The sequence below is a fragment of the Phalacrocorax carbo genome, chromosome 1 (genome assembly GCF_963921805.1).
Source record: "Phalacrocorax carbo chromosome 1, bPhaCar2.1, whole genome shotgun sequence".
Taxonomy (NCBI): Eukaryota; Metazoa; Chordata; class Aves; order Suliformes; family Phalacrocoracidae; genus Phalacrocorax; species Phalacrocorax carbo.
This window is the reverse complement of record NC_087513.1, coordinates 51,523,503-51,635,395: the sequence shown is the minus strand read 5'-3', so window position 1 is coordinate 51,635,395 and position 111,893 is coordinate 51,523,503. Positions and strand designations below refer to the sequence as shown.

The 111,893-nt window shown below is 37.9% G+C and overlaps 1 protein-coding gene across 4 annotated transcripts; it reads left to right on the top strand.

Moving 5' to 3' along the window:
• Positions 1 to 14,238: 14,238 nt before the first annotated feature.
• On the top strand, positions 14,239 to 107,008 carry CDK17 (cyclin dependent kinase 17). 4 transcript variants are annotated; one of them, XM_064451274.1, is made up of 18 exons: positions 14,239 to 14,845; positions 51,009 to 51,157; positions 55,722 to 55,760; positions 65,543 to 65,707; positions 72,512 to 72,645; positions 89,500 to 89,625; positions 93,556 to 93,612; positions 95,199 to 95,313; positions 95,851 to 95,945; positions 96,797 to 96,859; positions 100,027 to 100,150; positions 101,140 to 101,260; positions 101,789 to 101,886; positions 102,201 to 102,306; positions 103,160 to 103,202; positions 104,416 to 104,506; positions 104,741 to 104,818; positions 105,225 to 107,008. In XM_064451274.1, the coding sequence occupies exons 2-18, from the start codon at positions 51,040 to 51,042 to the stop codon at positions 105,260 to 105,262; spliced, it is 1,611 nt and encodes a 536-aa protein (XP_064307344.1). In that variant the 5' UTR covers positions 14,239 to 14,845; positions 51,009 to 51,039; the 3' UTR covers positions 105,263 to 107,008. The 4 variants fall into 4 exon arrangements, with proteins under 4 accessions (XP_064307344.1, XP_064307372.1, XP_064307353.1 ...); XM_064451283.1 differs by lacking the exon at positions 55,722 to 55,760 and having other exon boundaries at positions 14,244 to 14,845; XM_064451302.1 differs by lacking the exons at positions 55,722 to 55,760; positions 65,543 to 65,707 and having other exon boundaries at positions 14,242 to 14,845.
• Positions 107,009 to 111,893: the final 4,885 nt, after the last annotated feature.

The following is a 111,893-nucleotide window of genomic DNA, read 5'->3' as shown; positions in this document are numbered from 1 at the left end:
ATGCCAGTGCATTGCATATGGTATCGTATCTGTTTCAAGGTTAAATTTTACAAATAGGGCCTATGCTCCTGGTTTGTAATTCGTCCCATGATTTAGTTAAGAAAAAAGGACTGCATCATTAAGCTCTGCTACAAAGTGTTCTCCAACTCTGGAGTTACGACATCCTTTTCTTGAGGTCTTTGGTTTATTTCCTTAAAATAACAAACTTAATGCATCATGTACCTCCCTAGGAGCCTCCATTTTTCCAGACCATCTACATGTAAACACTGTCCCTAACCCAGAGACCACTTACTTGTCTGTGCAGCTCAGTTCGTAGGCAGCAGATCAGTCACAGAGCGGAATATTCAGTGTGATGGCTCTGTTCATGCTGGTTTACTACAATCATTTGCAGGGGCTGAGAGAACAGAGTGCCTGCCCTTATCCATGCTGCAGATGTGCATGGTTCCTCCAGAGAACCCATAATAATTTCCCTAAAACAAATACTAAGAAGCATGTCTGAGAATAATGTCTATCCTACTATCATACTGCTCCTGCTGTTCTTACAGCTCTCCCAGCAATACCCACCTAGTCCTCTCTCAGCAACATGCACGCTCCAGAAGAATGTGCTTCTCCTCTGTGACTTTTCAGCACCTATATGATCTATAGTGTGCAAGAGGCTGATAGTACAGGAAATGTAAAAACTGCTGTGTTTTCAGGAAAGTGTAAGAAGACATGGAATTGAGTTGACCAGTGCTATAATGCCAAATCCCAGTTTCAGTCAGAGGTCAGCTGATTCTGTTGCCAGTCCTGATCTGACGTCAGATGCAGCATCTGAGCCAGCTCTAAACAGGCTTAGCCACTTGGCATAGTGCTGTGCTGTGTGGAAATACCAAAACAATGTAATTACAGCAGAAGGATGTACCAGAACAGTCTGTCTCTGAAGTTATTGTATCTGGGATCACGTTGTGTATTTCTGATAGGGTGCTACTTTGCATAGTGTGGGTGCACATTTAATGGCCAGTATTCATAGTACCACAGGTGCACAACGTGAAGGATTTGGGAACATAAAAATATGGAGATGACAAGATGGGAGAGACTGTTGCTAGTGAGATGCAGACTGTGATTTGCCTTGGAAAGCTCAAGGGCTGTAAGATGTGGCATCTGGCATACAGGGAGAAGGAACTGTAATAGATGATAGTACAACTTCTGTTGTAGTTATACAGGATGGAAAAGAGCATGCAAGTTGTACTCTGTTTTGGGGGGAGAAGAGGAGGGAGCCCAGAGAGAATATGGGAGTCCACAGTAAGCACTGGGTAAAGAGGCAAAGACAGAACAAAGGGGTGAAGGGGAGAAGTCACAAGGAACGGCAGAGGAAAAGAAAGGAAAATGAGCTGTAGCATCCTAACTGCCTGTGATGCTACAGAATAGGGTCTCAGGAGGGGAGTGTTCCCTTAAGATAAATCATGCCTTGAACACTGATGGAAGTAGGGATCTCAAGTACAGCCCCAGAGGCTGCTCAGGAGAATAGTGAGAGACAGTCTGGACAGAAGAGGGAAATAAATGAGAAAGAAAAAATACCTTCTTCAGAATTCTTCCTAAAAGAGACACTTTCACTTTCATACACATGTTTGTTGCGGTTTGGGTTTTTGGGCAAGGAACAAGATCAAGTTAGCTGTGGCAGACCCTAGGCCTCAGTTTCTCAGATCTAAAATCAGGCAAACTCACCTTTGATATCAGCAACCCTCACTAGTATCTAGGTCCAGCTACCTGCATGATAGTGATGCTGGCTGCCTTCACACATTAAAAGGGGGGTTCCAGGCTCATTTTCTAGGGAAAAGGGCCTTAATTTGTTATCACAAAGAATATGGTATCAATAGCATCCTGAGGTGTTTTGGTTTTGTTTTGTTTTGGTTTTTTTTTTTAACTTTGGAAAAGCTTTTGCACCGTTCAAAAATAAAGATGGAGACTTTCAGCAGAGGCAAAGCAGGGGCTAAGGTTACTGCTCCAACGATTTCCATTATCTAAGATGTTTCTTGGAGAAGCAGTTGAAGTAGAAGGCAGAGAGTCGGAGTGCTGAATCGGAAGGTGAGGGGGTCGGGCAGATCTCCATGGAGTAAGTAGAGCCCCCTCAAGCCTCTGACTTACATTTTCTGAGTCAGAGGCTTCAGGGTTGATGGTGGCAATTATATATGCTGGGTACAGCAGAGAGCTGAGATAATGAGATAATGGTCTTCCTTAGGAGAAGGGAAAGGCAGTAGCTTCTATTGCAGAGAGCAATAGAAGAAGAAAGTAAGAAGAAAGGAAAAACATTAAGTGGGAGTAGGTCAAGGTATATGCTTTAGCAATGGTGCTGGAATTTCAGGTCTTTAAACCTCTTCAACAGGTGATACTTCCTCTCTGGAGCTCTGTAGCTATTAATATGGAAGAGAGACATTAAAATACAGAGAGACAGTCTGGCGCTTAGCCCCTGAGAAGTCTGCAGACAGGGACCTGTGGGAAACTTCCTCAAGGAAAGTGTTTTGCCCTGAGGCTATAAATGGTGGAGCATTTCTTCAGGGTTGTTCCTAAGCAAAGGGAGCTAGGGAGTGAACCAAGTGGGCCAAGATGATCTTCTCTTCATTAGTGAGCTGTAAGAGGTCCCAGTGTGTTTTGGAAGGCTTGAAGAGATTGCTGTTCGTAAGTGTCATCAGATGACTTTTCAGGTTCACTGTGTTGGAGGCTGAATGATTTGATAATGCTTTGTCTACACTACACTTCTCTTACAGTCTAGGGCTGTCTGCACTTTATTAATTTTCTTGGTAATACATTTGTTACCCAGCTTTGGTCTGGTGACTTCATTTTGTGTCTTTTCTTTATTTCCTTTCATTTGATTTTACTTTTTTTTTCTTTTTTAATTTTGCCATTTAGTGTAAGGTGATCACTGCATTTTAATAACTGAAATTACTGCAGCATTTTGGAAGTAAACAGTTGATCACTAGTCAGGCTGAATCCAGTTCCCTTTAAAAAGCCAGTCACTCAATATCAGGAGTTAAAGAATATCAACAGTAGCCTGAAACTATTCTACACTGTGCTATTCAGTGAGTAGATAAATGTGCTAGATTTCAATACTAATAGTTTCTTGGGCATCATTATTATATATGAATTTATTCATCTTCTTTTTCTGTTCTGTGCATTTTTGTAGCACCTTTATTATTATCATAATTTAGTACATCTCTATCATTTCCTTTGACTATTATTTTCTATAGAGAATACCTGAAAAGTGGACACAATTAGATTACTGGCTAATGCAAACCACAAGAGAGATTTACAAAGACAAAGAAGAAAATACAAGCTAATGGCTAGCTCAACCCTCATTAAATACAAAATGTAACATTTATGATAAGGTTTCTGAATCCCTTAAGCATCCCCTATAGCCTATGGCCTTTGTTTCAACCCTTGCACTGTGCAGCCCCTCCATTTAAAGTGCACAACAACCATTCAGAGGAAGGGAGATTTTTTGCATTTGCAGATGCATATGCATTCAGTGAAATAGTTTCCAGCAATTGCTGAGTAGAATTCCAGCTCTCCATATAATTTCTACCTCAGTGGGACCTGCGGCACTTAGAAACACACTGATTTCTAAATCCCCTTCTAAAACTCACCCTGATGTTGGAGACATCTTTTCTTTCTCTCAACTCTATTTATCCTGGTCAGCACCTCAGTCATCTTCTCTTCACTAGTTATTTGACATCCATCATTAGTGTACACTACCAGGATATTCTAGTGCAAAGCACTAAAAATCATCATGATAAATGGTTGTATCACTCCAGAACACGCTATGATGTCAAAGACTGGACCTATTGCAAAATAAGAATGCTGCTTCACTGTATGCAGAAATAGAGTTACGTTAGTATATGGAGAATCAAGCTCTGCAATTAAGTTATTTCCTGATACGCATCTTTTCATAGCGCGTGTCACATGAGTATTTGTTAACAGGATAAACTGAAGCAAAACAAATACCTTAATTTTACTTCTGTGCTTTTTGAAAGAAACAGGAAATACAAAAGGAAATTAATACATCCAGTACTCTTGGGTAATAATTATCATAGGGGTTTGAAAAACAGTCACACAGAGAAGAATATATGCAGAGTCAGAGACCACAGTGACCTCCCACTCTGTGAAGTTCTTCAGAATTACTGAAATTATAAACAAAGTAAAAGCTCTTCTTTCCCAAACAGCCGCCTCAATGTCACTTGTTTCCACATTCCAGCTTCTGTTCTTGCATCCCACACTCTCTCTGTTGCTAAGTGCTTTAGGCTTCTGCAATATGTTCCAGCAGCTCCCTGTTTCTCTCAGATCTCCAAACATGCTATCATCTGAGAGCAGAATGTCTAGGTTTATCTGACACGGTAAGAAAAAAAGATTAAACTGTACAAATTACAGCTTCCTAAAGAACAAGAGAATTTTCCATACCAAAAAATTTGTAATCTTGCATGCCCCTTCATAACATTTTGTTAGAACATGTTTTCAATTCACAGTAGGATATGTAGGGATGGGGACACGTTATGGCTCCTAGAAGCAGCCACAACTAAACCTTGACTGTAAGTGACAATAGCAGCACAGAGCACGGAGTACCTGCAGAAGCTTAGATCAGTGCTGTCACTAAGCTATGCAAATAAAGAAGCTCATAAATAAATGGAAATTGTAGGAAAAGTGAAAAAAGACAATACAACAGTTAAGAATTTATACCATTTTGTAATTGTATTAGTAAGTAATGACTGCTACATCTACTCATCATTCTGGCTTAAACATTGTTTGGTTTCTCCTACTCTTGTAGCTGGCACGTAGTAGCTTCCGTTTAAGAGAGAACAAAGTTGTCACAGTTATTCACCTGTCTGTTTTTTTTTTTTTTTCAGTGGGTAGGCATCTTACTGAGTGCAGTTTTCAGCCCATGTGCCTTTACCCATCCTGGGGTACAATTCCACAGCTCTCCCTGTATCCTCAGCTACGGTTCCAGCATACCTACTACTGTGATTGCTGGTGGGTTTTGCTGTATCTCTTCCATTCAAGTTAAGATGTGCAATGTTAACAGTGATTAAACAGTTGTCTTAAGAGCTAACATAGATAATTTAACTGGGTGCACATCCCCCCTATCAGATACATATGTACCTTCTAGGTACATATTTATGTTAGATTTGCCATATTCCAAAGCCAGCTCAAGGTATGGGCAAAGTAGGTGGTATTTTCATAGGAAAGTAGTTATGCATATTAAGAGTGGATCAGTAGAACGAAACAGTCGATACTGAGGCACCTCATTTTTCCATATGTGTTTTGGGGGTTTATTCTGGATTATATTTAGCCTGGTCCCCTGAGCCAAACACCTCCGCTACACATGTGTTTCCAAGCTTTCTGAGGAGAAGTGGTGTTAGGTACATGCTAGAGGACCTTGTGATGATGCAGCTCACATGCTATTTTGGAACCTACTGTCCCCATTAGCACTAGGGTGCATGCGGAGCAGATCTGAAGCAGAGCATCTGTTTTCATTTCTTCCTTAAGGAATTTAGTTTGTATGCACCAAACCCACTCTGAGAACTGAAACACCACATGGTAAGTGGAGACAATGAAAGGATTTTACTCCAAATTGCACCATTGCTTTGAAACAAATTGCTAATGTAGACCCAGCCTTTGACAGCTGCTGAGGGCAGCAATCTGCCAGTTCTGCTAGGGCCTAGGAGAGGAGATCAGCTGCTTTAGGCTGAATCTCTTCCCTCCATATAGACCACCTTTCAGGATCACTACAGGCCTTCCTGCTCTCCTATCATTGCTCTGTCTTCTTTCTTTTTCCACATCCATTCTCACTACCAGCAAAAGGTCCCCTTACCATCCCTGTGGAAGGTAAGGGAAGCGAACTGTGGCTGCTGAAAGATGATGCGGGCTGTAGAGTGAGGACTGACAATTGCATGAGACCTGAGCATGGAGGTGCCATAGCCCCCGAGAACTGAGGGAAGAGTGTCTCCAGGGTGGGCATACATAGGTTGTGAGAGAGGGGTGTAGAAGCCCCCATGGCTTCTAAAGCTCTGCTGCTTTTTTTTCACACCACAGCTACCTCTTTCATCCTCATTCAGCCTCCTAAAACATCACTGGCAGTTCATAGTACCCTAACATTCCCCTGGAACAAAAAAAAAGACCCTTCCCAATGTCCCCATTTCTTATTCTGAAATAGCTCGCCTGCTAGTGCTGCAAATTCTGATTAGCTACACAAATACAGAATTTTTAAAACCTTATTTCAGCTGATGCTTTCTCTCTGCCTATTCTCCACATACAGAGGGAAAGAGTTTCTTTTTAAACCTGCTTGGTTTCTCCTGGTTCCTAGGCCTCTTCTTTGTCTCCAGACATGTTCTTTTAATAACTGCATGCTGAGACAAGAGATATCTTGACTCTGTCTTCATTCCCTCAGTTAGTCTGGGCCTGACACCAAAGCTGATAACCACTCTTTCCGTTAATCAAAACCCGGGATAGGATGTTCTGTTGCTTGACATCTTAAAAGCTTTTGTGGAGGGCCAGGCTTAGGACACCCTCTGCTCTAGAGTAGTGTTAAATGGCCTGGGTTATTTTGAATCAGAGAAGAATATCAGCCACGGCAGATATTACTCTTAGCTGGGATGCAGCAAGTAATAACTAAAAAGCAGTCTAAGGATCAGCTGAAAAGCATGCCTCGTCTCTTTCTAACTGGACAAAATAATAGCCTGGTCCCCACCCAATCTGGGGCTGGGGCCCAGGTCAAACATGTAAGGAACACGTAGTCCCTGCACCGTTCTTTACTTCCTGCTTCTTTTCCCCTGAAGCACTAGTTAAACTAAATGGGTTTTACAGCATAGTCATATGCTTAACTTGCTAATAATCAGCTCAGTGTAAATATCGACACAGTGCTGCAGAGAAGCTCAAATGTCATCGTAATTGTTCCCCTGGATCACTTCAGAGAGAGCGCTGCGCATGGAAGGAACAGAGAGAACTAAGTTAGGTGCCAGAGGACAAACCGGTGTCCTACAGCAAGCACGGGAGAGCAAAAAGGAAAGAGAAAAAACACTAAGAGAGCTGGTAAAGCTGGGGTCATCTGAAGTCATCTAGCTGGACTCTGACATGGTGGAAAATGAGTGCCCAACAGAACAACCACAGATTTGCGTGAGGTGACACCAGTGATAAGATTTTCAAGATTTTTTTCTATGTAGAAAGACTAGGAAAAAAATCAGGGGCAGTGGCCAAAACAGTCTTGAATTCAGTTGACAATGGCCAAAAAGCAAAAAGTCTTTGTGTAGGTCATTGACTAGTATACAATCAAAACGAAACCAAAAAATAAAACTCCAGCTGCAATGGACAGCAGTTTGAAATCTTTGCTGATATGCTCCTGCAAAGGCCAAGGAGTAATGCAGGTAGAAGTGACCTGTATCTCACACGCAAGGAAATCAATCTGGGAAGCACCGAGACGTGTTGCAGTGCTGTGCCCATTACAATTGCAGAAGGACAGCTCTCATATTCCTTTTCACAACTACAAATGTCTCTTTAAGGGTAGTCCGCACAGATGCAGTGTATTCCCTGAACTCTATTCTTGGTATGTTACTAAGAGACAACTGTTTCTATGGAGAGCTTATTGGTGGGCAAAATAAAGTGGTTTGATGAATTACAAAAAAGGTAAATTAGTTTTTAAAACAAAATATTGCATGAGAATGCTAATGATATGAAATCATGCTAATATTAAATTTCAAGTACATACCTCCCTCCTCTTTTTTGTTATTTTTAATTTCTAATAGACATTTATCCTAAATTCTGTACGGTCTACAAACTGATATAAATTAGTATCTGTCCTGCAAAATACTTAACTAACTGTAACGGCCACCTGTGTAGTGGCTACAAAAGCTTCCAACTGAACATTTGTTTGTTTTTAAAAGCTAAGTATAATTGTACAGCAATTTATTGTGGATTATAAGTATCTACATGACCATGAATATGCCATGTTGTGAAGTGAACAAAAGAGCTTTGAAACAGGAACGGTAAAGGCAAAGAAGGAGAGAACAAATAAGTACGTTAAATAAAGCTCAGCATTTAATTTTAACATGCTTCTGTGGTAACAGCTAGACTCTACAGATGACAAGTAATAGATACGTGGGGGTTTGTGGCATTCCTGCTTCTTTCTTGTTTATAGCTCTAATTATTTTATACTCTGCTGAAACAGACCTTGAAAATGCTGTGCTTGACTGGAGAAGAGTTTAGTTGATCAATCAATGATTTGGCAAAGTAAATAACAAGAAGCTACACAAAAAGAAATCAGTGAGGAATTCCAAAATTAAGCCAACTGGAATTTAGGAGTGACCTTTCATTTTTTATCTTTACATCTATAGAAATTATTCATCTCATCTGAAGATGCACTTTGCTATTTTCAGTGTCAGAAATACTCCATATGTTACATCTTAGTTTAATAAATTGTCCTTTTTTTGGTTCTTTGTAAGAAAGCCAGCCCAGGATCAAAATTCAACCTTAAATGCACATGCAGAAATGTAAAGTTTCTCACTGGTACCTAAAAGGAAGCTTTTCTTTCCACGAGCAGGTAGAAGCTGCCATCTCAACCCTCCCGTTTTTATGCCACCCTTTTTTCTCTCTCACATGGTTGCAGTCTTCCGAATCTAGCACCAACATATGAATACACACACGGCTGCCTAAAACTGGAGGATTCATAGGACAGCAAAAGTTAGTTAAGAGAAGCCTGACTGATCTAGCTATGCTGATTTTTTTAAAAAAATTACAGACCACACCGGTTTGTCCCTCCCATCTGCCAGAGGGTACCGTCCTTGTAGGAGGCGTGGCAGAAGAAACTATAGGCATCTGACTCACCTGCCTCAACGTCCTTACCGGCGGTTAAAGCTAATTGCCGCACTATACAGGGAAACAGGTACAGTTCCTGTCTCCTCTCCCTCAGGGTGTAACAACTTTCAACAGAAGGGCAGGACAACTAGCTGGGGCAACAATGCATTAAAAAGCAACATCTTAATTCTACCTATCTACCCTGCATAGTTAGTGTTGCTAAGATTATAAGACAGTAAAAGCCTTTGGCCCTGACTGCCAGGTAATGCCCTACATCTACTTGCCTCCCAATTTCCTGCATTCTTCTTCCGTATCTTCTCTCTTGCATTTTCTTTCATCCATCCCAGCTCTCCTTCTGTCCCCCTTCTCTTACCTGAGTGCTTGTTTTGCATAGATTATCTCCCACTGACATCTCAAAAGCTACCATTATAAATCTGAAAGCAGTTCTGAGAGTCAGCTGCCAGCACGCACAAAACTCCAAAATGTAGTTGATCTGAGCATGCACAGGGACCTCTAGACTTTATTAGGAATTCTCTGCGCATCAAAAATACATTGTATACCCTTGACTTGTGGCGTACACAACAATGTGCACAGTACTCAGTCCTCCCTACAGTCCTCCCCTATGTTTCCCTCAACTCAGTTCATTCTGTCCTCAGATCTCCTGTACTTCATTTTCTCTCCAACATCCATTATGTGTACTGGTTCCATTTTCATATGCTCTTTCTCATAGTCTTCATATTCTTTATGTTGGATTTTAGCTCTGGTCCCACTTCTTTTATTCCCATCTCTCTCTACACCTTCCTGTCCAGGCATAAAAAACATAAATTTGAGAGTGATCTGGTTTCATCTTCGCTGGAACAGACACCATCTTTGCTAGAATGAACTTCATTTTTATGTAACAGGATTACAGGAAAGTAACCAGTTGTCATGACTGAAAGCAATTTCACTTCAGTCCTAAAACTCTCTGGAGAGAGCAACCTTTACAAAAAGGAAAAAATCGGAAGTTTGACACCTATAATCTTGAAACTGCAGGAGTCTCTGTGTATTTTGTGCTTTATTTTCAAAACCACTAAGTACTTTGAATTGGCAACGGTACAAATGTTCTGAGACTCACTGATGATGGCATTTCTAATCAATTCAGTGAGTCATGACTGCAAATTTCTATGAAGCAATTTATTTGCAATGAAGAAGAGAGAGATGCTTGCTATTCTGTCCGAGTCACTGCACCTGCATGAAAGAAACAGAGAAGAATAGAAGCCTCTTCCCTTGCCATTTCAGATTTCTGTTTCATAAAGGGAGAAGTGTATCCCTGGATGGTATTCGATAAAGAGACGCAGCAGGTGTGCATACACAAGTGACCAGCTTTCATTACCTGTAAATCTTCATTGTTTCACTCAAATTCTTTTTGCCGGTTTTAGTCTCCAACATAAAAAGTAAACAAAATACAAAAAAAAAAAAATCTTTCTTTCACTAGGCTACAGTTTCATAGTGACCTTTCTTCTACTGCAGAAACCTCACTTTTAGACAATCTACAGAAAATACCTCACCATTTCCTATCTGGGTATGATAATTGTACCGGGTTGGGGTAGGCCTAATATCTTTGCTGTAGAAAAGCCGGATGTCCTGCCTTTCAGAGCAGTAGCAGAGAAATAAAGGAGTGTCTAGCCATTTGTTTGCAAACCAGGGCAGAAATGTACAGAAAGAGGCTCTCTCTGTGCTATTAACTTCCTTCTAAAAGGATTAACCTGAATCTTGCTGAAGTCAATGGTAAGACTTCACAAACAAAGAACAAATAGTAGCTTTCCCTGTTTCTAACTGAAATATACAGTGCAACTAAGTCAATGCCCAGATATCAGTCATTCAAATCATAGTGGAAATGGCTACAGTTCTTGTTAGCAGAAGTGTATAACTTTTTTTTTTCTCGCAAGGGTGACCACCTTCTTGTTGCAACTTCCTGCTTCGATTCATTCAAAGAGGAAGGGGTTCAGTCTTCCAGTGACGTTAGAGATTTTTTTTTTAGCCTAGAGGTCTGCAAGTATTACATTGTACTAAATCCAAGTAACCTGGAAAATACTTTATATGAATGCCTGCGTGGTGTAAGAAAGCAAGAAACTATCTTAATATGATGATTTTAAATGGATTGGAGTTTTGCTTAGGTGGAAGATGATCATTACAGAAAGGCGTGCTACAAAGACTAATATATAAATAGCTCCTGCTGTGAGCAGAACAATAGCTCTGTTTCTTCTCTCGGAGCACAGATACAATTAGTTAGAGGATATTGCATTCTTCAGAAATTTTTGGCATCCAATAGAAGAACACAATTGCATTTCAAAACAAAATACTGTATTTGAAAATCATTTCCCCTTTTAATTACCTGCCAAGACTTTCAGTCTTTCCCCTGCAAATGAACACATCCCTTGTAGTTGAGCACAATGCTTTCCCACACTGCTGGCTGGTGGCAAGGTCGCCGACTCCTGCTGCTGCAACACAGAATCGTCAGCTTGGCTCTTGGCAGGAAAGTAACTGCTTTCCACATACATTGTGTTAAAAATACATATGTTTCTGTAAGGTTTCCATCCACCATTATGTGAACTTCACTGATTTAACTCCTATACTTTTACTGTCACAAAATAACTACGTCCTTCTGTTCAGTAAATGCAGAGGCAAAGCCAGTGTATTTATATTCAAAGCAGGAGATCTTGGTCCCCTGACAACACTGTATTCCTGTTGCTGGATTTATATTCTAATGGCTGATGTAGATTTCATCGGATTGTCCAGTGGCTATAATTCATTCCCTGTAACCTGGGCATGCACTGTTCTCGCTGGTTTAGAGAGCAGACCTATTGCACTCACCAGCCAATCCATCTTAAAACTAGTTTAAAATATTAATAATCATGGTTAGCTAGATGGAAATATGATTGATTGAAACATATTCCACTAAATAATAAAGCAAATCAATAGCTATAGTTATAAAACCAGACTCATGGGATAAATTAATCAGAATCAGTGCCTACGTTTCAAACTTAGGTCTGTCACTCTGTCCTGCCTCCATACTGTCTTTTGCCCAGATGTGAAAATCTTTCTCGAGGGCACCAGGTAGTGGTAAATATAAAGGCCGAATGGATATCAAGCGTTATACTGTTACAGACTCTTCCGTCTTAACAACTCGTTATTCTCCCCATTACAAGTGGAAAACCTTAAAATATTCTCATTGCACTACAGAGCTGACCCCTTATTTCTTGCGTGACTCAACTGCTCATTTTTTAGTTTCTTTGTTTGTCGTAATTACTTTTCCTGTCATAACAGAAGTATCAATGGCAGACATGAATATGTATAAAGTAAAACAAGCATATTTTACTGATGTTTTTAGTACTAGGAAACAAAATCACAGCTTTATAAACTTCCAACCCGCCTTCTCCCCGTACCTCATTTATGGAACGTAATTTACTTGGACGTGCTGCAATAAATGCACTCACTGCTGTGCTGTCTCAAGAACTTGTTTTACAAATCATGTATATAATAACAAACTCGCACACAATCATTTGTAATTATATTACTTACCCAAAATAGCCTTCAAATTGAATAAGATAAAACAAAACACACATCATCCTGTTAGCATTCAAAGATCAGGAGAACTGGTAGGTCTAGCAAAACCTGGTAGGCCCTGAGCTTTAAGGGAGATCCATGAGGGGTATCTTTGCATTACCAGGAAGTTCAAAGCATGAATGTCTGCTTTCTCTGTGTTATTACAAATCCCGCAAGTTTTGCAAAGGTAAGGTAGCTATCCTGTGTCTTGAAAACATTCAAAAAGATCTCAGTAATCATGTTTTGTCTCTGTAAACAGCAAGTTTGTTTCTGAGTCATATTTACTGCTTTTTATCCTAAACCGATTTCACCAAAAGTCTACATCAGCATAAGCAAAGTGAATTTGTGTGCATGTCAGAAGTGGTTTCATGCTTGCGCTCCTTTTTTAGGCAAGAGCAAGTGAATTCTGTTTACTGGGAAACATACTCGTCTGTGTTCTGGTTTGCTTGTGCTGCCTGAAGGGTGCAATGGAGCTGGACACGGGGGAATTTTCAGCTGGCACTGCTCCTGCGAAGGCGGCTCCCACTTGGCCCTACTGTGATGAAGGACTGGGCAGAATAAGCTGCACATGGAGTTCCTCAAGAGCAGGAACTTGCTGCTGCTGCAAATTAAAATAAGCTTTGGCCTCCAGCTAGACACAGCATAGCACAGACCTGCCCACAGAGTGACAGAGCTTTGGCCTCCTTCAGCACGTACAGGAGTGTGGTGAAGCAAAGACTCAAAAGACCTGTGACTTAGTTCCTCTTAAGGAGCCCATGACGTGGCCTGGCATAGTCAGTCAGTAACCCTGGACCGCACGACGGTGGGAGACCCATTTTGAGAAAAGGCCCTGTGGTCAGCACACTGAACTTCAGCCAACAGAGAGTGAGCGAGCAAGCAGGCGGTGAGGATCAGTGGATGTCCAAACAGGGAAAAGAAACAATTTACCAAATTCTACTCTAAGTGTACCTGTGATCTGGTACTTGAAGTTCAAACCCATGTTGCTGATCAGTTAAGATTTGGCCTTCTTGTATTTTGTTCTTTGTGTGGTGGAAATATGAAAAGAACATAGTGCAGAATACCTGGCTCACAAGGCTAGTTCACTTGCTCGGTAGACACAAAGCCTAAGAAATTTAGGGATGGAAAGGGCTGAGAAGTGAGGGAATGCAAACTGGATCACTTTCAGGGGGAAAAGATTCTAAGTGCAGGAAGGAAGTGCAGTTGGCATTGGCAGAGCGATCGTGAGGAAGGCGAGAGGGATGCTATGGGGACTGTGAAGGCAGGAGACAAAGGAAAGAAAATACCACAAGAATAAATATGGAAAGGATGTTTTTGTAACTACTGAGTCAGAAATCGATCTAAAAATGCACACGGCTTCCCTTAACTTCAGTTACTGATTTGTCAGCCGGGGGAGAGGGTCGGGGGGAATGCCTGCTGCCTCAGAGATGAGCTAAATCACCCCACAAAAGCAAGAGAAAACACTGCCAGGAGCCGGAATACGCGAAGCGAGCCAACGCCCCTTCCCGCACTGCCCTCCCCGAAGCCGCTCGGGGAGACCCCCGGACGGACAGCACCGGGCAGGGCCTCGGGGCGGCCTCCGGGGCCTGGGGAGCCTCTGCCGCGGAGAGCCGCTTCCTCTCGCGGGAGGAGGAGGAGGAGGCGGAGGCTGCGCAGGGCCGCTGAGGAGGGAGCAGCAGCGCCCCCTCGCCTGGGCTCGGCTCGCCTCGGCCCGGCCCGGCCCAGCGCTCCCCCGCAGGGACGGCGCCCCGGCGGAGGACCGCGGCGGGAGCGTTCCTCCCTCCCGCCCCGGGCATTCCCCGCGGGGAGGGCCCCGCGCTCCGCCCTCGGTCCCCCCGCCCGCTCCCCGCGCAGCCACTGGCTAAGCCGCCGCCGCCGCTAGGTGTCGCCGGCGCCCGGGCCTCCCCCGCGGCCCCTCCTGCGCTCCGGCAGCCGGTGGGGCTGTCTCAGTGCGAGCCTCCGCGCTGCGAGCGGGCGGAGACGTCAGTCCGCAGCGGGGACCCGCGGGTCGGCTTGCCTTGGCTTGGCTCGGCTTGTCCCGTCCTTTCCCCGCGCAACGCCCGGCTCAGCTCGGCTGGGCCCGGCCCGGCTGACGCGAGGCCACCCGGGCCGCTCTCGGCACCGCCAGCGGCCGGGCGGGCGGCTCCCCAGCACGGCCTGCGGTCGCTCTCCGGCGGCGGGGAGCCGCGGCAAGGCGAAGGCTGCGGGGGCGGCGCGGTGGCGGCGGCGGGGGGAGCAGCCATGTTGGAGCGGGGAATAAAGTGACTTTTCCTCGGGGAGGGAGCGCGGCCGGCGGCCCGGCGGAGGCAGCGGCTTTCGGGGCTGCGCGGGGAGGGGGGGAGGCTCGGCTCGACTCCCGGCGGCCGGATACCGCTTCTGGGCGGAGGAGGAGGGGAAGGCGACGGGGGAGAGGAACCGCCCCCGGACCCGCGGAGCTCCGGCGCTGCTGGTGAGTTGTGGCCGCTCATTGTCTGCCGGCCCCGGGCTGCAGGTCCGGCTCGCGGCGTTGGGGCCCGGCCCGCGGGGGCTCTCGGCCCGCGTGTGCGTGGGACGGCGCGGGGGGTGGGGGGCAGTGTGAGATGGAGAGGCGGCCGTGGAGGAAGGGGGAAGGTGATGGGAGCCGGGGCGGGGGGCACTCTGCGAGGGGCCGCGGGGCTGCTCGCGGGGCCGGGGCCGGCAGGGCCGCTCTGCGCGCCCGGGCCGGGCTGTGGAGGGCCGGGCCGGGCGGGCTGTGGGGGATTTCCGCTGCCCGCTGGCGGCCGGGAGCGGCTCCGCGGGGGCTGGGGCAGCGCCGGGGGGCTCAGCCCCGTCCGCAGGGGGAGCCGGGGCTTGCAGCCGCTGAGCGCCGCGGGGCTCTTTGGTGATCCTGTGTTGGTAACTATCCTTTCCCCACCGCCTCCTCCCCTTCAAACGAGGCTGCCTTCTCCTGACAGCTCTTCTCCTCTCAGCCTCCGCACGTATGACACATTCGCTCCTATTGCAGGTCTCCCCCTCCCCCCGCACACCCAAAATCTGTAGGTTTCTGTGCGTGGCATAAGAGGTTTTGTGCCCTGAGCCCGGAGTTCGTAGATGACAGGATACGTGAGCATTTGCTGACCCTGAACTTGTGTGAACTCTCCTCCCTCCCCTTCCTCTCCGATATGTAACGGCTTGAGTCCGGTGAGAGCAAAATGGTTCTTCTCGTGCAAGGACGGGGGAAATTAGGTGGCACTGGGTATATTTTAGATTTCATGGAAATTTACTGAGCCCAGCAGTTCCAGTACCGTGCTTGCAGGAGTGGATTAGCTGCTGCGTTAGAAGAATGTTGACCTTCATCCCCTTTGTCTCTTCTGCAACAATTTCGGTAGCTGGCTGGAGTTGCTCTGAACTCATTGCCGTCTTCGGCACTTTGCTAATGGTGGTCAACAGTATTATGGGTGTTGTGAGGGAAACAGGGCTAGGGTATATCATAATCCAAACTAAATTTTAAAAACATCTGGGTTGTGGGGTTTTTTTAATTTTTGGTGAATAATTTATGGTGGTTTTTTTTCTTTTTATAATTTAACAGAACAAAGATCAATACCAACTTTCTTGCAGCTGTCATGGCATAGATATGAGGAGAGGAAGCCTGGTTTAACGTTCTTCCATTCTCCCCCCCCCCCCCCTTTTAATCATATTAATTGAACTGGAAACTGGATACCCAAAGGTTAAATACTCAGATGATGTGGGGCAGAAGAAAACATTTATGAAATTGGACTTAGTACCAAATTCAAGTTTGTTTTCTTATTAGAATTGGAGAAAAGTAAAGTAGGTGATCTGGTATTTTATGTGCTTAAGATGTTAAATAAATTGCCATACTCCTTTGCTGTAGGAATTCTGTATCCTCATACGCAGCTCTTGTTTTTTATATCTGCACTTCAATAAGTGATGTGAGAGAGACTTGTTTTGAATAATTAACACAAAAGTAACAGTTATGAAAACATGAAATCATGTTTGAAATGCATAGTAAAAAATTTCCTTAAAAATTTTCTATACTTGAAAGAACAAACTGAATTTACTTCTCCAACATAGAGAAACCATTATAATGTTAACTTGGCATTAAAGGGGCCGCTTAAATTTGAAAGATGAAAGCATAATTTTTGACGGTGTTATTTAAATACTGCTTTGGCAATAATGAGTCTGGCTTACAAAAATCTTTAGTAAGGATAACGCAGTGAAGTTCCTACCTTGCATTTGCATGCTGTGTGGTGTAGCCCTGTGTTTACCCGGGATGGAGCGCTATACAAATCAGTAGGTGGGGTCTGCCTACATCCATACCAAAGAGTTTGCAAATTGGAGCCTGTGTTGTCTGAAGGAAATTACAGCTTGAAAGTGGCGAGTCATTCATTTTAAGCTTGGCTAAGGATGCAGTGCATTAACTGATCATCTTAATATGTAAAATGTCACTAATGTGTAGTGAAAGACTTGATTTATAATTCCAAATATAATTAGATTGAGAATAACTGAAAACCAGAAGAGGGCTATGTTTTTTCCCCTGAATGGCTCTGGCTTCAATTTTTGCCCAATGCTGCAGTGTGAAAATACGATACAGCTTATGACATGTATGTTAAGATCTTCTGTATGCCTGTGTTGTTGTTACAATGTGGAGCTCAGGGTAAAACTATGCAGAATTTTTTGAATGGCTTACTAACATACCAAGTCTTCTAATTTCTTAAATTACTACCTGCTGCAAGAAGAAAAAAAAAAAGAATGTTTCACTAGTCTTAATAAGTTCTGGTTCAGTACAGTGTATTTGAGTAATTGCATGTAACAGTGCAATCAGGAACGGCTTCGTTGGAGGCTGATTCAGTGAACAGTCTGCATTAAAACCTTTCCAGGAATTTGCTGTTTACCCTCTTTTCCCATTTCATGGAAGCTGTTCATATTTCGCATACTGATCAGCTTCTATTTGTTGGCCAAGAAAGCTAGTCTGCTTTTTTTTAAAAAATGCATATGTACTAGTTGTGTGCTTATTGAATGCATAATCTAGTGCGATGTGGAAATGTACAAGATCATGTCTAAAAATCAAGCTCAATAGTAATAAAGCTTTTCTAGCATAAATTCACCTTTGTTAACTGAAAGTTGCTTACAGTTCTTAAGTTATGGATATCTTAAGTTCTTAGCTGCATGCTTTTTAATGCTTGCTTTTTAAATTTTATAGCAGACTCTAAATATGTAACTCCTGAGGCAGCTGGACGCCGCTGTAATCAGTGCCACTCCAGAATTTGATCTAAAACACTGCTCCACAACGTTAGCTTGTAAAAATGCTTTTAAAATGCCAAATGTTTACCTGACAGTTACACATCACATTTAAAGAACAAACTAAACCAGTATTGCGTGTGATAGTTGTCTTTTTTGCAATGCATGTAATTGTAGCAGTGACTTTTTCCTTCTGAGTTTAACAACTGGAATTTTACTTTTGTGCTTGTTCACGTGCTGATGTAGAGATTATCTTACTTGGATGTTAGAGGTAAAAGGATTTTATATTTAAATATTTTGATCACTAGACAGTAGTTTTAATTTACTTAACATATTAAAGAAAACTTTAAGAAATGTAAGACTAGGATTTTGTAAAGAAACTTTACAAATGTTTTCTGTCTTGCTGTGTATACCTTTTGAGGCCTAGTAATGTTTTTCCCTGTTAAGAAGGGAAGAACAGCCAGTGCTTCCTCCAGGAATACTAGATTCCCAGAAATGCCCATTAATGATGTAGAATGCTTTCATTTTCCTGTGTATTTTGTGAAGAGTTGTGATGTACTTTTGACAGCTCTTTCTCTGAAGGGTGAGAGTTAATACTTCTTTTGCCCAACGAGTAGTGACAATTCTGTGTCCGATACAAATCCATGTATGCACACTCTTAACCAACCTGATAGATCGGCAGTTCTTTCTGAGTTGTTGGTTTCTTGGACTCCTTCAAGTGGAGATGTCAACTCCAGAGTTCAGTAGAACTGGCTAATTAGAACATCTACAAACAGTGGCTTAAACCGGGAGTGTTTAACCACTGATGTTGATAGTCATAAGGAATAAACATAATTGGAAGTTGAGCTAGTTTGCCAGCTTGGAGCACAAACACATAAAAAACCATTTTTAACAAAAGTTCCTCAGTTCTGTGATCTGGCTGTATGGAAAATAGTAACCTTAATGGATGCATAGATCAGGTAATTCACATCAGGCCAGCCTTTGATACCTCAGTCCTCATGTAATAAGGCTTTTGGCACTTCCTTGGAGATCATTATACCCCATGTCTGCCTGTATTGTAAAATACCATAGACACATTGATACTGGAAATAATAACAACTCTGTGCTTTACTGGCATATTTGGACTTTAAAAACAGTGCCTGTTTTTAAAGGATTAGAAATTTCTTTAAAGAGGGGACATCAGGCTGTCACAGGGTGCCATGTATAAGCATGAACATTATAAAGAGAAGAGGGAAATGGGTGAGTAGCATCATCAAGAAATGAGGCAGCAGGAGTAACTGTCAAATCACATTTTAATTTTTCATGTGGGGCAGATATAAGCATAATGATTTTAAGAAAAGGGAAAGTACCAACTTTATAACATTCTAAAATAAACACTCAAAGGTTTCTGTGAATTTTAAGAATTTTCTGCTTGTTTACTTCTGCAATACTTTGAAAATACAGTAGGTTGAAGAACAGTTATGTCATAGATTTTGATTATGACTTTTTTTCTTATTTTTTTAAGTCTTCTTTGGAACAACTAATTGTGCATATTTTATGATGAACAAGGCTGTGTTGTTATTATTGGGGGTTGGACAAGATGATCTCCAGAGGTCCCTTCCAACCCCTACCATTCTGTGATTATACCAGAACAAAGAAATGACATGTCTCTCATTTATACTCCTACAGTTCTTGCCTGTCTCTGTGTTTTAGCTTGGACTTGCTATGTATCTTGCATAAGTGAATGTAACTGTGTGCTCTCTAATCATATTTCATTTAATTAAAATCCATACCTTGTAGCTGCATTCCTTTCTCTGACTGCTGCTGGTTTCAAGGCCTGGTAGAGTTGCACGATGGTCTCTGATTTTTAACATCTGCACTTTGTCAGCCTCACTAAGGATACTTGCATGCTTTCAGTTTGCGTTAAAGCTGGCAGGATCGTGACTTTCTCTTCGGCGCTCAGTGGATTAGGGCATTTTGCAGGCATGTAGCAGTACTGATGCACTTATAGGGAACTGCCATAACCTGCATAGTCGTCTTTTGGGAGTTTCTCTCCAGGTATTTCTGACTTCGCACTCTTACCTTACTGATATGAAAGTATCTTGATAGGTTTGCGTTTTGTTGAGGTATGTGCAAAATGTTTTTATACAGCAATCTTTAAAGGTAACATTTAACAAGGTTTACGGTAATGGGTGTTGATTGGTATTCACTGAAGTAGAGATCTTCGAGAATTATCAAAGAATATTATTTAGCAAACCCATTGTCCTGTCATTGAGAGAAAACTGTTTAGGTTAAAAAGTTACAGTGGCCTATAGGAATAAAGAAGCTAGTTTACAAAAAAATGTAAAGAAGTTGAATTTGAATTACGTGAATGTGATTGGTAAGGGAAGCCGAAGACTGTGATGAGGAAAACCCATGCTGTCACAGACTATGACAATAAGGCAGGGCATGTTTTAGGAGGAAGATTAATTCTAACAAAGCCATTAGCCAGTTACAAATGCTGAAGAAAATGTTAGCATTTGATGTTCTTCAGAAAAGGTTGATGTTCTGAAGTAAGACCAGGCGACAGCCATAGGTGATGCTCTGAAACACTTCCTAGGAGAACTTGAGGGTGTTAAACAGCAGCCACTGAAATTGTATGGTAAGAATTGTAAAAGTTGATAGGGCGCTTTCTTCTGATGTTGTTTTTCAGCATGTCTCAAACCACTGAGAAATTCTGTAATTTTAGCCCAACTTCAGGTTTCTTTCAGTGGTTTTAAAAGTTACTAATATGCCTAGTAGTGGGTATTGACCGGACAGGAATTTAAGTAGAGGAAATAATTGTTCATTGTATATTTATAGAAGACTGACCTTGTGAAATCAACTTCTGGTTCTCTTGATAAGATTAAAAACTTCGTGTGGTATAACGTTGTTGATGTTGCAGACAGGCTTCTCTGAACCCTTTTGCTTGTCTGTTATGTGACATTTTGATTAAGGAACTAAAATGATAGATCAAGTGTCTCCATGTGAAATGGTTTAAAACCTGGCGGATAATGTGAATCAAGTGGTTAACTATAAATAGTTGCCGTTACATAACTGCGTGTGATGAGGGCTCCTCATCGTCACAGTATGCTCATGAAGGAGCACTGGGAAATCTGCTCAGTGCCTGCCGTTGAGCATTGCCACTAATGAAGTGAAAGCCAGTGAATATTGCTGATCGTTTTTGTAGCTCCCAGAAAACTGGGGAAACAATAGATACTGCAGAACGGGTCATTAGCGCAGGGTGCGTGCTTGGAAAAATGGCAGCTTCCTGGTTGTTTACTTGATATGGCATTTTATATCAGGCTCTGAAATAATGAATACAGCATGTTAACTTTTTAAATAATGATATTTTGCTGTGATTTTGTGTGAAATATAAGCAGCTATTAATATTAGCTTTTAGTCAGGGAATTTATTTTGTGAAGCTTTGGAATAGTTTCTTGTGCATAATACAGAACAGATATTAAGTGTTGGTCTGCATTCAGTATGTGGGTTTTAGGGAAGGCTGTTATTCATTGATTAATTAATAATTCATTAATAATCAAGAGGAGGATAATCAGTTATGCAAGAATAGTTTACATTTTATTATATTTCCACCAGTTTTCTGTATATCTTGAAGCAAAGTTGAATTTCTAAATGTAGAATTCATAAACATTCTATGTGGGCAAAAAAAATTATGTTCATGTACATATGTTTAACGGGGGAAGATTAAAAGCCATTTTTTGAGTCCATGCTTAATTTGTTGCCACAGCAGCTTCCTCTGTTCTTTTCGTCAAGATCTCCTTGTCATAAACAGCAGTATTGACATAAGCAGGGGGCTTGTTTCCTTAAGTACTATTCAGTCTTAAAGCTCAGCCATAAATATCTTACTAAATTGTTTAAGCATCTGTTTGTAAAGTGTGAAACTATTTCGTAATTCACCTTATTTATGTTTGCTCTGAAAACTAAATATAAAACTTAAGTCTTCCTGTATGACTGTGGGAGACTAAGCTTGGGCTGGTGCTGCATGTGAATAACTTTGTTGCTGCACAAACAGTTTAAACTGGCGTAACTTTGGCACTATTGCTTAAAGCTGTAGTTGTTTTCCCCTTCGCTGGCTGCTGCTGTCATCCCCATGCTGCTGGCTTTGTACTAGCAGGTGTCTTGTGACCATTTGATGACGATGTCAGGGAACTGATAGAGGTTAAAATAGGCATTTGGGTTCAACTTTGCTTTTGTTTTTACATTTAAATAATGGTCACTTTCTGCAGAATCAATGGAAAACCAACAGTTTGTAATTATTTATTTTTTTAAATATCCTGAGTAGATGGGAGGGGAAGCTTCCTGTTGTACAGAGAGGAAAGGAGGTCCTCCACTGCTAAATATATCAAACATATATGCGGTACTGAAGTCTTTTTAAAATGATGTGTTAGAACAGCAGCTCAGAAACTTACTTTGGTACTGAATAACAAGGGACAGTGGGGAAATAATAACTGATAAATCTTATAAAATATAATCTTAGTTTTAAGTATGGGTACATCTTTGAGGTGGGAGTTATGAAAGGAAATAGGGTTTTTGGTGTGGAAATCTAGTGTTGGAGGAAATAAACCTTAAGGAAGATGAAAATAATTTTTTTCTTGAAAATAATATTTAAAAACTGAACTACATAAGCTGAAATTAAGCTATGGTAGGAGTTCAAAAATTTTTGGAATATGCAACAATAAAAAAAAATTCAGTAACTATAGTGGTTGTATTTTAAGGGGGCCCAGTAGGGGAGTTGTGCAGAGTCCTTGTTTGTTCCGAAGAAGTGATCACCTCAGAAGAGACAAGATGAGGTCTTTGGCTTCATTGAAGCTACAGTTTGGATTTAAATAACTGAAATTTATGCTGAGTGTTTTTGAGAACAATGTCCTGTACAATGCTCAGATAAAGCAATTTCAGAGGCAATTCCGAAAGATTCTGCACAGTATTTCATTACCTCTGTCAATATGATTCAGTAGGTTATGGCAAAGAAGGAAAATATTTTAAAGCTTATGCTATTTACCTTCAGGATTAAACAAGATAAACAGCTTACCGTGTTCCCATTTGCACAAGGCACAGTATTTTTAAACCCGCTGCTTGTAATTCTGGGTTGTTCAGGTTAACTGCATTCCCTGATAAATGTTTTATTGTTGCTTGTTTCTGATACATCTCAATATAATTCTCAAAAGCAAAATGTTTGATCCATAAGCCAAAAAAATAAGCTTTAAAATTTATTTAGGCAGAAGGCCTTTTGTTATTAAGCATACTCTTTTTTTTTTTTTTCTGGACAGCACAGGAGAAACCACGTAATGGTGTATAGTAATTAATTTGCTCTGTAGGTATATGCTTTTCTTCTTGAATATGCAGTTTTAGTATTTTAGGAACAATACCAAGTACATTATGAGTTCTGAATGTATGGATTTTATATCCTTTGGTAGTAAGCTTGGTTACTGCATTTTAAAATGCATTCAGTTTTAGTTTGTGTAGAATATGTAAAGTGTTGTGTATTATTAACGTGTTCTGAACCTGCTTCCTTTAAAAGGGACATTTTTTTTTTTGGTGGTCTTACATAATAGGAGTTCTTGTTTCCTGGTATTTGTGAATATTTCTGATAGTGGAAGAAGTAGATGTTAGTTGAAGGATTTAAGTCATAAGTTGTTTGTCATTGTTAAAAGTTCTTTTGGGGATGAATGGGTAGCCAGTGACAATTTGTACCTGTAGATGTGTCTTAATAAAATACTTGCATTCTTTTTAACCATATGTTTCTAGGACTGGGTAGATGGAACCTTGATTTTTTTCAGCAAATAATCTATTCACATCTAAAATATGAATTGTGCCGGATGGACTGTTTGGCTTTTGCTTTTTTTGTTTTTTGTTTTTTTTTTTTTTTTTAAAATGTTGATCTCTATAATCACTAGAGAGAAACAGGTTCAGAGAGTAATCTAAAGATCTTAATATAGAGCTGCCTCTCTTTCCACATTTACCTTGGAGGGAGCCCATCACAGTCATTGTTTTTGTATTACAACATTACAGTTTGAGCTGAATGAAGCGCTTGCTTCAGAATAATTTTTGCTGCATCAGTAAACTGGATAGGTTTCCACTGCTTTCTGGAAAGTACTAGAGGGAAGAGAGAGAGCAGGAATTACATGGTTGATGGTGAAGAAGGAAGAGAGGGTGGCTGGGGGATGGAGCCAAGCATTTTCTTACTGGTGATGGGAAACTGTTAACTGACCCCAGAACTGGTATGAAACTTTCTCCTAAGTGCCTCAGGTGCCTAAAGACAAATAGTATGAACCCCACCCCCCCTGCAATTTATGTAGTTGGGTCTTTCATACGGAAGCAAGAAGACATGTAGGTTTTTCTTTATTCTTCACTTCTGCTTGCAGGTGCTTAGTATGAGTTAAAGTTCCAGTCCTGTGAGTAGTAGTGATAGTGTATTTTAATATTGAAGTAGATTGCTGAATGATCTGGTTATATTATGTCTCATGGCAATTTCAGAAACCAGGGTTGCAAGGGCAAGTACAAATGATCTGGTTTTTTGTATTATGAGAACCTCGTTCTCATATATATATATGCTCCACGATAAAATAAGCCTAGTGAAGATTTGAGCATATACTACACTGTTTAATGACATTGCACTGCATAAAGTTGTAAATTTACATCTTTACATGATTGGATTGCGGTATCTGCTTATGGTAACTGAATTTGTATCTTAATTTAGAGTTTGTTTTTGCTTGGAAGATAGGATGTGACATTTCTGTTTTACGTGTATATTGAGAGTGATTTCCTTGGGTTGGTTGACATTATTTGCCGAATTTTATGCTAGTTTAGATAACCTGTTGAAGATGTTATTTTAGGATATAACTGCAATAGGTTTTGTGTAGTGACTTTGCTAGTTTTCATGGAATGTGGCGCATCACTAGCTAAAGAAGTAGGTAGGGATGGATTATGTCAATTTCTGATTGCCTAACTTGAGGCTTGTTCAAGATACTAATCCTCAGGTTGCAAGTGCTGAGGACATTTTGAAAATCAGTCTTAACAGTGTCGGCTGGAGAGATGTGTTAAACAGATATAATACCCTGACAGTGTCTGAAAACCTAGTGGTATAGATTCTGATAAACATTTCTAAGAAACAACTGGAAGAGAAGCAAAGAAGGTGTATCTGTAAAATACTGGTAAGCCAGACTTATACTAACACAATAGGATAGCTTTCCTTTTCTGTGGCTAAGTGGTATCTTGCTCTGTCTTTCTATACAAATGAATATGAATGTATCCTGGACCATTTAACCCACATTAATGCTTTACATCTCAGCCTTGTTAATTGCACTGGTGCCTTTTCCAGCTGTATGTCAGACAGAACTAACACATACGTAACTTCACTGCTTCCAGACTGGCCTGAAACACAGGCTTGGAAAGCAGTAGTGTTGACTGTCTTCTACAGGGAATATTCTCTCTTTTACATTCTCTCTTAACTACATTGGGTATACAGAGCTTCCAGTAGTAGGGTATTAAAAAAAAAACACAACTTTATCACTTAAGGAGGAAAAAAATCTCAAACTTCTGATAAAGCACAGGAAGCAAAATTGTTGACAGAGAAAATTCCTTTTCTGTATAGTCACTTTTATGAGAAGAGCCACACCCCAAAGGTAATATGTTTAACTGTTAGTGGATCCTAGTGACATAATAGGATTTTTTTCCCCCTTGTATTCAGAGGTTTAAAAGGGATAAAGAAAATCATATGGGTTAATATCCTTTCAGAGTTATTTGTGGTAGTTGCCACGTTATTTGTGTTATGTTCTAATTAAAATTATTTGTTCCTCTGTGTTCCTAAGAGGCTTCGGAAAAATAACACGTTCTGTTCTGTGCAGAGGTTGGAGATGTTTATGATGGTCCTTTTGTCATCTTTAACTCCTGACAGAGCTCTTTCCACAGCGTGCACAAGCCTTGCTTTTTCTGCTAGGTAGTAATACTATTTCAGTTGGATTGAATTATCATGACTCTTTATCATGAAGTCTAGGAAGCTTTTTGATTAAGTAGTCTGAAAGACAGAGAAGCTGCACTCTGTTTTACAGCATAGAGATGAACTTTTATTTCTAATAATGTCCCATTCCCCTCCTGAGATGAGTAGCTTCGCTGTATTTTTGAACGAGACCTTACGAGTTAGCAGTGGTCTTGTTGGGTAGCAAAGAGGACTAATTCAGGTGTTAGAAGCAAGGGAAGGAGTGCATAGCTAGGACCAGATGAGAGCTTTACAGGTAGGGCATGGTATTGTGGCACACTCCATCCAGTGTCTGATATTACTGCAGTGCATTCTTGTGAAATATTGGGAATCTGGTGGGTTTTTTGTTTTGTTTTTAAGCCAGAGGAAGGCCTAGGGGTTGTCTTAGGGGTTTGCTGTCTGTGCTATAAAAAATATTTTGATCTAAAAAGTCGGACATCTGCATTTATGTAGTGAAACACAACATATGTAAATCTGCTCTTAGATCCTTGTGCTGCAGGTTTTCTTTGAGAGATGCTGTATAAAGTATTATTCATGATACATGCCGATTATGTGTTCTAAGGCTAATTAAACATTTTGAACTTTAGTAGGCCACAGGGAGGTGTCCAGGTATCCCCTTTTATTTTTTTAAATTCCCGTCATGAAATGCTCTAGATGGAATAATATAATGTTGTAGAAAAGCTAGAGGTCATTACTGGATGGTGCTGTTCGTTGCTCTCGAAGACATGCTCTGCACCATCAAAAGTTTTATGTCAGGAGATTGAAGAGAGGCTAAGAAATGTTTCTTGTGTCTTAACATGTTGTTCTATAGTGATACTAGTTTAATCTTACCTGTGGTTCTGACACAGTTTTTCATTGACCAGGCCTTCAGTAGAACATTGTTCACCTCTGCGCCTCTGTACCCATGAATGGAGTGCTGGTCTCAAGAGTATGCTATGAAATGCCTTGTACTACTACGCTTTTTTTTTTGCTTTTTTTTTTTGTAAATACCTTTAAGCTTTAAGTGTATGGAAGTTAAATACTGGGAATTCCAGTATTCCAGTAATAAGGTTTAAATTTCCTAAAGGCAAAAACCATCTTTTCTGCTTAATTTCCTATATCGTTTTGTTATCTTTTTTGTCTGTCAATATTTGGAGAAGTGCTGTGATCCTAAAAACTGTCACAAGGGAACATCACAGGAGGCATGCTGTATTCTTGTTGTTGTTGGATGTTTTTATACACTTAAATCTTTGCAGCTTATCCGGTCCTTGTCTTTTTTAGTAATTTGGATGCTACTAGAAATTATTAATATTAACATTTGAATTTTAGATTTTTTTTAAAAATTGCTATTGAGATATTTTTTTAAACAGCCCTTAGAATAGTTTTCGTCTGCCTTGTTCATCAGATGGCAAAGCTGATGTTTTCAATGTTAATTCAGGCTTTCAAGATCACTAAGTGGCAGAGCGGCAAAGTTAGTCATAGGATCTTATTCTCAGCCCAGGTCCTCCTTGCACTTTTCTGGCATTCCTACATATGTGGTGCAGAAATTTACTCACTCAAATAATTCCATGAGATTAGCTGTAAGAAGTTGTATTGCTATAATAAAGATTGACACTTGTAGCTTCTGATCTTCAACTTTGCTGGCTTAATTGTTATGTTTGATTTATTTTTAATAATTCATTTTAAAAGGATACTGATGTTTCAGTCTGCAGTAATACAATATTTAGGGCTATTAATTTTTCTACAGTATAACAGAATGTATAATACTGGCTTTATTTTTTTTCACTGATCCTGTTTGGAACTCTGCTGGTGTGTATGCTTTTAAGAGTATTGATGAAGGCTGGCGTAATCTGAAAATTATGTATTTTAAACAAACGTTAAATTTCATATGTGTATTCCTTCCCCCTTACATAATTTCCTAGAATGGGGTAGCTATGTTTGAAAACAATAGAAGATTGCCCTGTAGAATGATTTGACTTGTGTCATTTTTGACACTACTTAGAGACAGCCTATCTATTATATTGAAGGTTTTCTTTAAATTTTGTTGTAAAAGTGGTGTGCAGTCTAACTCTAAATTCAAACAAAAAGAGAAAGCATTATCTATGTTAAATGTTAATTAAAATAATAGAAAATACAAAGGCAGCTGATGGATAGAAGGATATTATGACCTTGTAGAAAACAGATGGTATTTAGGATTATAATAAGCATTAGTAGGCTTTATGTACCATAGGCCTTTATATATTTTGTTTTAGAGATCTGGAAGCAACTTTAATAAATGTGACCTATTTTTAGGTATAGTTACTTTGTTGCACTGTTGAAAACCCTGCTTATGATCTGTTATTGAAAGATCCAATGTAAGTTTCAGGTGTTAGTGAAACATTCATATATATTGAGAGGAGGAGATCAAAATTGCAATTTTAAGGCTGAGTGAAATTTGTATATAGCAAATGAGATGTAAAGAAATGCAACCACGTTCTCTTCACACATGCAAGAGCATGTTCTGTAAGCAATTTCTGCAGTTACCTTTGCACACTTCGTGATTAGTTAAGGTACATTGGACATGTTATAAATGCATGTCTGGCACATCAGAGTATGATTGATACTGTGTAAATCATAAATACTTTATTCAGTATTTTCACTGCTCATTACACAGAATTGTCTAGCAGCACTTGAGAGAGTAAATGAATTCTCTTAAGACCCAATTGCTGTCATCAGCAGTATCTACGTGTTTACATTCTCAACTGCATGGGCTGTATATAGACCACTTTTTGTAATCCTCTGTGTGAATAAAGGATATTCAAGTCTTTATCATGCTGAAGTAAACTAAATCAGTTTAAAAAACTGTTCTTTGTTGGTAATGAAACTGTATCTCTAATTTAGATGTCCTGTCTTAAAACAGCAGTGGTAATCGTGTCATAGCATTAAAAGAGAAAGTTGCATTTTAACAGCTCTTTGTAATTATTCAAAGTTAATTGTTTATTTTAAAGGGGGAAGTGAGCTTCCTTTGTATGAAATGGTGTACAATGCTAAAATTAACCTGATCTGTATCACGTGATAAACACTGTTTATCAAAATGATGCACTGTAGTTTAGGATTGTTTAATGAAAATAGCAATAGCTTCAAGTGTTTTTATTTATACAACCAGATCAACATAAATAATTTGAATTAAAAACAAAGTTTGAGGCTTTTTTACAAGAGGTTATGTCTGTCTAGGAGTACAGGTAGCTGGGAATGGCATTCTTGCCCCAGGGGGTGTAAGGCTGACAGGGATCAGGCACGGCCGGCACCAAGCTCTTCGTAGCATGGCTGTGCCGGGGAGAGTGACGTGGCCACCATCGCTCCCCTTCTGGTAGCTCTAGTGGGTGCACTCTTTAATGACAAAACTGGCTTGCTACCTCAAATCTCAGGAAAAGCATCTTAAAGTGCTGCGTTAATCTCTAAGAGCAATATTTGGTAAATTCCTGTGTTCCTGTTCCTGTCTGTATTCTCACTAACTTGGTCATTTGGTCTTCCTAGTCAGCAGACTTGCACTCTGTAAAAACTTAGTGTTGGTACCAAGATAAAAGTTTCTGTCTCTAGGGAAGAGATTAGGTTGAATATATTGTGAGATAGAGGGTAATGAATGCTCATTTGCAGCGTGCATATTTCACCTGTTTGTGCTGTATCTGTTTTAAGGATAGAAAGAAGTTGTGGTGTAACAGTAAAAAAAGCTTTGAAGTGAATATGTCACCTCCAAAAGTCATTACTGACTAGATTATACACCAATATGGACAGGATCCTTCTGTGGTAAGATATTTCCTTGGTTAACTCTACCTGTCCATATAAAAGCTAGTAAATCTGGGTGTTCTGACACTTGTTTTTAGTTCACAAAGTTGTAATGTGAGGCACAAAAAACCCTTTGCTTTGATACTCTAAAAAGGGTTCTTGAACTGAGGATTTGTGCCTGGCATTACCCCTGCTATTCTACAGATCCAGCTGAAAAATTGACTGTAAGCCAGCTCTGGTGATGGCACTGGTAAATGCTATATATATAAAGTCAGGATAGATTTGTTTGTGCTCAGTACCAGGCTGTTCTGAAGCTGAACCAACTTCAATAAATTCTTTTTTCCCCCTGCTGCACTGTACATGAGGTTGAAAATAAAGATAGACTTTTGAAAAAGTAAACTGGAAATGGCCATGCCTAACACTGACTGTGCTTGCTTTAGCCTTGTCCTCACGCTGTGTTTTCCATACAAGGTGGTGATCATGGGGCTGCTGTAGAAAGGTGGCCCTTTCCATCACCTGGTGCTCTAGGGCAGCTTTCCTGCTCTGCAGATTTCAGCAAAGGAGGGTTCCCATAATAGGACTGCAAACAGGGTGGTAAATATGCAGGGCTTTTCTCTCTGGGTGGTACCTTAATTTAATGCCATTTAGAGGAGTTCATGATTAGTCATTACTGTCTCTTTAGTCAGTTATTTGCTGTGAAGCTATCTGCTGTATATGCTTGTTGACCTAAACATTAATATGTTGAACTGCTGTTCATCAAACATGTACGTTCCAAAAAATTGCACGTTTTTAACTTGTCCTCCAAGATGCTCTGCAAAGTACATGGAGTGTTTACATAATGAAGGGAGATGGTTAGGCCTTTCAGTTGACTTGGTGACTAAATTAGGTAATTCTCACAGAGGATACTTTGACATTGGTCATAAATTAAGTGATCACATGAAACCTGTTCATTACAAGCCTTATTAATAAGAAACATTTATTGTAGACTTACCCCTCATATCCTTGTTGTGTTTTACTAAATGCCAGTTAGGATAATACATAATTAAAACATTTTGAACAATTTCTCAAGTATCATAATAAACTGTGAAACAAACGATGTCAATCTTGTAAGTCATAACAAAACAGGCTGATTTTTGAGCTTGTTGAGCTGTCTTAAGGAAATGCATTCAATAAGAATTTTTCTCATGGTCTGCAAAACGCGAACTGCAGTAGAAATGAAGTTCCAGACGTAGGTTGTTGAGCAGCAGATAGAATAATAGTGTTTTGATAGTAGTAGAAACACTTTGATCGTTGTTCTTCCTTTTATTTTATTGTGGAGACTGAGTGTTTGGGTATGAGGGGTTCAGCATGGTACTTAAAACTGTTCTTGCTGCGCCTGAAAACGGAAGGTTAACAAGGCTTCTTGCTAGTATGAAAGGCAGTATCTGTGTTTTGATTCTTTGCCTCCCCTTATTTTTCTGATGTTCACTTTGCTCTGTATTACTGTGAAGGAAATGTAATAATGTGTATTTTAAAGTGACGATACAATATGTAGAGTATATTTCAAGTGTTCAGAAATCATCATATTCGGCTTAAAAAGCATACTTGACCTCTGCTTATACCAGCTGGTTTGGGATGCCATATGTGTGTAGATTAGTTTAATAGTCTTCAGATTCCAGTTTGGTTTTTCTCCCAAAAGCTGTGTTCCTTCTACTAAATAAGAGTTCAGTCTGACCTAGTATATTTTGATATCTTACATCACCTTGCTGGGATACACATGAGCTTTTAGAAGGCTAATCTTCTTTATTTTGAAATTTCTTATCAACCAACAGTGTCTTCTGCTTCATTTTCTTATTTTTCTCTTACGCTGTCAAGTTTGAATGGTAAGCAAGAGCAAACCTAGTCTGGAAAGAGGCAAGGTACCTAGTTTACATAACTCTGTTGTAATAGATTTGTGCAACGTGCAGAGAGCAATATTTAAGCAATAGGCTTAAAAAGCATTGGTCCCAACCTTTCTTTTCTTTGTAAATCAGATTTGAATGTTTAACGTGCAAATTTAATGATAACTATATACTTGAAAAACAAATCAGTGTTAACTTCATTAACCCTATGATAGGAGATTCTTTAATAGGATGATAGAGATTTTTATTGTGGAGTCTTGTTAGAGTGATCAAGAGGTGTGGAAGGTGGACATGGGGAAAAAGGACAGCTGATAGAGGTCAGTCAGTCTCATCCCTAGGGCATCCTGAGTCTGTGTATGTCTCTGACATTCAGCACATGAATTCTGCAGTTTTTTCCCCTCTGATGGTCTAATGTGGGACATGTAGTAAACTTCGTGTTTACTCTTACTCATGTTTAGTCTTAAAATCTTTCAAACTCAAAATTTAAAGCAGATTATCAGGTAGTTGTGTATTTAGTTACTTCAGAAGTTAAATGTGCAAATATGTTAGTTTGATCCCTGCTGAAGGGAGAAGGTGCTCTTCAGGTATCACTTTATCAGGTGCAGTATAAATGTATCTCCATGAGTCGATCTTGTATGTGTGTAGGCGTGCAAGCAGCATATAGTTATGTTTGCATGTTCAGTTGTTTTTTTTTTAGTTTCTAACACTTTGTAAAATTCTCCAAGCTGTTGCCAGGTACAGACTGATTCTTGTGAAGGTAGCTGATCTGTACCTACAGAACTTATGTTGCATATGGGAAGCATATGATCTTTGTTAAGGAGCTGGTAGGGGTTCATGGAAGCGTGTCATGGGGAATTAGGTGTTGGGAAAAGAGGTACCTCCATGCTTGGTTTGTTTCGGATTTGCCTCGGCAATGTTTGAATGACTTTGCTTTTTTTGCTGTCGGAATGTCATTACTTGGATCTTTCCCAATGTTTTTACTCAAGTGATAGGAAACAGAAGGGAAGGAACTAATTGGTATGAGTCTGGAAATCATGCTCTGAATACATGTACAAGCACATGTGCTTTCTTATCCAGATTTCCAGCATGTGATATGTTACAGTAGCAGCGTCATTCTGGGAATGTAGTTAGAGCTCTTGGGGAGTCCAAAATATATTTTCATCCTTATTGCCACTGAAGGAAAGTGCGGGTATTTCTCTCCTTATTCAGCTTCTCCTAAATTCTTGCTTTATAATGAAGAGCTTGTCTTGCTAGTTCATTAATAATTGCTGCCTCCTACCATCTCTGTTGTCAGTTAGGGGGTAGGATTTCCTCCTACACTCAGGGGGAAAAAAAAAAAAAAGAAAAATAGGTAGTGATAGAGGCTAAAATTAAAAGAACTTTGAGAAGAAATAGGACAGGTTAATCTCTACATTCTGTAAGACAATTTCTTTCTTTCTGTAAGACAAATTCTTTCTTTAGATTTTAGGTGAAAAACATCATTCTTTTATTGATAGTGGTATATTTAGTGGAACAGGCAACACCAGTGTTGCTGGGCAGAGAATATTTCCATGTAGATCATCTGCTTGTACTTGGATTAGCTAGCATGTATTGTCATTACACATTTGATTACAGCATTTCTGAGTGGAAAGCTATCTACAGTTCAGAAGCAGTTGCACCTGATACTTCAGTTGCCTCACAGTGAGAGGCCAAGGCACTTCTAAAACTTAGTAAAAACCTAAACTGTGAAAGCTTATAATACCCTTTGTGCTTTGGCATATTGTGAGGACGGTATAGGTAGCAACACTTCAAACAAAAACATGAGAGGAAATAGTTTGTCACAAGTCTAATGTGGTGGCTTGCGTATCTTTTTCATTATCTCGGCTTATGTCTGCACTGCAGTCACAGCAGCAGCGTTACCGTAGCTGGCTAGAAAGTAATTGGTTTGCATACTGCTACCGACAGCAGCAGTTTGTTGGAATTAGGGGCAAAAAAATGTTATAAAACTTTCTCTAGTCTTCGGTCACCTCCCTCCATGACTTGAAGGTTAAAAACCTTTCTGTTTCACTTTTCCATGTTCCATTTAACTTTAACCTTTGGTGATTGGAGTAAATGCTTTTTCAACAATTAATCTGTTTCTCAGTTTGTGGTTGCAAGTGATCAGCGAATATTTATTTCTCCATCATCCCAAGGATTTGCTATACAGTTCAAAAATGCAGTTTAAATATGCAGAATAAAAATAGCCCATGTTGTACTGAAGTTGAGATGTTCGCTGAGGCTGTGTGAGGCAGGTGCCTGTTTTTTATTGGATTGTCATCACCTGTTGTCATATTATGAGTTTTTGAAACTAAAGTGAAAGTATTCCACTCTGAGTACTGAAATATGCAATAACAAAATGTTTTATGGGAAATAACATGTGACAATCCTTGTAATAATCCTTTCCCTCTGCTGTTGTCATGCTAGTGAGTTTTTTTTCTTGTGGGGGTAGACAGTTTATAACTTCCTATGTGTTCAGAGAAGTGTATGAGCTTAAGTGGTCACGATCTCAGTTTGAATCACCAGTAAGAGTTATGTTATAAAACAGGTTGTGTGGCATTACTGACACTTTATTCTACTGAACTAGAAAAATGCTTGCAACTTCTTGCCTTTAGACCAAGCCTTCTTTTTTTCCTGCATCTGGAAAGTCAGGTAATTGGTTTTCAGGAAGTAATTTTTGCCTTTTTTCCTTCTTTATTTCTTTAATAGCTTGATTATTTTGCCTGTTCCCTGAACAACAGGTGTCTATAAGCATGATGACTGTCAGCATTAATTGACTTTCATATTGTCAGTCTATGGCAAGATTGAGATAAACGTTCATACGGAAAAGACAAATAATACTCATCCAAAATAGGAAGTAATGCATTTTTAAGTGTGAAGAGGATGAGGTTCATTTGTTTAGATTCGGACTCCTCCTAAGATTCTTAAGGTTAGGGTGTAACATTAATATTTGTGTTGATTCTCCAGTCTATATGATAGATAAGTATTGATTCTTGGGGATCAGTAACTGGGGTGAATATTTTGATGGTTGATAAAGAAATTGGTTCAGTATTTCAGATTAGCTATTGATGTACAAATTACAGAGATTAGCCAGAAAAGCTAAAGCAAATATGATGTATATTTTTCAGAAGACTTGATTGAGCATATATCTTCAGCTTTTCTTCACAATAACTCACCTTGACTCAGATTTGGAAACTTCAGAAAAATGATATGATTTCTTACGTATTTCTTACATATCCTGAAAAGGACAGGATTTCGTATGGAATTCACTCAGTATCTCTCAACAATAAAAATAGATCTGTGAAATTCTTTCAAGTTTTTGGCAATTTCTCATTGTAAATGTTCAATGTTAGATATTTTCATTTGTAATAAAAATCATAGCTGATGTTGAAACAAACTTTCGCCTAGCTTGAAAGTGGAAATTTTTTAAAACAATGCTAGAAGAGGTAAAAAATGAGTACTAAAAGCATTTGTCAAGATTTCAGCCTTATAGTAAGTAATTTCTGATGCTTTCAGTAGAAGCCTCAGTCACAAATTACTGTTTTGTTCTTTAGATTTCAAATCTTAACTGTAGCTTTGCTTAATTTGGCTGTGTGTATCTATTTCTTTACCTTTGGCAGAGCAGGAGAACTTATGTCTTGTATCCAGTGCAATCAATAAGCTGTGACACACAAGGCAGAGTAAAATAAAAGCAGAGATGCTTATTAAAGTACACTTACATAGGGAGAATATTTTTAAATTATACTGGCTTAGAGGTATGGATTTTGTACAGGCACTCTCATATGGTCTTGTAAACACATGCAGTTAAAAACCAAGATGGTCTTATCTTGAGCATGAGACTTTTGAGGATTGAGACTAAATCCATTTTCAATGCTTTTTCTTATTTTGCTTGAAATGTTTGAAGGTTATTTACCACGTTTTATTGTTGCTGTTCTTACTTCAGAGCCATATTCAACTGACATGCAGTTTGCAAGAGCTTTCACATTTTCCTTTGTTAATGCTTAAAAAAAGATAATCACAAACAAAAAAAAATCCCACTACCTCTAAGGCATACTCAAGGTTCTGAAAAGGCTTTTTTTTGAGTGTTGCCTATCATAATGGAGTCTGAATCAGAACAGAAGCAACTGTAAAATGCATTTTCTTCCTTCCATTGTTAGAATAACAAGATGTGAACTTCTAAATATGGCTTTAATATTTGATTATACTATCATATAAGATAAAATATCATAGATTAGATAATGGGGCAAGAGACAGAAAAATGGATTCTAAACCCACATTCATATGTTATGCTTTGATGTCAGGCTTTTAGTTGAATCTGTAGCAAGGTAAACTGTCCTGAAAATTGTCAGGAAAAATGGGCGTGTTCCTGTACTTACTGACCACTTTATACTGTTCCTTGTTTGATTTTGATGCTTAACTGTTCTGAATGTGTTTCATGTTTCAACTCCTTGAAAAGTTTTCATCCCAGCACTGAATCCTGATTTGTCTACTTCATGGCTTAAATGATCCCTACAGAGAACTGCAGATTGCTATGTACTTTTGTCCAGGGCAAATGCTTCTTTGAAGATTAGTATACAGGTCTATTGTTTACATTATTTTCTTTCCGGAAGTACTGTTTTTGATTACATACTTTTCAACGGTAGCCATGCAAATACAATAAAGGAAGTTATGATTTTTTTCATGTTAATATTTTTCTTGTTGAATTTATCAATTTGGGGCAAAATGGTGAGACTATTCACCTTCAGGGATGAAAGCATCAAGTAGCTAGTTAACGTGTCTCTATCACCTTTTTTCCCCCATTCTAATAAATACCTATTGTTTAGCCATACCTGCTCTTATATATAGTGCAAAAGTTTTAAATAACTGTACCTTCAGTAATAATACATTTATTCCCAAGCAGTCTTGTTTTGTCTCTTGCTGTTCACTGACGGTAAAATAGTTTTAAAAAAATTGTTAAGCATTGAGAAAACTAACAGAAAAATCAACACTGATCACCGTATAGCCTTTAACTATAGTGTGTTGCTTTTCACAGTAAAGAATAATCTTTTTTGCTCCCAAGAAATCGATTCTGTCATTAATGTTTAGGCTTAAGGGCTATGTTAATGTACAGCTGTTAGTGTTGAGGGTTTAAAAAAATGTTGGAAGTTAGTAGTCAATTATATTGGAAATTTTAGTTGTAATTGCTTCAAAACCAGATATAAATATGCATTGTGACAGCTCTGAATTATGTAAAATATCGAACCTTCCTGTCAAATTGGCTGAGTCACATGTTTCTCTCAACTTTTTTTTTAAAGCTATTTCAAACTTAAGAAATGGCTATGCAGGGTACAAGATAATTAGAAATAATAGCATGCTTCAGTATTTTTACTTGAATAGTTTCAGCTGCATGGAATTTAAATTGGCCATCTAGGCTAAGGGGCTGAATGCAGATGGCAGTGTAATGGCTGGCTAGTGATCTACTTCACAATTGAAACGACTACTTTAATTTTACAGGCAAGGAAATACAGTTTTAAAAACATAGACTAGAACAACTGAAAATTTTTCAGAGCAAGCTGTTTAAGTGCAGAAGAATACAGGATATGGAAACTGAATTAATAACTTTTAAGTCGTTTGTCTTTCTTTTAAGATACATCTGATTTAATAAGAATAGTAAATTTTTTTGCAGCACACATTGAAAATGTAAGCTAGACCATGTAAGGAAGAAGTTTGCGTAATGCTCTGGTTCTTGTTTTGTGTAAGAGTTGTTTGTTTTTTATGCCAGCATCTTCACATAAATTACCGCATGTGTCTCTTGCTGTTTCTGAAAAGGAAAGAAATTGTTGTTGGATTATGTTGCAATTAATTCTGTTAAAGATCCTTTTGAATATTACTTTATTTTGAATAAAACAAAATTCCTTTTTGGGTTTTGAGGGCTTTGATAAATCTGTTCTTAGACTTTATTCTTTACTTCAGTTCCTCGTGGCCTGACGTCTGGTTTCATCGCACTTTTGGTCTTTCCACCTCTTTGAGGATGGGATAAGTGAAGAGAGTATCAAAATAGAGCTCACTTGGTGTATTTGTGTCTCTGAGGAATTAAAAGAATTTCTGTGGTATCAGTAGGCATCACTCATTTGACTTGAACGTTCAAATGACTTTTAGATAGTAACACTGCATTGACTTAAGCCTTATTGTGAACAGTAAAGGAAACCAGAGGTCTTTGAAGCTCTGGAGATCTTGCGTTTCATTCTCTTTTAAAGATTAAAACCTGCCATAGGCACTTAGGGTTCACTAACTGGATGTGGCAAATCATTAGCATATTTTGTGATGGAGCAAAAGGGATGATAAATCTTCAACCATCCTTTTGTTGTTTTCATAAGACGACTTCACGACTACAAACTAGCCCAAACTTTGTCCTTTACTCTTGTGTGTCCTTAGGAGTCATTTCTGAAGGAGCAACCCCTTGAGACCAGACACTTTATAGATATCTGACTAATTTTGCAAAGTTAAGTAAAAAGTGATAATCATGGCATTGAGAAAAGAAGAGAATGGTATCTTGACTGAATGTTTCAATTCTTGCTCCAATGCAAGACAAAGCCTTAGTTTCAAGATGGTCCTGTGGAATAGGAGGTGTGGTTCTTAAACTTTTCTCTCTTGAATACACTTGAGAACTGGGAAAGTGAGGGTTGGGAAAACAGAAAATTTCGTATTTTACTATAAACCTTCTTGAGCTGATGTAAATTTTGGAAAACTTCCATTGAAATTTAAAGCAAGCCTTTTAGTCTCTGAGGTGTCTTACGTTGGCTTAGTGGTTCTTCTGGAAGTTTTAATGTCTTTAGTGGGAGAGCAATTAGGTCAGTGATAGAAATAAAAAAAAAACCCTATATCAAGTAATGGTGGAAAAGATTAAACAAAATATGAAGTACGAATGTTAACCTGTGACTGGACTTCTTGAAAACAATTGTTTCTTTGATGCCTGGAATAAGATTGTTTAGGGGGCTGTAAGGTTTTTTTGGTTGCTGTTTTACTCCGGAAAACATTCTGTACAGCTAGTTTTATGCAGGGTCCTGTACCTCAGACCACAGCTTCACCTCTAGCAATAGCAGATTTGTTCATTACTCTTGCTGCAGGATCACCCATCGGTACAAACTTGATCCAGGTCAAGTGTAAGCAAGTAATAACACTTCTGTTGATTTGATCAGAACACAGAACAATGCTGCTTTTCAGCTTTGTGGTGGCTGCGGTAGCACAGCTGATCCTCTCTGTTCAGTGTAGGTTTGGAACAGAATTACGCTTACAAAGTGTTTTGAACAGATTCATACAGAGAAGCCGGAGAGCTCTGGTGCTCTACATTGTGTGAATTTGTGGGGTTTTGATCTTGTCATTAGGCAGCCTAATACCTGGCTTACTGTCTTGAGATGTAGATCAAGTCTCTGTCATCGTTTTCCCTTTTTATTGGTGAAAGGACTTGTTGCATACAACTTACTCCAGCCCTTTCTCTTGCTTCTGTCCTTGTCCTTGTCCTTGACCTTCCATTACCTTCTGAGTCTTCTCTCTACTTCAGTTTCTTCTCTTACCATTTCATAGCTTGCGTCTGTCTGTCATTCATTGCCCATTGCAGTTCCTTGCTCAAGCTTCATTCTCTGATGGCTGTAGTTGTTTTATCATGGAAATATCATGGAATTCTTTTTAGCTTTAAAAATGGTTTTGTTGTAACTTTTTAAATTGTAGATTCCAGAGTAGCTTCGCTAACAAGAGCAAGCTTGTTTGTACTGCTTCTGACATGTAATTTGCTAACCGTCTTTTTTAGTAGACATTTAAATATTGGTACAATACTAGCAATGAAAATAGCTGATACTTTTTTTTCCCCCCTCCCTAGGACTGCATGGTGGTAGAATATAATTTCTCTTCAGTAGCTCATATGCTTTAATGTAATTAAAAACTGATAAGCTGAAGAGACAATTGAAGTAGCTTTTGTATAAATTATAATGTGGACAGCAAAGTACAGGTTGAGCTGTTAAACAGTAATCATCACAATGAGGTTAGGATCGTGTTTTGATCTTCATAACCCATGCAGTTCTTGTATGTTTACTTGGTTGTTTACCATCTTCAAAGATATCTGTATGAGATTTCACTATCAGTTTCTTTTACATCTGTTTGGTTTCAGTAACAATATACCAAGGTAATATGTATTTCTTACTTGTTACTTCTCTGAAAATTGAAATGGATTTTTTTAGCAACCCACCTTTACTGAAGTAAATTCAGTCTTGATTCTTGGAAACGACCTTTACTTTCATTAACTTGAGTGCGTTTTATGTTTTTTCTGTAAAGCAAAAGTGAATGTGCTTCTACTGCAATTTTAGTCAGACAGAAGGCACTTCATGCCTACCACATTTGCTGCCATCATCAGGTTTCTCCTACAGCTCTTTTCTCGATAAAATTAATGAATTCAGAAGGGAAATGTTTTATAATCACGTAAAAATTAATATATTTTTTCTTTCGTCATGGCCAGTAACTACATTTTTGGACCATGCTTCCAACAGTAGAGATAGCTAAGTTGTAAAGCACTAAAGCTCTCTTGATTTCTGAAACAATTTTCTAAACATTCATCATTTTACTATATTATGACATTGTTTTAGTTCTCTGGTGGTTTCTATTCTCTACTTTTAGGTTTTCATAATTCAGTTGATGTCCTGAGCTCTTCATCTGCATTTTGTTGGAACATCTCCTCTCCAATAAGAGAGGAGATAACCAATAACATTCATAGGGGTGGAAAGTGTAGTTGTTGGGATAGTCTGAAGAATTGACAGAACTTAATATAATGCCTGTAGTACCTCCTTAGAGCTGTTGAAATTAACTCGCTTGTATTTTGTGTGCAGTAGACAAAGTAAGGCGATCCTGAGGAAGTTCCAAGCTAAGGAGTTACTGACTGTAGTAGAGGAAGGAAGGAAATTAAAAAAAAAAACAAACAAACAAAAAAACCCACAAAAAAAAAAAGAGATGGTTCTTTATTATGCAGAGGGCAAGTTTATGCATGCCTGACCAGGTAAAGGAAAGAGGAGAGTGTCAACCGATAGTCCTTTGGCAAGAAATCTTACCGTCTATGGTCACCATACCATTATAATGAAAGAATAACCTGAACTACTGAACTGCTGAGGCAATGAAGATCATCTACAAGAGCTAGGAAACCTCCAGATTATGTCAGAACCACTTATTTAAATACCCTGGTAAAACTATCCTGGAGTTTTACATTAGGGCTCTTTTTTCCTCCCCTGGATTTTTACAGTAAAACTTTCAGCACTTGTCTAAGTGAAAAAAACTTATTTTCAGTACAGATCTACATTAGACCATGATATTAAATGTTCCTGAAGGTAAGATTCTGGAGGGAACATTGAGTCTCTGTAGAGGCAGTGATTTAAATTTAACTTTTTATAAACCATTTTCTGTTTATGAGACAAATCTTACAGTTTGGCAGCTTTATCCAGGTCACAGACAGCAGTAGCAATATCAGCGTCTGCAAAGCATTTAAGATCCAGAATGGGAATTAGTTTCCTGTGGATGGGATTGGCCCACTGTTAGTCCTTGGCAGGATGAGACTGCATAAGCATTAGGTTCTAACAGCAGAAGAATTAGTGTTTGTAGTTGAGAATAAATTATTTTGAAGACAAACATAAAATTTCGCTTCTTTCTTCTGCCAGGGAAACAAAAGAGAGCAAATGTGTCTGCCCAGCACAAATATGTATTTGGGAACAGTGCTTTGTACATATGGTGTGATTCTTTTGCTGCTTCTTTACAGAGATTTCATAATAAAATAGCCAGCTATCCTTACTCTGCCCTTAAGATGCAGCTTGCACGATCCTACAGAAATTCTGCTTTGTCGTGTGTGTGTGCCTGCCTTCGTTGACAATATCAGTGTTGCTTGCCAGACATTAGTCCCAGTTATTTTACCTTTTTTAATTCTGTTTAAAAAAATCTGGAGACTGTTTGTCTTTTAGGTTTTGTTTGCTAATTATTCATGGTTTAATGCTATTGACATTAATAGTTTTTACTTTCCCAGGTTTCCTGCATACTCATGCTGTCTTACTGATGTTTCAGTTACAGATAGCTATTTTTCCACTCTTGCTGGTTGCCATTTGTCTCTCCTTCACTGAGTCTAGCTAACATTTTGTCACTGTCTCAATTCTGTATGACCTCTTTTTTTGTTGTTGTTGTTTGTTCCTTAATCTTCCAGTGGTATCTGTTCAAGGTCCAGAACACTTGCTTGGGTATCTCAGGTAGAGAATTGGTTATGCTAAGAGAAGCTAATGTAAAATTTGAGCAGCGTCCCTAGATGTGCTAGACTGTTTGCGCAGTCGGGGAGGGCAGTTGCCTCTCAAACTCATTAACCAGAGTTGCCCAGATTAAGTATTTGTAATTTAGTTGTTTTGCTTAGTTTCAGAATTTGGGAATCCTTGTCTGGACAGTCTCAGTTACCTGGCGGAAGAGCAATATGTAAGATTGTGTGTTCCCTGACATGCAGGGAAGAATTACCTGCACAGGCAAAGAAAAGGAACATCCTGTGACAGAGATCTTCAGTCTCCAAATCTGTTAGTCTTTTTGTAGGGTTCTTGTTTTTGAGCCAAAAGTGACAGTTGTGACAGCTTGATGCATGGCAGTTGCATTATTTTGTATGTTTAAATGAATATGTACACTACCACCCCCCACCCCCCCCTTGAAAGCACCCTGAAAAATACCTTTTGTGAGGCTTGGCAGAACAGCTTAATTTGGGAGTGGGACGTTGCCGCAGGAGAAGCATGGTGACAGAAAAAGAAGAATCTGCTTGTGGTTATTGTGCAATGGGAATCTTAATGCCCTGAACCTATTGCAGAGGATGAAGGCACTTGTGCTGAATGGTTTTGCTTTATTTCATATCCATTTGTTCTTGTTTTCCCAGGTCATCTTTCCTTAACAGCATTTGCTGTTGTCCTCCTTTTGTTCACAGATTGCATTTATTTCAGATCTCAGTTTTTGTTTACCTAGGCCAAATAAGCTTAAGGCAAAACTGCAGTTTTTGAGGCTACTTTTCTGGTACACAACAGTTATATCACACCAGTTAGGACAGTCTTACCTTGCATTTGATGTGCACGAGTGATCAGTACTCTAGTTCTGTGGAGGTATTAAATCGGCTTAAGCAGGCTCGTGTTTTCTTCTCTGCCTTGTAGGGCATATTGCCACCACCTTTTTGTTGCCAACATAACTATTTGCAAAGCTGCTTGGCAAACATATGTCAAAACTCTTCGTTCTTTCCCAGGTTGTCAGCTAGATAATAATTTGCATTAGGAACAGTGGTTTTCTTATGTGTTTGGTATCCTTGGCAATGGGTACTGAAGTGATCCATGTGTGCCTATCCAGTTGACCATTAAATGGCAGCATGAACACTTCAGACAGACGTAGCAACATTTGTCTGAATGTTGTAACAGAACAAATTGGTCCCATGCTGGGACATCTTGACTGCTATGTAAAAATTAATACAGCAGAAAAAAATTTAATCGACTTATACCAGTTACAGAATTGGAGAAGGGAAGAAAAGACAATAATTTGTGAGTTCTTAAAAAATACTGAATCAGAGAAATTTATAAGTATAGGTAAAAGGCGTTCATTAATTCTAACAAATTTTTGAAGCATAGTTCAAAGACTGTTTATTGCAAGAATGAGTTTATTTACTGACTCTGTTGAATTATCTTTAAAGTATCTCAGTGGAGGTATTACAAGCACTCAGCCTGACTAGGAGCGATTTGTTTAGGCTATTGTTTCTGTCAGTAGTTACTTTCTCAGTTGTAGCCAAGATATTCCATCTCTCTGTTATTTCAGAAATGGTAATAGTACCACAGCTTATTATTGTTAGAAATCTGTAGAAAAATACAGAGTACAGAAGAGACTGTTAGATCTTATGCATTAAGCAAGTCTCCAAAACTGGTATGATATTTTATCATACCACTTTTTTCTTTGTCTTGTTTTGTGTCTCAATATAATGCCTTCAGTGTATCAGGTCTTCAATGTGGCTTGGTATCTGTAGAAAAAAATATGCATATATGGTGTCAATATTGTAGAACGTCATCTATATCATGCTGCTTATGGTGACTCTTACTTGCTAATTGAAAATTTTCCTGTGTTGCTATGTTGTGCTTTCTTCCAAAAAAAAAAAGAGTACCAGCAAAACGAAACCCTCTATTACTGTGAAACAGCTTTGTTTCTCATCTTTTTTTTTTAAGTTGTCTTCAGCACACGCATAGAAATATGAGAGGAATGCATCCAAAGCTGGCTGTTTCTAAACCATACCTTACTCTTTGGTATTACCCATATGTACAGACATGTATGCATTCAGTAGCAATGGAAGGGTTTGGTTTCACTTTTGCCTTGTAGTTTTTAAGGTAAGGCCTTTCCTTCTGGGTTGTTTGGTGGTTTTTTTTTTTGTGTGTTCACACCATAAAGAACGAGTATTGAGGTTCGTCAAGTAACAAGCCTAAAAATTTGGCATTTGGAGGAAAAACAGCTGTAGATTTACAGGGATCATACCAATTAACCATAGAAAATAAAATTTTTATCATGGTCTTCGTTTTGTCTTCAGTGTTAATAATTACAAAGCTTTTTTCCTGGGATGAGCTCTGTTAGAGCTATCACTTGGTGGTTAATTTCCAGCAGGCCCTGATACGATTTCCTGAACAACTTCTCCGGTGTAATTAATTTGTGTTTTAAGAGAAAAAGGACAAAAACTTATTTTGTTTAGAAACTTGTACCACTGTTCTTTGTCCAAATCGGAAGCGTCATTAGTTTATATCTTAGTTTATATTGCTATGGTGTATTTGTTGTGTCTCTTGGTGCTCAATTCAAGAATACTGAAATAACTTGAAAGCTTTTCATTGCATTAAGTCTTGGGTTGTAAATGGAACTTTTTTGTAAGCACAAGAAGTGAATGCTGAAGACTCTGGTTATGGAAGTTCAGATGCTTGCAGGACGGGTGGTGCTGGGCTGAGAGCTACTGGAGGGTGAGAAGGCTCTTCAGTATGAGATTCTTTGATTTGGTGCCTGAATCGTGTTGAGGGAAGCAAGCCTTTAGTTTTGAAAGTCCATGCCTTTTATTGATAAAATTGCTCAGTCTCTCAAAAGATTGCAGGTACTTCTCAGTCTCAGAACTAACATTGTCGTCTTGAGCCTAGGAGAGGTTTTGTGCTTAGTTTTCTTCCACAGACTGGCTCACATGCAAGAATGAGGAAGATGGTCCCAGAAGTGATGACTGCTATGTTGTAAAATAATCTCAGTGTTAGGAGCAACAACCTTGCTTTTCTTAATATTTTTTTCTTCTGAAAGCTCTATTAAGGCATTATGCTTATTAATCAAAGCTAGTAAAATTATAGACATTGCTTTCAGTGCTCATTATATCTTGAGATGGAAAGTTCCATGACTTATGGGTAGTATATATGCTACCTTCATGTAGCCTTCTGGTTTTTGCCTTCCCCTTCAAGAGAAAAAAGACTTTTAGTTTATGGGTCTGACGTCACAGGCAAGAAGCTTTTCCAGTCAGCTCATTCATTTCATTGGCTTAAATGTCAGCCAACTTACCCAGACTCATACTGTGTTTTTTCACTTGGCTGTTGAGAGAACAGAACCCTTGATAATTAATGTGGAACTATTAATCAGTACAATCTATCTAATTTAGGGAGACCTATCAAATAGATCTATGATTCTGTCTATCAAACAGAATGTCTCTATTGATTTTTGCTATTTGATATTGCTTGTTTCTCTATGGGGAGAAAGCTTGTGTACATTTTAAAGAATGTAAACTTGCTGTGGTTACCCAAGTAAAACTTGATTCCAAGAGAAAGAAGACAGGCATAGATTATGAAAACGACTGCAAGATATATTTTATTTCTTCTAAATTCTGTACCAGTACTGTAGTTAAATATGCCTGTAGTAATGATCACTATATTTTTTAACTTAAAGGATTGTTTTTAGAAATAACTTATTTTGATTTCTGTCCTTCGTTACCCTTTAAAGGAAAAAGGATTGGGGGCATGAAGGTAAGGAAGAGTATTCACAATCTAAATTAAATTAGAACAGGCTACTTTCCATATATTTCCTCCATTCACAGAGGTTCTTCCAGTTGATAATCTAGATCAGGAACTGAATATAGATGCTCTTATTCACTTTGGGAGAAGCCTCTTAGCTTATATTAACTAGGAAAACTAGCCTTGAACAGGAAGTTAACCTTTGTGAATACCTTTCTACCTCCATTTTTCAGTAATTGTTTGGCTGTGATTCTATAAATATGTAAAAAGGGTCTTGACCTCAAAAGTTTTAACTCCATATTGAATATTGTTTTATTCATAAAGAAAAGGCTGAGAGGATTCTTATGCTTTTTTCACTGGAGAGTCAAACTGGGCTGTGATACTTTGTAATTATTTTTCTTTCATCGGTAACAAAGGCCTTGTTTGTCAGATGTTGTTTATGTCTGTGCGGTGTCAGTTCTTTGACCTGATGCAGCATAAAAGGTAATAACTTTTTAAGTAGTTCTATTCCTGACAAGATAGTCTGGTTGGCCAGAGTCATGTTGTTTCCAAAGACCAAGTGTGGAAAAATGCAGTAGAAGGTTTTTTTCACTGATGTGAACAAATGTGAGTTGAAACCAATACAAAGGACAGATGTAATGAGTAAGATGGCATATTTATAATCCATTCTTGTAGAATAGAATTGTGATTATATGAAAGTGTATCTGTGTTAGATGTGAATTTAATGAGTGCTCAGACTGGTTTTTTATGATCTTAGATAAATTATCCATATATTTCTCACTAGTGTAGTAATAGTTTGCTCTGTATTTGATGTGCAACATGCTCATGTGATCAATAGCTTTTTAATTCTTTTTTAAATTTGGGTAAATTGAAAAGTTTAATAAATATAAACACTATGCAAAGCTGGTTTTCTTTTCAGATTAAGGGGTCAATATCCTCAATAGGTGTCTTCTGCTTCTGTTGTTAATTAATATTGTTTTCAGTACTCTAAGCTTTTCAGACCTTTCTTTCTGACACAAGCTTGGATTGTAACCTTCCGAAATACTTATTATTTTAGATGTATCTAAAATTATTAATGCAGCCAAAGATATGAATGATGTATGGCTTTTTATGTGCTTGAAAATATTTAATAAATCCATAGCTGGTGTAATTGAAATGCTAGTGGAAGATTAAATTATTATCTGTTCAGACTTAAATGATACAGTGAATGACACCATGGATTTTGATAATCATTAACAACTGCAGTGCTGAGGAGGACCATATTATTCTTGTTATTCCTGTTTCCAGCTGTGTGGACTGTTTTATTCTTCAGTCAATAATGATTTACTTGATTATTTTTTTTTAATCTTCGATCCTAAAAAAATGCCTATTGATAGAATCTTCAGGTCTATTCAAAGCTCTGCCACAGTAAAACTTTTTGCAATTTTTTAAACCATCCTTACAGAGTTTGACCCACTGATGTGTCAATGTACCCATTTGGTTGTAGCGATTTTATGAAATCAGGTTGAGTGTGCCACATGTGTTTGCACCTCTTCCTATCCTAGGAGTTCACATGGAGTGCTCTTACCTGCTTTCTTTGAAGTCTTACGCCTGTGGCTTTAGTTTGTTAACTCATCCTGAAGGGCTACGCTGTTGTTCACGTGCTGCTGTTATGTAGGGTTTTTGTTCCTGTCCTTTCCTCCCACTTCAGCTGTCGTCTTCAGATAATGAGTTTTTCAGAACAAGAGCTGCCTTTAGATGTTTGGAAAACAACTACCGCCTTGTAAAGAAGCTTGTAAAAACAGTCAAATAGCAACTTTAGTGTGTATCTAAGTGGAAAAACAATTTTAAAATGCCTAATCTCTATGTAGATGCATCTTAATGCAATATAATTTCTGGGAACAGAAGAGTCAGCACTTAGTCTGATCCAAAACTTATTGAAGTGGCAGGACAGGTTCCCTTTGACTTCAAAGGGCTTTAAATTGGCAAAATCTTAGTGAGCTTTTTATATTTGTGACCATCCTAAAATAAACTGGCTAAAATTTAAGCTATTAAATTACTTCATTGCTTTTGAAAACTTGAGCTGAATTTGTTTAAATGCACAAGGACTAAGCACACAGCCTATGTTAAATGTGTATAACCATCTCATGCATTCCCTTTTTCACTTTCAAGGTAGCAAGGGTCTGGGAGCTTGAAGGGAGTGGTGAAGTTTTTTTGAGAATTTTAGACATCGGCATTTTAAGGCCTCTGATTTTGGGTGAATAGATGAGTGCAGATTCTAGCTGAGTTATTGCTTTGGAATCAAAATGCTTTAATGTCTGTCTGCTGTATAGCCAGGGTGTTGTGGGCATCTGTGTTTACTAAATGAGAAGTGCTCTTCTACAAGCATAGGAAGGATTGGTCTAACATAGAGAAAGGGAACCAGGACTCAGTTGTTTAAATCTGATCTTACCTGGATGATTTTTAAAAACAGTGGAGTTTTTCTGAACTGTGTTACAGAGATCACTTTTAAATGAGATTAATAGCAAAGCTACTGAAGACTAAAGACTACTGAAGCAGAGTCAATAAATGTTGAAAAATACTTTTTCTAGAGGTTTAAGGAGAAAAATGTGTACAAAAGGTAAATTTTAGCATAGTTTTCAGTGATTAACTTGTGTTGCTTTTAAAGACAAAAATACCAACTTTTCAGTGGTAGACTGGAGATCATTTGTAAGAAGCAGCAGTTCCTTTTAATATATTGTCTCTTCCTTCATTTCATATCAGTATAAGGACTGAACAAGTGTGTCTCTGCCAGCTTTTCTGGATTGTATCAGATTGCCTGTCCTCATTCCGTCTGCAGAAGACTAGAATTTGCATTAGTTGCATTCAAGTGTATGCGTCTATCTGCCGTGACATCTAAAATATTTGATTTGGGTTTGACTTATTCAAAGTAGATAAATTTACAGAATAGGAAAGTCAAGCCCTGGGCTCTGTTCTAAAACTCAAAAATAAAAATAAGTGTATTCTTTTCACAATTGTTAAGAACTCAAGGGAACATCAGGAGTCTCACTGCATCTCATCATAGCTACTAGATGCATATTACTAATCAAGTAACTCCATTTTGGATTTAAATTAGATTTACTGTTAAATAGAGAAAAGAAGTATGCATCTGTTATGAATTGTAAAAATTAATATCAGACACGTTCCCTTCAATTTTGTTAAACTGAATTAAAATTTACTTTTCTGTGGAATTGCTGTCATTTTAGCGAACCAATGCTAACTTTGGATTGCATAGATCATATTTTCAAAGCTCTGTTCACTGAAATCTTGTCTCAAACGACAAAGATTTAGCAGGTTCTACAACTTTGGCCAGAAATGAGAATAAAGAAGTCAAAAAGCTAAGATATTTCCAAGTGCTAGATACTGGTCACTCCTCGTATCGGTGAGCATCTTGTCCTTTAACAAAACTGAATTACATTTCAGTAGAAGGAAGCATTCACTCACACATGGATTCCCACTCCTGATTCCTTTTTGATGTTAAACTGTTTTAAAGTCAAGCCCTGAACTTAATTCAGAATCTTAGTAAAAAATGGTGCTTCAGCGGTCATGAAACCCTCCTTTAACAGCAGAAATTTTGTAACTATAGTTAACAAAATATTTGCCTATTAGCCTGAGATTTCTAATGTCTCTCGGATTTTCTAATCCACATGTCTGTTAATTTATATGTAATATTCTTCAGCAGTAGACCTTCTTTTTTAATTAAAAAATTGTGTAGGCTTAAATATTTGCAAGATCAAAAGCCAGGAACAGACTGTTCCCATATAAAGGCATCTCCTTTTTTTTTCAGTTACTGCCCAAGTGGAAAATTGGAAAGAAATTGTTGTGCCGTCAGGTAGCTTTAGGGCATTACATAGCTAAAAATTGCACATATCCTTTTTGAGAATAATACACATAGGAAGATGCAGGCTTCAGAGAACACTATAACAGAATTGAGTAAAACCACATATAAAGGATGCATCCTGCCAGTTAAAAAAAAAAAAAAAAAACACAACAAAAAACCAACTAGGTTTTTAAGAGAAACATAGGCTACAGTTTTGGAACAGTTAAAATAAAAGTAGAAATAAAGCAGTTTCAAATAAGGTCTTGAAAGCAGGTCCTGAACAGGAAAAGTAAATGTTCCCCTTGGAACATTCTCTGAATGCAGGTTCTTAACAATAAGAATATCCTGCTTTTGAGTGAGAGAGAGCAAAATTATTCATACTAAGGTGTGGCTTTATTGCACACACAGTGACGCTTTGAAAGGGCAGTTTAGAAACTGCTGGCTTAACTGTATCTGCAGCAGTTATATTTTTATTTCCTACGTATCTTACCTGGTGCCTGACTATTTCTGCTTATAGTAGCTGTAGTTCTCTAAGACATTATTCTGTTTTGTAATCCACCTCTTTCCCCTTGGATGCAGCTGCTGCTGCTTCGCCAGTGATTGTGCTGCTCATCTCAGACTCTGGGGCTCAAATCCCAAAGGTCTGCTTTTACCCACCCTTAAGTATTACTTACTGTCCTGCGCAGTCTAGTCTTGTGGTGGTTTACTCTTCGTATGTGTTCTCCTAATACCAGCAGACCCTTCCACCTTGTTACACGGATTTATTCTCCTTTTCATTATGTAGCATCTAAACAAAGAATAAGCTACGCAGTTGAAATGTGTATACTTAAAGGGGCAATGTCAATATAAAAGTAATCATATTCACAATTTGTTATTAAATGTACATCTTCAGCATAATAATTCTTGCATTTCTCTGCTTAAAGGAGGACATTGAGGAAGATTTGATTTTTTTTTTTAAATTTTGTATGTGAATTGTGCGTTTTGGAGTGCAAAGAGGGTGTTGCACAAAAAAAAAAACAACTTAAAATTATGCTGTGCTTGTCTTTATTGCTGCCTGTGTGACTCTTGGGGGCTATGAGCAGGTGAACAAGTTACTGTGAAATAACATCTAGGTTGAATTGTCCATACGGAGTAATGAAGGACAGGTCAGTGCTTCTTGTCCTGTGAGGGCAAACATGGCACACTGTGAAGTTCATTTACGAGCTTAGACTTGAGGCAACATGTTTACTGGCCTGGACCTTTGTTATTTTTGCTTGTTTGCTCACCGCTTTCCATGGAGAAAGTGCCTCCTGCTTTGTTCCCAGTTTAGCCTTATTGCCTGACCGTAGAGAAACGTCCATTCTAGCTGCAGTTATCAGGCCCTGGCTATCTATTTCCCTAGGTGGGATCGGGTTTGAGAATTGCTTTTGTGTTCAAGGCTTTTAGTGTTGTCCCTTTCCTCCTTTTGTGAAAAGGGCAAAATATAGAGAAGTTTGGTAACTTCTCATCTGTAAACAAGGGGGCTGAAAGAGAGAGAAGGTTCCAGCGTCGTCGTCCTCAGCAGGTTTGGTGAAAGAGGCTGTGGAGGAGGTGGCAGCGTGCGCACTCAATAAGTTTTCAGATGACTGTTTTATTATTGGATTTTAAAAACTGTTTTGTTCTGGTTTTTAAAAAACAAAGATTCTAATTTTCCCTAACAGAAATAAGAATTGCAAAAAAGTATGGGCACCTACCTTTCAAGATATTCTTCTTCAGTCCAGTACAGTAATCTTTCTTTAAGGATATTGTTCGAAGGATAACTTGCATATTAACTAAATTTTCTGTAAGCCTTCCTGCATTTTTAAGTGAGGTAAATAAATTTTGTTTTCTGATGAACTAGTTTTTTCTCACTTTTTGCTTTTTAATCTTTTTTTTTTTTTCAGGCTTCCTTAAGCCAGACTTAATATTGATAGAATGAAAAAGTTTAAGAGGAGACTTTCCTTAACCTTGCGTGGAAGCCAGACCATTGATGAATCGCTGTCTGAGCTAGCAGAACAAATGACAATTGAAGAAAACAGCAGCAAAGATAACGGTAAGCATATCTTTAATTTCCCAGAAATTTAAGAATTTTATCAAGCCCCGCTCAAGTGACTGTTGTTGGGTTTTATTTCAGTTTTCACAATTGCATGGACTTCCTCACTAACCTGTTCCTTTGATTTAACTTACATTTGACTACCCTAATTCTTTTAACAGGTTGATATGTTGTCACGTATTGGTTTGGTTTGCTTTGATATTGAAATGTTATATAAGCTATTTATGAAAAGCTACCTAAATTAATATTTTATTGTGGTGTGCAGCAAGAATCATAGATGCTCTTTCAGTAAACAGATCCATTCTTGTATGAATTTAGTGGGTCTCACATCAACTTCATATGGCTTCAAATTTTTCTCAAAACCATTATTCAGTAATATGACTGATAGTAATTGCTTAAGTATTATAAATAAAACTGTTTACCTTATCATTGGTGATGCAGTGCACTAGTCTGAGAATTCTGTCACCTCTTCATGTCTCTGAACAGTACTTCTCTTCAGCTAGAAACGTTCAGGGTAACCAGCTTGTCAGTACATTCTTGTGCAAGTCTTTGGCTGATCCAGTGGGTGTACTGGCTGCTATAAAGTCCACATTAATGACGATACCGCTTTTGAATGCAACTGCAGTAATAATGACTGGGAGAGATTTTGCTGCTTTGTTCTGTTTCATGGGCTGCAGCATTTAAGTTATATTTCATCTTCTATGCTGATTAGCGTTATTTCTTGCTCTGCTGACATCTAAGACTTTCGCAAGTGTCAAGTGGTCTGAAATTTATGGGTTTTTTTTTCCCCCACTTCACACCAATAAGTGATTCTGAATTTTCCCATTGAAAACTGACAGGGCTGGGAAACTTGGAGTAGAGGCAATGGAATTTGCCCTGCAGACTTTTAAAACCCCATCCAAGATCTGTTGCATACCAAGCTTTTGAAAGTTGAATTTACCTTTGGCAAAACAAAGCTATTCATATTTTTCGTTTTTACCCTTAATCCCTAGTATACTCATTGCTATTGTCCTGTCTTCATCACGGGCCATGGACAATAATTTGGAAAAGGCGTTTATTACAACTTTTTATCTGTTGATACAACAGGTCTACTCTGAAACAATAATTGTAGTATTTTTGCACTGATGTCTAAGTGCTTTCCAAGACACCAAGCAGTTGTACCACGTGGCTTCATTTGTACTAGCCTTTGTTACTGATGCATATTTTGTTCAGACCTGTATATACTTCTGACAGATTGATTTCATTATGCCAGTAAGTACTAAGAATATTACTTTCATGCTGGGAAGTGGCCATGAAAAGTTGTCACCAGCATCAGTGAGTCCAGTGAACGGGGTTCTTGAATTGATTTGGTTGAAAACCAGATCCAGGTTGAAAACAAGGAATAATTAAAAAAACCTTTAAACTGGGCCATATTCTGGGTGCCAGCTCAAGGGACAGAGGACACAGCAAGTTGTTTACAGAAGCATCAGCTTACTCTGTCTTAAACCATGTATGAATCTATTTGCAGTTTATAATATTTATCTGAGACTTATCTTAAACAGCAATACTTAGATGTCTTCTGCACGCTTAGATGTCTTCTGCACGCTTGTTGCCAAACTGACAAACTTATCAGTCAATATTTAAAGTGATAAAAGTACAATTCAAGAAAATGTTTCTAATTCATTGTTTAGCTTGTAGTGCTCTTTTAATTTGCTTTCCACATTTTATCGGCCAAAAGGAAGCTTATGTGCTAATATTGTGTGATACAATACATGTTATGCTTACAGCTGCAAAATGTTAATGCCTTAGTAGAGTGTCTTTGGATACATGAAAGTGTTGTTGATCCTCTTCAAAGAGGAAGAGTAATAAATTGTGCTGTTGCTATGTGTCATCTTTAACTCATCATTTTATGTCATTTAGAAAAGTTCTACTGACATTTGCTTCCTTTTTCTGATACTTCTAGAATGCAGATACTAGTATCTGTCCTATCTTTGATCTTGCAGAGATGAACAGGATACTACTTTGTGGATTTTTGTTTCCCTTTGTTTTTCCTTTCTTTTCCAATCCTACTTTTCTTAGAAAGTAGGGTTAGACAAATGCTTGCTATACCAGCTAGTCCTGCTTTTCTAAAGGAAGCTTGAACTTTCCCACAGATTGAGATATTTTGGAAGGAGTAGTTTTCAGACAGACCGTAGGAATCAGGGTTTGGGCAACAACAATTGCTGGAAAAAACAGTAAGGGAATGAGTTCTGTCTTTTGGTGAAAGACAAGTTTGGTAGAGAACATAGCCTGGAAAAAATCCTTAAATGGATGTTATTGTAAAAAAACTACTTACAGAGGAGCGCTTAAATGAGAAAAGTTTGCCTTGGCATCTTAAAAAAATGGAAGTGCTAAGGAGGCAGTGCTAACTGTAAGCGTCCAGCTGGGACACATGAGAGGATGTAGTCTCTTGAAGAATAGTTTATAAGTGATGGCTGCATTAAGATCTTGAAAGTGCATCTTTTACTGCGATGGTGCTGATCCCAGAAGGCAGGAGTAACCATTTTCCTAGTCCTGCTTTTAAGAAGAATAAACAGCTCCTTTGCCCCATGGAACAAAGAAACACAAATGTGCCTAGTTTGCAGGCTTTGGATCTGTTCCTAAAGGAACTTAAAAAGCACATCTAGTAAATCAAAGGCAAGCCAATATCTTGATCTACAGAGAATCAAAGTCAGGGATACAAACAGTCTTCAGAAAATGATTCTTCATATGTGGTTTATTTTGAACCATTACATCATGAACTTGAGAAATGAGAGTTGAAGGGCATTGCAGCTGTTCTTCTCATGCCAGAAGGCAAGGATAGACCCTGAACACTGAAGGCTTTACAGCAGAATTTTCTTCCATTGTTGTCCAATTTTGTTTTGGTTTGGTTTTTTTGCTTCCTAGCGAACACCCATCTATGTCTCCTGTCATTCCATTCTGATAGCCATGTTCACTGAAGGATGTAATTTTATAGATGTTAGCTTTTTTTCCTTCCTGAAAAACGGCTGTGTTACTGGGCCTTAGTGGTTGTAGAGTCTACATCCATAGAAAAGCCACAGAACCTGAGGTCCACACTCATCTCTGATTTTCACATGCATATCTTGTAAATATTTATTTATAATAAAGTCCCAGTTAAGCACTGCGATCCAGGTGTAGATCACACACACATAGTACGAGGGACCTTTCTTCATGGTCACCCTTTTGCAATAACCTGTCTTGTTCAGCCCCCTGGCAAATGTTTCCTCTCCCAGAACAATTGCTTCTGATTTCAAATGACTGCTGCTCCAATCCAGATACCTACTTTGACATTATCTCCAGCTTTGAGTGGGTTGTTTGAAGATCTACTTTTAAAGAACAGTACTCCTAATGCAGAACAAATTGTCCCATTTGCAGTTCACAGACATAAAAATAGATAAGTAAGTTTTAATTTCTTCACAGTGCATTGATACCACTGAATCAGCTAACCATTTGTATGCAATCTCATTTCATAGGCAGCCTCCTTCATCGTGTGATGTCAGTACAATCTCAGTATGCAGCGCTCATCCATCAGCAGGAAAATGAGATTAGCAGTGATCAACCCATATTGTTTGAGGCAGTAGCACAGAGCTATTGCACTGAATGTAGAATAACCAACAGTTTTGCTTTTGGTTTGGGTGTTTTTTTTGGAACACCATCAAATTATTTTGTGACAAGGAACCCATATATAATTAAATCTGCCTTACAAATTATGTACATCATAATTGGCTTCTGGGTGAGGAAGCATTGCAAAATCAGGTGCATAAACCATAAAAATAGAAGGACCAGTGAAACGCCTAATGTACATCTGAAGCCTTATGAACTGTGGACTGTATGAAGTATACTTTGGGCTATTCTTTTATCCAAGTACAGAAGCTTGTCATGGTCTGTTTAAATATATAAAGCCAGTTAGCTGGATTTGTTGTTTATTTTTCATTCTGTCTTGATTGAAGCACACTAACAATGTGCTGGCTTGCTTTTTTAATTCTAGGTTCTATCTTAATATACGTATTCAGATTAATATTAAAAATACTAAATGGTAATTTGTGGCAGTTGACAACTAAATTTGCTTCTGAAATTCTTCCTTGCCAGTGACATACTAATGAAATTTTGCTAGAAGTAACATCCAAATCATGCATATTTAAAGCCCAATTAACTGTAAAATTTATGCAAATACTTTAAATACATATGAATACGCTCTCTAATGAAAGCGGAAAATGTGGCTGTATTGTCTAATATTATGAAATACATTATCACAAGCTCCAAGCATGCTTTTAAGAATAATTACAAGATACGTTAAAAAATACATCCACAGCTCTTGCATTAATGTATAAGTAACTTGGAAAGCCATTCTATATTGCCAGTTTTTATTTTATATATAAATGTATACACACATACATAATAAACCAAAACAAGTGAGGCTCTGATAGAAATGGCTTCATTAATTTCTAGAATAATATTTATCTCCATTTGGTGTGTTTTAGCTCAGTGATGTGATCATAGGATCCAGTCTCTCAAACACTTGCATAATTTTTTTGTAATTTTACAGGTGTGAGTAATAATGGAAGGATCAGCTACAGTAAAGTGCGTAAGTGTTTTTTAGGTTTAAGGCCTTAATGACTAGTTACTACTCTGATAAGAGGAATGAATGTTGATAAAAACTGACACACTGCAATACTGTCTCAGAACATCCAAATGTCTTTGTAGTTGTAGTCGTTTCATATCATCTTCAGTACAGCTGAGAAACTCCCATTCCATCTGCTATGTGTGATTCTTTGAGTATGGAAGGAAAACAATGTGTTGCAACATATTTTCAAGGCAGTGTTCTTGAATTGAAAATATGAGCACAGAAATACTTACTGGTAATAAATCAATACAATTTCTCTGTTGATACTGGAGGAAAGAATCAATATAAAAATATTGGGGGGTGGAGGGGGGGAAATTCCCAGAAGTGATAGAGCTCGTTCTAGAGCTACAGATTACTGCAAAACACTGACAGTTGCCACAGCTAAATACTGAACCTTGTACTGTCCCTTACACTGTATGGACAATGTTTTTATTATAGTCTGTATGTACCCTTCTGTGCTGTTGGCATTCATCAGTTTTGGTTATTACTGTTCAGCGTGGTTTCTCCATCCCACGTACGCTGCACAACATAGTGTTCTTTCTTCCCTTCTTTTTTAATTTGCTTCTTCCAACAAAACCGGGAGGCTCTGTTCATGTGTGGAAGTGCTTCTAAAGTGAAATGAGCATGAAAATTCAGTGCCTGAAAGCATGCTGCAGAGACCTGTAGTCTTGCGGGGTGTGTGTGTGTGTGTGTCCACTCCTAAGTGTTTTCCTTCACAAGCAGAATGCGGATTTGGCAGAACATGGTGCTTATATGCAGAAGTGGACTCTCTAAATACACCAAATTTCTGCTAGCGTAGGCTTACTGATGGACATGTAGAGGTTTGTTCTCAAATGGCATTCAGATGGACTTATTAAGTATAGAAAAGTAAAATAGATGTAACTATCCAACACCATTATTTTTGAAAGCAGGGCAAAAGGAGCTAGATCCTATGTTTCCTGATTTGCTTGGCAGTGTGGCCTCACAGATGCTTGCATTGGGAGCTACAGGGTAGTTGTGTGGGGAGGCAAGGATGGAGGCCAGGGATGCTTTGTCTTGGCTACAATGCTGACTCATGTTGATTTAAATTGTACCTGAAACAGTGTTCTGAAGGGTTTGGTGTAGTGCGATGCCTTCTGGGGTTACACTTTTTAAAAGGAAGATCAGTAAGTTGCAATGTGTCATGCATATATGATAGGAGGTACGGGACTACCATGCTTATGTTCCAGTAATGCTTATGTTCCAGATGACCAGAAGTACTGTCTTGAGAATTATCTTTTAAACAGTATGAAATATATAAATCTCAAGGGCAGACATTTGGCTTTGAATATTTTTCATTTGATTGTGATCATCTTTGTCTCAGTACCTAGGCTGAAGGCAAAAACTTACTGGATGTGAAGTCAACTTTGAAAGGCTTTTTGTAGTGCTTTTTAGATGTCTTGATCTCATTTTTTGCCTTGTGTAGTATCTTCTGGTTTTGTAGTTTAAACAGACTCCTTGGAAATATTTCTGACTTTTCCATCTCAGGTTTTAAAAAAAAAATTACAGGACATCACAGTGCTATTTTAACCATTGAGGTACTTAATTTCTGGGAGCAAGTGGCTAAATGAGTTTAAGTTTCCCTTGGCACATTTCTTCAAACATGCTACCAGTGTTTTTTTTCCCTGTTTCTTCCAAGTGAAGAACATTTGCTCTGGACATTACTGCTGTACTGAAATGGATTAATTCTGAGCAATAGGGGCAACCCCTTGAGGTTCTGCTAAGTTTTTAATATAGCACTAGTCAATAATTAGAAGGTTTCATTTTATTATTTAATGAATAAATACAGTTTTAAGTGGTTGCTCTATTTTTAGAGTGACTTAATGTTTTCCTGGGTACCACATAATGGAGTCCAAGGAAACAACCCCATAAAATAATGTGTAAATATACAGTATTTTATACAGTGCTTCTCATATAGCTCCCTGAGAGTACAAATAGAGCAAACACATAGCACGTATAGCTACTTTATGTATTTAAATATTTCTTCTATGGGAGCCATCACCTGCAGTCAACTAATTTTACTGAGCAGGTCTGACAGTCTTAGAGCAGTGTAATTAAATATTTTACTGTGCAGCACACCACCTCTAAGATGTCAGAAATTCACCTGCTTACATTCTAGGATTTCTGAATAAATAAAGGGCTTCTTGACAACAGCTTCTTTAGGAAAGCAGTTTGTTCAAAATATTTTTTAGTACAAGTCCAAAACAAAAAAATTCTTTATTGCCAGTAAACATGTAAAAATTGAGTTATCATTAATAGAGCATACATTCACATTAGTTAAACGAATATGTAGTAGATGATGCCAAAGTATGATTAAGCTATATGACAGTAGCATTTGAGATAGTCAATATAAATAATTTTAAAAGGTTACCATGATGGATCGCAAGCTTCATGAATGCAGGGCTGTTTAGAGAATGGCTGTTTATTTCCACATATGTAGAGTTTTGACACTTCCCCATAATCTATCAAAATGGAAAAGAAATCAACAACCTTGGAAGTTTTCTGGAGCAAGGTTGAGGTCAAGGTGGAAAAGAAACTGTGTAGATCCTGTCCTATAAAAACCAGTAACTGATTCTCAGCGTGTTTATTGAGATTTTGTTACAATTGAGCTGGTCCAAAGTCAAGCTGCAGCTAAAAGTGGCAAGTGAGGTTCTGCTTCCACCCTTCTGTCAGCACCCGCACTCTGCATGCCCTGTGGTGATCTAGTTCAAAAACCTAAATCAAAATGATAACTACTTTTTTGCTGGGGGAGGACCCTAGGCCATCTTTTTGGTAGCAGCAGTGAATTGTGGCAGGTTTGCTGTCACACAACAGTTCATCCTTACTTAGAATATGGAGCATGCCTGGGTTCAATCCCCATTATATACCCAAACCAGATATCATAAATGCTAGGTCTCTGATATTTGTCTTATTTTTTTTAGAAAAAAAACTCCTCTTGTATACTTTATTTGTATGAAAGTAAAATATATATTTATGTATTTGTATGGTTACCATGTCCAGAATGGATAGTGGTTACTGAATAATACATTTTCTTGCAGATTTATTCAGCTCTATCAGAGATGCTTGTTTTAAGGGAAAATGACAGGTGATTTTGATTCTTTATTAAACGTAGCTGAAGCAAATATTCCAAAATTTTAGGCAGTGAAATCTGAAAGCCAGCTTGGTCTTTTTGTCACATAATAGAGATACTCATGGGACACAAAAAAAGAAAAAGAGGTAGTTGAATATGTGGTATTAGATATTCTTAAAATGTGTTTTAAAATGCATTTACATTCCTAATGAAAACTCTTTCTTTCTTTAATCCACCAGCTGACTGATGTGTGACAGTATGTCAGTTGCTCAGGCCTTGCGTAGAAATGCCAGAATTCTGCAGTCTCTCTGGAACTCAGATTAAGTAAATCCAGTTAAGTAAATCCAGCACAGGAAAGAGTGGTACTGTGGCTCTTTGTTAGGATAGATGGACTAGGACAAGAAATATTGGGGATTTATTGAAAAATTGCTTAACTTGGGAGTAATTTCAGGTCAGGGTTTGTGGTTAATTTAAATTGCGGTTAAAGGAAAAAGAGGATACATCTTTATAACCTCATAAAATAGTTGTGTTTAACTAATTCCTCAGACAAGCTTCTTGGTTATATACACTATTGTTCTACTTGGCTCTGGCAATTCTTACAATTACAGAACAAAAAAAATCAGTTCCACTTATGTTCAAGCATAAATTTCTGTCACTTCACAATTGAAAGATTTCAGCGTCTCATTTGGGTTACTTTCTGTTCTTGTATGTTTGTTAGCATTGGTGTTGGCACTATTTCAAACTCAGCAAAGCAGTGGTACCTTACTGGGCACTCTGTTTTCTTAAAATATATGTGTGTATTCTAAAGCAGATAAGCAACATGATTTAGCAACTCTTCAACATTAGTAAGCCAGGCTGGTTGTATTTTAAACAGTGTTTTCTTTGAGTGGTGCTGTTGTAGTTAGCTTGCATTATGCCAGTAATAATGGAAGTTTGAATGATAGGATGCAAGAAATACAAGAAAACGATCCAAATGAAATAAACTAGAGCTCAGCATTTGCCAAACTTGAAAATCAAGTAGTACAACAGTGCAGTCACCATGCATTGCCCAATTTTAAACCTTGCTGAAGATGCACACTTGGCAAGATAACATGGATGTGGCATTAAAAAAAAAAAAGTGTGTATATACACGTGTGTGTGTTTGTGTGTATGTCTATATACATATGTTAAAAACCCAAACAAACAAAAAAAGCAGGCCACATTCCTATTTCAAGAAGCGTTTAGGAGCACTGAAAAGAAAACCATGTGTTCATCCTGGATGCCAGCATAGTATTTCTAAATACTCTCATTCAGATTGTTTCCATTAACTTTTTTTGACATTTAAAGACTAGATTTGCATGATAGCTTAGTATGTTTCATAAGAAATTTAAGAATTGAGCTGACACCCCCTGAAAGATGAAAGATGAAGTGCTTTTTTTAGCCAAAATAAGAAGATAATAAAACAACAACTGACCAAATACAATCAAAGAACAACCACTGAGAAGCCTCTCTTTCAGCTTGCTTTCTATATTTACAAATTTCATCAGTTTGGAATTACAGATTACAGAGCAGAGTGAGGAAAGAGAGCTAAAGAAAAATAATTAATAAGGCCCTTGCTGGGGTGGTTGTGTCAGCAGGAGCCAACACCAGCGAACTGCCCAGGTGCGGCAGAAGTCTTGTGCCGTGAGGACAGCCGGAGATCCGCCTGGATGTTCTTCAGTCTCTGAGGATGACAATTAAGGGCAAGTCTAAGATTAGAGCCCAAAATGTAACATCATTTCCCTAGAGTACTCTACCAGTTTCTAGTTCAGAGACTTCCTGAACTAGGTGAGTCTCTATGCAGTTAGTAACCCTGAGCAGATTTCTTGTTCGGTCTCGCCTTGAGTGTCCTAAGCTTCTCATAGTTGTAACTTCCCGCATTGAGGAGTTTCCACAGACTGCACGGTGTGAAAAACCGCTTCTGGGCGCCATATGCAACCTGCCACGGCTGGCTTTTTCAGCAACCCTCGCTCTTGTGCTGGAGGAGCTGGTGGATGTAGCTGATTCCTAGGTGCCCTCTTCAGCCCTCCTACAAGTCTGTGGGTTATATCATACCTTCTGCAGTTTTAATCTGTTTGAGAGAGGTAGACCAGAACTGTGCACGATAGTCAAAGTGCAGTAGATCCATGCACTTGCGTAGAGGCACCATGATTTTCTGGTGTTTTTCTGCTCTCCTCAACTTCTATCATTCATTTTGGCTGAGACTAAATATTAAGCCAATACACCATGAAAATACCTACTGTGCTACCAGGAGCACCTCCATCATGTCAGCTAAGCGTTTGAGTGGTTACTGAGTTATATTTATCAAGTACAGTGACAATAGCCTAAGGAACGTTAGTGAGTTTTATACAGGGGAACATTTTCTTAAAGACAAACCAAACCTGTAATCACAGAGATAAAATTATAAGAGGCAGTTTATGTATGTATGTAGTAAAGGCATTTAACTTTTACAGTTTTGACTCATCTTATTCAAGACCAGGTAGTTGCACTAAGTTCACACCTTAAAGACTGCAGTGTTGTCCTTTAAATGCAGTGATTCAACATATTAATACTCCTGCAAAAAACTTAATTCTTTACATGAATGAAATTAAATTCTAACTTTGGAAGGAGTACTTAGTATTTAACTCGCTCTGTCCAAAGATGCCTTTTTTCAACAGTACTTTCTTTAAATCTTGTATCTCATAAATGCACAAAATTAAACAGTCCTGTAAATTAATTTCCAGCAAGAGGTTGCTTGATAATTTCAGTATTTGTTCCAGCTCTTAGCTGTTATTGTCACGGTCGCAGAGAGGAGGCAGAGAGCAATGCAGAATTCATGTGAACATTTCTTTTGAAGTTTCTCGCATACAACAACGTGAACTTGCCTGTATATACAAAAAGACTTTTCCAGACCATAAGTCTGCATGTGATACCATTGCATAAAGAGAATGCCATGTGATCCTTCCTTTCTGTAAATTAATGTGTATTATGATTTTTAAAAACACTTAAATCAAGTACTATTCATATTTCTCTTAGTCACAAGTACACTAGTAATCTGAGAGTTTTTGTAACCTTTGTTTCATTGTCTGTTGGTAGTTATGCCTGTCCTACTACATGACCTAAATTATTGTTGCTAAATTTTGTAATGGGCTCCATGATTTAGAACAGTACTTACGACAGTGGAGGAAGGTAATAGTTGCTTGTGATGGCAAAAGTTATTTCTGTATAATTGGATCTTACTAGGTTAACCATTTGTCTTTCATTTTTATATATGTGTTCTGTTTGCATATTAATTTTGTCTGTGTTTATCCCTGTAACTGAGCTGAACTCTTTATACGTTAAGATATTTCAGGAATTTTGTTTTAAACTCTAAAATGTGTGCAAATCTACCAGTGCCGTGGAAACAAACCTTTCAAATAATAATCTGTTCATCACACTGTCATGTTAGTAATGAACTTAAAACTAAATCTCTACATAGTCATTCAGTGCATTCATAAACTCTGGTCTTTTTTACGTGCTACACAGTTTATGGAGATAGATTAATTTTAGTATGAGTAGACAAAAGCCATAACCTACAAGAGAAATTACCAACTCAGTGCTCTGTGAATGCAGCTGTAGCCCACATGTGTGCATGCACTCCGGTGTGGTTTGTGATACTGGAATCCTCAGTGACTGTGAATGTGCAAGGTGGGTATGGCTGGCCGGGGTGCCTGAGGCGACGTGCTGTCACACTCGCAAGCAGAGTTTTGCTTCCAGACGTGTGACCCTGCCCCTTTCCTGTGCTGCCTTTGGTGCTTCTCCGACCTTTGTTGAGATGTATCTTCGCAAGTTCAGTTTCTTACTAGGGTGAGAAAAGTAACATTTACTTTGATGCAGAATTTGCATTTTTGTGTTTTGTCTTGCCATGGGAGATATGTTTTCAATTACCAAGCATCAGTCTGTCTCAGCACCTTGCTCAGGGTTTAAGTTACCCTCCAAAGCGTAAGGCTATTGACACTAGTGGCAGAGCCAAGAAATATTTGAGTGATTTTTAGCAGTATATTTCCATATTAAAAAAAAAATCTGAACACTTTCTTCCTATGATTATTATTATTAGGGCTTCAAAACAAAACAAAGAACTGAGGGAGGGACTTCTGCTTTGCTTGGTGTATCAGGGCTTGGTCAAAAGGCGGAGAGTTTTATTTCCCAGAGTTTCCTAGAAAAAAAAATCTTTTTGGCTCTTTTTTTTTTTCCTTTCATAAAAATTTAGTTTCAGAAACACTTAAAATGAAGTTGAATTACATGATTAATGTGTATTATTTATTGCTTATATAAGGAATACAAATGAAATAGTAACTTTAAAATGATACAAACTAGCCACTAAATCCCACCAAATATCAGTTATAACTTGTGATGACTGTCTCAACAAACTATGTATTTGGATTTTCAGCATTACCATTCATTTGTTCAGCACTGTGTGTAAACTTACTGTGAGGTTTTTAGTCTAGAAACTAGATCAGATTCAAACCAAAGACCAGTAAGAAAGTTTGAAAGTAGAAAGTAAATTTTAATATCTAAAAAGTAAAAGCAGTAGTTGTGCTGTATGTGAACCTGTGTTTCCTGTCATGTTGTAATAATGGGAATAGTAATTCAAAAACTGATGAGGAATTTGCTGCCTGCTCCCCTAGGCTAAACCTGCTGTTGAAAGCAGGCAACAAGGCAGCTGATAACGCTCTTAAATTGAAAGGGATGATGCAATGCATTAGAAGCAGAAATAAGGATTTGGGACAGAGATGTGCAGAGTTTTGAAGGTGAAGACACTGATCGTACTTCGTGAATGTATACATGGATGTATGGTGTATTTTGCCTCACGTTCACCCGCTTTGAAGCTGTGTTTATGAGGGCGCTTATTGAAAGATGCGGGCAGGTTTGTGGCAGTGCTTGTGTGTCCTTTCACATTCTGTTTTTTGCCTGAAGCTTTTTTTTGGCTTGTTTTTTTTTTCCTGCAGCAGTTGTGTTAAAAGTGATTTTTTTTGTCTTACTGTATTACTCATATTTATATGTAAAAATCGCTTGCATAATTGTTTTTTGAAGTAACTGGCCTGTCTTTGGGTAGTTCTGTCTGTGTACTTCTGTCTCTTTGCTTCAGACCAATCATCATAATATAGCCAAAATGTTTTTGTATGTGTGGGGAGGGATGGGGCTCCCCTCAGGATCCTGTTGTTAGGTTATTAGGTATTTGTTGCTGTTATTTTCCTTCACCGTTGAAATCCTGCTTTCCATAAAATAAGTTCTCCTAGCTATATTCTTATTTTATTTTGGAAAGGAAAGCAAGATTTGGGGTCTCTGCATGTGAGAATATAAATCAGGGTGATGAAATAGCATCCCAGACTGCTCCCTGTCCCAGTAGGCGTGAGTGAGCTCTGAGCAGATCCCTGCTGTGTTGAGCCCTGGGAGCAGTGGCTCCAGAAACGCCTCGGGAGGTGTCACTCTCCATCCAGCAGCACGCACGCTGCAGTTGCTCAATGCATGGCTGCTGCCTTTTCCATCTTCCGAATAACAGCAAGCACATATCTGTAATGGTAATAATCAAATGATGGAAAAATAAAATTACTTTAAACTGTTTTGGGGCACATGTTTGGGGACAGTGCTTGTACGTAGCTTCTGCGTGACTCTCACCCCTGGGTATGTGTTCTGTTGCGACAGTATTTCTTCTTTAATTTCTTGTATGGATGACTTCATCGGTGGTTCTGATAAGTCTAGTTTTGTGACACAGGGCCGACTTCTGTTCTCCTCCTTGTTGGGGTAAAAAAGGCACTGTGTGTTTAGAGTTAGACTGATTCTAGTACCATGGCAGTCCTTGAGTGCCAGTTGATGTGTGCAGAGTGAGGTTACTGAGAGAACATGAATGCTTAATTTCTATGCATATTTGTATATCGGATTTTAAAGTTTCTAATGTTTCATCTTTTTTGAAAGTGCTTATCAATAATAAGTAAAAAAACCTTCAATCCTGGTTTTGAATCTAAGTACAAGGAACTGTTTGAGACACAGTCCAATAGAAAGCCAAAATAACTCACTGAATACTTAATTATTATGATATCGTTTAAGTTAATAACCTTAATTATGACATGACAGCTCTGGTGGGTATAGACAGGTATGTTTCCTTCTAAAGACTTCCAGTAGTGAGGGCTCACTACTAGTGACCCTTAAGAATTTCGAGAGGGAGAATATTTCCAAAGGCTTGCTGTTGAATTTGCTCATCATGTGAGTTGATTTAACAGCTGGTCTGTTTAAATTACAGTGGAGATGAAACATTGTGCAATAAGACAGAACATTAATTTGGAAGAACAAAAATTATACTAATATTAAAAGCTACTTTCTGGTTTTATTAATATTTTTATACTGTATATTCAGGTCATTTACTGATCCAGCATCAGAGTGACAGAATTTAATAAAATGAAATTCAGGTAATATATAATGCCATGTTTTGTATTAATTTGTTAATAATGAAATGGCAGTAGTGGGATGGTCTACTTCTAGTATGAAAGAGAATCTTACCAGAGTGGTGGTTTCCTGTCTAGTAACTGTTTTTTTTCTTTTTTCTTTTTTTTTTTCTGGCATGTTCCTGACACTCCTACTTGCTTGTGGGAATGAATATTTTGATCCTTGTGAATTGTAGAGCCTATTGTGAAGAATGGCAGGCCTCCAACGTCTCACAGCATGCACTCATTTCTCCACCAGTACACAGGATCTTTCAAGAAGCCCCCTTTACGGAGACCACATAGCGTCATAGGGGGCAGCCTCGGCTCTTTCATGGCAATGCCCAGAAATGGGAGCAGATTAGGTAATTTACTACATTGTTTGTTTAAGCTCATTTTTCTGTGAAGAATAATGTCTGTATTGATTCTTAGCAAGAGATATGGTTATTCTAATGCGTTAATAAATCTCTGGGAATGTAGTAGTCTTTTTCTTGCGTTAGAGAAATTTGTTTTTAAGATAGTGAATGTCTCTTAAGATTTTCAGGAAGAAAGCGATTACAAGAACACACAGAAGTCACCCAGGAATTTTTTGACAAGTTGCAAAGTTTCCAAAGTTAGAAAATATTCTTTCTTAACACTTTGCAAGAGACTTGTGTGTCCATCTCAGTTAAGCGTTGGTGAGAACTACAGTAAATTGAATATGATAAAAATAGAGGATGATCATCCTATATGTGGAATTGAAAAAGGACTGGTATATTACTTAGATTTTTAATTAGTGTAAGAGAAGAACTGCTTTTTTTTCAGTGATAAATTAAGGCCACTCGACCATAACTATCTTTTTGTTGTGGTCAGGAGCTGTATTTGTGGTTCTGTGGGGCAAATAAGTTATGAAAATTTTTTTTCTTCAAGTAATTTGTCATGTTGCTGCCCCCAGTCACCATTAGTGTTTTACCCTGCTTTTATGTTATTTTAAATTATGCTTAATTAATTGATACTAGAAAATGAGAGCAAGTCACAGTTTAATTAGAATTTTATGAATTTTTCAGTCGTCTGTCCTTCTTTAGAAGCATGATAAACTGATCTCCTTCAAGATTAAGCTATGAGTCTTCAAGATAGTAGTCAAACCACTTATATACTCCTCTGCTGTAATATTACTCATCATGTTCAAAACCTTGCCTTTTTATTGTTCGTGCTACCATTCAAACTGAAAAAATCATTTTGTCCTCTTGAACGGACTTTAGCAGCTATTATCACAGAATAAAACAGGTTTTAGTGTGCACGCTTTGACTACTGTATCAATTCCTGATTTTACTCAAGTCCTATGCAATTTTTTCCCGTTTTCTCCCCCCGTTTTCTCCCCCCGTTTTCTCCCCCCGTTTTCTCCCCCCGTTTTCTCCCCCCGTTTTCTCCCCCCGTTTTCTCCCCCCGTTTTCTCCCCCCGTTTTCTCCCCCCGTTTTCTCCCCCCGTTTTCTCCCCCCGTTTTCTCCCCCCGTTTTCTCCCCCCGTTTTCTCCCCCCGTTTTCTCCCCCCGTTTTCTCCCCCCGTTTTCTCCCCCCGTTTTCTCCCCCCGTTTTCTCCCCCCGTTTTCTCCCCCCGTTTTCTCCCCCCGTTTTCTCCCCCCGTTTTCTCCCCCCGTTTTCTCCCCCCGTTTTCTCCCCCCGTTTTCTCCCCCCGTTTTCTCCCCCCGTTTTCTCCCCCCGTTTTCTCCCCCCGTTTTCTCCCCCCGTTTTCTCCCCCCGTTTTCTCCCCCCGTTTTCTCCCCCCGTTTTCTCCCCCCGTTTTCTCCCCCCGTTTTCTCCCCCCGTTTTCTCCCCCCGTTTTCTCCCCCCGTTTTCTCCCCCCGTTTTCTCCCCCCGTTTTCTCCCCCCGTTTTCTCCCCCCGTTTTCTCCCCCCGTTTTCTCCCCCCGTTTTCTCCCCCCGTTTTCTCCCCCCGTTTTCTCCCCCCGTTTTCTCCCCCCGTTTTCTCCCCCCGTTTTCTCCCCCCGTTTTCTCCCCCCGTTTTCTCCCCCCGTTTTCTCCCCCCGTTTTCTCCCCCCGTTTTCTCCCCCCGTTATGAATATTTAGTCTTTTATGGTTTATTTGTCAAATCAGATGTATACTAACAGCAAAGATCTATACTTCTGTACTCTTGTTCTTCTGTGCTGCCTTTAAAAGCATCCTGTAGAATTTTTTAATGTAAATTTGCTAATAACTTACTCTTCAGAATTTTGCTATGAACTTCAAATCAGCTTTGCAAAAGGAAAAATCATAAATGCTTCTTGGTTTTTTAAATGATTTTTCAGTTTTTTCAAAGCTTTATTTTTCACCTGAGAAAAACACATATATACGTATTGCAGAAGAATGCCATTAGTTTTACTTTGCTCAGGTGATCAAGTTTTATAGGTGATCAAGTGTTTAAATAGCACTCACAAATTTAATGTTAGTCTGTAGGAAGTGTTATAACATGGTTTAAATAGCTACAGACTCATGTACAATTTGTAATGTCACTGTAGTATGGAATAGATTTACTGAGTGTATGTACATGTATGTTAAACACCTCTTGATTTGGATGCAATGATGCCATTAATGATGCCTTTTTTTTTACTCCTCATGTAATGAAAATCTAAGCTACTTGTACGTGTTATTCGGTGGTAGATAACACAAGCATATACAAGCATAATTACTAATGCTTTTTCTGCTCCTTCTTCACATCTTTCCTTCTTTTCTTCCTGCCATATGAGAATGGTTATTACTCAGCAGGATACTGAGGTTTTCTCCGATGGGATAATGACATTGGAAATGAAACAGTCAAATATTCCATGTTACACGAGACTTTTTTCCTTTGCTTTCTTCATTCATCCTCTTTTCTTTCAGCTTTTTCCTCTATTCCAGTAGTAGAAAAGTGCTATCAGAGAGAGATCCTTGACATATCATGAAATAATGGTGGTTAAAGGATGGTTATTTGGTTAAAAAACACATTAAAACAAGACCTGCCACAGGTGCATCTTCACATAGCTTCCTTTTGAATGAGATTATCAACACAAAAATGGGTTGAGAAGTCCAGGAGGGTTTTTGAGTTTTGTTTGTTTTCTAAGCACTGAACATGGGTTCCTGCTGTTGTGGTAACATGTAAAATCCAAAAATACTTTTAAATAATTTCTACTTGGAAACATCTCTGTTAGCTTTAGGTTTTATAAAATGTTTTGTAAAGACAAAATGTTTTGTAAAGACAAAAATTCAGAACTGATCTCTAAAAAGTGTGACTTTGTTTAAAATTTTTAATTTAGTATTCAGTTACCATAATGACTTTAAATAATATAGTTGACCCTTGGGCCAAATTGTGAATCAGCCGTGCCACTGGTGCCGATTAAGGTCTAGCTGAGGTTTTTTTAGTTCATGTATTGCTGTACAGCTTCTGAATTCTTGCACCTCCAGAAGCATTTAACTACTGCAGTCCATGATGGAACCAGAAGTAATAAACTCTATTTGTGCGTGACCTGGCTGAATGCAGAACCAACTTACTTGTCCTTGTTCCATATTTATGTTACTGGGAACACTGGAGAGGCACTTGGAATATGCAAAGCCAACACGTCGCTGAAGCTAACCCTCCTGGTGAACCTCATTAGCATCCAGGGGAGAGTTGATCCCTGCTTTTGCCAGTTGTATTGAGGCATGTATTGAGTTATGGAGAGGCTTTGTTTCTTTGTCATAAATAGTGGAATTGAAAGGAATTATGTTTCCATACAGCCTTCATAGATTGGTAATGTTAACAGCAAAGGCAATTTCTCACTATTGCCTTCTTCAATTTGAATCGTTATTAGTGAAACTAATTATAAAATTTAGCCTCTTTATAGAAAAGTAAGCTTTGGAACAGTGTACCTTGGAAGGAATCCAGTGTGCAAGTCACATGATCATTTCTGTAATAATTCGAAAAAGATGTAAAGATCATGCAGTCTGACTCACTACCGACTAATTAGTGGATATTATTTTAGCTCACTTGGAGGAGTTCTCATTTGCTGCACTGTAGGTTCCCTATATGAATTTATTCTGTGGTGCATTCCCCACAGCTGAAATGAGGACAACCTTTTCTTTTAAATATACTTCCATAGTTTTCCTGTTACACTGTAGTCATCTACAGCTCTTCATTACACGGTCATACTGGATATTTAATTAAGATATGTAGAGTACATTAAAATATAAACATCTATGTAACAGAACAGCTTGAGTATTCAGTGAAAGCAATTCAATAAATTATTGAACCATTAAAACCTCTGAAGACCATGCAAGGCAGCTTTGGTGCAGGTGAACTTGCATTTAGAAAAGCTTAGTGAAGTTAAGGAAGTATATGCATGATTTTCATCATTGCTTAATCAAGTATTATTGTCATGCACCTGTGTAAAATGATTAAAATGACTAGGTTAATGCCTTATTCCTGGGTTTATGCTATTAAAATAATGAACATAAGGCTTTACTAATGCCTTTTTAATTGAACAAAATAAAGGAACACATTTATATTAGATGATAACACAGTCAAGATCTTTTTAAAAGCTTAGAAGTATCCCTATTTGGAATATAATTAAAACATCCACAAACCCTTTTAGACAGAAGATGTTTAGCCCATCAGAAATTCAGGCATGTGCTTAATGGTAGATTTGTTTGGATGCTACAGTCGGTATCCTGCTTAAAACCTTTTGGTTATGAGTATGTAGCTTATCCAGACTTACCAGAATTAATTACATCACAGCAGTATTCAAAATAGACTGACCGTCGTCTTAGTAGAATTACCTTTGTCAATGAGAATGCTCTTTATAGTTCTGAGTGTTGCATTTCAAAGTCTCATTTTTATAGTCACTTCATAATACATACTTCTGTGAATTGAACATTGTATATTTTAGGATAAAAAGTATGACAGAATCAATCACATGATTACTTTAAGTGCCAATCTTTTTTTTAAAAGAAACTCTGTAATTGCTCCATGGCTTAGAATACAATAAGTCTTTAATTTCATCAGTCTTGTTTTGTGAGGTTGCCCAGATAACTGTCTCTTGTCTAGCTTCTCTAAAGAAAATAGACTTTGAGGCTCGATCAATGGGCTTGTACTAACATGAGGAAAAATAGATTGGGGAACAAGTGTCCATAGCTGTTACACTTAATTTCACAAACAGTATCTTGAGAGCGGTAATTGCTAAAATGGATTGCATGACCTCTCAGAAAAGTGTTTTAAAAGACAATTGTATTAAAGAACTGATATGGTGAATGTGCAGTTTACCAAGCACAACAATGCTAGCATAGCAGCTTTGCTGCAGTGTTTTCAACAATGCTTTTATATTACTAAAAGTAATTTCCTACAGTGTTTTAGAGATTTTTTAAAAGACAGCTATCAAGTCACTACAGAGAATAAGAGAGATTTCTTAGAGACTTGCCAAAAAGGAGTCACGTTTTGTCTGCTTAGCTTAAGGTTAAGACTGATCTTTAGGGACTGCTTTCTTGAAATATTTTCCTCTAGTTCAAACTACCATGCCTTTAGAAGCACTGATGATTCTTTACCTTGGTTGAAGCCTGAAGATTGCCTCTTCTGATGCAAAGAGTGCAGAGTATTTTTTCTTCTCATTCAGTCCAAATCTGAGTGTGACTTGCAGGGATAATTCTGATGCAATGTAGATTCTTAATCTAAATCCAATTCAGATCTGCATTGCTGCTGGAAAATTTGCTTTGTGCACGAGATGCATGCTTAGTTTGTGTGTTTGATTACAGTACTTTCAGTTAAAATACGTGCTGGTGGTGCCCTATGAGTTAATCTTTTTCTACCCATTCTGTTTTTTGTAAAAGGAAATTCTTTGTAGTGAGGAAGGATTTGATATTTTGAAGTCTGTGTGATTCTGTGAGAGCCAATCTAGACGAACGTTTTAGAACATGTGTTGATACCCATACCTTGGCCTCAAGGCTTTTTTTTTGTGGGAAGTCCAGCTTTTTTGGTTGTTGATAGTAATAAAATGTGTATATTGAGTTCTGTGAGTATATTGAGTTCTGTGAGTTTTGCTAGTATTAGCATTTTTATAGGGGTAGAGTTTTGAGATTTTTAGTTGTTCCTCAGGTTCTCTTTTACCCTGTACAAGATCATACTTAATACCAAGGATTGGGAGAGGGCAGGGCAATTGGTGTCTTTTGAAACACCTCCTTTATATGTGTAAGTATAAGAAGTATAATCTCTCTAGTAATTTGGAGTTCAAATATTTCAGAGGTGATGATGGAGCATTACTCATAGTGAATTCCTTGTATGACCAATTTCACATTACGTGTCCTTTTGCAATTTGTTTGGCTCTTTATGCTATTAATGACACCACCTTGATCTTCATTCATTAGTGTTTGTCTTCCAGAGCGTGGAAGATCCTGTGGTGCTTAAAAGTAATGTGTATGTATGTACCTAACACACATAAACTCTTGTGTGCGGATGAATCTACAGGATTGTGTTGAAAGTACCGATTTCAGTTGACATGAAGATCCAGCAACATCATATAACTCGGGCAGTCTGTTACCTGAATTCCTCCATAGGGTCACAAATTTCACTTAATTGCACCTGAATATCAGGTCCTCTGCTGAATCCATTTGTGTGTTGTAGGCCTCTGTTTAGATGGTCAGAATACGTCCCCTTCTTCCACACCTCCTGGTTTTTGTCTGAAGTTTCCATATTTGGCATTTCTGAAAATAACGCCTATACCTTTTAGGTTTGGGGGAGTTTTTTTTAGGTTTTCTAAAGATACATTTGGGTGGCTAACATCAGGTAGTCTGATTTGAAAATTTTAAATATTCTCATTAATGTTTTATATCCAAGAGCAGCAAAAAGAGAGGAAGGTAGAGAGGGAGTTCAGGAACTGAACCTGTGAGAGGAAGGTGGCTTACAGGAATGAAAATTGGGATCGGACTGTCTGTCTTTTGTTTTGGAAGACTGAGTTCTGCTGCAAACCGAGTAAGAAAAATAATGAGGTTTATGTAGAAGTCCTGTAGGGCAATCCTGTTCATTTTTTTAATTCCTGAGCCACAAAAAGTATATTAAGACTATCATGACTGTGATGAGTCTTTGACTCTGCCATAAAACCCAATACACAGTAATGATAGAGTTGATTTCCATCTGTGTGAGAGATGTTTGATGGGATACTGATTAACTGGTTTTGATTTTTTTTTTTAAAGATATTGTTCATGAAAACCTGAAAATGGGGTCAGATGGTGAAAGTGACCAAGCTTCTGGAACATCATCTGATGAAGTTCAGTCTCCCACAGGTGTTTGTCTCAGAAACCGGATACACAGACGAATCTCAATGGAGGTAATTTACTTTTCATATAATGGCCACTTAAATCAACAAGAGAGTTGGGGGTTGATTGTTGATTATAACTGGTTGGCTTCTCAATTAACTGTAGCCATTCTGACACATATTTCATGCAGAGAGCATTATTTTAATAGTACTTAAACTTCTGTCTCCATTTGTCACACAAGTCAGATGGTTATCTTGCATTGTTTATAAGCTGTTAATTTTGAAAATTAAATAAGTTTTGAAACTTGGATTTTTTGGAAGAATTTAAGTGTAGCATTAGAATATCTTTCTGTCACATTCTGTGCAATTTGCTGAGAATATTCAAGAAGATACAGTGTTTAGACGTTTCTTACTTAAGACTGTTTTATCTTTGTAAAACTAATGCTACAGCAGCAATGGTCCTGACTGCTTCAGCCTTTCCCTCTCTTCCTGTTTTTTAATGAACGGAACTTTACAGGATGGTAAACAAAAGGAGGAAAAGTACCTTATGAATAACTGTGCACATAATTTCCTTTATTTATGAGTCTCATTATGAATACTAGCCACCCTTGTGCTTGCTTTGTTGTCATTTCCCTTGGTGAAGAAAAACAGAACACTTCCCTGTTTCTTGAGTGTATAAAAGTTAAAATTATAATGATGCCTCTGTTACAGAAGCATTTAAAATGTTGTAGTTGCTGCTTTATAGCATACGTACCAATATGCATATTTTGTAAGATTTTAAATCTTCGTTCAAAGCCTGATATTGAATACAGAATTGGGGAAACAGATCTGGATAAGTTACAGTAGGATGTACGTGCCAAAATTTTTTTATTTGTGAGGCATTCCATTATGCTTGGAATTTCAAGACTCCAAGCATGTAATGCTGGCCAGATTCCAAGAACTTGTGAATTAGCTGTATTAATTATATCATTTCTAGCACCTAGGGGGTTTTGTCTTAAAATTCCTAGATTTTTATGTTAGACTCAGGTTTGATCTAAAGGCTGGCAAAGTTGGGCTGTGTACTTTCGGAGAACTAAGGTGGATCTATTGATTTATGCAGGATGCTTAAATTAAGAAAAAAAGTTATTGTGAAAATTTGCACATCAGAATGTATGCTGGAGACACTAAAAATCAAGCAAATTATTTAAAAGGATTATTTACTTTTTGCTTATTGTCTGTTTCCTCTGCATTTTGAAATGTGCATTTAGAACAGGAAAAAAGTAGGGAAATTAATTACACATAATGAAATTAGCAAACTGAAGTGGAAATGAGTCAAGTCTTCCAGAGAGGGCTAAGAACCATTAAAGGATTCCCTTTGAGATTAGGATTCAAGAAACTCTAAAAGAAATTACAAAAGAACTCAGGAATGGTCATTAAAGTTCAGCAAATTCCTGTGTAGTTTTTCAGAAGGTATCAGATAAAAGTATCTTTTCATTAGCCTCTTTAATTGTGAAACAGTTTTAATATTAACTGCTTCAGAGGCTTTGGGGAGCTTTTATTTCAGTTGTGTTTATCCAATGCTAATTTTCTCCAAATTCCAAGCATTTGTTTTTGATTGAAATTATCATAGTTTCTTCATTGACTGGCTCAGTCAATAAAAGCACTAATTTTTTGGCAGCTATTCCTGTATATTCTGTGAGAATTATAACATTTCTGCCAAATCACTTCGGTATTGATATGGTGAGTTTTCCAATAACGTTTCAAGCTAATGTCTAGAACACACTCACTTCTGAATTTTAAGAATGCTGTCACTGATAGGTATTTTTGGTTGACTTAAGTTTACTTCTTAGAAATGCTTTCTAGCGTAGCAGGTGGGTTTTTTATCTGTTTCTGTATTCCAGAGGAAAAAAAACTCTAAGTCTTCGTAGCTTTGGTTAAAATACCTTCCTTATCAAAATCTTTTCAGACAACTTTCTCGTTTCCTAAGTGAAAAGGCCTTAAGTGATTACATTTTCTGCCTGCCTTTCTGTCCTCTTATTTTTCCCATGGGCCATTTTCTGTCAGTTTTGACAGATGGATGGAGATCTCAGACGTTAATTTTCTATTAATTTCTGGGGAAAAAATGCTCTGCATCAGGAGAGATTGCTAATGCATCCACTGCTAGGAAAGATGCAGCCTTTATTAAAAGACACAGTATCATCATACAAGTTGAGTATCAAGATGTGCATCCACAGAAAACCAGGTTTTACTGGTCTTGCTGTTCGTGGAATGGGATTTCGTGCTTCTTCAGCCTTTGAGGGAACCAAGTAAAGGTTTCCTCTTGTACCAAATCTTGCCTGCATGCCTTGAGTGATTTGTGCCATGGAGCTGGCTGGTTCAATAGTAGTAATTTGGTTATATAAAGTGCAAAAAACAATCGTTATTGTAAGTTACTATTTCCATTTTATTTTGCTGGTTTGTGGGGATCTGTCATCTCTAGACGACATTGGGTAGCCTGAGGCCATATTCCCTTTATAGTCATTTAGAATGAGTTACAGCTGTACATTATACATGCAGGTTTGAGTAAATTAGTATGTATGTGATAGTGTGTTTTTGCTGTAGTCTGCTGAAGTCATTAGTCACACTTCAAATCCATTGTAGAATGTATTTGGTTAAATATACAAAGTTGGATAAACTCAATACACTGATATTTCTCATTCTTCTGCATTAAGATGAACGTGCTTGTCACACTGTGACTATACTTTTTTGTGTTTAGTTTGGCCAATATTGACAGAAGTCCTGGTTTGTTTTGAAGGTAACTAATCAGGTAAAGCTGAAACCCTGTAACAGTCCTTTTTACTTGTAAGAACTTTGTGTGTATAACCAAATTTTTCATGCTCAGCTTTAACTTCCTCTAGAATTCTGAAAATTAGCAGCCCACAAAAAACCAAACAAATTTTAAAAAATGCATGCTAGAAACATGCATACTGCAAAGTGCTAATTACCAATACTGAGTAGTAGTATTCCTGCGATGTTTTGTGCATTAGAATACACATTTTGATCCGTAGTGTCCATCCCCACTGTAGTGAATTATGTGATAAAGCTGCTTTCTCTGTAATAATTAAATAATTCAGAGCTACAAATAAAACTGTATTGTCGAAGAGCTAACAGATTCTCTTGTCCAGGGTATATGAAAGATGTTGTTGGGAGAGAAAACTTGATCTTTCTAAAATTCTCATACAGAAATATCCTGGAAGACAGAAAAGTGCAAAATAGACAATGGAGATGCAACTAGAAAATGTGTTTTTTGTAGCAGAATCTCCATTGCAATAGAAAGCTGAAATTTCATAACCCTAAATTGACCTGGTTTAGGTAGGAAACCATCATACTGCAATGTAACCTAAATGTGAAGCATTTTAGAGATGAAGTGGTGATACTGCAGAGAGAAAGAATCCTGCTCCGCAGTGGAAAATCTGCTGGGGTGAAATCTTTCCATTCACAACAGCAGCTATGGAGATACCAGCTTGCAATCTGTCATCTCCCCCAAATGACATATAAAATTTAGGCCAGCATGACTACTACAGACAGGGAGATGATATGCATTTGCTTCTGAATTTGACAACGCTGCAGTTATGGGACTAGATATTTTTAAAATGATTGTTCATTGTTATCATGTGCTTAGAAAACAAGGAGAACATACCAGAATCTCATTGTGTTGCCTAGATAAAGTTTATTTTGCCTGTAATCTACAGGCTACTAAAGGGCTGTAAAGCGGTCACTTTTTTTTTCTTTTCCTTCCCCTCATTCAGGAACCATGCTGACAGTAGGTGTGAACATCCATTGTGTGAGGAATTTGGCTTCTAACAGCTGTTAGGTTTTAATTAAAATGTCTACTAATCTAATGCTAATATTAATGATTACTTAGTAAATCAGTAAAACTGTTTATCAAAACAAATGTATGGAATAATTTTTTTCAAGGGCCAGAAGCAATAAGGCCAAAGAATGAACACGTGTGTCTGTATTTTAAGTGCAGGTGCTTTCATCATGAAATGAGAAACACTTTTTCAGATCATGGAGTTAGTTTAAAGCATTTTCGCTTTGATTTGCTGGAACAGACATGGGCAGTAATGCATTAATATAAATTAATGTTTCAAGCTATAAGCGTTCACTGGGGGCTCTGTGCCCATGCACTGGGTAGTGAATGCTTCATTAAGAACTGTGGTGGATAAAAAATAGGGAGATACCGTCTGTGCAAATTGAAACATCTGTTTCCCTTTCCCAGAAGTCCAAGGTCTGTAAGCTGTCTTTGCATGTGAACTGGCAGAGGGCCCATAACCCACTGTTCACCAGCCTGTTTCCCAGATATTTTATCCTGAGAAACAGTTCTTATCCGTCTGACTGTCACATTAGTGACAGGAGCGTGTTCCAGATCAGGCTGCTCCTACCACATTGCTATAGGGTATAATTCTCCCCTGGGAGGATTAGCTGCGGGGTTAGTGCTTTTAGCTGAACAGATAGAAATACAAAGGCTTTGGAGTGATCCTCTAGTCATGTGTGCATTGTACTGGTCACCTTCCAGAAGAAAGAACGTAGATGAGAAATAAATTTTTGGTGAGCTCTGCTGTTTACCACGAGTGTGACTGCTTGAGGGGTCTTGGCATAGCTTGAGTAACTTGACATACCTTCTCCTGATAAAAGCTCACAAAATTAATTGATATTTCAACTGATGTAGCACTAAGATTCTCTGTTGGTAGGCTTCAGATTAGAATGTGGTGTGTAAGTCCCCATTCACATGTGCAAATAGGGCACTCTTGGCTCCATTAAATTGTTTAAATTCTTTAACAGCAGACTGGATGGCAGTACTGATCCAGGCTTTTGGTCAGAGGCAGTACAGTATTTTCTCCTGCCATTAGTTGTGGAGGCAGGAAGCACTGTATCAAAGACAGCCTGAACTTTCAGCCCTACATCTCTTGCCACTCAAGAGGCTCCCTTGAACCCTCAGCAGGGATTAACTACACAGCGCCTTTTCTGAGCAAAGGTTCTTCCTTTGCCCTTCTTTCTGTGGTTGGCAGCCATATGCGTAACTCTTTCTGCCTTATTTATTGGATGTTGTCTAACCTCCTTGTCTGCACCTCCTGAGAATGTGCAGCTTTTCTTCTGATCGTCTCTTCTGTGAATCCAAGCATGTGGTCACCTACGAGAAGATTTCAGAACTAGGCAGAAAAAAAATTGAAGCTGAATAAAATCAAGACACTGATTTTTCAGCGGTCATTGTATTATCTCCATTCAGTCATGCTTGGCGCCTGTCTCAATCTTTTGCAAGGTTACACTAGAAAATATGGTATTATTTTTGTAGACTCCTGCTTTCAAGTTCACATTAAACTTGATGGTTTTGAAATACCTCTTCTAAAAACACAAGCGCATGTTCTAAATTGCTAATATGCTTTTGACAAAACTGATGAACCTCCTTTTGATCTTTCTGATTAGTAGACTTTCATTTCTTCTACAGAAGAAAACTGACACTGCAACAGAACATTAATTTGAGCTTGGATAACAGACAGACTTCTTTAACCTGCCTTTTATTATATTTTCTAGGGGTAACTGTTATCAGCAGCTGATGGTTCTTTGCCCTTCTGTTAGGAACTGTTGTAATCATTATGCTAAAGTTCTTGCATTCCACTTGCTAATGCTTCTTCCATTAGAGAAGTTACCATGCTAGGCAGTACCATTTCTATAAGGATGGAATATCTGCTTTTTTTGGTTTTGCTTTCTCACAACTTAGTTATCCTTTTAAGTTCCATCTAAGAGTATTGTGCTGTTACACTGGATGTGTTCAGCCATCTACAAAACACATCTCCAGTAGTTACTGGAATGCAGCAGATAAGAAGTAAGTACTCGGATGCAGTTTCACACCCTGCATTCCAGCCTCGCTGTCCTGTCCAGGAAGGTCAGATTCCCAGTTTCTGTATTCAATAAGTTGGTTTATTTTGAATATTTCTCATGGTATTTTTTCCAGTTCCATTCCCTTCCACCTCATTCTTCTTGTAAGCTGATTAATTTATGTTACCCCTTCCTTTTGGGCAGTTTCTCTTACTACTCTGTTATGGAAACTGATGAACATGTAACAGAAATCTCTGTTTAAAAATCAGGCAAGTGTAGTAGTAAATAAGGCAGAGCTTGCTTTATTAGTATCTGTTACTGCCCAGCACCTACCACTGAGTCAAACCCCATCAAAGCCCAGATTTCAGCAGGTTTTATGTTATGAGGCTAATGCCATGGCATGATAACAGTTGATAATTTAGCCAGACGAACAAAATCAAACATGATCTTTTTATGGTTACTATTATTTTCCTGATTCTTCCTGATACTCTCTAAGTTCACCTCTTTATGAGCTCTCTGAGATGCAATAAAATAATAACAAAAAAACCTCCCCAAGAATAATTTTGAAATATTTCTAGTATAATTTGTCACAAATTCCCTGTGTATTTATACACTTGATGAAAAGAAAGTAATATCTCACGTTTGAGTTTAATTTCTCCTTTCTCAGATTTTTCAAAACTGGTTTTGTGTGTCACAGATGTTTGGTTTGGTTTTATTGGTTGTGAATAGAAGCTTCTGGAATGCAGTTTCTGAATACTGAGTTTGTGCTGAACAGTTTCAACCTTTCACCTTGAAACTGCTGGGAGATATGAAGTAAAGAAAAATCTGACTGGTGTTTTTTTGTTGTTGTTTGGGTTTAAAAAAAAAAAAAAGAATGAAAGAGCAGTTTTATTCAGCTAGTTGGTAGTCTAAACAGCATATCCATGAAATTAAAATCTTGTTAAAAGTATTTTGAAGAAGTTGTTGTTCAAAATTCATATTTTTTACTGCTTACATCAAAAATCCTGTCTGTTGACCTAAAATTCTAATTTTTGTTGTAGTAGTAGCAGCACAAAATACTAATTGTTAGAAATATTGCTGAGAAGATTTCTTGAAAAGTTTTTCATTGTGCTAAAATAAAGAAAAGCAAAGGCATCTGCTTGCGATTTCTGGTTTCTGTGCTTTTAAGAAAATTATTATATATCTTTATTTGAGTGGCCATAGCTACTGTAGGTATTGGTGATAACTTTCTTGAAGTCCTGGCAGGTAAAATCCTTGCTTTGTTGATTGATGATGGCAGATGTGCTCAGAAAATATGACTCCTAGTCCCAAAATAGAGACTAAACCTTAGAATTATTAATAATATCAATATTTCAATGATTGCACTTGCTCCTCACTTTTTGGTAGCATCTCAACATCAAATCTAACAAACTATGTTTATAATGAGGAGGGGGCAGAGGACGTAGAATATCTGTGTGGTGACTGGTATTTCTCCTGGGTATGAAACAGCATGTGGGCTCAGTCTCATGATAAAATCCCTGAAAATATTTTGTATACTTGACTTGATTGGCATATTGATTTAATTGATGAAGGAATTCCATATCTTGGGTCATTCCTGTCCCAAATATAAAAAGCCACATGATTCAGTGCTCAAAATTGATGTGTTCTTGAATTGTGTTGTATTTCAATAGCCTGGCTGAAAACCAGCATGGATTTCTGGAGTGAGAGGTAGCAGTGATCCTTTGTAGATGGGTCTCGAGATTATATTTTCATTACTTCTTCTAACAGAAGGAGAGGTTCTTTGAATACCCTCTCTTCAAATTTAACAGAATAGTGTTTGATTCATTGTGATTCAATGTTTTCAGTAAAATAATAAGAACAAAATTCAAGTAGAAAGGGAAAATGTACTACTCAAGTACAAACCTCCAGCAGAAGGCAGAAAAAAAATGCACTTTCTGCATCACAGTGAAATTATAGTTACACGTTAGTTGAGTGGAGGGACGATGATGGTTTTATATACCTAATAGGAAAAGTATTATAGATAACTCATCCCAGCTGTTGAAATAGTTATTTTGGTTACAGTAATCAAGGCTTATTTATAAAGATGGTGATATAGAATGCTACAAGGATGCTATAGGTTTCTTTTGGTGAATGTATATGCTGGTGTTTTGCTTCAAGACCATGGAGGTCTACAAGGCTGTAACAACAAAATTTTCTATGAATATATTATCTGATTTGGAATTGTTGGGGTTTTTTTTTCTGTTTGCTTTTGCCTCTAGCAGTCTTGTTGTGTGTCATAATTCTGTAGAGGATCCAGTTGGCTTCAACTGTGCTAACTCTCATTTGATAAAAATATGCTGAAATTTGATAAGGCAACCTTCAGGAAAAAACTCCATATAGTATTTGATACTAAAATGATACAGTAAGTACACGCATATAAGGCTGTATATTACAGTGTTTAAATTCTCATTGGCATAAACAAATACTTTTCAATTAATTTGTTTGCTTTGTGTATCATAAAATAGTACATAACACATTTTTATTTAAAATATGCAAGGAAAGAATACTGTAAAAAGTGGGTTTTGTAAAAGTAAGCATGCCATGAAGTTGAACAGTGATGCATAGAGGGTTATACGATGTAGCATTTTAGATCTTGTTAGACATTCTCCAGTGAACAAAAGCACTATGACTTATTAGTGAACAGCTTGCGGTTGCAGCTGACATGTCTCGCTGGTATTTGCTCAAACTGGTGAGAAGACTAATTCAGACCGATGCTTACACAAGAGAGCAAAGCGTTTTCATTTAATCTATAGTGGATTGTTTGGGCTGTCAAACTGATGTCTGTAGACTTAGAAGAACAATTCTTTTTCTTTGTGAGGTTGTAACAAAATTTTATTGATGGAATTTAACAATATTCTTAAAAGCTAAAATTTCAGGGAGAGGTGGAGAGCTTGTTGTGTGCTGCCATATATTAATTATGTACCATAAGTAATGGTTGGTCTGGAAATGCGCCTTATCGACAGACTGAAGAACCAAAGCAGTAAGGATTGCTGCATAATGATGCAGCTTGGCAATACAGTTTGTCATCCACTGACTACGTGCTCCTGACAAAGCCAGCTTCCTCCTTCTTTTGGCTCTTAAACTTGCATCAGCAGATAAGCAGTCGCTTTGTTTTGAAGGGATAGTTTTCTGCCAGTTGACTTTTCTTACACCACATCACGATGTCGTTAGCTTAGAGCCTGTTCTCCTCCACAAAGCAATGGGAACATCTGGCCACAGGCAGTGAAATACTGGGTTTGGAGGTAGACGGCTGTTAGATTAGCTAAATGAAACTTTCAAGGAAAAGTGAACTGAGGCTGATACTGTCATCAGACTGAGGCCCATGATACCATGGTTTTTGCTTCCAGTTTTTCTGATGAGTCGTTTGGTACTACAGGGCTGCTCTTTGTTTTTTTGCCTCTTACTGCTTCACTGGCAGAAGCCTGAATCTTCCTTCTCTTGCTGCGGTTGTGGAGTGCAGTAGCAGCCTAGCAGTTGAAAGATCAATGGCATTTGTAGCCCAACAGATTTGGGAAAAATTTACCATTGCTACTACAGCAAGAAAGAAACAGTCTGCAAATCGGCACATTTGTTAAGGGGTAAAAATAAAAGTATCTTAGTTTTTCCGCTTTTTGTAGCATAGTGAAGATGAGGATTGGGCTCGGGAATGCCTCAACAAATCCTTCCCTAGGGCAATTTTCTGTGGGTTGTTTTTTTTATTACTGTTATTCTGTTTTGTGAAAATATTAGTATTTATTATCTAAATGTGCTGTACAAGTCAAAGACTTAATGATTTGAATCATCAGAAGCCAGACTAAAAAGTGTGAATATTTCAAATAGCTTCTTTTTAGAGCTTTTTTTTAACATGTGGAGTTCAAACATTCTATATCCTGAGTCAGAGTCATCTTTACTTCACTTCAGTGAAATTTGCTGAAATATGTAGTGCATCGTGGCAAAAAATAAATGGTGAGTTAAGGAAAAACAGAAATTGTTGATTTTAACGGCTGATTTAAAGTGCGAACAGTTAAGTGTTGCTTTCGCAAATAGGAATAGGTTCATTCTTTGGAAAAATGTACTTTTTTGACAGAGTTTAAGAGAAGTGAAAATAGATCTGTTGACCAGGAATGAGACATTCTGAAAAAGTGTCATGGGATGGCACTAAAGAATATTATACGGGTCAAGACAAGCAATTAGAAAGAGGAATAGCTGGTAAGCTTGTATTATGGGGAATAGGAGATCAGAGTAGCATATGCTGGAAAAGAAATAGACTTGTTCGAAAGTCAGATGTGAAAAGCAGAATGTGGTAATAAAATGCTAGTACTGGACTGTTGTGAATGGTTTACTATGGGTGGCAAGTGAAGAAGCTGGTATTTGCAGCAGCGTTTTGGGACATCCAAATGGGGACCGGAAGTAAAGATAACAAAACGGTTTGGGGTTTTGGTTTTTTACTTCCAAATATGTGTGAAAAAACAGGAGGTGTTTGGGGTTTTTTATTTGGAAGATGTGTTTGTTTACTTATTAGGTTACGTTACTCAGCTCACAGAACCTGCAGTATTTAAGTTCAAATGCCTGTCTCCTCTTCTTGTGCCCAAGCGTTAGTAGTCAGTGGTACACAGAACATAGACATCAAGTTACAGCAATGCAGTTGGGTACTAGCCAGAAAAAAGAAAAGGTTCTGCATAGTGTAGCTCTTCTCAGAGCATTTGCTGTGGCTGGCATTAGAAACAGAGAGTAAAGATAAGCATGAGTTGGGGTGGTTTACCTCCACAGAAGACAGTGATATTAGTGTCACAAATGCTTGTATGTTTATCTGCCATCAAGCAGAGTAGGACAAATGTGATTCTCATTTCAGGCAAATTATAAAAATAGTATGCATTTATCAGCCAGTAATAAAGCAAGACTGTGAATAAGCATTGCACATGAAGATAGAAAATGGGGTTTTAAGATGTAGAGGAGGGGGAAATTGCTATGAGTGTTCTGGCTACCCTAGCAAAGCAATTGGTGCCTGAATATGTTCTCCAGAATATAGTCTGGAACTGGATCAAGAAATAGCTCATTAAGCAACATACAATTAACTGTAAGCTTTTCAGCGTTTAACAGTACCGTGTTGATTGAACACTGATATATTCTGTTGCAAGTTGACCCTAAAGATAACCAGAAAAGAATCAAACTAGAAAATGTTATTAATTGACCTCATTTGGAAAAATAAATAAGTGGCATACAAGAAAATACTATCATTTTAATTTTCTAAAAGATAGTTTTTATTACCTAAAGTAGTTTGTTGTCCCTGAAAGCTAAGGTTTTGCATTCCAGTAAATCTTTACTTGTTAGAGTTATAAAGGAATGCACGCAGATTCCCTCTGCATAGTTGAGGGTCTATTTACACCACTTACACACCTGTTAGGTTTAAAAAAGGATACATAACATAGGGAGTTACTCTACTACCTTTAAAAAAAAATGAAATAAAAATTTAAAAGGTTCATAAAGGGATGCAAAATTAATTAAGGTTAAAAATGGACATTTAACTCTGTAGTGTTGACAAGCTCAAAATCTTAAATATCAAAAATTAAAGAGCCTAGGGAAAATAATCAGCCCTACCATTAATTTTACATGCTTCCTTATTACTTCTTTAAACAGCATTATAGCAGGGTCTTGTAACAGCCTGCATTTTTAACAGCCTGCTAATAATTTATTATTATATTAATAATATGTTTTCTTATAAAAAGTTGATTGGTTTTAGTAATTTTCTTTGGTTTAAGGGTTTGGGTGGGGTTTTTTTTCATTCTCTTTTGTCTGAGAAATGCTAACACATCATTAGATTCAGCTGGTCATTGAAATTAGTATGGACAAAGTCCATATCTGTCCAGAAAGTGTCTTTTTCATGGTTTCATGGAATTCCGCAGAGGTTTAAGAGAACTAGAAATTCTTAAAAATCACTGTTTACTGCTGTTGCTTGCACTCCAGCCTGGCATCATGCCAAAACAGCAGCAAGCCCCGGGGTTCAGGAGAGCAGGTGTTGCTGCTACTAAAGCAGCAGTAGCAAGATTGCAATGAGATGGCTGCACAAGCAGCATGAAGGAGCGGAGATGAGCGATTGCATGTAACATACAGGTCTGGGCCTCATATGCTAAGGTCAGTGCTTGGCCTGGGTGACGTCTCCTTAAAGGCTGTTCAGCACCAGCAGGGAGATGGGTTGCCTCCCCCAGGCTCGGCAGCCGGCCCAAACTGGCCAAAGGGCTATTCTCTACCGTCTGATGTGGCGCTCGGCAATAAAAGCTGGAGGAAAAGAGGAGGAAGAGGGGACATATGCGGCTATGGCATTTGTCTTCCACTCCCTGAACCACCGCTGGTTGTGCTGAGGCCCAGCTTTCAAGGAGGTGGCTGGACACCTGCCTGCCGATGGGAAGCAGTGAATCAGCTCCTCTTTCCACTCTGCTTGGGCTCACAGCTTTTCCTTTCCCTGTTAAACTGTCATTACCTCCACCCACAAGTCTCCTCACCGTCCTTCCGTCTTCTCTGCAACCCGCTGGGAACAGGGAGCGAGCGCTCAGCTGGGTGCAGGCTTGGCTGTTTGCCGGGGTCAGCCCGCAGTGGGGGAATAAGTCTCTTGCTGCCATCAGCTGAACAGGTTGCCTAAGCCTCAGCAGACTGCCTGGTCTTGAACGCTCAAGGCTCAAAATTGGCTGGCGGATAGTAGGGTTCTCACTTTTCTTTTTGACATAATCTCAGTTAAATTAACTGGGGTTTTCAGCTGTGTCAAACCAATGTAATTTTTGTTTCCAGGTTTTCTGTTTAGCTACTAGGAATGTTGTGCTTATTTCTCTCATGCACGTCTAATGAATCCTCTTTCATATTGCTGGATAGCATTTTATTATGATTGCTTTCTTCTCCCAAGAGCTGGTTGCTTCAATTATTGCAAAAACTAGGAGGAATTAAGGTTGTACAGGCAAACAAAACCTAATTTCTGTCTTTCAGGTATTTTGGTTTGCCATCTAAATGACTTTCTTTAATTTTCCCTATATTAGGCAGTTAGGTAAAGGATAATTATAGTACGAAGAGGACTTTATAAATGTGACTTTATATATGTAGCTTTATGACCTTTCAAATATTAGTGTCATAAAAGGCTTCCGACTGGTAGGTAACAATTTTAATATATGGTTTAAATAAAGAAGTCTTGGTGTGGTTGACATTTCAACACAGCCAAATATGCCTGAGTGTTGCAAGTAGAGTAGTAGTGTAGATCATTAGGAGGAGAAATCTATAAGGTACCTGATGCAGTTTCTATGAAATCATTATATTTTCCTCTCAGAAAAGAAACTTTGTTCAACTCTAAGAAGTTAAGGAAAATGGTCAGTGTTTTTGTTTACAACATGACAAATATGTAGGCTTCCGGCACTAAATACTCATTTTTTGAGGGGGGAAAAAAGAAGTGATTGCTGTCATATATTGTCCATTATATTACAAATGTAAGTAGAGAAATTATACTATAAGCAGGTATTACAATTCTGAAAAAAAACTATCTCTACTTTTACCCTCAGGTTGCGCTGGGTTGGTTTTGGTTTTTTTTTAAAGACAGCTGTTGAGGGTGGGGTGGGGTGTTTTACACTTAAAGTATACTATTGTTTGTGGGTTTTTTCCCCAAACTGGAATATGTTTTGGCCTTTGCATCAGGAAGTACTTATATTCAAACAATATCTGTATTATGCACTGTGGAGCACCAAATGTTAGTTTACAGCTTAAGCTCAGCTTAGACCTGAGGGTGTCACATGGATCTCTGAAGTAAGTCATGGGGGGGGTTTGCAATTGCCTATTGCAAAACTGGCATAGACAGAGCTTCTGAGATGAGAATGAAGGAAGGGGACTTCTGTAATAGAATTGCAGCTAGGTCCCATTATAATATTTTCTGGTACCTAAAATGTTATCTCCAGTTTTTATGGTAGCTGGACTCCAAAGTAATGAATTCTTAGTAGCTGTAAAGCACCTTAGACTTGTTTTGTTTCCCTTCCTCTCCATTTGAAAAGGTATGTGTTTGTTTGACGGGCGCTGTGCGCAGTTAATGGCATAGTTTTCAGATTGCCTTTGCTTCCTTCTTCCTACATACCCATCAATTTTGTATGCTTAGAAATGCTTCTTCAAGGCTGTGGAGCTGGGTGTGAAGCACCCCTTTGGCTGCCCCAAGAACGAGTGCTGTGGGAGGAGGGAACATACAGATGGAAAGCTTTGGGTTACAATCAACTCAGTATTTCATGAGGCCTTTGAGTTGTGGTCTGTGATTTCAGTATCCCTATAAACAGACTCTGTTAAAATACTTCTTGTCAAACAAGCACGGTAGGACAATAATAGAGTACTGCAGCAGGTTTCTATGCCATGGTATTAATAGATAGGAGTAGGAGAAAGCTAATTTGCCACAGGATATATAGGATAATGATGATATCTACTGTGTTCAGGAAGTTATATTGAAAAACTTAGCTCAGTTCTTTTCTGCTGTCTTGGAATTTGTCAAATTTTGGCTTTATTTTATGTTCTTGAGCAACAGGAGAAAGAAAATCAGGATATCGCCCCACTGTTGATCTGGGATAACAATAGGATGGTAGAATAAGAGACGTGCTTATCCTTTTCCTGCCATCCTTGTCTTGTTCCAGCAGTTCCACAGTTTCCTGCTGCAGTGAGGTGACACAGCTACTTTCTTTAAGGCAACATAGAGCTCTTTCCTTTGTGCTCATCTGTTTTGATAAGCTACCTGAATTTTCTGAAGAATGCAATAAATTATAGGGTGAATTTATTTATTTAATTAATTTTAATAATCTGAAGCTTCTTCAGTAGGGAAGAGACATTTCTTTTTTCAGATGACTCTACCTTCACTGAATTTTAGTTGCCTGTCACAAAAATAGAATCAGCAGAGCCTGCAAAAAGAAGGAAAATTCTTTAGTGGAAAATACTGTTTTACTGTAGGGATTACTGCTAGCTGCTGTTATAATTAATTAGTTTCTCTACTCTCCCAAAAAACACACAGGCAGTTCTAAAATTGCCAACGTTTTGAAAAATTTGAAATATCGAAGTTGAAAATTAGTAAAGAAATTGGAAGCTGCCAAAACTGAGGCATCATTCTGTTTTCTTTTAATTTCACTTCAAAATGTTGGTCAAAGCTGCCATTCTGTGAACAGTACTTCTTTTGTTTAATGAGAATTGAAAAATTCTGTACAAAATAAGAAATACAGACACTGATTTTCCCAGTTACACAAAGAAGCTGACGTTGGGCAGCAAAGTAGAAGCTAATAGATTTTGTACTCTGTACCTAAGGAGGTGTGAGGAGCAAAAGGAAAAAAGGAGGATCAGCTGCCAGAAGTTAAAGCTTCGGTGGCATCTCTCAAAAAATTTCTGCCTGTATCCAGTGGCCGTAGCGAATAGCATATGTAGATCAATCATTTGGGGGATGTGTATTAGCACTTCAGTCTTACCTGAAATTGCACTAATTGCCACAATACATTCATTTTTTTAATATATTTTTAACTGATTTTTTTTGTTTTCCAGTTGCTCCAGGTACATGTACAGATCATGCATATACGTGTTTCAAATACATTATCAACACTGAAAGCTTAGCAAGTTGTCCACCAAGATCTCAAGTCTTGAAAAGTCTGATGATCCAGTTCTGTGGCAGCCTAAGCCAATTTAGCTGCCGGCTTCCTGGGCTTGCCCTGCTGCCTCTTGCCCTGTGGTCAGGCTGTGAGCTTGTGTGACCTTACACTGAACCTGTTTGGAGCACAAAGCTGGCAGGAAGCTATGCACTTCGCCTGAGATAGTTTCTCGATGATTTAGCATGCTGAAATAATTCAAAGCTGCTGCAAAGACACGAGTAGGAACACATGGCCAAGCCTGAGGGGAACCGAATGGGGCTGTAGCTGCCAGAGTTTAGGTTAGCTCAGGGTACCCAGAATTCAAAGCTGGAGGTAAGATAGAACAGGGGTAGCATCAAGAAGATCATACTGCTGTCAGGTCAGTATTGATTAAATCTGAGGTCCACCAGCAGAAATCTGGAGATTCCCTCTTCTGCTAGAGAAAAAAAGCGTGAAAACAGCAGCGGTTCCTGAGATGTCCCCGTAACTTAAGGGCAGAATCCATGGGGGTTGATTGTACAGTTTGATGCTGAGTGTGATTTTCCTTTACTTGGATAAACTACATTTACTGAAAAACTATTCCTGCTGTTCTGGAAATCACGTCCCATTTTTTATGCGCCTGGATGTATTGCCCTAGTATCTCCATGGTGGGGACTGGCCGCTTTAAGAGAATATTTGGTATTGCGTTTTCCGTCATGTTTGAGATTAAAGCCAAAGAAAAAATTGATGAGAATGTGCAGCTGCCCCCATAAACACCCCTTTTTTTCATGTTTATTGAAAGGTGAAGTAATTTTGTTTCCCTCTTGTCTTAGAAATTACAGCTGAAAAATTTACTCGTGAGAAACAGAAGCTGATGTAGGGAAAATTGCATTTATATAATGGTGTTTTGGTTTTCTAATGACCATATGCTAAAGAGCTTGAAATATTACAAGCGTTAATACATTTTTCTAGTTTGGCTCAATGACGAAGTGACTCTGTTTTGTAAGACTGAAAAAATGCGAGTTGAAGCAAGTTTATAACTTTAAAGGGAGAGTGAGATATTTTGAATCATGGAGATCTCTTGTTATTCTAATGTAATTATGATATGAAATGTATTTACCAGCCTCTGAATTATCAGTTTCTGGTATTCCAGGTATGCATAAGTATGCAAGTAAACTCAGTACATTTATCCACAATGTAATTAATTACATTTTAATATTTCGTTCCTCTTGTTAAAGAAATGAGGTTGTAAAGCACTGAAATTTTGAACCTGTTATCTAAGCAATTTGAAGTATTATTAGAAGAGAGCATTTTTAAAAACAATTTCTGTGAAATTACTTATTTTTCATTCATATAAATATTTCAGTTTTAAATAGCAACGCTGTAGTAACAGTAACACTACAGGTGTTAAAAGATTTTTTTCCAGGAAATTCTGAATTATAGTTGACCTTTATCTTGTTAACATTATTTACTGCAGGATTTGAACAAGCGTTTGTCCCTGCCTGCTGACATCAGGATACCTGATGGCTATCTTGAAAAGCTGCAGATTAACAGCCCACCATTTGATCAGCCAATGAGTCGACGTTCTCGTAGAGCATCACTAGTAAGTGTAACGCATCTGCCATGATTAACCAACCTCTTGGTTCTTCAGATTTCTTTTCATGCGGATGTCTGTATGCCATAGGTATGATTCAACTTCACTTACACCGTGGCTTTTGCATCCTGAACTTCAGTGTGCACCTGTCGAAATCCATTGAAGAATTTCATCCTTCCATCCATATTTCTTCTGCAAACTTGGCCCTGTCATTTCGCAGTGAAGGTCTTAACCCATTGAAATCAGTGGCTAAACTGAACTCCTGAAGTGCATACTTAAATCCTTTTGCTTTTTAGAGCAGGGATGATCTGTTTGAGCAAATAGGCCACATAGACTTAGGTCAAGCCAGGGGCTCTCGTGTTTACAGTAGGAAGACCCCAAAGCAGCATAATATGAAGGCAGATCCTCCTCACTGTTCTTGTATTTGATAACATATTTTCTTTCTCAGAATTACCGTTGAGATGATAATTTTTATTATTTTTTTAAAAAGCATATGTGGATTCCTACAAATATGAAGCAATAAGTTCACATATACCTTTTTAGATTATTGGGTTATTTTAAAAAATAACTCTTTCCTTGGAGATGGCAGAATGAGGATTCCTATACTGTAATTAGAGTATAAATGCTAGAAATCCTGCTAGAAACTCATAAAATATGTGCATCGTTAAATATTCCAAAAATGTTTTTATTTTAACAAAAATTCGATCATAATTTTATCTATCAGCTTTCTTTATGTTAATCGAGGTCTTAAAGAATTGCTAGGCCATTACTGACCTCCTGAGCAAATTCATTGGTGAGAAAATCTTTGCAGAGAAAAACTGGATAGGTTTATGAAATCCACATCATTCTTTGTCTTCTTGATTTAGTAGCTTATTTGTTGAAAAATAAATGTGGAAGTACATTTAGTGAATTAGTTTTATTAACTGTGAAATATATTCTTTGTGAATTAATAACGTCTATAACAAAGCAGTGGTTGAGTTTTATCATGTATTTTTCCCCTGAAAAAGTACAATTTAGTGTGCTAGACTAAAGCTCTGATCTGCATGTCACCTTTTACAAGAATAATATTGAAAGAAGACTGCATCAAAACACTGGAAGTAGTAATAATATAGCAAGTGTAAATATTTGTGCCAGAATTTTGTAGCTCTTCAACCGCCTAGTTACTGATGTAGCATTGAACTGAGGAACAGACTTCCCCAAACCTTCTCTTTTCAGATGGTGGTGAAGTACTTTTTCAGTAGAACCTTTTCAGTGTCAGAATATAGTATTTGGGGGCTGGAGGGATTTTCCTGTATATCTGAATCCCCTTACTCTTTCAATAGTGAGCCCTGGGAGCAGCTGAAGTTCTCTCCTCTTTACCTTCTAGAAGTCAGACAGAAAAACAGTGCCCTCTAATGAATATCGTGTGTGTATGGAATCAGCTTCCTGTCACAAGGTTGTTTTGTTTTGCCTTTTAAAAACGCTTTCAGGGCTTAAAAGTCCAAAATGAAACCTGCCAGCAGTGCTGTGGTGTGCAGGCATGCATTTACTGCATTGTCCTTTCAGGATTTCAAACTAACCTTTAAAAAAACCCAGAAATTCAAGGACTTATTATTCCAAGATTGTCATTGAAGCTTGCTAACAGACTGTTAATTACAGTATATGAATATTGTACTCTGCTTCAAAGGCATGTCTCTTTTCAAGGCTTAGTAGCAATCAAAGGGAAAAAAACTACAAAAAGTATCAAGTGAGGACTTGTTATACTTTAGGCCTGGTGTATTTCTTTGAAATACAACAAAAAAAATTAGCTTTTATGGTAATTGTATTTTGTGTGTACATGTACATTAATGCACAGTAGGATAGGTGTACCTCTTACGCACCAGCCATTAGAAGTAAGAGATTGTAAGTGTGATGCATCAGTGTTTCTGTGTAAGTCAAGTTAGACAGATGTGTATTGCAGAAATAAATTAAATAGTTCAGAAATTATTTTGAAGGAAAAAGGAAACTGATCGTAGGTTGAGGAATCTAAAAATAAGTTTCTGTTATGAGTGGTAGGCAACCAAAATGTGATTAAAAATTAAATGCATTGACAGGCAGGTCTTGAAGAATATCTGTCCTCTCTATGTAGGAAATATTTTATGATTTTATTGTCTAAAGAAGACTTTGAGTTTGTTAGTCTTGATGAACAACATCGAGGTTTCTTAGAAATCAGACTTCTAAGTTGTATCCCAGACTGTCTCGCAGTAGCAAGGCTAATGGCTATGAGTTCTCCTTTAGACTCCTGTAAACTAAGCAGCCTATCTTTTTAATTCTAATGCCATCTAATACTCACTTCAAGTTATGTTTGTTTAAGTAGGTCAATATGCACTTCGGAAACATAATATTTATTTTACTAACATTGTACCTATATCAGTGGTATGTTTAAAGTCTCACTGGAGTTATAAGGGTTGTCAAATATCAACTTTGCTCATATTTTGGGATAAACAGCTTGGCTTCAAGAAGCTTTTAAATATGCTGATGCTAAAGTATCCTTATGCAGTTTTAAAATATTTCAGTTCTAACACTAATTTAATAAAGCAGAATTACTCTTAAAGCTATGTTAACTGTGTGCCCTTTTTTCTCTTAGATATGTCAAACGTTTACAGACAGGATCTTATATTTACTTCAGATGTATATTCATGCACGTGTTCTGAAAATTAAGTATTAATTCAACCTTTCCTAGTATACCTTCATATTGTTGTCAAATCTTAATACAGACAGCAGTATTTGTGTTAGACTGTGTTAGCATGAAATAATATACAACTTTGATATCCATTGGATTTTAGGAGCAAATCAACGTATTCAGACTTGTGGGTGTAGGTGCTGAAGCCAGTCCAGAGTCGAAGTATCGTTCCTTAGAAAGAAATAACAAGTGGGGAGCTATGTTTGGAAGTGGGAGGAGGAGGTGATGCTAGGGAGAAAACCTGTCTTTTTTGTCTTAGTGTATGTTCAATTTTCAGTAAAGCAAAACCTCATGAAGCTTACGGATTTTGGGTTTTGATGGGGTACAGGCTATATGCACTTTGTAAATTGGTTTAAAAATTGACATGTGTTACAAGTCTACTTTCAGTATTCTTTACACTGTAAGAACAATAAAAAACTTCAGTGTCATTAACAATGGGTTTACGTGTAAATAACTGTAAGAGATAACTGTATTAAATATGAGAGTAGTAGTGGATTTGAACAGGAAAAGTAATGATCTTACAGTCTTCAGAGAAAGATGTTATATAGGCAGGCAAACCCTCCTGGCTTGCATTGCAGAGCTGAGTTGGTGATGAAAAAAGAGAAGGTGAATAGATACAAGTAAAATACACAAAGACTTGAAGTTATGAGCCATTAAACATAAATTGTTAAGACAAAGCTGAAGCTTGTATGGGATTTTACTGGCAGTTTTAGACTGGAAGGCATTGAGAGGTCAGAAACAGAGGAAAACTGCAGCTGAGATCTTGAATGTCTTATACATATTAGTAGATCTTGAACATGTTACACATATTAGTAGGGAGCAAATAAGTAATTAAAGTTATTTTGAAAGAAGCAGTAGCTAAGCAAGAAAAAGGATGGAATAGTTTGAGAAGACTGCTGTGCTTTAAGGTATAACCTATTAGTAGTAATCAGATCAGAAGAGTGGAGAGGACTTAAGCAGGAGGTAGGGTAAAGTGGAGTTTCAGCCTAAGTGTAACCCAGTACATAGTCCTTTCAGGATATGTAGTAGACTGGCCAACAAGCTGAGCATTAGGCTTGGACGCTGGGATGCATTTATATCATAATATTCTAAATTGTTCTTAAAATAGCAGAACCGTGCAGTGTTCAGTCAAGTACTATCAGGTATTTTTCTGAAACAAAGTTTAGCTTGCTGATTAAACGATGTATAAATAAAGTGTTCAGTCTTAGTGATTGATTTTCCATGTCTTTTCATTGCAGTCAGAAATTGGATTTGGAAAAATGGAAACCTATATCAAGTTAGAAAAGCTTGGAGAGGTATGTATAGCTTTCTTTTGAAATTATTACTGCTTTGATGACAATGTCTTATGTAAAATTTTAGGTAAATTCCATATCCCTCAAAATACACATGGAATTTATCTTCTCAGTAAACCAAACATATTCATCATGTGTAACAATTGTCACTACCACACAAATGATCTATGCATACATAATAAGCCAAAAAAAAAAAGAAGGCAGGAAAACCATCACCGCACTGGGGAAGAACAAGATCATTAGCAAATGACCTGTGACAGTCTTACATAAGCTGGCTCTGTGTGCAGATAGACAAAATTATTCTGTTGATAATAAAACTAGTTAAGTCTGGTGCTGTCCTGCTGTGAGTTAGGTGTTAGGGAGCACTCGTGCTGGACAAGAAGCCTTCAGAGAGCAGTCAGTGGCTATGCATGTTCTGGTAGAGAAGCCTGCGTGCCTGACCTGGGCAGCCAAGTGAAGTACGTAACACTGGGTTTGCCTTTCCTTGTGGGAGAGCAGCAGTACGGGTTTCTACCTCCACTCAGCCTCTGACTTCCAGAGAAATGTCCAGGTGTCAGCTCTGTCCAGTTTGACTGAAGTTGGACAATGTGATCAAAAATGGGCAAAGAGCACCAGACGTTACAGAAGGAAGCAGGGCTGGTCAGCATCTCTGCTGTAAATATTGCAGCTAGTCCTCCATTTGCAACGTTTTCATTTCCAAATGCATTTATTTTTTATTTTGCCTCTAGTGCTTGGTAGATAGGTCATTAGACATAACATAACATTGCGTATCTTTGAAGGAATGTTAATCTAGTAGCTGTCAAGTCATAGTTGCGGGCGTACATTATCTCAGTTGCTTACAAAGTATAGTGGAAAACACCAGGTACGTATTGTAATCTAGGGCACTTTGCGTAACCTCATTGCTTCCTCTTTGCATTTGATGGGATTAGTTGTACCTGCTTGCTGTTTTGTCAGAATTTCTTGTCCTTATGTAACGTGCCTGAGAGTTTTGAATCTCTTATTGTCTAAGCAAAAAAAAAAAAACATTGAGAAAGATAAGCTTCATAATAATAATATTCACTGAGTATTATGTAAATTAAAATGAAACTCTGACAACTTTCCTTCCCCCCCCCCCCCAAAAAAAAAAAAAAAAAAAAAATCTCATATAAAGACAAGCTATCGGAAGGAGTTAAATGTTTTCATAAAGGTAACCGAAGAGTATGTCTGCAGCCTTCGGAAACCTAACTGCAGAGTAGTGTAGAGATACCTGAGCTAGTTTTAAACAAATAGAGACTTCCAAGAGGGTAAATGATCCTAGCAGTGAACTTAATGCTACCTGATATGACTTCTTTGGTAGCTATATGGTGTATAGCTTTCCGTGTAATTTTCAGAGTTAAGCATATGCATCCCCTCTGTCTTCTGTGTGTTCAGATGTGTGCTTACAAAATATTTTTGTAGTTTTACACATATCAAAAGACGGCAATGTAAAAACTATTCATACCCAAAATAAAACTGTTGGAACCTCAGATAGAAGTTCCTATTTTCTTTTTTAACTTCTCTTTCAAAGAAGGAACAATTTGTAGGAGTTTCTGTCTTCTTCCGTTTTGTAGGGTACTTATGCAACAGTTTATAAGGGGAGGAGTAAACTGACAGAGAATCTTGTAGCATTGAAAGAAATCCGCCTGGAACATGAAGAGGGAGCACCATGCACAGCCATAAGAGAAGGTGGTAGCACGCTTTTTTTTTTTTTCACTGTTTAGATTTTGGATACTTCTGGATTATTTTTTTTTTTTGGCCAAAGTCCTGTTGGTACTTGGACATACGTAGGCTACATGGGACATAAGTTAAATTGGTATTAGTTTTGATGGGGAAAATGTTAGTCTAGACATATTGAGTTAGTGTTTCAAATTTATTTACTTTATATAAGGGGTGGTTATGTTCTCAAATGCAATGTTATAAATGGATGATTTTATACTGGATTAGACTGTTCTTAAAGGGGTTCAGAATACATTTTACCAAATTACTACCACTACCTGAAATGTGTACTTCAGGAAATATTTACAGTTTGCTACTTAAATGTCTCTTCGGTGTTTTGATTAAATACTTTTCTTTTTAACTTAATCTATATGAGTATTATGTTCTTAAAGATAGCTTTTTAATTTAAAAAAGTAAATAGCTTATATATATGAACTTGATAGAAATGCATTTACTGTTTGTGTGTTTGGCATTTATTTGTTTTATACTTAAAATTCTCTTTTGCAGTGTCATTATTAAAAGATCTGAAGCATGCAAATATTGTTACATTGCACGATATTGTGCACACAGACAAGTCTTTGACTCTTGTTTTTGAATACCTGGTAAGTGCTTATACAACTATCAACCTTTACATTCGATTTAGGGTTTCTAAGTAACACAGACATAACAAAATGCTGTATTGTTTTTAAAAGTACTGGGACTGTTACAGTTTTCTCCTGCATCTAGATCATTCAGCTGAAAATGAGAAAAGTGTATTCAGTTCTTCAATTGCCCTAAATTAGTAAATACTGTTCTCATCGTTTCAGAGTTTCATTAATAGCAGTTAATGGCGATCTACCTGAGCAAACTGTCTACTTGTAACAAAATTAACTGTAAAAAAGGGTATTCACACTATTATTCAAATGATATTTTTCTGTTGTGATGTGACTCTTCCAAGTTAGCTAAGGAAAAAAGTACACTTCAAAATAAACAACACTTTCCATCATTTTGTAAAAATCTTTCCAAGCAAGTGTCCACAATTACATATCTCACTTGCTCACCTCTTCCATTGTAGACTTTTCACTTTCTCACTGAAGCTTTACCTAATTATATTTTTTGTATAATATGCTGGAATATGTAAGTATAATAAGAGGGATGAAGAAAAACTCTCCACTTCCAATGTAATTGGGGAATGTAGCAATTTAATAAAATACTGTGACGCACAAAAGATGGAGGAGAAAGCAATAACAAATAACGTTGTCTGAGATGATGCAGCTTGCCAGAAAATGGGTATTTATATCCTCTGGAAAGTGAGTTTTCTGCATCTTCAGGCTTTTAGCTTTTTTTTTATCATTGAACGTCTTTTGCAGAAAACTGAGTTTTCTGCAAGAATTATTTCAGTTCTAACAAGATACATTATTGATGTAATCTGTTGTCCACAATTTTACTTCATTCAATGATGGTGTTCTGACAGGACAAGGATCTGAAGCAGTACATGGATGACTGTGGTAACATCATGAGTATGCACAATGTAAAGGTGAGCGTTTTCAGTGACAATTACGGTCTTGCAGCTTTTTCTGTTCTAAGAAGTTCAAAGAACTTAATAATCAGGAGCTATATGGTTTAGGGTTTTTGGAGGGGGGTAGGGAAAAGTTAACTTCCTTTTTGACCTTTGGGCCTCGCTTAACTACATTTGACATTAGATGGAGTCTTTCTTTTTGGTTTTGATGGCTTTTAAGTGTTTGAAGTACTAAAGACAAGAGATTATATAACTTTATATGTTATCATTCTCTTTGAAGTTATATATTTAAAATTGAAAACTTCCTGAAAAATAATACATTCATAACTCTTTTGGCCTCTTCTTGTCCTTCTATTATTTATACTCATTTAGTAAGGTAAGACTGTAGTTTGATATATCCTCAAATAAAATTTACATATGCACACTGAGGAAAATGTAGCCTCAATCATGAATGTGGGTTTGGATGCCACAGCCTACCAAACAAGTAAGACACTAATAATACATATTTAAGGATGTGTGATGTTCATCTTTCCATTAGTAATAAAATGGAAATAATTTTCTTTAATGTTTAATTGTCTGTTGCTTTTAACTATGGCTGTGACCAGGTCAAGTGACTCAGTTTCCAACCTGGCCTGCTGAAACTAACTCAGGTTCAGTTGTTACCTCTCTCATAACAAGCAGGTTTTGATTTGTAAAACTGTTTATGTTCTTTAATACTTATGGTTTTATAAACAAGGTTCCAGACAGAGGACAATAGTATCTTGAAATGAGTGAAGTTGTCCGAGGAGGCTGGGTTACCAGTATCACCCTGCTGTGCTGCAGCCTGTGCTGGACTGCACCTTCAAAACCTCTTCATTAAGCCATATATAATTCATATAAGGGTTGTTATTTATATGCTAGATGTGTTTGAGAAGCTCATCTTGAAGAAAATTAACTTTAAGCTGTGATCCTAAAGAACAAAACCATGAGCATGCATGCATGGTTGGAAAATTACTTTTGTTCTTATACAACAGCACATGGCACTAATGTGGCTGACACACAATGTACTAAATACTGTGAAGTGGTGGGTTTTGTGTGCGTTCCAGTAGAGTTGTCATCCTGGTTTTTGACTTAGTTGCTTGTTAACATATCTGTTCTTAGTTGAATTGCATGTGGGATTCAGTCTAGATCCTGGTTACTGTTTGGATAGCTTTTTCTTCTATTCTGTTGTCACATTGTAGTATCTCTAGGGAAAAGACATCTGCCCTTAACCTATTCTTTTGCTTCCTTTCAGAAGTCTGCAAAGGGAAGCTCTTTAATTTGTATCTACCTCAGAGAGACAACAAAAAACATCATTATGCTTGTGTTTTTAATTAACTACAAGTTAATAAGTAGTGCTTTAAGCTTAAAACAAAAAAAAAGAAGAAAAGCTGTAAGTGGAAGCTGACTCCTGTAATAAGTGCAGTTAGAGAAAAAGCAGAATCTGCTTGTGGTAATACGAGCTAAGCAGGGGAACTGTTTTCCCTTGTTTGCCTATGGTTTAAGCTATGCCCTAAGAGCAGATTTATACGATCAGTACCTGTGACACTGGGAAACCAGGACAGCTGCTTAACTGTAGTAGCTGTAGGTGCTTACCTTACAATAACTGTGGGGGTTTGAGTCATCATTAACATTCGAGACACCTCCCTGTCATCATTCCCCTCACATTCCTCAGCTGACTTTAGGTTTTTGAGTTTGAACAAAATTAAGATGTATAATGCAAAGATGTGTGTGATCTCTGCAGGTATTACTGTTTCAAAGAAAATTTTGAGCTAATACCTGTCATCCTGTGCATTCCCAAAAGGATCCATGCCAGCTGTGGTGAAGATCCACAATTTCTGTAGAATAGTCTGCTTTGCCTTCTTGACTAATCCTTGCAGTCCTCATGCATGCTAGAGATGGCTATCGATTTCCACAGCAGTCCTTTTAATATTACTTGGGACTGACCACCACTCCTGCAACAGTATGAACATGAGAGATGAAACAAAACTTTTAGCTTTTCATTCTGCTCTTTGGGGAAAAAAATGAAAAAGGAAAGAAAGAAAAAAAAAAATCAATCCCAATTCCTTCTTTTCTAGAACAGATAAATCCCACGTAAGCAGACTGAGAACAGATGGATGTAAACTACACCTGCTGTGTATTTGTACAGTTTAGGAGAAAGAATTTGGTGGTATCACCTGGTACAAAAATGAACTGAGTGTTAGAAAATGGTCATATGAAAACATTCTCGTGTTTTCTTCTCAAAAGTCCTGACACATGCTGAATTTGTCTCATTGGTAAACATTGCTTTCTGTAATGCTGTATAATTTTTCATTGTCCATTTGATCATCTATACTCGCTGAGGACTGTTGTGTGGTAAATGGCAGCAATGGCTACCCAGGAGTCCCATGTTTAAGATCAGACCCTTTATATGTACAAAAACTGCAGAAGAGTACTTCTTAATGCAGTGATATAATAAATGTGCTTGGCTGCCCTCTGCTAAGCCTTTCTTCATCCCTTATTGCTTCTGTGTCTGTACATGTGCGGCAATAATATACATGACAGAAGTTGCTTGCTTGGCTTGCTGTTCCAAAGGACTAAAACCTGTGTGTATCAAGGTGAGGGGATGAATATAGATGCCAGAGGCCATTGGGCTGGTTTTTAATCCTCATTTCCCTATTTCTCCATGTTTTGTGATGTTGTGAATCCAAGTGTATTTTTCCAATAACATGCCAAAACGTTCTTTATATAGGTTAGCACAATTGGATATAAAGGGTGCTGAGCTGCATTTTCAGAAAGGATTCTGTAGCAGAAAGGAACTTAAGTATGGTCAGAGAGAGCTACCTTTTAAAGACATTAGTGTGCAGAAGAGCATTGGTAAATGCTTGCTTAAAAATAAACAGCCCTGTGGTTCTCCTCAGTTAAGCAGAACAAATTGCTCTTAAAATCTTTGTTGTAAAGTATCATGTAAAAGCAGTGCATTAGCATAAAGGGATTTTAAATCTGTAAACAATATTGAAGATGTTCAGAATAAGTCATAATGAAAAGAAGCTTTCTTTTTGAAGAGTATTTTTGTCCTGCTTACAATACAGAGACTTAACTCTACAGTGCCCAAATGGGCTGTTTTAGTCATGTGATCTGTAGATTAACATTTTTAGGCTAATTTATATAAATTTTCTCTTTTGTAGCTATTTTTATACCAGATTCTTCGTGGTTTGGCATACTGTCATAGGAGAAAGGTATTACATCGAGATCTGAAGCCGCAAAATCTTCTAATTAATGAGAAAGGAGAACTGAAGCTGGCAGACTTTGGTATGGCCTGAAATTGTTGTATAACAAATATTTTCTTCACTCAGCAAAGAAAGGCATCTTTCCTTATAAAGCAAAGATGAGAACATCGGGTCTGTAGTGAATTTGTGCATTCTCAGATGGAAAATGAAAGTCAGCCTTTTATTAGGATATTAGTAATCAAAGTAATACATGTCTAGGTAATACTGTCGTTTGACTTGTGGTTTGAAAGTAGTGTTACAGCTTCCTTCAAAATTGATGCTTAGTCAGATCCTTAAGGTGGAGCTCAAGTTGTTTTTCCTAATGCTCCACAGTCACTCCAAACCAGAGTAACCATGATGGGAAAGGGTCTGTCCATGTGCTAAATTGTCAGGTGCTACTCCATCACTGACACACCAAGTTCCTTTGGGATTTCCTGTAGAGTGGGGCGTTCAGTTTCCTGTTACTTTCTGTGTCAGGAAGGTCCTTTGAAAGTTCTGCTATCACTGGTTTTTCCCCTTGTGTGTGAATGAAAGTTGCTCAGAAGACTGCATCTAACACGATAGACCTAAATTTTATTGAAAATATTACTGACAATGTTAGGATGGAAAACCCCTGCTGATCCAATACTGATTTGGTCTGTTTCCACTGTTTCATCATTCGTTTGTTGCCCTCTGCCTTTTGCAGCGTAATTCTGAAATGGAAATAATGCAGAGAGGTTTTCAAAGGGGGGGAGGTGTCATATTAATCTAATGCGTTGTTGTTTTAATGAAATCTGTAGTAATACTCCAGGTTTTGACCTGTTTACCTGTCTTCGATGCTTAAAAACGCTGATTGTGAGATTTCTGTAAATACTAAGAGGTAAATTACAAGCTGGAGAAATGCATGTATTCAGGCTTTTTTTAATGAACACTAAGGGAAGGTATTCAGCAAGTATAATAAGGTTGATTTATCTCTTAAAAATTCTTTGTCAATTTAATGCAAAATAAAGATTTCAGCAAGCTGCATGTGACTCTGTTTCCCTTTTTATCAAGGACTGGCTAGAGCGAAATCTGTTCCTACAAAGACCTATTCCAATGAAGTTGTCACGTTATGGTACAGACCACCCGATGTTCTCCTCGGATCTTCAGAGTATTCAACTCAAATTGACATGTGGTTCGTATAGCTTTGTCTAAATTTTTGTTCTCAGTCAAGTTGAAAAAATGTCAATTCTTAATTATTGTATAGTAACAGTCAAATACTCATCCTTTGAATTTTTGAAGGCTACAACTGAGTTAGATTTTTAGAGGAAGAATTGGCAGACATGGAAGATGCCATTATTTCTCTCTGAAAATGCAGACTATCTTTTATTGCTTAGAGTAAACAGGCATTAGGCCCACAGTGTTAAGGAAAAAACCAAACTTGTTCTTCTAATGACATGATAATGTGGTATTTTACTATGAACTTTAATATAATTGATACACTTGACATCTGAAGGAAGAGGATATAATATAGCTGTGACATAGGTTTTGATTAGTCTGTGACAGTTCTTTTGTTGCTGCATATCTTTCAAAACTGTTTTTAATAGCATGTGGCTAACTAATGATTTAGTAATTTGTTTTAAATGAAGAGAAATCACAGAAGTCTTTAAGAGCTGAAAGCTTAAACTGTTTCTGCTTTGTTTTTTTCTCTGCTTTTATAAAGGGGCGTCGGATGCATATTTTTTGAGATGGCATCAGGAAGACCTCTTTTTCCCGGTTCAACTGTTGAAGATGAACTGCACTTAATTTTCAGACTTCTGGGTAAATTGATAGCTTTAGCAGTAAAGTTAATGCTGTATGTTTGTTCTTCTAAACACTTTTTCCAAAAGAACTGTAGATTTTGATCTAGAAACAATGATATTTTATATTGCATTGCAGTTAAGGTGAATGAGTGTACTCTTGATGAAAAATGATTGAGCTGAGTCCACAGCTGAGTTTGTACAACAAACTCGTCGTCTGATTTTTGGGGTTTTTTTTTTTCTTTCCTGTTTAAATTACAGGATTAAATGCTTATTGATGTCAAAGTTGTTTCTTTACGTTTTTTAAGTTGAATTTGTTGCTTTTTTTAAATGCAGGAACTCCGTGTCAAGAAACATGGCCAGGCATTTCTTCCAGTGATGAATTTAGAAACTACAACTTTCCTAAGTATAAACCACAACCCCTCATCAACCATGCACCAAGGTACTTTCTGTTATATTAATAGAAAATATGCATCCCTGTGGCTTTGCGTATTTGTAGATGTGAACACGTTTCCAAGTACATTCTGCTACTGAATGCTGGAAGACTACGCATCACTTCTGTTATACAGGGCAGAGAGTAATGCAGAGCATAATCCTGGTACTATGTGAATACTTTGCCTAATATCAGCCAAGGCAGCACAGCTCCTTAATGACCCTATAGAACTATAAACTCCGATTAATAATGCCTGCATAGTAGGAGTATTCACACAGCACTTCCTAAATAACCCAAATTCTCCCGTTTTATAATAGGCCTGTTGTTAAAATGGCAGAGTTTCCTTGGTTTTAGAACAATTTCAAGAGACTGCTCATTGTGAGGAATTTCAACAGTTATTTTTATTATCTTATTATAGTATATGTTATTATATATTATATTACATATATAACTGCACGGTTATTACAAAGTTTATAACAGACTACATCATTTTTCTGTCAACTCCGAAAAAAAAAATCTAACATTGTGTCCTTCCAGTAAATGAGTAGTGTTAGGGTTTTTTTTAAAAAAAAAAAAAAAAAGAGCTTTTTTGCTGAAATAATAGATGATCCAGGTCAACTTCGTAAATCACAGTCCAAAGGTCAGGATTAGTCTGTCCTTAGCGATTTTCAGATAGTCTTGTTCTGAGAAATTGTTACTTGTATGTAAACACATTAACATGCAGAAAAGTTGAAAGCATTTCCATGTTTAAATGTAATTTTCAGGTTTGATATCATTTAATGAAGTAGGTTCCTTTGCAGTTTTGCTTTTGTAAATATAGTTCAATAACTGTTTTAATTTTTTAAAATATTTTTGTTTTTAGGCTAGACACGGAAGGAATTGAATTGATAGCGAAGTTCCTTCAAGTAAGATGTTTTGTGGCTTTACTGTATAAAAGTGCAAGTTTAGAGTTTTAATATGTTATTTACAAAATGTATTAGAAGCTATAGTATCTGTTGGATCTATCTCAAAGTGCAATATGCAGCTGAGTCTGTAGTGGATGACAGATTTGGGAGGAATAACAGTTTGGGGAAGCCTGTGTACTGTAAGAATTTGAAACCTGATGTTTAATTCTGCCGCCCCCAACCCCCCTCACCCCCCACCCCCACCCCGAAGTGATTTCTTTGCTTACTACTTTTTGTAAAAATAAAATTGATTCTATGTTAGCAATTCCCTAAAAAAATAAATCTCTTGTGAAATATGATATTAAAACAGAAATTTTAAATGGAAATACTAGATTCCTGAAACAGTGAACTTAACTTAATGCTAGAGAAGCAGTTACTAAGGTGGAATATTACTCTTTGATCATACAAACTGTATTCAAAACGCGAAGTGGTGCGTGGGTTTGATCTTTTAATCTGTATTAAAAATGAGCTGGAAGCAAGATGGAAGGCCAGCTCTTAAGTTTTTTAAGTAGATACAGAAGCACTGTAAATACACAGTGTTAAAAATTCTTAGTACATAAGGTGGAGTGTACTTTGCTTTGCAGCCTGTGATTTAAAATCTACATCAGGTCTTCATCTGCTTACACGTTGTGTCAGAACAGCAGTGGTAGTCCTTGTTTGGACTCTGTTCTTACTTATACAGCTTTTTAAATGTCTGCATCTCTGTCCAAATGTCTATATATGCCAAGCAGGAGACGTTTGAGGACAGACTGAAGACAATGTTGTCTGAAGTTCCATTTTATGCAAAACACTGCAGCATAGTCTGTCGAATCAGAAAATTTTTGTGATCTCATGTAATAGGATTTCATCGCAATTTAATATTACAGTATAACATAGAAGTCTTATCTAATTGTTACATCTATAAATGAAGTTTAAATGTATTTTTTAATGCATCCATTTACAGCAGTTTTCACTATTTTAGCAATCTTGTTATAAGCTGATACTAGTGATTTAGGTAACATATGTTAGATTTTCATGTGTGAAATAAAAATAATGAAAACAAATTTGTCCTAGTGAGTTGGTGGGGAAATTTTGAGCAAGTAGGACTCTGTTTCTCCCTTTGATGAAATCACTTGATGCAAAGAGTTTTCTCATGAAAACCAACAAATTTGTGTCCTTTTGGTTTTTTTAATAGTATGAATCGAAGAAGAGGATTTCAGCAGAAGAGGCCATGAAACACGCGTACTTCAGAAGTCTTGGAACAAGAATACACACTTTGCCTGAAAGTAAGAGGAGTAGTAAAGTAGCAGAGTATCGTTAAGATAGTACTATAAAGCAAAGTACATTGCTTAAGGAAAAACACTCAAGTCTAATCTGTTGAAGAAGTTTGGTATATATTGGCTTAAATATTTGGGAGTAGGGGACTTTTTTAAATCTAAACTGTATAATTAAGACTAGAACTTTGTTCAATAAAGCATAATTATGTTTGGATGTGAATTAATTTCTTTGTTACGTTCCAGGTGTTTCAATATTCAGTCTAAAAGAGATTCAGTTGCAAAAAGACCCTGGCTTTCGAAATTCCACTTACCCAGAGACAGGTATGGAAAGCTTAATATTTTCTCATATCTGCAAACGCAATGCTGTGCCAGAGACGTGGGGAACCGAAAAATACTTTGTTAAATTGGTCTGTGTGAATGTACTCAAACAAACATCAAAAGCGATTTGCTCTGATTCCTGTAGAGAGACATAAGCTAAATGCACAGAAGGAGGTGAGTTTTACTAGGAATGGGCAGAAGGACTGTTAATATGAAAACGTCTTGGAATTTCAAACCATTACTGTGTGGGTGAATGGTGGCAGAGTAAAAAAAAAAAAAAAGAGAGATCCTGGTATTGGTTTAAGCACAAAGGATATTCTTTTGAAATAGACAGAAGGTGTACATAACAACTGAATACTCTGTTGTGCGAATGCTTTGGTTTCTTACCGTGGTCCACGTTCTGTTGTAGGACATGGGAAGAACAGAAGGCAGAGCATGCTTTTTTAAAGTGGGCAATGCAGAGTCAAGCCCAAGCCTATCCTATCGATCAAGGACTCGGATCTGAAGGCAGTGTTCTCTGTCGGTGGACTTGGAATCGCAGTTTGTCTACACTGTCCTCTTCACAGTGGAGTCTTTTTATTTCCAACCTGCAGATTATGTTTTTATATTTGTTGTCACAGTGTGACAATTTTTTGTACAGTTGGTTTTAAGGTCTCCTCTGCCACTAGAGCCAGTAGGTTACAGCTGTTGATGTAACTGTAGCTGCAATTTTTGTGCAGGACTGAGAAACACAGTGCATTATTTATTGCGGAATCATTGCTGCTAAATAACTACTGTCTGTATAGTTAACACAACAATTCCATGCCTGAAGAAGTTGCAATGGCTTTATAATATGTGAATGCATCTGTTTCTCTTCATAAAATGTTCTACTGCTGCGGGGTTTTTTTGTATTTCTTAAACTGCAGTGTTTCCTGGAATGTAAACAGAGCTTTGCTTGGCTATAGGTGAACCATCTTTTACGCTCTAAGTTCATGGCACTTAATTCCTTATTTAACATTGGAAGTATGTGTTGAAATAGTTGAAAAATTATAATGCATATTATGTTTTTGAAAAGCACATGGTGTGAAAGTTGATTCAAACAAGTGAACAGTAACTTTTATTTGCTCTCAGATCCTACGTTAGTTATTGATAAATTAGAGCATGGAGACTGGATGATAAATGTTGTCAGGCTTACTCCAGCGTAAGATCTCTGCACGTTGTTGTGCATACGGGGCCTGCAGAAGCAATGACTTTTTTACCTTGTTTTTAACTTAGACAAACAAATAGTAGAAAGATGATTCATAAACGTTGGACCCTGGCTTACTTTTGAAACTTAGAATTTCATTACAGAGGAACAGGACGGCTAATTACAAGAACACGGGAATAATGTCACGCTTTTCCCACCTTGTTGCTCTCCCATTTGTGCATTATTCACTTGAAATCAACTGGAAAGATGCAAGTTTGTACTTGATAAGAACTCGCTGTACTACAGAGCTTTTACAATGGGAACTTAGAGAGTTTTTCAGATCTTAGATGTTATCTGTTTACCAGAGATAGTAAACATGTTACTTCTATGCTTATGCATCTCAGTGAGCATCATAAGTACACCCTTGGTGATGGTTACAGTATTTTTAAGCATTTGTGTTCACCTTTATGAACCTATTTGTTTAGTGCATCTTAAAAAGACTGTAAATCTTTAATGGTATATTTTGAAATGGTCATGTAAATCTTTGGCTGGTATATCATGAAAATAGTCATAAGTAACTTAATTTTTCCTGACATCACTGTAAAACATTCAGGGGTCCTACCATTTCTGTTCAGGAAATCTTGTAGTTTATTGTTATTTAACAGTATTAAGTGAATTTTTGTATATTTCATTTTAACTTTATTTGTGAATAGTGACTGTGGCATGTTTGGGGGTGTTTTATTAATATTTCATTGATACTGGTAAATTTGAATTGGGTTTGTTTGTTTTTTTTAAAAATTTTCTGGAAGAGAGAAATTCATGTGTAACGGTGACTATTGGACCACTACTGCTTTTCAGCATTTGTAAACCGGTTTTACGTTAAATCTTGTAGACCTAACAAACTGCTGTTATTTCTAACTGACCGACCTGTATTAATATTGTACTTTTGAAAGTATAAATATTATGTGGAGTTCTTTTGGTTTTGTTTTGAAATTTCTAATAACAAAGGCCCTGTGTTGTTAAAAATACAGACTAAGTGAACTTGCGGTTCTTGGGGCACTGTTGGAAACGTTTAGCTAGATCTGTGTGTTGTGGGAGTCATCGGTTTTAACTTTGGCCGCTTATTAATCCATGCAGCGCAGAAGTAGTGGCAGTGAAAAGTAACGTGACTCATCCGCGACTGAGGCCGTTCAGGATCTTATCGTGAACGTGGTCCGTTGTCTAATTGTTAGCAAGCAAGTCCTGCGCGTCACACAGTATCGCGAGTCTCACCTAGGTCTAGGAGCGTGACAGGTGTCTGGGATACATGCGCAGGTCTCCCACGGATACCAGTGGGACCGTTGCGTGTGCGTCGGGGGCAGACTTGGCACTGATGGGAAACCTTTGTCCTGAAATAGTTGTTCTATATATTTTTTATAGTAGCTACGGATCTGATCTAGATTTTATACTGATGAACTTTGTAGGAAATACACGGTAGATGTTGATGGTGTTGAAAGAAGTATCAGAAAAACATCTTTTTTTACAGAAGTAGTGAAGATATAGAGTAAATGTTCACTGTGGATAAACGTGGGATTTAGCGTTTTTAGAACTAATATTTTATAGGTCATAAAAGAACAAGTAATAATGTGACACTAATGAGTAAAGGACTTAAAGGTTTAACTGGTAAAACAAAGTGCTTTAATAAATTTAGAAAGGGATCGGCTGCAGCTAACAAAAGGCGGTTTCCATTTTAAGTAGGAATTCAGCTTTTTTGTTACAGATTAAAAAGATCTTCCATAGAATTGAAGTACTTTGTGTACAGAGAGATTTTTGTTCTAAGGGCCTACAAGCAAATTGGTTTTCTTCACTGGAAGGTAGCTTTAAAGAATGTATTTCTTAAGAAACTTGGCATCTGTGGTCGAGCCAGGTTCTTCTTGTTCTTTAATTGCCTGTAATTGGAATTCCTGCAGCAGCAGAGACGATTCTGTGGCAGCTGCCTGTTTGGGGCAGTAGTCAGCGAGTCTGAAGTCCCTGGGCATTTCTCTGACATCCTTTTCATGCAATTCAGTGTTCTGCCTCCCGTCCGACAGCATCAGGCGCTACGGACTTGGTTTCACTGTCCCCAAGAACTGTAGGGGCTGTTGGCCTTTTTGGGAGAGGACCTCAACCGTGACGAAAACCAAGCAGATAGTCGCTAAAAGTGGATGACTTTTCAAAGTTCAATATGACAACCTTGGCTTGAAGATGAGTGATCAGTTACTGAGAAATGGCCTGCAAGTTATTGCTGATTAAGGAATTAGAAGATACGCGGTGTATCCCATCTACCCCGGGGTAGGAGTGCCAAGGTGCGTGTGTAGGTGCGGGTAGGAATAACGTGGGCTTGAGGACAGGGAAGAGGCAGGTGGCGATGAGGTTGCGTGCACATGCAGGTGAAGGCTGAAGGGGAGGGAGGGCGGGTGGAGGACGGGAATTTACAGGACAGAGCAGAGTGGGAGGTGGAAGGCGCAAACCAGCTGCTCAGCAATGCTCTAGTGGAACATGCATCTCGATACAGCTGTGTTATTTTTGTGCTGCTTTACCACAGCATTAAGTAGCCAGAGTGTATCCCTGAATTGGGCAATAAAAGTTAAAATAAAAAAACTATTAAAGAATCAACCTACTTTGTATTTGCAAATCATTTGAAAAACTGCAAGGTAGCATCCTTTGGGCCGCTTGCTTGTTGTTTGCGCGTGAGTTTTTCAGTGAAATAAAGGTACATCGTTTCTGTTCTGCAATGTTAAGAGGGAATTAAGGTTGAGAATACATTCAGTTATTGAGGACAAAATATATGAAAGGTATGTTGTAAATATCCCCAAGCTAAGTATTAGAAACCCAGGAATTACCCAGAATTAAGGTCAGATTTGAAGGAAACCCAAATTAGGGTATGGAAATGCACAGCTGTAGCCTATGGTTACACTGAAGAAAAATTAGAACTTACCTTGTCTGTGACGACATGTGGTCACGGGCATTTGGGCATTTTATCTGGTCACTAAGGGGCAGAGTTGAAATAATTTGTACACCTTGTTAGCACATTTTGAGACCTTTTTTTTCCTTAGTAAAGTTTGGCTGTGAAACAAGTGCAACATTTCTATGAAATTTCTTAAATTGTGGGAGGAATTTGCTTGCTTTTTACAGATTCCTCCCCCCCCCCCATTTCTGAGACTGGGCTGTTAGAGATTTACTTGCTACTCTTTGGGCTACATGAGGGTCAGCAACATCCATGTATCTCACCAACATCCATGTCAGACCGACTTAAGAGATCGACAAGATAACAAGTATAGATCGTAAGACATAAAGGAAGCACCGTACAAGTGTTTAGCTCATTGGTTCACTGTAAAGTAAGCTCTGGCTGTACTGGTAGGATGATTCTGAAAAGTACAAAAGCCAAGTAGATATACGGGCTTTGTAACTCATACCGTACAGCCTCTTCATCTGTGGAGCTCAGCTGCAGGGAAATCAAACCCTGTTTCTAGGCCACAGTGGAAATCTGTGGTGTCAGAACTGGGATTAGAGGTTAGCCATTCTAGATATTTTATTTTGTTTTAATCTTTTGCGTGTGGTTTTCACTGGGCTGTACTGTGCCTCTCTCGTTAACGGAAAGAAAGTTTGATGTCAGTGGAAAAAAAGTACATTACAATTTTCCATTATTTTCACATTTCCTAAAATCCCTTAACTCAAATGAGTTCTGTAATTTTTTTAGCCAAGTTAAGCTGTGAATGCATACATATGCACATAGTTACTGATGTAAATAACAGCTTCGTTTATTGTCCTGGCTGCATCCTCCAAAATCACTTACGAAGCAGGCCTGCCTGAGCAGATTGCTTTTATGGTCCTCCTAATGAAATACGAGTCTTGCCCAGCTCAGATGCTGTACCTTGAAACACATTTTTCCCCAGAGCGCTATGAAGTTCCTTCGTTTGCTGCAGTTGGATCTTCTTGCTGAGGGAAATGCTGTCGCTGCAGATGCAAACCAGGGTGAACGCTCTTCCCCCCCATCCCCTCGCCAACGTGCTTCTGCGGAACACCTCCCACGCAGCAGCGTCAGCGCTGCCTGCTCCTCCTCTTTCACACCCCGAGCTTGTTTTCTCAAAGACTTCTCTTCCCCCCTCTTCCACATCCTTCTCCTTAACTTGCCGGAGGAGGCAGCTGGCCTAGAGCCGCGTGAGGGATAATTAAGGTTACATTTATCCCTTCGCACTTCCTGCAGACTGAACATGAACTGATGGGAACCTTTCAAGGAAAAAACAACACATCCTAGAGTCCTTTCCTCTAGGATGCTGTTCTACAGATACCCCTGCCGAGGCAGGCCGTGATGCTGATTGCTCCAGAGTCCTTGCCTGAGGTTCATTCTCCTTTTTCCATTTAAATAAATGTATACTCCTCCTCACTAATGCTGTCAATCTCTTTGCCCTCCAGAAGCAGGTTTGTGCTGCATCTGTGTAGGCAGAGCACTCGCGTATTAGTTGGTAAGAGCAGTTACGGTTTGGGGCGAAAAGGGATTTCAAAAGTTAGTTTTCTGATGACTTCGTAGAGGTATGCTTAAAGCTGAGTGACCCGTGCTTGTTTATCCTCCAGGATATAGAGACAGCCTCAAGATCAGAAGTGAACAGCGACGCTCTTACGTAAAAGACTACCTGTAGTTACTGGGCCTATTCTGAATTCACTTGGTGGTCATGATGGCATCTCTCGATGCTTCCTGTAGGCACAGGATCACACAGCCTCTTAATGTTGAGACTTGTTCTGTTAAAATTAAATGCTGTAGTCTGTTTTAAAGGGCCATCTCCCCTTTAAACAGCCATCCTGTTGACAGTTCATTACTTCTTTGGTAGGTATTTCCAGACTAGCAAATGCCTGTCTGATGAGGCTAGTTTTATACAGACAAAACAAATTGTTCTTTGTTGACGTAATGGGTGTGTGTCAGATCTTTTTTGTTTTCCCCTGTAGTTTGTTATCGCCCATCACTGTTTTCCCCGCCTTGAAAGTTATTTTTTTTAGAACCGAAGCCACTTACCAGCGCCAGGGAAGATGCGTGCAGTCTCTTGGCAAAGCTACCCGGTAGCGGGCGGATACTTGCCTTTCGGAAAAAACAATGGCAAGGTAAGTCAAAAACAGCCTAGTCGAGCACCCAGCCTATATCATATTGAAAACTTCTTTTGTATTGCCACAGCATGAATAAAGTGTAAATCTAAAAAAAAAAAAAAAGCCTCAGATATGATCAAATTGCAATTACTACCACGAATACTGAAGAGAGAGTAACTCCTGTTCTGTTCTCCAGGATTGCTGGCTTGGAGCTCTCCATGCCACAGAAATACTGACGCTTTCACAGTATTTATTTTAAAACATTTATTTGATTTTCTTCTACAGTTAAAAAGATACCGTTAATAAAATTCAATAGAAAATTACCAATAGAATATCTTCTTTGAAGTGTAAGGCATAATAATCTAGTGTTTTAGGTAAATAGGTGTTAGACTTGAGAGGCTGGACTTTATTTGTATAAATATTTCATTTTGTCCCCAGTAGGAAGAATTTTTGTTCCACAGAACTGACAAATTTGGAAGGCAAATTGCATTTTGACAACTTTTTTTTTAAAACTGAGAAGTCAACTAGCAAAAGAAGATGTGTTCTGTTGCTATTTTTTGTTCTCTCGAGGATGAGAAGACAGTGCTACTTTCCTGTTTCTGGGTGTCTTCCCTTAAGCTTTATTGGATTCTCTTGGATCCTCTACAGTAATTTGTTGAAATAATTTTTTGTCCCAGAATTGTTATTTTCTGCTACCTTTAAAAGAAAAACAAAAGTCAAGGGGTGGGAGGGGAGGTGTGGGTGTGTGTTGAGGTGTTCTCAGCCTTTTGAAAAGAAAAAACATCTGCCTTATTAACAGTAAGACCTTGGAAGAAA

Excerpts from the sequence above, each read along its gene's own strand:
- CDK17 (XM_064451274.1), top strand. The coding sequence starts at position 51,040 with ATGAAAAAGTTTAAGAGGAGACTTTCCTTAACCTTGCGTGGAAGCCAG. Across the intron at positions 51,158-55,721 it reads AAACAGCAGCAAAGATAACG|GTGTGAGTAATAATGGAAGG; the intron begins GTAAGCATATCT and ends GTAATTTTACAG. Across the intron at positions 100,151-101,139 it reads ACTGAAGCTGGCAGACTTTG|GACTGGCTAGAGCGAAATCT; the intron begins GTATGGCCTGAA and ends CTTTTTATCAAG.